The 144,179-nt window shown below is 41.5% G+C and overlaps 2 protein-coding genes and 3 gene segments (V, D, J or C); 4 read left to right on the forward strand and 1 right to left on the reverse strand.

Moving 5' to 3' along the window:
* Nucleotides 1-16,797: 16,797 nt before the first annotated feature.
* LOC115386827 (protein unc-13 homolog B-like) lies at nucleotides 16,798-44,518 on the reverse strand. The gene is made up of 12 exons (XM_030089296.1): nucleotides 44,512-44,518; nucleotides 44,367-44,396; nucleotides 37,916-38,015; nucleotides 35,574-35,691; nucleotides 35,332-35,455; nucleotides 33,861-33,934; nucleotides 33,563-33,620; nucleotides 33,249-33,278; nucleotides 30,709-30,922; nucleotides 17,154-17,444; nucleotides 16,949-17,039; nucleotides 16,798-16,803 (listed from the first exon to the last, which is right to left on the reverse strand). Exons 1-12 carry the CDS (start codon nucleotides 44,516-44,518, stop codon nucleotides 16,798-16,800), a joined length of 1,143 nt encoding a protein of 380 aa, XP_029945156.1.
* Nucleotides 44,519-49,359: 4,841 nt separating this feature from the next.
* On the forward strand, nucleotides 49,360-49,826 carry LOC115386828 (Ig heavy chain V region 914-like). The segment is given in 2 exon segments: nucleotides 49,360-49,421; nucleotides 49,510-49,826. Coding segments are annotated over 2 exon segments (366 nt in total).
* A 2,368-nt stretch (nucleotides 49,827-52,194) lies between these two features.
* Nucleotides 52,195-54,065, forward strand: LOC115386829 (immunoglobulin heavy variable 3-7-like). The segment is given in 3 exon segments: nucleotides 52,195-52,253; nucleotides 52,342-52,658; nucleotides 54,003-54,065. Coding segments are annotated over 3 exon segments (429 nt in total).
* Nucleotides 54,066-56,947: 2,882 nt separating this feature from the next.
* LOC115386830 (immunoglobulin heavy variable 3-48-like) lies at nucleotides 56,948-58,836 on the forward strand. The segment is given in 3 exon segments: nucleotides 56,948-57,059; nucleotides 57,148-57,464; nucleotides 58,774-58,836. Coding segments are annotated over 3 exon segments (429 nt in total).
* Nucleotides 58,837-61,718: 2,882 nt separating this feature from the next.
* LOC115387526 (immunoglobulin alpha-2 heavy chain-like) lies at nucleotides 61,719-103,758 on the forward strand. 2 transcript variants are annotated; one of them, XM_030090269.1, is made up of 14 exons: nucleotides 61,719-61,830; nucleotides 61,919-62,226; nucleotides 74,650-74,659; nucleotides 77,290-77,300; nucleotides 93,981-94,026; nucleotides 95,817-96,113; nucleotides 100,620-100,937; nucleotides 101,069-101,365; nucleotides 101,458-101,769; nucleotides 101,852-102,139; nucleotides 102,274-102,609; nucleotides 102,751-103,065; nucleotides 103,142-103,429; nucleotides 103,548-103,758. In XM_030090269.1, exons 1-14 carry the CDS (start codon nucleotides 61,782-61,784, stop codon nucleotides 103,748-103,750), a joined length of 3,078 nt encoding a protein of 1,025 aa, XP_029946129.1. In that variant the 5' UTR covers nucleotides 61,719-61,781; the 3' UTR covers nucleotides 103,751-103,758. The 2 variants fall into 2 exon arrangements, with proteins under 2 accessions (XP_029946129.1, XP_029946128.1); XM_030090268.1 differs by lacking the exons at nucleotides 100,620-100,937; nucleotides 101,069-101,365; nucleotides 101,458-101,769; ... (3 more) ...; nucleotides 103,142-103,429; nucleotides 103,548-103,758 and adding exons at nucleotides 96,916-97,245; nucleotides 97,343-97,660; nucleotides 99,032-99,162; nucleotides 99,741-99,889.
* The last annotated feature ends 40,421 nt before the right edge of the window (nucleotides 103,759-144,179 follow it).

Genomic DNA, 144,179 nt, shown 5'->3' on the forward strand with positions numbered 1-144,179 from the left:
ACACAAGGTAGGAATGGTCGGGAGCACATCCAATCTCCATTTATCAAAAGATTGGTTATAAGACGATTTAACGTGAACGAAAAAAATGTGAAATGTATCCTTATTTTTTTATTTTGAACCTTCCTGCTTGCATTTATGGAGTATGTGTTTCATTGACATTCCATTGTCCTGTTAATATTTGTGCTGTTAGCTTTCTGGACTTTCTGGATAAATCAGTGTTCAGAGGGGATATTCTTGTCCACTTTCCCCCAAAAAAACAGCCAGTTTACTTGTTGCATCAACAATAACCACTGAAAATCAGTGGCATCATTACCTCTGCAAATTAGGCAGTCTATGCTGCAGTCAAATTTCCAGCCTGATTCTTTGTTCCAGTCTTCCTGTCCTGATGAGTGCAGAAAAAAATAAAAAGCAACAACAACATCCTCTAATAAAACTCTAAATTACTGAGATACACTAGTATATTAACTGTTACTCTGAGTAACTGCTGAGTAACTGTTAAGAGTTACTCAGCAAACCTCAATACAATTTCAATATATTGCAGGTTTATAGAGCTTTATGTTTTGTCCTGTTTATGTTTCTGGTGTTTGTCTCTGGTTTCAGTCTCTCTGGCTCCCTCTCCTCATGTTTAATTGCTGTTCTCTGCCTTGCTGCTGTTCACCTGTGCCTGATTGTACGATTGCAGTCACCTGGTGTCTTGGGCTTATAAGGGCCTTTCTGTGTGCAGTGTTTGTCTCTTGTCTTCTGATCTGTTTTCAGTTCTGTCTGCTGCCTTTTCACTTGTGCATGAGCTGTGTGCCTTCTGCTACAGGACTCCTGAGCCCTTGGTTTTTTTGTGCCCGAATCTGTTGTGAACTGCTCTCTTTGTTGTGACTTTTGGATTTCTTGTTTCTTGGATTTTTTTTTTTTTTAATGGTTTGAACACCAGAAATGCCTGGCTCATTGGGTCCTCCTCCCTGCACACGCCTCCAAACATGACATTTTTAAACTTTCGCATTTTCTTTTCTTGTGGAAGAATGCTACGTTATACAGTCAGTTGTGTTGACATGGCTTGACTTGTTTTACCCAGACTGCAGTAGTTCTGGCTCAATAGACCAACGGTAGAAAGAGCTAAAAACAGGTAAAAGAAGACAGACACAGCATTCAGAATGAAAGAGCCACCCATTGCCGAGTCAAATTTGACTTTGGTTTCTGGCTCCTGTTGACAGATTCATCGAGTGTTATAAGACTAGCACAGTGAAAAGGCGAGAAGTAAAAGCCCAGCATGCTATGAGGAGACTGCTTGTTGCTTGTTTGAGCAACAGGACAGAAAACTTTAACTTCTATAGGAAAGAGGAGAAAAGCCATCTTTGTGGTGACTTTCTGAGAGTAGCTTAAAGTTCTGATCGAGCCGCTGCCCGTCTAACTTGCCTCCGTGATTCATTTTATGGCCGTATGGCTCTGACTGCATCTGCTGCAGCGAAGATGACAGATTACACAGAGGAGTCATAAAGCAGCTTCAATAAAGAATCAAATCAAACTTTCAGTAGGGAACAGAGAAAAAATGAAGAGCTCTGCCATCCTGTGTGAACTCTCACCTCTGAAAAGCAGCCAATATCTCAGATAGCCAAATGTCCCAGGAAAACTAAAATGCCACGGGAGGAAACGGAGCCTGACGTCTGCCTGCTTGTAGTACAGACCTGTGATAGGATGACGCACAGCACGCTCCCGGAACGTATTCCAAGTCTGTCATCAATCAAAGTGAAGAGACACTTTATGGTTTGAAGTGATAGAAATTGATTTGAAAAGAAAGCAAGAGACATTCGGCTGTCAGGTTTTATGTTGATACATGTGAACGTGATTGGCTATGCTGCAACAGCTGAATGCGACAGAAAATTGATATGATCTATTTTAAAGAGGCATCAGGAGCCATCTTGTTGGCAGGGCAATTTCTACCCGACGATGTTTTGAGGATTTCTTCATAGTTTGTCCCTCCTGAACTCTTCATGTGAACTGTTAACAGACCAGCATGAATAGAGTATACAGTGTAAATGTCTTCTATATGAACATGCAAGTATTTGTTTTTTCCAAACATGGATGATCCATCCATCCATTCGTCCATCTTCTTTACTCAAATGATCCAGTGTCTCGTCAATGTGAGCTTGAGTGGTGTGATTTAAGCAGTTCAGGAGAAGTGGGAGTACACATTGGAAAGCCCATGTATGTACAGGGAAAACATGCAAACTCCACATTGGCAAGAGTGTCAAGAAAAACTAAGAATAAAAATCAATGGAGGTCATTTTTTACAGATGATCAGATTTTTTTTATACACTTAAAGAATTGTCCTATATTAAGAGTGCTGTTTTTTATGAAGAAATGCTGACCTAATCCTAAACTTCTCTTTACAGCTTTGGCCTGGTTGTTAATTGAATGAAAACTGTTTACACAGCCATCTTTCTCCAAAAATTACAATGGCATTTCTGTCTTGCTTCATGAAGTATTTGATTCACAGAATGAAAACTGCCAAGAATTTCCAGAATGATTTACATGTTTCAGATATTCACTTCAGTGACAATGAACAAGGAAAACAATCCTGACTGATAACAGTTCCTCTCAAACCAGACAGCAGAAGAACCAGTAAACCAAACCTTCTGGAAACTGAATTCTATTGGCTATTGATACTGCTTTCTGACGCTTTGTAGAGGAAAATGGATCTGCTTGTAATCCTGCATTGTTCCTGACATTATTACTCGAGCCACTAGAGGCCGCCACATATATTAAGGTCTTGCTTCAGTAGCGGCTGTTAATCTCCTGTTACCCCCGATCTATGATATTCTTTGGTTCAGTGTGAAAATTCAGTATCAGTTTAGCGTAGAACAACCAGGAGACAAAAAGTTTCAACAGGAAATAAGTTGATGTATTGGGTGAATGTTTGGATAGAGAAATAAGACGTGTGATTTCTTCTATTACGGTATATGAAATATATTGTTCCCAGAAACTAAATTTCTATAAACGAAAATGCAAAACAAGATGTGTTTGTCAATCATGCTATTATGATGCGTTGTGATGAGCGGGTCCCTCTGTAACCTGCTTCTTCTCCCCGGGTTAATTAATTAGACATGAAGCAACAGAAACAGAACATCTGAGACAACAAAAGCTGGAGAGTCAAGTTCAGCCCTCTAATTTCAGGGAACTGATAAAGAGAACCGAGGGAAGTTTTCAGAGCGTTTCCTTTCTTTCCACTTTTAATAAATAGAGGTTAATTTCTGCGCACTCCGAGGAGGGCAGTAATGAAAGGAAAAAGCCATTAGCTGTGCATATAAGAACCACCTCCCCGTTTCTTTCACAGCAGATAATTATCTTTAAATCAGAAGTAGATAATGCTCGGAGTACAAATGACAGTCCATATTTCCATGGCAGGAGCCCAGCAGAGCATTTTAGCACAACTTAATATTTGATAGGAGCCTTTCCTGTAATGGAAACATCATGTTTCAGATGCACCTGATGGGAGATTACAGGACTGAATGTGGTCAGCACTCTGCAGGATGGCAAATTAAAGAAACAAAAGACTTTGGAAGTCTATACACTTTTATTTGGTGGTGTTTTTAGAAACACTTTAACATTTTTCCATTGTCCAGATAAAGAGAGTGAGAGAGAGAGAGAAAAAAACCCCAGCAGGTATACCAAAGACTTTTTCAGAGCAAACACGATCAAATCTGCAGACATGTTGCCTGGTAACCGTCTCAAATCTTCACGTTTAACACGCCATCGTGCCAATTAGGCGCAATGTGGGAAAAAAAATGATGTGAAGATGAGTAGCCTCTAGTAGTTTAACCACATTGGAAAGATAAACATACACTGGGGAAAAAAATGTATTTCATAGAGCCTAGATGTCCTGGTGGGTAAAATCCAGCTGATAAACTGAGAATCCATCGCTCTCGAACACCATCTCGCTCTTGTACAACATTGCATATTTTTTTTTCCTGGTCCAAAGCAGCGCCCTGTGGGCATTGAGTAAAGCCCATTGCTATATCCAGCGCATATTAAACAGCCATCATTTGGTGCTCGGCGAATTATCTTACACAAATAAAAACATAATTGGACTCTTCTGTATGGACGGTGAAGGAGAGATCTGACAAACCCATTTAGAAAAAAATGGATGAAAAACAGACAGCTGCGGGCAAAACACAGTGTCGCTGTGATCTAATTACTTTCTTCCGCACATCCTCCACAATTACAGTACAGCTGCCTCCCCAAATCACTGACGATGTTAATAAGTAAAATATCTCATGCTACAAATCTATTACAAGGAAGCAGACAGACAAGTCTGCAACAGAACAACCTCAACAAGCGCTCTGCAAGTGTTACAACCTGTCAGCTTTTTAGCTGATGCCGTTTAATGTATCAAAAGGGATCATTTGCCAGAAGAAAAACAAAGATGGTAGCAGTGTTGAGGACTGCATCAGAATAACGATGTTCCTGGTTCAGATGTGATTTATCGTGCATGGCTTTTCTGGTCACTCAATCCTCCCAGGTGAAGGTTGTAATCTGGGTGGCTGTACCTCAGCTGGTAGAGTGAAATGAGGCTCATGAAGTGAAGACCGTTGACCATCTCCAACCGCTGGACAGTGAGAGTCGACCGAAATAAGCTCCAGGATCTTGGGGGTGGAGTGACGCAGTGGAAGGACTCTCATCTCACAGCAATAGATTGAAGTCTAGAGATGACCTTTGTGTGTTATCAGTGTTTTTTTTTTTCTCTGGTACTCTTGTTTCAGTCCGTGAATCTGGTTAGACTACATGGTGCCACGGCGGCGGTATTGAGAGCTATGGATTGATACACGTTCAAACCAATAGATTCAGTTTCAAAGTAGACCATTCAGATTTTAAATGAAATGATTCAAACCAATCATTCAAATTCAGAAAAAATTCAAATTCCCTTCATACTGACACTCTTGCCATTTCTATTTTTATATTTCTGCTTATATTGTTAATAAATACTTTATTTGTATCTATAAAATGTGCTGTATAAATGAGGTTTGCGTATTTATTTACATGAATCGTCCCGTAATTTAAGCAATAAGAAAAATAAAATAAATTAAAATTTCTTTAAAATGATCTCAAAATCCCACTCTGATTTCAATCATTAATAGAATTTAATAAAATTTAATTTCAGGAAGAAAAAAAAAACTGTCAAGACATAAAGTTTAATCACATTTTTTAGACAATAACTTAGGTAGAAATATTGATTTTGATTGAGAAAAAACAAATTTTTAAAGATGTTAAAAGTTTGGACACCTTTTCTTCATCTGAATGCGAAAACAAAACTCCTATCGAGAAATCCAACTAAATAAAATGCAAAAACTTTGGCCTAAATAAAAAAAAAGAAAAAAGAAAGCGTACAAAGTAAGAGTAGAGGCTAATCTCTTATTCTAAGGCACTCATTGAGGAAAAAAGGCTTTCAGGGCTTTTAACATCATCATTAATTTGAAGATATAGTGTAACTCTCAGCTTACAAATCCCTCTGTAGCGGTCTGTTCAGCCTCAGCGAGCGTGGCTTTCAACATCACTGAAGTCTATATTTAGCTCCCATTTAGGCAGGCTTACACCTCTCTCCAAAAATTGTCAAAGGCTTAAATAAATTTAAAACTTTTTCATGGTGACACTTGTAAAAGTCGCCATCAGGGATTAGGCAGGAAATTAAAAAATGAAAAAAAAAAAAAAGAGGCTGTGTGAGGGGTGACACCCTGTCATTACACACAATCACCTTGGCGCCGCATCACGATATCAGCGGCAATGCTCTCATGTACTTCAGTAAGAAAGACGTGCTTAGCCTGCATGCATAATTGATCGAGTCGCTGAGATAGATGAAAGATGGATACGCTGTTGTGCACAATAAGAAGGCAAAGGAAAAAAAAAAAGAAGAGGAAAGAAACATTTCCTTTTGGCCGAGCACTAATGTGAAAGGAAATGGACTGACACTTATTGCAGATGCACAGTTATGGATGTCTTGTTTTGTGGGCAAAGCCGTTCTGGCCGTTGCCAAAATGGATGCACAATGGTCAAAAGGTCAAGAGGGTGTATTTTATAAATAGGACTGCATATCAAGCTGTCCGCAGAAGATCTGAGCCCACGTTTGATTAAAGGAGAGGGTTCATTCTCCTTATATTCATTATATGTTTGAATTTGAATATTGTTAGGTTTTAATTTTATGCACTCAGAATTAAATTAGAGGAAGAAACACAAAGAATTTAACCATCTGTTGCACATAGGTACAATAGAAAGACAACAGATTCATAAAAATAACAAATAAATTAAAGCATTTAGTTCCAATATCCTGGAGTCTGGAGGTTTTCTTTCTGAGTTAATAGATATTTTCATGAATTGGTTAATCTTATGAATGACTTAAACTGAGCAGATGGTGACAAGTGTGCTGTGGTACGTGGGTTAATCCACCTTTAGAGTCATATTGTGTAACTATTCTCACTCAAACTTTACTTTCTAATCCAGACGGGGATGAGATGACATACTGGTTAGCTCAGTGGAGAGTCTGTTAATATTCGCCTTTTGGGTGTGGCAGCTGGATTATGTTTCAGGATTATCTTGCTGAACAAAATGTGAAAGTACTTTTCATTGCAAAGCTTAATTTAAAAATCAATGTGAATAAGTTTTAGTTGAGAAAGCCTGAAGGATGTTAAGGATGATAACTTCTTGGTTGGCCTGTAAATGTAATCTAATCTCCTCATTAGTCTCAGTGCTGGCTGCACTGTTGGATGTACAAGAGCATGAGCCTCTCTAATCTTTCTCGTTTTCTTTTTTTTTTCTTCCTTGTCGTTGCAATTGTCCAGATTCATTTGTGGAACAGCTGTATGTAGAATAACCAAAGCTAGAGGAACCTGTGGAAACCGAGATCAGCATTTATTAAGGGTGAAAGTTCAATCATGTCTTTGTGGTAATGTAGATAACAATCTGCCACCTGCAGCTCCATGTTCAGTTTAAATGTAGGAGAGGAGAGATATTTTCTATCATGATAACATGATACTTGGACGTGGCGGTGGTCTGCTTCTCGCTCGTGTTCCCGCTGTAGAGAACACGTTCCTGTCTTCAGCTGATGAGGTGAGAGCAGCAGAGCTGTACTCTGCCCTCTGAGTAATCTCAGTCTGCCTCAGCAGAGCCCTGAATTTAACCCTGTGTGGAAGGGATGAGAACGCTGAGTACGCACCAGGCACCATCCTCCAAAATCGGCTCCTGACCTTCCTCATTACGATCTTCAGCCTGACTGGGAGTGAAATCACTGAAGCCGTGATTCCAAAAGCTTGTTTGGAGCTTGAAACCAGAGAGATTAATGAGCAGATGGTATGGTTACAAAGTCTGGCTGTTAGCGTTGCTTTGTGTTCATGTCTAAATGCATTTTCCTGACGACAGCGTCACAAAGTACCAAATCAATTCGAGACAACCTCAGATCTTGACTGGATTTGCAAAATCTGCCTAAATCTGTCTCTTTAATTTATTCGTTGCTATTTATACCTAAGAGTAATTGCTTGATGTCTTATGGGAAGCTTTTATCTGCGTGTGTCTGAACTTTGATCTGCAGCAGCATGCAACAAAAATAGATAAAAACACATCACTACGTAATGACGCCACTTAGCAGTATGCATAATACAAAAACAGGACTTGACTGATTATCATGCCTCAGATACGTTCTTCGGCTGTTTGCCTCGGGACGGATCAATTTTTTATCAGAGACAAAAGCTTTCCCTGCTCCTGAATCCACTCAGATAATGTGTACTTTTTCAACATTGATGGATTTTCGCTGTCTGAAAATGAAGATCATTCAATTACAAATGTCCAGACAAATCTGATCTGGGCCAAGAAAGTCTTTCTCTGATTAGTCATTCGATGGACGTGGGGTTTTTGGGGGAGAGTTTGTGGATGTGCATGGGATAAATATATTTTTATTGCATATATCCACTCTGAAATACATGCATTCGTAGCATCACTGTCTTCTATTTGACATTGTTTACTCTACAAGTCTTCAGGTTCTCATTCTCTTTACAATGGGGGATGAATGGGGTAAATTTTCAGACCTGTCCCTGTTACTCCACCTAAGCCATAAACTGGCAGAAACCTGTGACACTTTCAATTTAATTCAAAAGCTCCAGCTGTCAGGCGATGCGCGTTAGGCCTTCCCTTCTCTCGGTCCTAATGGATCCTTGTGGTCCATAATGCCTTCGGTGCCAAATCCACTGTGTCAAGCTCTGGGGAGTGATGCTGAATAATGGCCCGTAGTCAGATCTGGTAATAAATCTACTATATCGAATGAGGACGTCAAATTGTCTGAGGAAAAAAGAACACATGCTTGAACCATTAATCAGCCTGAAGGATTGAGGAAATGGCCATGTACGAGCACATTTTAAATTCAATTTGGACAATGCTGAGATCGTGCAACACGTGATTTGCTAAACCGAGGAGTAAACAACGTTCAATCTGTCGGAGGCAATCCTCTGATCTGACTTGACAAGGAGGGGAAGACGGCAGCGTTTCTGCTCGAACCCTCATTTGGCAGGAAAGCTTGCTCAGCATCAGCTGACAGGTAGCATCTGGATAAAAATCTCACCCAACTGTGCTTAGTCAGAAGGTAAGCCACTTGTCGCCGAGCGAGCGCCGTGACACGACAAAAAACAGCTGTTCTGAAGACGCGGCGCCGCTGCCAGATTAGCGAGTGTTCTGCATCTCTGCTTTGTCATAGCGCTGTGCGACTGATGGACAGGTAGATAAGAGATTAGCGTTTGGCAGCAGTCTATCGGATTTCAGCACATGGATGGAAATCCAATTACCACTTCATTCTATCATATCATGCCGGGGCGTGTGAGTGCGGGATAAGCTACTCCAGAGGAGAGACATCAGGAGTGGTCTTAAAGGAGACAAACACTCCACTTAAAAGCCTCACTGTGCAGTGAGTTCTTCATTTAAATAACAATAAAAACATTAAAGCGCGTCGTTAGTGACTGTAATAGGATGTATGTCTGAGGGGAACAAATGTGCCAGCAGGATATGGGTTCAGGAAGGATTTGATTTGATCCCTGAAATGTGCATTACACTGTAAGTGTGGAAATTTAGAGCAGCCAGAGACTTGAAACCCTTCACTGAACTGACTGCTGGTGTTGCTGCTGTTGGGTGTATGTCACACAATCAGTTTAAGACAGCAAAAGCTTTCAGGCTTTTGGGTTTCCGTTTACACCACAACAGTGCCTGGAGTCACTGAAAGCGCATATTTTTGAAAACGATTTCGAAGTTGGAACTTTTCAAAAACACTCTGTAGAAATGGGAGATGACACAACTTTTTGAAAACATTCCACCAGTGTTTCTGTGTACACAGGGGAAAACAGGACTTTTCTGAAACGTTGACATGACTTCCAGTCCATTTTCTGCTGGGACGTGGTATTTATAGCGTTGAGTCACCCGTTAATAACACCTGAGCTATCGTCTATCTACACACTCGCCATTGTTCGTGTTTATAACGTATTGTTCTCTGTGTGCGTGTGTGTCGTTTCATTACAAAAACAACCACCAACACCACCTTGTGGCCTGGCATGCTAACTACATCATTTTCAGTGTTTCATTGCTGTGAAAATGATTATGTAAAAAACTGTTTTCACTTGAGACGTCTCAAAAATAGGGCCTGAATGGTGTTTTTTTTTTTTAAATCTTTTTCAGATAGGAGCCATGGCTGTGTGGTAGTATGGCCGATCTGAACCTAATGGACTGACAACACCGATGAGAGTTGCAGTATTTATGACAGGAGCAAACAACAAAACAAAACGCAGGAATGTGCAAGAAAAGAAAAACATGTTTTCATTTTGTCATGAATTTGAAATTTGCACACTTATTCTTCTTGTTTGAATAAGTTAGTAGATGAACTGCTGTTTCACGGAAATTATTAAGACCTGGTGTGACTGTCCAATGTTTTTATATTGATGATGTTGTATTGAACAAACCGTTTGAAAAATGCAACATTAAACTGGAGGATATAGGTATGCATGATGCATAACATCCATCTTTCATCCATAGCTTAGAAGATGAGAACATATTCATAACAGTATATACTATATATAGTGTGCACATGTTCCAATTTTTTCCACCTCCAGACAGGAGGGGTACATTCACACATTCCTCCCCCTCAGACGTTTCGAGTACCTGCACCGACACTCATTGCTCATATATTGACCAGCTGTGCACCTTCAAATAGCGGGTTGGTGTGAATCGGGAAGCCAAAACTGCACTGTGTCGTTTTAATTTTCTGTGATAAAGTGAAACTGGCCGACTCGGGAGCGCTGCGCCCGGCGAGAGAAGACGGCTTCAGACATGCTGTGTAAATCACTCACGGTGAACGATCGCAAACTCTCAGCACTGGAATCAAAAAGAAAATAAATAAAGAATAAAACTGGCTGACTGTGAGTGACTGTAAATGAATGATCAGTTGCCAGGCAACAGAGGTGGTTGTAGGCATCAACAGGTTTTTAAGAGCTGCTTCTCTTGGTTGGCGTGTGAAAAGAGGCCAAACCTGATCAATACGCAGGATAATGTGTGAATGAAAACCACATCATAACTGTTATAGATTGTCGGAAATACTGAAACAAACTGATTTCCATGAGTTTATGCTCCTATAGTTCCTTCTCTTGAACATCTTGGTTTCACCATTAAGAACGGTTGAGTGTGTGTGTGTGTGTGTGTGTGTGTGTGTGTGTGTGTGTGTGTGTGTGTGTGTGTGTGTGTGTTCTCGTATTTCTATCCTTGTTGGGGCCAAATGTCCCCACAAGGATAGCAAAACATGGAACGACGTGCCTTGTGGGGACCTTTTTCCGGTCCTAAGTAGGAGAAACAGTGTTTTCTTGACCATGTTGTTGTTACTGAAAAAAGTAAAAGTGCAAAAACATTTCTTTAGGGTTAGGCTTTGTTGTGGTGTGGGTTAGGGTTAGGGTAAGGGTCAGGGTTAGGGGCTAGACATGAATGGGAGTCAATGGAAGGTCCCCACAAGGATAGAAATACAAGACTGTGTGTGTGTGTGTGTGTGTGTGTGTGTGTGTGTGTGTGTGTGTGTGTGTGTGTGTGTGTGTGTGTGTGTGTCTATGTGTGTGTGTGGCACTCTGTGTCCAAACATAACAAAAAACAGACATGGTGTTTACCAAATTTAGCTTCTGGCCATTCCTGGTGAAGTTTGTGGCACTCATCCTTCTTCCCTAATCCACAGAGTGTTTGGATGCGTGGCTGAGTCATCTCGCTGGTAATCTGATCAGCCGGGAACATCAAACAAAGCCGGGTGCCATTCACAGCCTCCTCTCTGGCTCCTGCTAAATCCCTCCACTCAAGTTCTTTCCATAAATGATTAGACAATATGTGCAGATACATTCATGCACGGGATTCCCTATAGAGTCACCAAAAGTAAAGCAACTTTGGCAGTTATATTCTGCAGCTGTTGTGCGGAGTGTATGTTTGACCGCTTTGACATTCCGCTCTCTGCTTTCTGTCCAGAGACGTGAGCTGAATTTAAACGGACACAGAGATGAAGATAAAGAGGTCCAGACTGTTTCTTTTTATCTAGAAACATTTGTTACAAAAGTAATGACCTGCCATAGTGACATGGTGGGTATTATGCACACATGTGCATACACACACACCACCTTCAGTATATCACTTTTACTGGACTGTTAGACAAACTATTTATTTGCAGTAACTGAATGCATTTGTCCCAGTTGTAATTATAAAACCATACATTTGGAGAGCTGTAAACCTGTATAGATCAAGCTGTATAATTATATGGATTAAGTCACAGGCAGCTTTCAATGTGTTCTAATAAAAAGCTTCTATATATTTCACAACAATAGTCTGCCGTTGTGTTGAGGGTGTTATGAAAGAGTGGAGAGAAAGCTGCAGTGAGTTCGCTCACCTGTGCTGACCTTGTCAGACTTTATTGGATCAAAACGTACTTTTATAATTAATAATGACGGGGAAGGTTTCCAGCTTTCACAGACAATATTTTAAATATATTTCTGGAAAAAAAGAATATATCATAGATATCTAAAATGATGAGAATGTCATATCGTTTGTAACCTGGAAGACTTTAACATGGTACTGGATGTGATTATAATAAAAGCAAACACATGCAGTGATAACAGCTGTCTTTTTTATCTTTTGAAGCTACTGAGAACAATGTGTTGAAAAATCCAGGAAAAGTTTTTGGTTTACCTGCATTCTTTGACTAAATAAGGTGAAATGCTGTTTGTTTCTTCAGTAGTAAGTAATGCATTCAGTCTCTTCCACGCTGAGGGCCATGCCTCCCATTCAGAGAGGCTCAGATCAACATAATGTGTATTAATCATCATCACCAGGTCTTAAAGAAAGCTGCAGTCAAGGTTTTTTCTTTATCTGTGAGGCTGAAGGAGTTAGGGCAGCTTTCAGGAAGCAGCAACACACTGCAGCAGAACAAGAGCCATGCAGGAAACGTACATGCTGTATGTACATTAGAAAAAAAAAACATGGTAATTCATGAATTATTCACAAGAAAACAGAATGAAACAGGAGAGTTTGGAATGAAATATGAGAGCGGCGCATACGGAACGATGTCGGATGAAAACCGGGGCCGTACACAAAGAAACCTGAGATTAATGAAAGCTGAAACACGATGAAGGTGAAGCGTCTTAACTTCACTGCAAGCCCCCCTGAAGTCGATACAGCCTTATGAAAATGTTGCATTAAACTCTCGAGTGAGGGCTCGTTTTTTAATCCAGACTAACATTTAAAAGCCTTTAATTGGAGCTCACAACACAGCTCTGCCCGAGGGACTGGTCGCCTCGCGGGATCCCAGCTGGAGCAGTCGGGACTGCAAATGAATTGGAAACAAGGAAGAGAAACCGTGTTTCACTTTCCTCCACTGATTTATGCTGGATTAGCGGTTCTCACAGGATTATTATTATTGCCATGGTGTGTTTTTTGTGTCACAGCAGGGATAAGAAAGCTACTAACACAGATTGTGTTTTATCTGCTTGTCACATTCTATCTTCTGTCCTGAAAGCATTCATATTTAATGTCAAACGGGTTTTGTTAAGAGGCAGGCTGAGATGCACCTCTCAGTGCTTCTTGGTTCACTGGGACGGTGTTCAACAAGGTTTGGGTGACGGCATTTCACTGGACACTGACTGTCGTGTAATCAAACCTATGGCTTCAAACATGGTTATGACTTTAAACAAAAAAAAAAAGAAAAAAAGGTTCACAATTCTCTGCCTCTCGTTTCCAAACTGACTGAGTGTAAATGCGTACAAAAGAAGCATATACCGTCCAGTTTACCATACGGCTGAATTTTCAGTTGATATGACTTGGATCAAAATTAATGCTTTTATTGTGGATTATTTTTAGGTAGTCAATACCAAGATTCTTTCTCCTTGAAGATAATCCTGTTTTCTGAACCAGCTTTTTCCAACCCTGAATGGAGATTTCTTACCATCCTTCTATGCTTCCATTTATTTTCTCAACTCGTTTAACCCAAAATATACCTGTAGTTTCCACTTTGAAGCAAACTGCATATTGTGTTGAAAATTTTATTATATCATACATAAATGAAAAAAAGGTTGATTTCCTAATCATTTGGAATTTTTGGGAATAAGGACGAGTTTGTTATATATATATATATTTGATTAGTTTTTTTTTTTTTTTAAAACGTCTCAGCACAATGTAATCATCAAACAACCAATAACTATGGAGGTGACATCTTAATCTTCTGGAAATTACCTCAGGCACAGTGAAAACTAATAATGGGAATGTAAATTGAATTTTCCTTTTCACATTACAAGAAGAGAAAACAGTTCATTCACTTATCAGTTTGAAATGAGTCAGCTTATTTCTTTTGGAAGTGGAATAAATATGTATAAACCTAGGGTGGACATATCAAAAATACAAATGTTATTCCAGTTAAAAATTTCTTTTCTGGGTATGTTAACTGTGGAAAATGACTTATATTCAAGTATAATGTACACCATGTAACAACTTTTAAAAGTTGCGAGTGAGTAAGCATACAATTTGAGTTAATATTCTAATTTTTTGAACCTCATTCATAAATGTGGTTTTAACATAAATCTTACATATAGGTTAACTGAGGTGAATATCTGCTTTTGATTTTTTTAAAGTAACCAAAGCATTAAGGCAATTTAGAGAGGAATACTTTTAACTTGCATATTTTTGTTGCAACAACATTACCTTAACTTGTAATTGAGAACAGAACACTCTCCAGTTTTGGTTGTTGTACTTCTTGAATTGGTTTGTTTATTTTATTTTTTTTAAGGAAACTCTGCTTCCTGGATAAGTGGCTGCAAAGAATATGTAATCACGTGTCTGAATGCTGCTTCACTGGTATATTACACAGTTGCTTTGACAGAATTTGGTTCACATGAAACTGTACTGTACACGGTGAAAGGTTACACTCCCATATACAGTACAGAAGTAGGACAGACACAGTAACTGACCTCCTCTCTATCAGAGTGGCAACTTGCAGAAAGAACACTGCAGCTGCTCAGATCTCTGTAATTAGGAGGCTTTGGAAAGACAGCACAGTAATTACATGACAGGTCAATTCTCTCCTCTGAGGCCATGTCATTCCTTCACTCCCATACCAGCTGCATTGCTCCACCGCCCTGACCCATCACCTATATTAGACACACTATAGCGATAACTGAATATTTTAAAAAATGTACATTTAATCTGGTAATAACATGTATTTATCTTCCCTCGACTAAGTTACTGGAAATGTTTTTCAGTCTGTGGAAGATCCCTTTAGCTACATTGAGCTCCACTATTACAATAATGGATAATTCAAAATTAAAAGTACAATGATCAGAAATTAGAAAATTCTGAATGTGCAGATTGAAGAAAAGACATTGCAGTGCAGATTGTTTATCACCCAGGTTTTTAGAACTGGAAAATGTGCAGATGTTTCACATTTTTTTAATATTACCACTACTTAAAATAGCGAAGTGCACATATTCAAACGTTTCATTTTGACGGTGGCTTTATCTCTGCAACGCTAAACTTAGCCAAAGTCTCAAGAAAAAACGCTTTCAGCATATCAAGGTCCTTCTACTCAATAACGCCATATTTCTGGAGAAATTACTCACCACTTATTTATCAATCCTAAGTGATTTATTAGTTAACTCTGCAAGAAAAACTAAAACAAATAAATGCAGGGTTGACAGAGTTCAACAAATGTCCTAGATGGGTCAAATTGGAAACCTTTATTTTTAAATTGCCATGTAATGACCATGGCCTGGACAAAAGGAGACTTTCTTTTGCTTTCTTTCAAAAATATGCTTTGTTTCTCTTAAAATTTGGATCAGATGAAGATTGAAAACGAGAGAAACTCCATAATTTATAAAGATACGTATATCACCTCCATCTCAGCATTTTGTTGAGTCTACAAAAAAGAATAACATATACTTTAATTTTCATCAATCATGACGTACCTTATTGTGCATTTTTAATTAAAAGTCTGAACAAATACACTAGATATTAATAAAAAAAAAGTCTTTCTTACCTTATAGGAAAAAGCACCCAACCTGTAGCTTTCATCTTGCACAATTGATCAAATCCACATGGAAGAGATTTCAGTAACTCAGTAAAGGCATTTTTCCTGACTTTTATCAAAAGGCATCTTCTGGTGATCATTGTTATGATCTGTGAGAAACTAACAAATCCTTCTTTACTTGACTGGAGTGCAAAAGTGTTGAATTCCTCATTTCTGCAACTGGAAGAAGGAGTGAGCAACGACCACACCACAACCTCAGATAAGTAGCGATCTCTCCTCCCCCTCCCATCCGCTCAATCCACGCTTCTCTCTCTCTCTCTGTCTCTCTCACCCCCCTGGCAATGTATTCCAGCACAAAGCTAATCTGAAGCTGGAAAATTGCCAGTTTTCAGTTTCATTCACTCTTTGATTTTAAATGCACAACTTACAATTTCTGTAAAGAACGATGTTTCCTATCTGGTTTATGCGTATTCATTCTAATCACTTCACAGCTCACATCTCCATTTCATTTAAGTGAACATTCATTGGGCTTTAATATATTTTACAACATTGTGTAAAACACTCCCATCAACAGTTGCAATTGATTTCTCTTTTCAGCATTCAGCCTTGCGTCAAAGGTGTTTCCCCAGGATCAATAATAAATGGCACTATTGAAAACTTACACACACACACACACACACACACACACACACACACACACACACACACACACACACACACACACACACACACACACACACACACACACACACACACACACACACACACACACACACGTTTCACGCCAAGTGTTTAATAACTGAGTCTTGTGGCTACACCGTTAACATCATAATATTATGAGCCCCAGTCAGGGTGGAGGGATCTCTGTACTGGTACTCTTGAAATATTTGTAACTGGACATAAAGACAACATATGACGAGCTTTGTTACCTATGAGATTGTAAATGGTTATCACTCCATAAACTGAGGAACTATTCACACACCACAGACCTCATAAGAACATGGAAGAGACTGCCACGGATGAACCATCCATTAATGTAAATTATGGGTCTTGGAGTAAAGTGATAGGCCTAAGTCAATAGGGGGACAGTGACAGTATACTTTAGCCTCACAATTAGTGTCTTGTGCAGGGATAAAATTAACCACTGCAGATTGAGGCAGACAGGGAGGGAAAGGACAGAGATGAAGTTTATAAAGGAACTGGCATTGCCAACTAAAAAAAAAAAAAAAAAAAAGATGATACAATCTCACGTCCTATTCCTGTACGGGGATGGTGCACATCCAGAGAGGTTAAACTCAACCACTGTGAAACAACTGCAAGTGTTGTCTATGTATGTCTGTTATCTTTGTCTATATGTGGAAAGATAAGAAAAATGAAATGGGTGAGAAAAAGCAAAGCGCCTACCTCACGCAGCTGAAGCCTGACTTTATTAATGGCTTTCAACCAGCGAAGTCTCGAAGGGGTAAAGGGCAGCGGCGGGCCATCATCATGGAATCTATTTGGATTGATTCAATAGCACAGGATTAAAAAGAGCCAAGTTCCAACGTGTCTTCATGAGAACAATATGCAAAGGTCCAATTCCTACAAAAAAACAAATAAAAAACTATACCTTTGGTGTTTAGAAGATCCTTTCTCTGCTGGAGGGTCAATTTTCAAGGTTCTGCCAACTTCAGGGGACATCCGACGAATCTCCTGCTCGCTGACCGTTGAGTGCCCGTTGGTGGAAGGATGTCCATTTGTACGCGGCAGCCCATTTGTGGAGGGGTGAAAGCCGGTACTGTGGTAGGAGTGGAAGGACTCCTCCAGTTCGGAGCCTCCGGTGCTCTGGCCAGTCTCACTAAGCTGGGAGCTGATCTGGCTCAGGTTTCCTGATGAGCCAAAGCGACTACTTTCCACTGGACTACAATGTGAAAGGAGTGAAAATATTCAAAGTCAGAAATGGAGGATTATATTTTCGGTGCATGTTCCACAATGCCAGATGCATGGGGAAAGTTACAGAAAACAGTTACAACATATTTTTCTTTTATTAAAATGTACTTCTATAGCTTTTCATTGATCCTCTGAAACAGCTGATGATTGATCTTTTGGATTGCAACAATCCCCACTCACTGACAAACAATTCTTTGCACAAAATTTTGAAGCAAACAAGTCAAATCTTCATAAAGCAGATTCCTAGTTATAGTGTGAACACACCACAATGACATCATGTACAGCCTTGGAGGTAGGATGAAGGAAAATGGAAGTAATAAAAATCCAAAATCTTTAACATGCATGCATTGCACACCTTCGGCATTTCATAGAGTTTAGAACAGAATTTAGCACACAGGTTCATGATATTCTTTGTGGTGTGAAGCAAAACAGTTCCTACAAACATATCAAAATAGGCATATTTCTACACACAATTACATCTGCATATTTTATTGACAGTAGTCTACATTTTATATGACAGACTAAGACTATAGAGCACACATACACAACGTGGGGATAAAAAAAGATGACATACAACTAGATGGGAACAATAAAATATGCAGAACTCCTCTGTATGTGAAATATGACAATTGGCATTTCAGAATTAATTTCATTTTCAATGGCAGAACACTGCCACTTAGACAACTTGAATGGATACTTCAAGGTTCATGATCAAGAATTCATTAAATTCAGGTGTATTCACTGTACAAAAATATTGTACAAATCAAATCAGAACTCCATGCGTTAATAAAAATCTATTTTTTGTACATAACAGTGTCCAATCTTGTGCAAACATATGTGCACATAGGCTAAAGAAAAAAAAATCACCAAGAAATCATTATCAGATAAACAGAAAACTAACTTGATAAAGCCACTGTACTAAGCAAAAATCAGAAAAACATTTGAGAAAAGTTTAAGTTCAACCGAGAGAATGTTTTGAAATATCACAGAAGTGACAGTAAACTGATCTTTTCATATACTTTTATGTACAGTGGCAATGAATAAACATTTAAATTTTGTGTTGGAATTCTGTTTTGATATGACACCGGAAATTGCAGCAGGGATACCACAAACGACATAACACAGGACAAACAATACACTACATGAACTAAGCTATTAAGAATGGACTGTTGAGCTGGACAGGAAATACATGATTATTCCAAATGGTGGTTTCATCATAAATGGTGGGTGGGTGCCATTTATAATGCTTTTACTAGCCTTTTTGCATTCAATAGATCCTTCTCGGACTGGTTGTCCAGCTGCAATCCAGTGGTAGGACCTGCAGGAGGGTCTGTTTCTACAAGGCTTTCCTTCTTCTCTGGGATCAAGGATGCTGAAGGATCTATTTCAGGAGTGGAGATGCAAATCTGGGGGGTTGCTATATTGTCTGTGGAACCTACCGGTTCAGTTTTTTGAGCGTCAGATGTTGCAACCTTTTGTTCTGTTTGTGTTTGACCACTTGTTGTCTTGTTACTTTGGGGCTGAGATGTAATGACTGGGGCAGCTTGTGGTTTTGGTGGTTCTGTCTGCCATGGAAAACTGATTTTTGCTCCAAATATTGAAGCAGCAGGTGACTCCTGTTTTCCAGCAACTGCATTTTCATCTTGAAACAGGCCTCCAGAAAGGGTTTTTAATCCTGAAAACAGGCCACCACTTCCTTCAGTTTGAGGTGATGCAGATGCAGCTGATGTTGTTGGTGTAAACAACGATCCAATAGATTTCCCTGCATCAGTCTGGGCTGATATGAATCCAAACAAAGAAGTAGCTTGTGGTGGATCAGCACTGTTGGGCAACTGACTGGCAGGAGAAGCTGTATTAGCTGGTTGACCTGATTTATTTTCTTCCCTCTCAGGGTCTTCTTTAATAACCATAGGGGCCTCATATATTATTCCATCAGCAGTTGGCTTTTCTTTGTCAATGTTCTCTACCTGATGGGTGAGGTCCTCTGTGGTATTAATAGGCCCAATTGTGTCAACCGATGCTTTTGGACCAACTTCTTCAGATGCTTTGTCAGAAGTAGGTGCTTGGCTGATAGATTTGACTTTGTCATTATCGAGTAACGTTGAGTCCTCAGTTTTATTTCTGTTAGCCTCACAGCCAGATGTTGGTACTTTTGGTGATATATTGTCATTTTTGATCTGAGGTTGTGGAGGAGTTCTAGCTGCTGGCTTGGGCTGAGCTGGTGCTGAGTCAGGTGACTTTGTTGGTGGTCCCATGCCTCCAAATAAAGATCCACCTATGCCCCCAAGTATAGATGCTCCAGTCTGTGAGCCTGCAGGCTGGTTTGTCGCTCCTCCAAACATTCCACCAAGTAAAGAACCACCAGGCTGTGTGGTGGCCCCACCACCTCCAAACATTCCACCCAGCAATGATCCACCACTCTGTGACCCAGCAGACTTTGCAGTGGCTCCTCCCCCAAACATTCCACCAAGTATTGATCCACCAGTGGCAGAGGCAGTGGCTTGCGGAGCAGACTGAGTAGTTGGCCCTTTAAATAACCCTCCTAACAAAGATCCTCCTGCTTGTGGAGCTGCTGTCTGGGCATTAGATCCTCCGAAAATACCTCCTAATAATGTTTGACCAGTTTGACCAGCTTGGGGTGTTGTCCCTCCAATTCCAAACAGTGAGGCCTTTTGCTGTTGCTGAGAACCATCAGTGGGAGTAGCAGCTGGTTTAAAAAGGGAAGACATAAACCCTGTAACTGCATCTGCTGCTGTGTCACTTGCTGATTTTTCTGGCTCAGGAGGCTTTTGCTGTACCTGATCAACAGGACCTGCTATTTGAGTGGGTGGTGTACCTTCAACTTTAGATGGAGTTGTGTCTTGGTTTAATTGAGTGCCTACAAGTTCTGGTCCTTCCATGTGTGCTGGCAAACTTGTTTCCAATTCTTTAGAATGAAGCTCTTCAGTTATAGGTGGTATAGCAGTTGATTTGTCAGTATCCTGACATCTAACTGCTTTGGAAACATCACCATCGGTTTTAGACAAGCTTGCCTCTTGACAATGGCCTGTTTCTTCAGGCTTCTGTGATGTCTCCACCAGTTGTTTGCTTTGGGTCGCAGTATCAGTTTCAGATTTTTCATGGTTAATAGGAGCTCCTTTGCTGTCATCAGTGGGTTTTGGTAAAATGGTTACACTTGATGTAGCATCACTGACAGAAGTAGTTGATGCTTTCTTATCATCATTAGAAGTTGGTGTAACTGTTGTCGGGGATACAGCTGAAGAAAGACTTTCTCCAAACACTGAAAACAAACTTTTACTGGGGCCTTCATTAGGAGCAGATGCTCCAGGTAAAATGCTACCAAAAAGAGATGCACCAGTTTGTCCAGAAGCCGCCTGAGAAGAGGAGCCTCCTAAAATCCCACCCAACAGAGACGTTTTATTTTCAGTTGTTGATGATTGGGAGGGAGTTCCCCCAAAAATTCCACCCAAAATAGACCCTCCAGTTTGAGATGCAGAATCCTGAGGAGCAGATCCGCCAAATAAGCCTCCAAGTAATGATGACCCAGCCTGGGAACCTGCAGCTTGAGGACTTGAGCCTCCTTTAGTGGGGCCAGCCTGCGGTGTAGTCTGAGGCGCAGACCCTCCAAATAAACCGCCTAATAATGAACCTGCTGTTGAAGCTGGCGCTTGAGCTGAAGACCCTCCAAACACTGACCCTAAAGAGAGCTTCCAGGCTGTGAAGATGGTTGAGGAGCAGAACCTCCAAACACAGAGAACAAACCTTTAGCTGGTGGTTCTTTAGGGCCTGATGATTCAGACACAGACCCTGTGCGAGGGCCCATTTGGTTTGTTTGAGGCTCAGTGCTTGATGTTGAAAATAAAGAAAGCAGCCCTTTTCCTGGACCATCTGAAATGGATCCAGTGGATCCACTGATCATAGACATCAGACCAGAAGCTGGAGGTTCTTTGGAGGGCGTGGAATCATGGGGCAAATTTTCTGTAGTTGTTTCTTTTTGCACTGCATCACATTTTGACTCAGGATCCTGAGATTCAATGTCTTTAATTTTGGAAGCCTCCGCAGAAGAATGAGTGCTATCAATTATTTCGGTCAGTGGGGTAGCATGCATTTTGTCAGAGACAATGTTTTCTTTTGTCCCTGAAAATTCACTAGATATTTTACCTGTAACTGCTGCTTCTGTAACCTGGCTACTTGAAATTGTGGGCTCCTGGGAGGAACTTTGTTGTTCCTGAGTCATCTGTGGGATTTTGGTAGAAGCATCAACAGAAGACAAGGAATTGGGATTTTTTTGTGGTGATGACACAACATCAGAAGGTACGTTCTTAGCAATTACTTTGGGAGCCGCAGCCCCTGGTGAAGAGGACATATTTGCATTTCCACCAGCTGGTGTTTGTGGAGTACTGGGGCCACCAAACATAGAGAACAAGGATTTTGCTGGACTATCACTTGATGATGACAACCCACCCAATATACCTCCAAGAACAGATGTGGCTGTCTGTCCTTGGGGTTCAGGCTGTTCTTGGGGTTTAGGGTGTGTGTGAGCTTCTTGGTGCTTTTGAGTTTGTGCTTGAGCTCCCCTCTGTTGAGATGACATTGTTGGTGGTTGTGGTTGTGTTTGAGGAGGATTTGGACCACTAAACACTGAAAACAGTCCCTTCATTGGGCTTTCAGATGAACTGGAAGGACCAGGCAAAATTCCTCCAAGAATAGATCCCGTTTGAGCTTGAGACTGCTGGTTGCTGGGACCACCAAACATCGAAAGAAACCCTGTAGATGGAGGGTCTTTTGGAGGAACAGTTGCTTGTTGTTTTGCTTGATCAGAAGGTTTGGTTTGAGTTGGAGGCTGAGATGGACTTGATCCTCCAAACAATGATAAAAGCCCTTTACCAAGTGTTTCCTGCTGAGGAGGTTGTGGTGCTGCACTTGGGGGATGCGTTTGAGTCTGTGGAGAACTTGGACCAGTAAACAACGAAAATAAACTTTTACCGAGCGATTCCTCCTGTGGAGCAGCAGCTGCTGTAGGTGTTTCAGGTACTGGTCCAGGTTGTGAAGTTGCAGCTGATCCTCCAAGCATTTCTCCGATTGAAATTCCAAACAGTCCACCAGATGATTTGTTTCCTGCTTCTTGCTTAGTCTGTACTGCAGGTTGCTTAGCATCTAACTGACTTGCTACATGGCCTGAAGAAAGGTTTGTAGAAGACATTTGCAATACAGTTCTTTGTGGGGGTTGACCCTGGTCTGGTCGAGGAATGTGGTCTTTGTCCACTGTTTGCTGTCTCCGTATACCTTGGGGTCTAGCAGCTGAAGTGAGTGAACTCTCAGTAACACTAGGTTTCATTTGTTGTTTCTGTGGTGGTGGTGGCGATGGCTCCATACTAAATAGACTGCCAATTGATCCAAAAAGATTTGATACTCCTGTTGTCTCTTTATTTGTAGTACCACTGGTTGGTAATGATGTGGTGCTGCTAGTTTTGTTTTGCTGGTTGGGAGAGACCTCGGGAATTTGGGGTGATTCTGGTTTAGTGTCTTCTATTCCAACTGCAGATTTTATGAAGTTCATTAAGCCGGCTTGAGGTTGTTCTGGTGGTTTCTCTTCTGGTTTATTCAGTGGCTTTTCAGTTGCAGGTTGCCCAGAAGGTACGGGTTTGATCACAGATTCTTTTGATCCTAAAGGCACAGTGATGTCGGGCTTCGTTGGTGGGACCATTTGCTGGGCCATGGTAGTCTGACGAGAAAGTCTAGGTTTGTGTGACGTTTGTAGTTGTGTTGACGGTTGAGCCACCTGGCTTGTTAAAGGAACTGAAGGCAGCGTTCTCCTTTGTGAGGGAACTGATGTCTTCATTTCCACACTTTCTGGTGGGTTAATTACAGAGGAATCTTCTTTGATTATCTTAGATTTAAGACTTTTGAAACTTGATGCAAGAATATTTTGAGGCTGTTTGCTTGAATCCTGGTCAGTGGTTTTACTCACTTCCATCTGCGATGTTTTACCAACAAATGATGATATCATTGAAGAAATCTTGTTGACTTGACGATTTGGCTGTTCTTCCCCTGGAGACACTCTTTTCCTCCATTCATCCTCTGTTACATCATCCACATGTTTCACTGTGACAGCAGTGGATGAACGACGCCGCTGGCTAGGTTGATAACAGCTGTAAAGGAACTGCTGGTTTGCATTTGTGGTATCACCAGAGTTTAGTGAGACGGCAACTTTTTGAGCAAGTAAGTTCTTAATTTCCTGGTTATTCCAATTAGGGCCAACATGATTTTTATTATGACAAGAAAGGTCAATTACTTCATCATAGACATAATTGGGTTGCCTTGGATCCATTTTGACTTTGTTTAATCTATAGGATGTGAAATCAACATTTTGCTGCCCTTGTGACAAAAAGGAATTCTGAAACATTTCAGAGAACTGCTCAAGATTTAAATTCATGATCTGATTTCCTTTTCTATAGGCAGCAGACAGGTCCAACGGTGCATTAAGAAGTTGAGAATCACTTTGATCTTGACCAGGAAGCCAAAGAAGCTCATCTTCATTATAAAGGGGAATTTTAAAGCCACAGACTAAAACCATCTCATTGTGCAACCAAGCACTTGGAAGACTATCTAATTTATTTTCCTCTTCAGGGGCACAGGTATACACAAATTCACCTGCTGCATCTGTAAGCAAGGCATAAATGTACTCATGGTCTGTGTAAACAAAGTAGCCACAGTCACCATCATCAGCTGGCCACCACATGCCCTGCTCTAAAAGTGTGAGCCACTGCTGATACCATTCAGTATCTTCAAGATAACGAGAATCATCAGTTTCAGGATTGGCATTTTGATAACAGGTTGAATCAAATGGTCTGTTCATATTAAACTGACTATTATGGAAATTTTGCAACCGATTGTCATCAATTCCATATTGCCAGTTAGCAGAATAAGACAGGCTTGGTGCCGTTTCTTCATAATAGCCTTCATGATATGAAACACCATTCAAACTGTAAGTGCTACCATCATTAAACGAGTTCCGTCTCCCAAACTTTGCATTACACTGTCTGGTTGTTAAGTTCAGCACACCTTCATCATTAGCTGAATAAGCTGCATTTCCCAAGTCTTCATAACTGCTCCATGGCTTCCGTTTGGGATAAGGGTCATCATTGCTGTGGCTTGCAAACTGATAGTGTTGAATTTGCTCCTGAGAAACAACTCTTTGAAATGGCATGGGGTGAATTGATTGATTAATATCCGATAAACTGCAGGGAAGAGCAGATGCTGCCCGCTCACAGTTATGTCCGTACACTTGATCTTCTCCCTCACTAACACGATTCAGTGATTCATTCTGAAATTGTTGCCACAGTGCACTTTCACGGATCCACTGGTTTTCATCATAAGAGGGGCTTATTGTGTAAGGGGACAGCTGGCCTTGGTACAGATTTTGGCTTGTAGCTGCGGACAAAGAGGGGCTGCTTCCACTCATATATGGCTGTCTGGTCATCACTGAAGAATTTACATTGTTTTGTAAAAGCAAATTAATATTTCCAGTGCTATAAGCCATTGGGTTAATGGAGTGAGCTGAGCCAGAATAATATAACTGAGATAAATTACCTGTGCTTATAGAAGAGTACGCTGCCTGACTCTGTAGAGTTCTAGCAAATGTAGCTGATGTTCGCAAGTCTAAACTCTCAGTATCAATTGAGACTGGAGCACTAACCAAAGCGTGTCTACTGTGTCCTGGATTGGGGGTACCTGGAGTAAATCTGTGTGAGTTGTCCCTTCCAAAGTCTGATGTTGCACTTTTTGATACACCAGAATGTAACATACTAAACTTAGTTGAAGTCTGTGGCTTTGTGATCTGACCTGACATTTCTAATTGTTTGGTATATGGGTCTTCAGTTAATTTTTTGTTAATTAATCCAGATAACAAATGCTGTTGGGGACTTTTTGTATTCTTTTGCTCCCACTCTTTATGGTCTTCCACAATGGAGGACTGTCGTACAGTAGGGAGTGACTGTTTGTGCAGTGGAGGTTTCACTGTTTCAGAATGAACATTGGTCTTTTGTTGGGGTAACTGCATCGTCGTTGTCTGAGAGGTTCCGTCGGTGCATTCAGATGATTTTGTTAACTTGTTTAACAACCCTGAGAACACTCCAGACTGACTTTGAGTCTCCAGCTGGGCAGGACCAGTCTGACCATATGGCACTTGGCTTTCATGCTGCACAGCATCAATGCTTTTAGGCTGTTGATCCTGAGGTACATTTTCTGATGAGGACTTGAATATTCCAGAAAATAAACCACTTGATTGAGGTTTGTGTGTTGTACTACTTAGTACTTGATTTTGTTTGGACATTGGAACATTCTGCCTTGTTTGCTCATAGTTGGATTTACTTGGGGTAATTACATGCTGTTGAACTGATGGCTGGTTTTGTGTATTTATGTTGTCTGCTGAAGCAAATTTAAAAAGACCAGATAAAAGACTACCTTGTTGGGATGGACTTTGTCGAAGTGGAACTGTTTGTTGTCGAGTAAAGCTTGGTTTACTTGCCTCCTGTTGGACAACTTGCTGACTTGAGGTTCTGTTCCTGAAAAGAGGGCCTCGGCTTGAACCTTCAGTACTCTGTTTGTTGAAACTGTGTTGACCGCTATGTTGATCACTGATATGGTGATGAACTGCTGGACTGCTTGAAGTAGTCTCAGAGGAACCAAACTTGAGCAAACCAGACAACAACCCCTTTTGTTGAGTTTGTGTTTGCTGAGTTTCACCTGATGTCAACGGCGGACCAGGGTTGGAGCTGTGGATATTTCCCTGCTTTACTGCTTCAGAGGGTTGTTTATTTTGTTGCATATTTTCTGTTGATGAAAATTTCAATATTCCTGAGAAAAGGCCCCCTGATTGTGGAGCTGCAGAACTTTGTTGTGGGGCTGGTTGTTGAGGAAACTGTGGGGGATTACTGCTCTTGGGAGGTTGATTGTTATTCGAACCCTGCTGAGGGACACTGCCAGAAATGTCACTGGTAGAGCCAAATTTAAGAAATCCAGAGAGTAAACCTCCTTGCTTTTGTTGGCCCATATGAGAAATGTCATCTGCTGAACTCCCTTTGAAAAGACCTGTCAAAAAACCTTGTGATTCAGGCTGATGGGGAATTTGATGCTGTGATTCATGAGAGGCTGCGGGAGGCTTCTGATTTGATGCATGCTGTGCATGCGTGGCAGACGGCAGTTTGCTGTTTTGAGATTGCTGATTACTGCTAACATTCTGGCTTGAACTAGAGGGAGAAGGTCCAGGGTTTAACAGACTAGAAAACCACCCTTTGTCTGTGCTTTCATTGTGCATGGATGAAGATGCTCTCACGTTTGTTGAAAAAGCAACGCTATCTGCTTGTGGGGCGTTCTGTGATTTTGTGGCTCCACTAACATCTTCACTGGATGAAAACTTTAAAAAGCCAGAAAGCATACCACCCTCTGGTTTGGAAGCTTGCTGAGTAGAGAGATTGTCAGAGGAGCGGAAAGGCAATTTAATCTTACTGATCAGTGATGGGTCCTCCGACAGTTGGGGCTCCTCTGAGGCTCTAAACACGGGATAAACTGCTACAGGGGGAACCCGCTGAGGTGCGACAGGGACAGCAGGTGTGATGAGTGAACTGAAAGATTTCTTGAAAGGGCTAAAGAAACCTGCGTTTGTAGCTTGCGTCTGGCCATTTGAAATCCCTTGTCCTTCAACAGGCACACTTTCTTGCTTAGACACCTGTTGTTTAGGTCCCCCATAAAAGTGTCCATCGTAATTTTGTTCGCAATGTTTTCCTTGTGATGAACTTTGTGGTTTCTCTAATGTCCTTCGTCCATCTGCTGCATTTGACTGCTGATGAGCACCTTTATCAAACTTCTTCTCATCCCACTGACCTTGAGAATGTGTGGACTGTGGTCCGTGTTTGGATTCAGCTGAGCTCCCATTTTCTCCTGCAGAGAACAACTTTAATGGATTCAATTTGTTCAAGACGGAGTTTCCTGGAACACTCTGAGGTTTGGACACAAGCTCTGGTTCATTCTCTTTACTTCCAAGAGTTTGATTCCTTGTGGTGGTTTCTGTATTTTGATAATGCGCTTGTGTTTTGGCAAAAAGTGGTGGCTGAGGAGGCAAAGAGCTGAAGGATTTTTCAGGAGATAGTTCTACTGGAGATACAACAGCTACAGGAGCTGTGCTGCTTGATTTTGGAATAAAAGAAAACAGTTTTGTTAATCCGGTCTGTGAAGGCTGGGCAGATGGTGCTTTTGAAGATGGCGCAGGCTGTTTTGGACCTCCGACAACTTTGTCGGTGAGAGAACCGAACAAGGAACTGACCGCATTCTTCACTCCTGAAATACCTTGTTCTGAAGGAGGTTGTGCTTGTGGTTCTCCTCTGGGATCCTTTAATGAGTTATTCAGGTCCTCTCCAAAAGAATCAGTTCTATTGCTGCCCTGAGAAGACAGTCTAGATTTGCTTGATTTTGGAAGAGAACCATACCTGCTGATTTCTTCCTCTTTTTCAGCAAGATATTCAGAAACGGTTTCGACGAGACACTGGAGCTCATCCATAGGGTCTACATATTCGTCACTTGGTTCCTCTACAGGAGACAGCACCGTCTCTGGGACCCATCCCCCAGCTTTAGATTTTCCATACTTTTTTTCCCGCAGGTTGTGAGAATTTTCTGAGTGCCCTTCATAGGAATAAGAATAACGATCTCTGTAATGTCTTGTGGTCTCAGAGTGACGGTCTTCAGCCATAAAGGGAATATCATCAACATCCTCCTCTGTTCCTAAAGGGTAGCGCAGATCCTGGGAGTTTTCTAAATCAAAATCAAATCGAGATTTCATTCTGGCCTCTTGTTCCTTTTTGTATGCAACATAATTCTCCAGTGTGTGGTCCAGCTCATTTTTAGCCCACATCCTTGTTTTGTAGAGAAGCCCATTCTTGTATGGCCTGAGGCACGACGTCATGCGCTCCTCCTCTTCCTGCATATCTGCCACCTGCCGCATAAACAGCTCCCCTCTCTTCTCACGGAGAAGAGCAAGGTCAGATGGAAATGTCTCCTCTGTCATTTTGTCTGCCTCTGTGCTGAGAAACCCTCCCGGGTCCTTTATCTTTTTCTTCCGTCGCCGATCGATAGTGTCATAGCCCTCGGGGTAGGGGGCAGGCAGAAAACTGTTCAGCTTTGTATTTTCACGGAGAGGCATGTGCGGTGGCTCGGGGTAGGGCCTTCCCATTCGTAGGATAACGTTGTCTTCCTCATCGTCTAAAAAGTCACTCAGCTGAGGCTTGTTCTGCCCTTTGTATTTGTTTTCCCAGTCTTCCACCCCCATGCCAGAATCTACAGGTATAATTCTCACTCTTCCCATTTGGTTTGTAGATCTTATCGAGGTTGAAAAGCAGATGCATAATGAAGATGGGAGTGAAAAAAGTGGCGGAGAAGAAGCAAATGAAGGGAAAAAAGTGCAAACAGAAATAAAAGTTAAGCAGCATGCTAAACGGTGAAGAAAGACAACAACAAATTCATGCAAAACAGACTGTTGTACTCTTCAGTAAACACAGTTCTAACTATGTTACATAATTCTTCTTATAATTAAGATCATATCAATAAAAAGATTTCCTCAAACTTCATCTTGTGATCAATGATCTACTGTTCATTTATTTCTCTGTTCATTTATTAAAAGTATTTTTTTTAAATTAAACTCCCTTCTTTTCTCTTTCTGTAACACAATGCTAAATGTCTGATGACTCATTCTGCACTTCAGAGCCTTTCCTAAATCTGCATACAAATAATAGCAAAGCAGCTTGACTGCTGCCTCCTATCAACAGCAGCTCCGGCTTCGGACATCACCACAATTGGCGACTGACAATGTCAAACTAAACTGAAAAAAATGGCTCCCCTACTTTGAATAATTTTTAATCAAACTACTAAACTATACAAAGACGGCATATCACTTGCAATTTTGGAAGGGGTTTTTGATATATATTTAAAATTTTCTCTTGGTACTTTAAGATTTGAAGATGTTCATGTATGCAAGCGTTCAGCTGTGTGCATGTGGCTGGTGGTCTGCATATTATTTAGTCTTTGTAAATCTCTAAAAGAAAACTCACACTTTCATCAGCAGTTTAACACTAAACCTACATCTCCAATCATGAGAAAAGCATGCAAAATTACCACCATATGGTGCTGGCTCAAGTTTTTTTTCCTAAATTACTACAGAAACATGTCTGTCAACGTGACTCCCTCCAGATGTGTGACAAAGGGATTTCCTCCGAGATAAAACTAAACCCAAATGAGAGCACCAACAGAAACTTTAACTGAAACAATAGACCAAGAAATATAACCACTGAGGTTTTCCTGGCTGTAATCCGTTTTTTTTTTTTTTTTTTTTTCTTTTTCCTGATGTGGAATTATCCGGATCAACTCGCTATCACTCAGTGCAGGCAGATTTAGAGAAATCTCATGGCACGTAATCAGTCTGTGAAGAGAGCAACAAGACTGTCTCATGGACCAAGTATGGCCTCAAACCAGCAGCGTAGTGGAAATCATAACAATGTAACTGTGTTTATTTTTTTGCTGAAGGATTTTCAAACAGTCCCTCCTTTTAATATTCTGTTTTATCATAAAATGCATGCTCATCATTTAATCAACACAAACACACCTACAACTTATTAATTTTAATCACACCAAAGAAATAGAACCATTCAGGTTAAACTGTCAAATTCTTTATCAAGTAAACAAATGAGAGTAAATTCAATTCCAAAAGTTTTGAAATGGATTTTTGCAAAGAAATGAAAGGGTGATTCAGTTTGAGTGGCACTGTCAGTGAAGTCCAGAAGACAACAAATGTGTTTTTCTTTTCTGAACTAATACAAAATACAGAGCTATCATTTAATTAAACTGTGTGAGGGTGTTTATTTCAGCTGGTCATTTCTGACGCTATAGTTATTGGAAATGTTGGTTCAGATTGCATTAAATATTGTAAATTATTTCTAATCTTCTATAAATGGTTATGAGCTTCAATTTCAGTTTCCTGTACACACATAAAACAATGATGAGCGCTGTGATGCAATTTTTGGGTTCAGTGTTTTTGCCTCAGGACCCGTCAAGTTATGGATGGGGAGAGATGGGAGACTGAACTACAACTTTAAAACCGGAAGATGATCCACAGGTTGCTTCTTTTGCACATGAAAAGAGTTTAAAATCAGAATGTGTATGAGTGGCTCTGTACATATTGTGAATACCTGCTCCCTCTGTGGTCTCTGTAGTCCAGGTCGAAGCTGTGGATGGAGTCCGTGCAGCAGTCGGTGTGGTGCTGCGGCCGGGGCCCCATGGGGTACTGGTGCATGGACGAGTTGGGTTGCGCTGTCGTGTGGTAGCGCGGAGGCAAACTGTTGCTGGTCTCGCTGCGGTAGTCGCTGTCCCGGTCATCCACAGCACTGTCATGGTCATCCAAAGCTACAACCAGGCAACGAGACAAGCTGAATGAATTCCCTCTGCTGGTTAAGTACATTTGATACGGCTGCACACTGAGTGAAGTCTTTGCTTTGGAAGCAAAGGAATTGATTGCTCTGTGTCTGGATAAAATGTAATGAACTGCAGAAATAAGCAAACTCAGCCAAGTTGATAGTAAAATGAGAATGCAACCATCATGCATTTGTTAAAATAAGGAAGGGAAAAAAAGCCATACATAACCTATATCATATGTTAAGACAAAAGTAAACAAGGTAGAGCATGTTACTTAGTAAACCTGAGTATCAACATATACAGACAATCTAAATATGGTGCGAGAACTGAAGGGTTTCAAACTCATGCACTGAGACACTCCCGGTCGTGATATCTTTGGATATGATAGTTAATATACAGCTGCCAAAATCTGCATAAATGCTGCATCAGTTTTAAAGTATTTCACACTGGTTATGTAAAACTGTTACATCTCGTAAGATCTGCTTATGCCACACTGTACAATTCAAGAAAACAGCTCTTAAAAAGAGACAGAAATACCAATTCATCACAGTAATGAAACTCCAATATGATCAAGCAGATTAATTTGAAATCTGAATTTGTTAGAATTGCATGGGGCAACTATGTAACCGTTAGTGTATTTTGCAGAGGAATTAATTTATTCCACAGTCTTCAGATCACTGCAGTGCTTTGGTGATGCCAAGAGGAAGCTGTGGACATCAGCTCCTATCAAGATATTTCTGGTAATGTACGGGTAAATAAAGAACTTTGGTGCTTTGAGGCAGGAGTGTTACACTGATATTAGCTCACTGGCAACACAACTGTATCCTAATAGCATACAAAGCAAAAGTTCTCAATTTTTTTTTTTTCTGAACTGTAGTGCGAACTGTAAAAAAAAATAAAATGTGTGTGCATGTTTGAAATCTAAAATTGTGCATGTTTTCAGTGTCTCTGATCATAAATGTGAGGTTATGATTGTTTGTACCTACCGGTACTTAGATTTGAAAACACAGCGATTTCTGTGTGCATATCAAAATTAGTTTGTGTGTCAGTAGGTGAATAATGTCTTGTGTGTGATGTGCTTGGTGTGCTGTACTGACACCTGTAAATGTATTTGTCACCTTAACCTCCACCTGAGACAGGCCTGTCTCTCAGGGGGATTTAAGAAGACGATTTAGCTTCTCTCCTGCAGTGATTCAGCCACAACACTGTTTCATAGCCTCCATTTTGACTTGCAAGCTCACTTTCATGAAGCCCTGTTGATATTACGCAAACGAAACTCCTCAATCTTTGGACAATCTCTGGAATGACAGTAGAGTAGAATTCACTCGTGAATTGGTGGGATAAAATTTCACCTCGTGTGTAATGTAAAATGATTTCAGTGCAGTACACTCAGTCATATGCAAAGGAATCTAAATACCCAAAAACAAATCTCATCAGACTCACAAATGTGAGTTCAAGGGTTCAATAATTGTTTTTGTCTTCTCCTCTGACTGAAATAGTGCAATCCTCAAAAGGCAGGTCAGGAAAAGCAGGCACATTATTATTAAAAATATTCCACTTCATGCCAAGTTTGTCATTTTTCAGATCTGAAAAGAGGCAGCAGTAACCATCATGAGCCATACTTTTGCACTCCTACTCTTTTTTTGTCTCTTTCTTTGTACAAATCACTGCAATGCACTTATTGGTTTCTCATGAGAAAAGCACCAGTGTCCATTTCCAGAAGTGACCTTGCAAACTAAACCACGGAGCTGCTGGTTTTTGCTGGAGGGGACAGCCGACCTGCGGTTTATCTTCTTCCGAGCGATAAAGTGAGAGGGTGACCGATAAACTGATTCTCTTGATAACTCTGAGTAACGTGGAAGGAGCAGAAAAATGTGAAAGTGGAACGTGCTAAAAGCTGAGCAAAGACTGCCACCTGTTGTTCAGACGATAGAACCAATTCTACAACTTTTATATTGTCTGATTTCATAGACCAGCATAGAAAGATTTAGAAATAGAGCAAAACACTACATCTGAAGACTTTTCTTGAAATAAAAATATAGGTATATTTCATAAATATCACCAACAAAGCAAATAGCATATCATAAAAACAGGAAGAGAATAACAGGAAGTAAAAAGACTGAAGAGAACCAAGGAAAACACGGAGGAAAATCAAGTGTTAGAATGAAAAAGTGTCATTATTAGAAATGCACGGGAACTTCGGAGATTAGATGTTGCTGGAAGGGCGGGGGCGGGGGTGTGGGGCTTTAATGGCATGCAGAGGGGACCAAGGGTTGGCCAGAGGGGGGGGAGAACTTCATTAAAGTGTGTTACATACTCAGTGGGTCAGCCCATCCGAAATAGTTGCCTGGTGGGAGTGCAGATGTTACAAGTGAGAGGTAAGTCAAGAGGAGGCAAAACGAGCGTAAGCAAAGAAAAAAAAAAAGCATCCCTGTGTTGGGGAAACGAGGGAACTTCACTGAGAAACAGTAAAGGAGATGTTTATATGGCCTCTGAGGTCAAAATATACAGTAGCTGAATGAGCTATTAAGCATTGCCCTGCAATGTAGTCACAGAGAAAGATTGAGTGAAGAAGGTAGAGCTATGGCTCCACCTAGAGGCAGACAGGAGGACTGAAGGAGGTGAACTCACAGCACTGGGAGGCTGCAAATGGGAGTGGGCGACTCTGAACATCATCCTGAAGAGGGTACTGCAGAGGACAGAGACACATCAAACACAGGCATCATGTCTACTTTTCTAGCTTCACTTATTCCATATTGTGTTTTTCCTTATTAGTCATTTACCTGTCTATCAGAGTTAACAACTAAATTAATACAGCAGTTTCGTATAGCAGAAAAAGGATTAAACTTCGATAATAAGATGTTTTCATTGACTTTAATCAAAACATTTTCCTTTCTTCAGATGAGACCTTCATTAGAAAACACTCCACCTCATCATGGATCCCCATGGTGTTGATACGTTCCAGCTTCCCGGTCCAATACTGCGCCTCATCATCTGGGATGTCTGGTGCCGAGAGAAGCATGCAACAGCACAAACAGTTCAAACATCATGCTACAGTATGGCTTCATGACACATTTATTCCTCTTTCATTTCTCATGAGCTGCTTGGAAATGGAGACTATTCAACAATAAGCGTTACCAGAAACACGAGCGCGGCCCTGTTCTGTGTCAGATCAGCCCCGCTCAACATTCCCACCTTGAATTTTCGCCACACACACCAGCCAGATGCACATTAAAGGCCACAAACACAAAGGCCAGGGCTTCAAAGACCCTCCAACCCACCGCTTTAATGAACGGCTTTGGTGGCGCAGAGTCACTGTGGGCTCCTGCTACCATTAAAGGTCTTCTCACAAAACAGAGAAAGAGGCTCTGCCACTCCACAGAAAACCACCTCCGCTGCTCCATCTCCTTTTCTCACAAGGTTTGAGTGCACATACACATTAGTGGAAACAGTGGTCGAGTGTATAATGGGCAGAAACGCGACAGACCAGATCACGCTCTTAAACAGCACTACGTTTACTGAGATTATATGATGAATCATGGTGATTGATCATATTAACCACTGGAAATTTTCTGACCATTGCCCAAAATATTTATTCATTTATTCTTTCTTGTGGGTGCTTCCAGGAAAACGTGAGCAAATGGCTGATGAACGTAAACCTAGACCGGTACTCTCCTCTAATTAAAGTTAACGTAATATACAATAGCTTTCTTAATGGTTCTTTAATCCAGTTGGCCACAACGGAATGAATGGCAATGACAAAATTCTATTTACTGAACCTAAGTTAATAACAGAAGATCTGCCATTAGTGAGTCAGGGCCCTCAATTTATGAAGGGCAGAAAAAAAAAATACTCTGCCTTGCTAGTACACCATCTTTAGTAATGGGTTTGATGGGAGAATCATCCTTCACGTCTGGCAATGAAACACTAATGTATCGAAATTGCTCAAATTAGAGGAAATGCGACTTCAAACCAAGTTTCTTCATACAATGTTTGTTTTTTAATCGAGGGTCTAATCAATTAATCCGTTTACAAGTAATTCTAGGTATATGCTTTCATAAGTCCTCACTTATTCATTCCATTCTTCCACTCCTCTGCCCCGGGCTGAACCATCTCTTTCTGCGTAACAACTAAAATTGACTGCTGACATTTGAAGAGAGAGAGAGAGAAAGGAAAAAAAAAAACATTTGTGGCCTTTGTGTAACTCAGAAGATCAAGTTTTGATTTGCCCTCAGGTAACCAGAATAACAAGTGTCTTCTCAGCGGTATAGTCAAGAGTTTGATAGAATCGGACTGGAACTCGTCTTATATAAGACTCCCGACTGTTCAGAGGTGAAGCTAATTCATCTGAAGTTCTCTTCACATCCCCAAACTATACAAATAAAACACTGGCGTCTCACCGAAAGGCAGTTCGAAGCGAGTGTCCAGTAGGAGGCGATGAGGCGTTGGGTTCTTGGTACCATAGATCTCGTCTGCTTTCATGAGGACCTCTGCATCCAGGTAAAGCCACTCACCTGAACCCTCCTGTATGAGACATGCACTGAAGAGTCATTCACAATAACAACAGCACTTTTTTTTTGTGTCCAATGATTAAAATTCCAGGAATTTTAATTGGCGTTTCTGTGTGGGTGAATCTCCTCACCTCTTCTGACTGATGGATACTCTTCAGAGGAATCCAGGTGGTTCCCACCATGGTGTCCCAGATAAGGCCTTTGTTCCAAACCTCGACGATGAGGCCGAGATCCAGCCGGTTGATTTCACTGTTGAAAGAGATATTTGGATGTTAAATATTTATATATATCAGATATTAAAAAACAAAAAACAAAAAAACTACAATAACCTGTGCTAAAGACATAAAGCTATCTTATTTCACTGACTGGAGACTTTGCGTCCAATACTTCCTAATTAACCATGTGGCGTCCCGCAGGGCTTGCACCTGGGGCCCTGTGTTATCTCTTCACATGTGCTACATGTTGCTGGCAGATTCAGTGTAGTCCTCAAGTCATATGTGATTTATCTGACATGCAACTTGGCTCTTAATTCAAACCTATTTAAGATATTTTCGCTATCTGTGTGCTATGAAAAACTGAAGAGCAGGACTGCTATAGATAAGGTGATGCTTAAAAGACAGAAGCTTTGGTTAATTCTACCAGAACGCTGCCTGCATATTGCAAATGATTGTTTTGGTTTCATTTGGCAAAAATTGGTGAATCTCTCCAACTTCTTCATAGTAGTTCAGTGATATGTGGGCTTTCAATTTGTCATGAAATCCAAATACATCTCTTTTGATTTTCATCTTTTACACAAAAGGCTTCATTTCGGATGTTACATTATAGCAAAAAAAAAAACAGGCCCAGATTGAACTATTCATTAGGATGTTTAAGTACGATAACTCAAACGAATGCTTCCATGTGACCATATTTTAATCACAACAACACAATGAATACAAACAGTTAATTATGTTACATTTCTCTGATATACCACCACCACTTAGTAATATTTAAGAAAGGCATGATGATGACAGATATTTCAGATTTACCATATAGATGGTAGATTTTTTTGTCTGATAATAACTCCAAGAAACTTCTATAAATTATATTTTATTCTTTTCTTTCATTAACATAACGACTTCTATGGATAATTTGTTGGTTAATTTCTGTACCACTGTTTGGTAATAAAACAAACATCTCTTTTCAACTGAGCATTAGCTGCCACAATCCATCCCAGCCTAGTTTTGCCATTCAGCGCATGATTGAAAGAGCTCAAAAACAGCTTGACGACAGCAATAAAATCCACATCGTTTTTCAAAAGAGCCGCATGACAAGTGCATTTGCATATACTAAACGGTGGCAGTTTACGATTATGGACCATATGAACAAAAGAAAGATGAGAGGAAAGATAATCAAAGAGAGCAGATTGAAATTGAAAGTGATACACGGAGGGGAGGGGAGGGTGCTGCTGAGGATCCAGGGCGTCCAGGTGCACAGACAAAAGGATTCTTACATAATTTGCAAATGCAATGCAGCCAATCAACTACAACAATTAATTACATCCAAACCCAAATTTTTATCAGGAGGACATCTGTTGCACATGTTGCGTTTCAGAATCTGTCAGCTGGGAGATTTTGATTTGGCATTGCGCTTCATCCCTGTATTGTTGTCGGTGCATAATGAAAGGCTGTCTGTCTCTGTCAACTGACAGGAAAGAAATTACACAATAGATCCAGAAAGGACATCTACTGACAAAACGTCTCATCCTCATCACTTGACTTTTTCAGTTTCAAATCAACATATGGGTTAAAAACGCAGAGTTTACTAAAGTACAGATTTTTGTGTGAAATCAAACGACTGCTTTTAGTTAAGAACGAGGTGGATGTGTCGCAGATTCAGAAGTATTTCGAAGCATGTAACAAACGTCACAAAGCAAGCTGGCTTTCTTTGTGTAGTTGACAGTATTTTGATAAGCATGTCATAATAAATCTGATATAAATCACAGCAGAACAGCTTTTTTTTATCGACCTGATAATTGGATTAAATAACTGTAAGTTGAAAAATAATGGTGTAAATCATATAATATTTTGAGAGGAAAGCTCAAGCTATTTTAGACCCACTAATTTCCTAGTTTTAATGAAGTCCTACCACCAAGGAAATTTTGCAACAGGTGGTGTGGAGAATTTTCTGGAAACACTGATGAATCATTACGTTTTATGCGGAATTGCACCCGACCATCCCATCATTAATGGGCAGAAGAAGGATGAAGGTCTGGAAAAATAAACACTGTCGCAACACGGGAGTTCACAAAAGACAAACAATGACACACATCCAACGACGTGTCGTCACGTCTGTCACCATAGACACCGGACACCAGGAAAGGAAACGTGAGGAAGTTAGACCACTTAGCTTGTTGCTTTCTTGTTAAGGTGGAAAACTGAAAACCCAAGATTTAAGATAAAAAGTGTGAGATGTCTGCGCTTTAGGAACTTACAACATGAAATCCTGCTCCCAGCAGGGCTGATCGCCACGCACGGTGATGGTCGTGCTTTTGACATTCTGCACCTTCAGCGTCACATAGGTGTTGAACTTATCTAAAAATGAAGACAAGGAAACAAGACAGGGAGTAAAATAATGCTGCATAAAACAAACATGGGTTGGACATGAGGTGCGGAAATAGTTTCATGATCGCAATCTGTGTGGTCTGTTAGTGACGATACGGCGCAGACAAGACAGATGGTAGAACTGATACCACAACTAACTGAGCTGGTTCTCCGCTGGCTTCCAGCGCCTGGAGTGACACGCGCCGCACGAGCGAGAGTGAAAGCAGATGAAACTCCTCCTCTTCCTCCTCCTCCTCCTCCCCCCAGGACTGTCAGGCCACGCCAAGCCCACACAGGCGAGGTCAGGCCAGCAAACTGACCCCGTTAATCTCCAGTGAAAGCCAATCCCATGCTGCAGATACAGCGACAGGATCAACTGTCTGATCAGTCTCTCCAGTAGACACTCTGAATCATAGTTTTTGTTTAAGATTTTCCACCAAACATGCACTATGCAATGAAGAAATCATGTCTGCTGCTGATCTACAGTAACTGTGACGTAATGCAGAAGCCACCCTTGACCTGTTACTCCCGCAGAAAAGGTCTCTGTCAGCCCGGATAGAATCAATTCATAAAACTCAGGTGGGTTAAAGGTGACGGGAGCAGCAGGGCCCACTAGAGCCGGGTCTAACGGTGACAAATGGATCCTTTTGTCGCTCGGTAAAGGATCACTGCAGGAACCCTGCTAGCTGCTGAGAGACGCTTTAAGTGCCCCTCTTTCAGTCCGCGCCTGCCGTTTTCACACCCGGTGATCTCCGCCGGCCTCCTCTCAGCCAGAAGCGGCGGACGGAGGAGTCCCAGCAGTGGCTGTCTGCACCAGCTGTCAGCGCGCAGCAAAGTGAGGGATGGTGGACGGTGGGGGGAGGGCTGCTGCTAACGGGGAGGATTAGAAGGCCAGTGTCACATCCACTTGTTTTTTGTTTTTTTTTTCATCCATCCCAGCGTCGACACGTGCCTGCTGATTCACTTAACCTCCCATGAGTACGTCTCACTCCTTTTCTTTCCCCAACTATTTACTCTTCTATCAGGGAAACAAGACGACCCAGCACAATTTGAATATAGCAACTGATAGAGGAAGATAGAAATGTTTGATGAAATGTACAACAGATTATATACTTCAGACAAGGAATAAATGCCAGATGCTGTTTGTTACAGTAAATGAGAGAGCTGCACAGCTTTGGTGAAACATGCAATATGTGATAAAGTTGTTAAGAACAGATTTGTGACCAATATTTCATATGTGCATCTCCAGCTCCCACCAGCACTGTCTAAGAGGTTTGCCAGCTTGGGTAGTTTGGGTTGATTTTTCTCTTTGTCTGTTTTTTTTTTTTTTTTTTTGTTCCTTAAATCTTCCCTCAAAATAAAAAGGGCTGTCAATTGATTAAAAAAAAAAAAAAAAAAAAAAAAGGGAGGTAACAGTTTTTGGGAATTCTGTTCTACGAACTTCATGCTTTAATTTAATAACAGATTTTCATATGTAAGAATCTGTCGTTTTGAATTTTCTAAATTTATTGCAGTTTGTTCAGTCTTTGTGTATTCCACATACTGAGATAACAATATCAATAAGTTTGTAATATAGTGTGCAGATCTATGATACAACAGTTTTTACTTCTATAGGAGTATGATTCATTTTCAGCACTACTTTTATTACTATAACTACTATTGCCATTATCATCACTATTATCACTACAGCTACTGTCATTATTCTCACTATCGTACTAGCATTTATACTATTATATTTATATTACGACTTTACTTAAATTTCACTGTTGTCATCAGAACCATGGTCAGAATTGAGACTATTACTATCAGGATTTTATCAAGATTAAAGAAGTTTGAGTTGTTCCTTCTCCTTTTCAGACATGTTACACTAGACATGTGCTATTTATATGTGTATGTACAGAAATCTGTATGTCTGGATAAGTGTGTGTGTACATGGCCTTTATATTGACTAATTTTTTGGATTTGTGTGTTCTTAAAATATACTGCAAAATCAAAAACTATTGTATTTTGTGTTGTCTTTGATGCATCTGGAACAAACTAATCATCATAAAAATACATATTGATATCACTATTTTTACGATCACAAATGGATGATTAACCTAAGCATCACTTTTGATTAAAAATCAATCGAAATCTAGTATGTAACTAGTATGTAACTGTAATACAAGTGACGCAATGGTAGGTGGCTTTCATATCTAAATGTTTTTTATTTTAAACCACACAGAAAATTATGGCATAAATCTTGCAATCGAACAGCCGCTTTTCAGATTCACACTTAGAGCACTGAATAGTTGTGCTAACCTCAATGTTTTCAGAACCAAAAAACATATTTTCATGGTGCACTTAACTTGAGTTATGTAAAAAAAAAAAAAAACAATCTTAAAGAATATTACAATTTGAATCAGTCATATTACGGGATTAATCACACCCTTCAGGGGCTATAGAGTAGATATCACATGCTGCAAAGCATCCCCTTCATTTCAATAAGAAACATAATGGATCCATAATCCCTGGCGTTCGCTCCCAGGCATTCAGCCACTAAACACTACATCCTCGTTTTGGTTCGTGGGAAACAAAAGCAAAGCATCAGCTGCTCCTTTGTCGGGCGATCACCTGACCGCACTGAACAAAGATTTTCCCCGTTGCCCCGGCAACACGCCGAAACATTTACCTTGCGCGGGCAGCTAACACAGCGGCCAGATAAGTAAACTCGGCTCGTGACACAATGAGACATTTTAGCGGTTTGCACAGGTGGATCATTACGACTCCCCACTGACGCCCGACACCAACAGGGACACTTTGGCTGCACAAATAACGACGTGGAAACGCCGTCCATCCCGCAGCAGTGTGACTGACAGGACACAAACCTAATTAGCGTCTCCAGAGGACAGTGGCGACAAAACGCAGGCATTGTTACAAAGGAGCCTGGGGGATGCTCAAGCTTCTCCCTAATTAGATCGTCCATGCCTTGTGCCACACTTGGGTCGACTCCCATGAATAGCAGAGAGGGGATAAGAGAAGAGGATGTATGGATTAGATAAGAGCCACTTAGAGGCTGTGGACCCTTTATAGCAGGGCCTGTACGCCGTGCGGCCGATACGATCTGCACTGTTGAAGGGGGAGGCGGCAATAACTACCAGGAGGAAGACTGAGGATGTGTGTGTGTGTGTGCACACGAGTGATCAATACTGGATCTGTGAGGCCAATCCCACTGTTCAAGGGTCATTACAACCCGATTGACAAAACAGCATATTAGATGATTTCAAACACATGAACCAGCTGAGCTGCTACGCAGGAAAAATACAGATATATGGATACTGGTGTGAAAACGACAAATTAATTTGTCACTGAGCTGAACATTATCATAATTAATGCCAATACTTTTCATCAGTTTCTACCAATTATATCCAAGAATATGAAAAATATGAGGAAAGCTACAACTGCTATTCTGCCAATGTAGCTTATAAAACTGAATTTTTGGGCTCTGCAAACTCTTGAATGAACCATAGTGATAAACTCACGTTCAACATGAGGCATGAAAAAAAAAAAAAAATACTAACAATGATGACACCAGTTCCAGTTCAGTTTTATAGGACATTCATCATCTCCCGCTTCTAAAGTTAAAACACACGACAACTGTGTAAATAGAGACGTTGCTAAACACAGATCTCGCTGCACGCAGAAAAGTTTTATATTGTCACTAAGCCTCTTAATCCAACACCTGCTGTCTGTGTTTAAGTTAATGAGTTTGTAACAGGATGCGTTTCTGTAGCGGCTCACGAAACAGCGAGATGTGTGTGTTAACCACCGTGACTCTCAGTTCACGCCGACGATTCAGTCTCTCAGACGGAATCTTGCGGACACACGTAAAGTGGTGCATGATTGCCAGGATGACGGAGAAACAGTTTTACTAGCAGAGTTGAAAGATTTCCAGAAAGTGCTTCAATAATCCGGCAGCAAAGTGCAGCCAAACAGAGGACTGACTCAACAAATCTAATAGGATATTAGACAGCAATCGGCTGATAAGAGTCAAGTCACACTTAAATTTGTTTGAACAGCGTTGGCATAAGCCCACCAGGAAGATTTATTGGGTTTCATTTTGAAAGAGTGATTGCCTTTAATTAATAGGAACACAGGTATTATGGGAATTAACAGTAGAGGACACTGCAGTTTGTGTGCTGTTGCAACATATATGGGACAATGCTGGGGTGGCTGGATTCAATTTCTGAAGAAAATTGCACAGAGGCTGATTAAAAACATGTCGGAGAACAATGCCGAGACCGCCGATGTTGTCTGGTTCAGATCATTACTTCTCTTAATGTAAAACCAGACAGACGTGATTTTGTTAAGTTCAGGACTCCTTGTTTCCCTCAGCAATGGGGGCAGTTTTAATCAACATTGTCTGTAAGCTTGGGGTTGTTTTTCCGCTGGTGCAGAATATAGTTGGACTCGGTCAGTGTGAGAGGGGTATCCAGGCGAGAATCAGAGGAGGTGAACTGTGGGGCGACGTTTGGTGGCTTTGCTCGCTCAGTCCTGCCTGTGAACTGCCCACTCACCCCTGAGTCATCAGTCAAACACCCTCATTCATCATTGATCGATGTGAGGGCTTTTTTTCCCCCAATAAATTAGTCCGGAAAATGCATTGAGTTAGAAAGATGACATTTCAAATGCAGACCACTCATCAATGTTGCATGCAACAGAATTCACCAACCTTTTCCACTGCTGATGTGATCCCTCCCCCTGAATTGTTTTCCCTCCAGTATGACAGCCTGGAACTGTGTATAATGCAAAGAACGTAACCTGGAAGTCTGCGCTGAGTATTTTTTAGAAGATAAGCTTGTTCCTGTGCAGTTGAGAACATGCTTTGAGGCAGGCGTACATGAGGAGCACACGGTTATTATCGGTCACGTTTCCTTTGGCAGTCTGTGGAAAGTAAGACAGCTGGCTCTCGGCCCACTCAAGGTCGCCCTCGTCACTTTCAGGGGGAAAAAAAACCCCTAAAACTTTATCCAACAGCAGGCACGGAGAAACAATGTAAAGGATAATCTTTGACCAGCCTTATGTAAACTTTTGTTCCTCCTCCTTAATCACATGATTATCATTGAGAATGAGGAACAATAACGGATTTGACCTGTGAATAATTCCTTAAACCTGAATAAACAGATAAAGGGCCTGAAGAGACCAAGCCTGTTCCTTCCAGCTGGTGACATAATGGCAATAAAATACAGGAATGTGAGAGCTGAAAGTCATTTGCCAGCTTTAGATATTGCAGCATTCATTAAAAAAAGAGTAACTTCAAAATTGCTTAAAGTGGCAGCATTCAGTCATGCAAATGAGTTTCAGTAAAATTACAGAGTCAGCACAGCATTAGTTGTAAATCTCTCACGGGACAGTACTCAACAAATCTGCTTTGTCTTGCAGCAAAACAAAAGGCTGGCTGAGCTGAACGAGCCTCAATGTTTGCACTGGGACAGGTGACGCTCTGTGGCCGCTGTGTAAACGGGGGCCGGAGGTTCTTATCAAGAAGGCTTCAGGGTTCAATAACTGACGCTTGTTTGAAATTAAAGGTACTTAAATAGCTGACAAACACCTTTCAAAACATAAAGAAAGTCCGATTTCCTTGAAGAAATTCTAATACAATGCAGACTTAATAAGGACACAAAATGTTTATCCTCACTAAGACCATCATATCCAAACAAATCTAGAGGTCTGTTAGATGATCAACTTCCCAGAGGTCACTCTGGGAACTGAAAACAAGTGTGAAATATCACCAGCACATCCAAAGCCGTGGTGACTTCCTGTCACTGCCTGCCAGAAGTGTCACGCCGGCGTGACCCTGAACGCCAGAGGGATTTGCTTGGGTGGAGACACTGAGGATTTGGATTTAGCGGCCACCGATCTAAGCTCACCTGTGCACGGCCTGGCATGGAGGGACGCTGGGTTACATAACAAGGAACTCAAGCGTAACTTGAGTGACCCCGAGAGCCGAAATTTAAGTGATTAACCTACATGGGACGCAATCGCGCGTGGCGTTCTTCCAAAAAAAAAAGGGGCCAAGTAGAGAGGCTTTTGAGTTGTGGAGTCTAAAGTCAACTGGAGAAGTCTGGGTGGCTTTAGGTTTGGAACGGCTGGTTTACTGGATTACCGAGCTCGTTTACCGACGGCTTAACACGGGCGACGGTCTTGCAGATAATGCTAATTTAGTAGAACATCAACAATCCTGCAACGTCATGGAAGGCGATTGTCTTTTCAGTTGCGGAGCTCTCTCCAGCTTCACACCATGAGGAGGGGAAAATATCAGACCAGGTTACTGTACAGAATGTAAATGGGGAAAGTGCTCACCTGGTGGTCCCTGGAGCTTGGCTTTCTTCACTGTAAAACACAAAAACACAAAGGTTAGAAGAACATTTATATTCCACTCATTTAGAATCTGCTGATGTCATGTTTGTACAGAAGTATATTCGAATCATAAACAATGCAGCGATACGTGACATATTGACTATTCAGGGCGAAACCAGAAGAGAACAAAAACAACACTCTGAAATGGAAAAAGAACCTGGCTGTGAAAAACAAACGGGATCTCGTGTCATTGAAGGCTCTCAAATGCATTAATATGCATCCAAGCGAACCACGAGTTGGCGCGACTCGTGACAAACAAACACACGGCGAGAGCAGGAACACTTCATGAGCTACTTGATCAAAAATAGACGACCTACTCCTTTCACTGCTTTGGGTTGATTTGAAAAAAAAAAAAAAAAACAAACATCCAAATGTTGGCGGCCACCTTGTTTATTATCCTGCATTAATATGACAGGAAACACTCACATAAACTCATGTGAGTCACCTCATTTTTATTTACCCCTGTTCCTGTCTGCTTTATTCTTTCATATTAAGCATAACGGAAGAATTAATCTTCAATCTAATCTCCGGATACACAATTCGTTCTTATATAAACGCACTCTTACACTGAACCAGCGAGCTTAACTTTTTTACAGAGCCTGAAGGTTACAGCTATGTGTCAAAGTCAGTCCACCTCATAAAAAAACCTTTAGTTTACATGAGAACGGTGCTCGAAGCAGCTGAAAATGCAACTTTTTGAAAACGATCCCAAAGGTGGAACCTTACGAAAGAGCACCGACTCTTTCTCTGTGTAAATTAAAGATTCAAGAAACTTTATTGATCCTCGATGGGAAATTCAGTTTGGAGCTGTTATCCAGAGTATCAAGACAAAATGACAAAATTTACAATTTCTGCCGGTGTTGGAGCTTCACTGTAATGTTTTGGAAAATGACAAATCAGCAAGGGGTTCCAGAGCCTTTTTAGAAGGCAATCTGGAGAGGCTCCAGGAACGAACAGATGGGGGACTACTGACCTACATCGTGGCAATAATTAAATTGATCAAGAAAAAGCCACACAGGACATGTTCGCCAGCCCATACACACAGACACACACACATTCACACCTAGGGAGAAATCAGAGACACCAGTTAACCTCACATGGATGTTTTTGGACCAATGAAAGGAACATTTCATTATTATTATTTTTCCTCAGTCCTTCAATGTAAACATGTTGGACCCTAATAAACACAACACTCTTATTTTCCACAGAGATCTTCGAGAGCAGGGTTGTCATACACATTTATGCTAAATTTTGCCATATTAACCTTGTAAATTCAAACGCTCAAGCTTTTGTTCACTGTGACGCAGAGTATAATGGGACGAAAATGTCAATATATTCAGCGTTTAATCCAGTTTAATCTTTTGGCAAAACATGCAATATTTGCATTGAACAACTGTGCTGTGCACATCACACGAATGTGTGTGCACGTGTGTATGTTGAGGAGGAGTTAATGCAAAACATCATTTGTCTTTCTTACTTATCTGCACAGAAGCAGAGCAGTGATCCCCAGTTTTCCATGATGGACGTCGTCAGAGGACTGCTGCTGTTAACGCTCTGCTGGGCAGGTGAAGAGTCAACATTTTCAATGATTATTCTGATGCAAGGACAACAGTTCTCACACCAGTCTTCTTCATTTGTCCTGACAGGTACTGGTGCTCATACTCTGAACCTGGATCAGTTCTTAAAAACCCTGGAGAATCACACACTCTGACTTGTACAGCTTCTGGATTCACATTTCGTGATTATGACATGGACTGGATGGACGAGCACAGGGTTTCTTAACCCTGGTCCTCAAGGCCCAGTGTCCTGCATGTTTCACCTCTCTCCCAGTTGGAACACACCTGATTGCAATGAGAGCTAATGCAGTAAGAGCTTCTTTACAAGCAGCCCAGTAATTAGCTCTTATTGCAATCAGGTGTGTTCCAACTGGGAGAGAGGTGAAACATGCAGGACACTGGGCCTTGAGGACCAGGGTCAAGAAACCCTGGACGAGCACTCAACGTTACTCTCAGTCAGTTCAAGGGAGGTTTACAATCTCCAGAGACAATGACAAACAGCAGGTGTATTTACAGATGAACAGTCTCAGCACTGAAGATTCAGCCGTTTATTATTGTGCTCGACTCCCACAGTGACTGAAGCTCCTTTAGAGGTCATTCAAAATCCTACTGTACTGTATTGTTAAGTGTGTGTGTGTGTGTGTGTCGATCTTGATTTACTCCTTTGTTTCATTTTTTTAATTCTTCTTCTTTCCTCTGCCCTTTTCCTCCCTCTTTCTCACCTCGTACTGTTCCACACATTTTAGTTTCTTTTGCAGTGACTAAAAAACTGAAAAGAACCAATAAAAACCACTCACTGCTCTCTGATTGAACCTTGAAATGAGAAAAGGAAGTCTGAGGAATTTTTTTTTTTATTAAAACAAGCCCTGCAATAGAACTCCATAAAAAAACAACTGGGGCCAGTACAGGTCATTAATTAAGGATTAAAAAAAATAAATGTGCAAAACTGAGGAAACGGCAGCTGTTGTGGTTTAACTTCCCATTCCTCAAGCTCACCAACAACATGTTTGACGTCCTTCTGTAATATGAGAAATGTATTCAAAATGGTGAATGTAAGAGGAAATGCAGAACAGTTTTCTGGAAGTGAGGAAAGAAAATAAATGTTTTAAGCATCTGAAATATGAAACACCCTAAAAGTAAAAGGAGCTTTAGGAAAATGTCTTGTTATTGCATCAAACTGTTTTCTGTCTTGCCAAAAGCGACCTTACTGAACTGACAGTTGACTCCAGACTCAGAGTCATCTGTTGACTCGTCATGTCTTTGCATTGTAGCAACAGGGCAGAACTCGTGGAGAACATTAATGCATGCTGAAGGAGGATATGGAAGCTCCAGGCTGCAGGCCTCAAACCCAGAATCAAACCTTTTCAAAGAATGGACAGTTTGCTGAGACAACTTGATGGAGAAAATAATTATAAACCTGACTTTACCAGCCACCATTCAAGTCGTATTATCAATACAGTTGACAGATTGGCGATAAACATTCAGGACATCAACACCAACAATGAGCAAAAAGAACAATACAGGCACCGCTCAAAGAAATCATTCAAGATTATCTCAACTTCATTCAGTGTTCTGGTCCAGGATAACTTTGACTTCACAGCAGATGCTCTTCCTGCCAATTCCTGTTTCACAAGAATGAATCTAATCAAACAAAACTTTGAATGAGAGAAATAAAAAGGCACAAAATGATAGACTGTCATTTATTTCCAATTCAGGAAGAGAAGAAAAAAACAGATGAGAGACTACCTCCACAAAAAGCTGCTCATCAATACTTTCTTTTCCTTTTGAGTTTTGTTGAGTTTGTTTCAGCTCCTGAGCAGCCATTTGCCAGTCAAACCACCAAGTATCTCAATTTCTTTGTCTTCAAACATCTGCTGAGAAAATTCGCATAATTCTTATCTCTGGAAACATGCAGATTTTGACAGACTTCAGCATTAATTTAAATGTTTTCAGGAAAATAAGTCTGCAAGTGCTGCCAGCATGAAGATGGATTCATACTATGATTGAAATACCACAGATTCAGCAAGAATCTGATTATAAAGTGACTTTAATAAGTGTTTCCTGTGTATTATATCATTTGAGAAAATTATACTGGTTTTGTTTTTTATTTATCAGGTGTTTTTATTTATCAGGCGAACATCTTCAGTTTCCCTCAATTTCTGAATTTGACTAATATTTGTTACTGATGTCTTGAGCATGTCACAGCAAAATATATTTTATTAAACTTTCTCAATGTCAGTTGAAGGTAGCTGTGTAAAAAATGAGCACAAATCCTAAATTTGTTCCAGTGAATGCTCTGTGTGTTATAGTAACATTAGGGAATAGTAATGTGATCTCCCAGTTCAGTAAATTTGTTAAAACTTTGCAAATAAATAATACTCTTTTCCACTGGCTCCAGTTAGAACAACAGCAGTTTGATAAACTTTATACAAACACGGTGGCGTTCTGCATGAAGCAGCTATAAAAACATTCAGCTCTCACCACAGTTTGCTGCTCATCAGCTCACCATCAACCATGTTTTCTGTTGCTGTCCTGTTGCTCTGTGCAGCTGGCTCCTGTGAGTCCTCTCTGTCTTTGACAAAGCTCATGTGTTTTTGCTGTGTGATCTGGACATTTGTCAGGATCAATTTTTGTTATTTATTTAATACTTATGACATTTTTTATAGTCATCAATATTTTTACACATGTGAAATGTGAACAAATAAACCTGAAAACTGATGGTATGAAATGACCAGAGGAGGCGCTACAATACCACAAAAAGAAGAAGCAGGGAACTTCATCACTGTATAAATCATCATGGCTGTGAGAGGCTTTGCACATGAACCCAGAAACGCAAGACAAATAAACTCACATCTCACAGAATATAAAGAAACAACTCAAAAATCAACAGATGTTCCTCTGTCTCAATGCCTGGAACAAAAGTCCCATCAGTGAAGAGCACGATTATTTTCTTTTTCCTGGTTTCAAACAATCAGTCATGCATTTGAGGCTGACATGTGACTATTAAACTGTCCGTAGATGTTGATGTGATTTTGTGTGATTTTCTTCTCTGTGACCGAATGAAAACCTGTCCTGTGTGGAACTTGAGTTCCTCCATTGACAGATGTGAGCAGCTCCAGCGCCCTGTGACACTAAGTTGGATAAAGTAGTCTCGAAGAAGGATTTATTATAATCTGAATGAAACACATGTTTTTGAAATAGAAAAATCAACATATTAATAATTCAAATAATAAATAAGACATTTAAATTAAAATGTCTCTCATATTTTCTTCCCTGAAAACAAATACAAATGACTAAACTCTTTAGGAGGAGTCAATGCAAAACACATCTTCCACTTCTACTTACTGGCTGCTCAGAGAATGACAGACAGCAGTAAACAGGCAGTTTAACACGATGGCCTCCAGCAGCTTCAGACTACTGGTTTTAACTCTCTGCTGGGCAGGTGAAGCATTTCACAAACCTTATGTTGGTTTTCTATTTCAGTATATTGTCACTGACAGCAAGTGAAACTGTGTGTTTTGTATTGACAGGAGCTCGTAGTCAGACTCTGACTGAGTCTGATCCTGTGGTCAAAAAGCCAGGAGAGTCCCACACATTGACCTGTACAGGCTCTGGATTCACAATGAGCAGCTACGATATGGCCTGGATCAGACAGGCTCCTGGGAAAGGACTGGAGTGGATTGCCTGGCTTGACGACGGCAGTAGTGGCACAAGTTATTACTCTGAGTCAGTCCGGGGCCGCTTCACCATCTCCAGAGACGACAGCAGAAATCAGCTGCTTCTGCAGATGAACAGTCTAAAAATGGAAGATTCTGCTGTTTATTACTGTGCCAGAGAGTCACAGTGATGCAAACCTTCAGTAGAGTGAAGCAAAAACTCACTGAGCCTGAAAACCTATAACATGAAGCTGCCAGAGGAGGAGCTACAAAACCACAAAAAAATGAGAATGCGAACTGTCTTGGCTTTGAGAAACAAGTTTGCACATGAACTCAGAAAGGCCAGAAATATACACTCACACATTTTGCACAAATAAAGGGAAAAAAAAATCACAGCTCAACAGATCTTCATTTGTCTGAAGGTTTGTCACCGAAGGACGTCTGCAATGTCCATCATAATAACATCTGTTATCATGTCAATAGTATTTTTAACGTTTAATTACTTCTCTGCTATTTGCAGAATAAGATTAATGACTTTTTCTATTATTTTACCAATCTGCTGTTTACTGAAGCCTCAAGTGATTGTACTGATCCATAAAGACATGTTAACACAGAAGCAAGCTGAAGCTTTGTCAAATCTAACTTCCACTGTCACCCTCAGATCTTCTGTCCATGATTCTACATCTGCATATTTGACCGTGAAATTTCATCAGATGAAAATTTAAAATCAAATCCAACATTTAGTTTTTATGAAGAGCATTACATCTTGATGTGACTGTAAGGAGGTGAAATGCTAAATGGAGTAGAAAGGACCGCTAGTGTGAAACAAGACGAGTCAAGAGTCAAAACTAGAAAATGTTGACTCCTGCAAAAAAGAAGCAGCAGAATCGACTCTTGATGAGGCCAGGAAAGGTTGTGATTGTTTTGTTTGTTTTTTTGTTTTTGGTTTTTTTTTTTTTGGGGGGGGGGGGGGGGGGGGGGGGGGCAAATTTCCACTTTCTACCCCAATTGACTTGTTTTAAACCTGATCTTCGCTCCACACTTCAAGACAAAATTTGCTTGTTTGTCAAACTGTTATTTCAATCTTCTTTCACACTGTGGTGGAGGTTGAACTCTCGCCTGACAGGTTTCCAAGTCCAGATTCACAGTGGGGATTCTGTTTCTGTCAGTGTAGTGTATGGCGTCATTTTAGTGCCAAAATTCCGCGGGCAAAAAAAAAAAAAAAAAAATGTGCGCACAGTCAAACCACTCTCTGTGCGCTCGCGATGCCTCTCTGCGTGCGCGGTCACTTTTTACTGCGCGCGACATCACTTTTTGTGCGCATGTGATTTGTTTCTGCACGCGCGGTGGTGTTGACCTTTGGCACTGAGGGGGCGGGCTTTGAGTTGACGCCACTCAACCCCTCTCTCCTTTGTGATTGGTTGCTCTAAACGTCTACTGTCTTCCGGTCAGAGCCAATCAGAGGTTAAGCAGGGCGAGTCGTCATCATTTGGTGGCAGAATTGGAAAATTGAGGAGTAAAATTCACATAACATAACCTCCGTTACAGTGATTTGATTACTGTGAAGGAAACCTGGCTGTTTCCTGGGAGGAGAAAGAACGAATAAAAATGTTTTCATGGAGCTGTCAAGGCTATTTGTCTTAAATGTACATTTAAATTATATTTGATTTGTGTCTGCTAGTGTATATCTTATATTTATTTAAGTATATCTGTCTTAGATTTATATGTAATTTATATCTTATTCATTTCTGTTAGTCTATATTTGGTATTTGATTATATCTGTCTTAAATTCATATTTAAACTATATTTAATTATGTTCTTTAGTTTATATCTGTTATTTAATTATACCTATCCTAAATATATAGTTAATTGTTTCTCTTTTTTTCTGTCTTTTTCAATAGTGTGCATGTTTGTATTTTTTCAACATCAAAAATGCATTCGAGGCTGACTGGTTACTGTTAAACTATCTGCAGATGTTGATGTGATTTTCATGTTCCCGATAACATGCATCATAGGTCAATCCTCCAGTCAGGTGAGTCTGACCATCAGCCTGACTCTCCATCTGGAGAAGGGTCCCCGGCGCTCTCGGTAGCTGCCCACTGCTCCTCCTTACGGAATGCCTCAGCGGCATCGAAGGATGGGTTAAATGTAGAGGACGAATTTCGTTGTACATTCAGTGTATAATGACAAATAAAGCACCTTACCTTACCTGTTATTTTTCTCCCCTCTGTGACTGAATGAAAACATGTCCAGGCTGTATCTTGACTTCTATAGACAGATGTGATCAGCTCCAGTGCCCTAAGTTGGACAAAGTCATGTACTGATATTAATATCATAATCTGAATAAAAAACATTGTTTTGAAATAAATCAGGAAACTGACAAATTAAACAATAAATTAAATATTACAATGAAATTGTCCCTCATATTTTATACCATGAAAGCAAATGCAAATAACTAAAGCAAAGCTGATTTTTCCATGAGGAGGAGTCAATGCAAAACACATCTTCCACCTCTACTTACTGGCTGCTCAGAGAATGACAGACAGCAGTAAACAGGCAGTTTAACACGATGGCCTCCAGCAGCTTCAGACTACTGCTTTTCACTCTCTGCTGGGCAGGTGAAGCATTTCACAAACCTTATGTTGGTTTTCTATTTCAGTATATTGTTACTGACAGCAAGTGAAACTGTGTGTTTTGTATTGACAGGAGCTCGTAGTCAGACTCTGACTGAGTCTGATCCTGTGATCAAAAAGCCAGGAGAGTCCCACACATTGACCTGTACAGGCTCTGGATTCACAATGAGCAGCTACTGGATGGCCTGGATCAGACAGGCTCCTGGGAAAGGACTGGAGTGGATTGCCTTGCACTACGCTGGCAGTAGTAGCAGCAGATATTACTCTGAGTCAGTTCGGGGCCGCTTCACCATCTCCAGAGACGACAGCAGAAATCAGCTGCTTCTGCAGATGAACAGTCTAAAAATGGAAGATTCTGCTGTTTATTACTGTGCCAGAGACACACGCTGTGTGAGCTTCATGTTACAGCTGTACAAAATCCCACAGTCGTCTGTTTTCAGGCCTTCAAGGTTGCTTTTAAAGGTTTTCATTTTTTACTTCTGAAACATTTTTTTTAATTCATTTGATTCATTAATTTAATTGAATTAAGATAAAACGTAATGTGTTAATCTTCATCTAAATACCCTGTAAACAAATTGAACCTTGTAAAAGACAAATAAATATGATTCCTCATGTGATGGAAAATAGTGCTTGGGTCAAATAAATGCATATTTGTTGAATAAATAAATCATCAACATCATTTGTTGCATTACATCAGATGAAACAATTCTTTTATTTAAAAAACTGATTAAAATTTTACACAGGCACGCACGCATCGCACTCACACACACACACACACACACACACACACACACACACACACACACACACACACACACACACACACACACACACACACACACACACACACATAAACACTGATCATTTGGTCAAACGGTCTTACAGTTCAGCTCAACACCATAGTTCACTTGCAAAAGCTCATCTCTCTCTCCCAAAACTGTTCACTCATGTTTCAACCCTACATTTCTTTCCCATATCTCAGTGGCACCAAAATACAAAGATCCTTCTCAACAGCTTTGCCTCATTTCTCGAATCAGACCAGACATTCTGTATTCTCTTGGTCCCCTTGTCAAAAACAACCTGGACGGTTCAGCAAAACCACATGGTTCACCTGTCAAAGCTCAGATCTCTTCCAGAACACTTCACTCAGGTATCAAAACTACATTTCTTTCTCAAACAGACGGTCAATGCCCTCAAAATGCTTTGTCCTTTGGAATCATGTGAGCACTGCAAGTCAAAATGTTTCGATGTTTTGTCTTTAAGGCAGAGGACCATTGAAATATTCCTCATCTACCTTCCTGTCTGAGCCCAGTCCTTCATTCACAATGGTTCCTGAGATTGTTTTTGTTTTTTGGGGTTGTTTGGCTAACAGGATACATTTTGTTTGAGAAAATGAAAAAAAAGCATTTTACAGTAACAAGAACCTTCAACTTTTGATTCACACATTGCACTCATACTTCCAAGGAAACTGTTATTTTTTAGTCACACAGAAAGTAACTTCCATCCATCAAAGTGCAATATACTGTAAAAAAAAACACACACACACACACACACACACACACACACACACACACACACACACACACACACACACACACACACACACACACAAAGCAAAAACAAAACAAAAAATCCCCCAAAAAGTAGGAAAAATTGTATGTAGCCCGCAGTGCTGTAAATGAAGCTGGAGTTTCACAGCTCACTTCTTCACTGGTCACCCTCCTCACCCTCCAGACTGTCCTCTTCATCGTCCTGATCGGGCTCCTCACCCTCATGCAAACAGATTCATGTCTCTGAGCAGCTCCCACACAGTAGCAGAAATGAATCAGGAAGCCTTCAGACACCAGTGGAGCCGATTAGAAGCACAGTTTGTTTTCCTGAGTAAAAATATTCAACACTTCCAGAAATGTAATGACTTTGAACAGTGATGCAATGTTTAGTTCAAAGTTTCATTTTTCATCTCTATGTCCGAACCACACTACAGTGGTGAGCACACTTGTTTCACAGAAACTATTTCTATGTGGATTTTGCATGTTCTTCCTGTGGGTGACTGGATTTCCTTCAACAATCTGAAAAATAACAGTGAGTCCATGACTGACACTCCCTCTGTTGGTTTGTGATGGACAATTCTAAACCAGGATTCTATTGTGTGGAGTTTGCATGTTCTCTCTGTGTCTGAGTGGGTTTTCTCTGGGGCTTTGCCTTCCTATTTAAAAACATATTTGTTCAGTTAAAGTGTGACTATTGACTACCTTTCTGCTAGAAAGGAATAGTTTGGTAAAGTTTGACAGAAAACACATGCTTGATAAAATAAAATATAAAAAAAAACTTCATCATAATGCTCAAACGTTCATGTTGTCTTTCTGTCTCAAATGAGAAAGAAGATGGATGATTAATGGACTGATTTACACTTTGGAGTGACAACCAAATGAACACTGGAGGGCAGTCACTGTCAATTCTTCCACTCTCAGATCTGTTTGCTTTTCTTGTTGATTTCATTTGAATGAGAATAAAATTCTGAACGAATCTTGTGACTTATTTCTATTTCTATTGAGCACACTTTAAATCACATGTATTGCACCAAATTTTGACTGCAATCAAAAGAGCTGAAGACGATGAAAATCAATACAAAGAAAACACCCCTGAGGATATCTTCATGTGAAAATCCAAGATGAACCATTGTTAACATGTAAATTAAAGTTTCGACACAGTCAGAGTCCATCTAGAGGACATGTCCTTACACCTCCTACTGAATTCATTTGACTACATGTAAAGTGAGGGTGACTCAAAAGGAAGTGTGTGCCTGTGTGTGAGTCAGAAGACAACAGAGATCACATTAGTTCAACTTCAGCATCAACCATGTTCTCTGAGGCTCTACTGCTGCTGACAGCTGCATCCTGTAAGGAGCTTTCAGTAGAACCACACAGACAAAAACACTGAAGAATAGGAATGATGGAGATGACTTTTATTTGTTTTCACAGGTGTTCTCAGTATTGATCTCACCCAGCCAGAGTCCATGGTTGTGCAGCCTGGACAGTCTTTGTCCATCACCTGTCAGGTCTCTGGTTATTCTCTCACTGATAGCAGCTATGCAACAGGCTGGGTCCGACAGCGTGAAGGAAAACCGATGGACTGGATATTTCATCAGTGGGGTGGAGGAGACTTTTATGGAAATGAAGCTTTGAAGAGCAAGTTCAGCTCCAGCAGAGACACGTCGGCTCAGACTGTGAGCATTCAGGGACAGAATATGCAGCCTGAAGACTCAGGAGTTTACTACTGTGTGCGTCTCCCCACAGTGACACAAAGTACCAACAGACCTGCACAAAAACAGGAAAATACATAAAAAACAGTCAGACTCATTGACATGTAAGTCAGAATAAATAAAGGCAACTACAGTGATTTATTTAAAATGGTAAATATTTCAATGCACAAATTCAAGAATATTATGTCAAGCTTTAATATGCATTTTTCTTCAAAAGTCTGCAAGATGTTTGTCAACTGGAGCTCTGATGAAATACAAGTAAATGCTTTCTTCCTTAAAAAAGAAGTGAATCACTGATCCTCTTCTGTCTGCTTGAGGTTGTTCTCTGTTCAGATCAGACATGGACAAGTGGTGGCTCACGGGACAAATGCAGCAACATCCACAAACTTTGCTTCTAAAGAAAACATTGATTTCACAGATATTTGAAAAAACAAGCTTAAACTAGAGGATTATTTTCTTTTCTTAATCACAGGACGAGAATGAAGAGCAGACTTCTCTGGGGTGTATTATTTGTTGTCACTGTTCATGGTGAGACAATAACTTAATCTTCTTCCAGGAGTTTCAAATGAGATCCAGCTACAACAATCTTCTCCAGAGGTGAAACAACCTGGAGAGACAGTGAAGATGTTGTGTATCTCTTCTGATGATGGCATGGCAGACTTTCACATTTCATAGATCCGACAGAAGCCATGAAAATGAAGAAATGTAGCTTTTGATAAAGATGTGCGGACACTTACACATGACTGAAGAGTTTTCAAAAAGCACAGATGATCAAGTCTATCTGACAAAAGAGTGAAACAATATTTGTGTTAATATTGTAAATAAAAACTGTATGCAGTACATGAACCTGATGTAAACATTTGCTTATTTGAAAGTGGATCATTCTCCTGAGAGAACAGCAGGCAGCAGATGTCTCTGAAAATACTGAAAGAAACAAAATGACAACTTGACTGTTTACTTTAGTTACCAAACTTGCGTTGACCCAGGAAAACTTCCATCTGAATCACATTGATTTTACATGATTAACGTCCATGAATGGAGATTTCACTGCAAATGTCTTTAACAATATAACAAAGGATTGATCATATGAGATTCATTATGTAATACTGCTTTAATGTTCTCTGTTAACTACCTTCACTGATTTGGGTAAAAATATGACATGAAGTTCTAATTGATTTGCAACATCTTTCACTGACACTTTTAACAACAATGATTTGAAAAAAATAAATAAATAAAAATGCACACAGTTAACAAATGTGACAAGTTTCAAACATTTTTTTCATTTTTATTTTCTGAGAGATTGAGTCTTTGAAGTAGGGGTGTCCAACATGCAGCCTGTGGTCCAGAACCAGCTCACCAGAAGACTCACTCTGACCTGTTATTTTTCCATGAGGAGGAGTCAATGCAAAACACATCTTCCACCTCTACTTACTGGCTGCTCAGAGAATGACAGACAGCAGTAAACAGGCAGTTTAACACGATGGCCTCCAGCAGCTTCAGACTACTGCTTTTAACTCTCTGCTGGGCAGGTGAAGCATTTCACAAACCTAATGTTGGTTTTCTATTTCAATATATTGTTACTGACAGCAAGTGAAACTGTGTGTTTTGTATTGACAGGAGCTCGTAGTCAGACTCTGACTGAGTCTGATCCTGTGGTCAAAAAGCCAGGAGAGTCCCACACATTGACCTGCACAGGCTCTGGAATCACACTGAGCAGCGAGTATATGGCCTGGATCAGACAGGCTCCTGGGAAAGGACTGGAGTGGATTGCCTGGCATGACAGCAGCAGTGGCAGCAGAAGATTTTACTCTGAGTCAGTCCGGGGCCGCTTCACCATCTCCAGAGACGACAGCAGAAATCAGCTGCTTCTGCAGATGAACAGTCTAAAAATGGAAGATTCTGCTGTTTATTACTGTGCCAGAGACACACGCTGTGTGAGCTTCATGTTACAGCTGTACAAAATCCCACAGTCGTCTGTTTTCAGGCCTTCAAGGTTGCTTTTAAAGGTTTTCATTTTTTACTTCTGAAACATTTTTTTTAATTCATTTGATTCATTAATTTAATTGAATTAAGATAAAACGTAATGTGTTAATCTTCATCTAAATACCCTGTAAACAAATTGAACCTTGTAAAAGACAAATAAATATGATTCCTCATGTGATGGAAAATAGTGCTTGGGTCAAATAAATGCATATTTGTTGAATAAATAAATCATCAACATCATTTGTTGCATTACATCAGATGAAACAATTCTTTTATTTAAAAAACTGATTAAAATTTTACACAGGCACGCACGCATCGCACTCACACACACACACACACACACACACACACACACATAAACACTGATCATTTGGTCAAACGGTCTTACAGTTCAGCTCAACACCATAGTTCACTTGCAAAAGCTCATCTCTCTCTCCCAAAACTGTTCACTCATGTTTCAACCCTACATTTCTTTCCCATATCTCAGTGGCACCAAAATACAAAGATCCTTCTCAACAGCTTTGCCTCATTTCTCGAATCAGACCAGACATTCTGTATTCTCTTGGTCCCCTTGTCAAAAACAACCTGGACGGTTCAGCAAAACCACATGGTTCACCTGTCAAAGCTCAGATCTCTTCCAGAACACTTCACTCAGGTATCAAAACTACATTTCTTTCTCAAACAGACGGTCAATGCCCTCAAAATGCTTTGTCCTTTTGGAATCATGTGAGCACTGCAAGTCAAAATGTTTCGATGTTTTGTCTTTAAGGCAGAGGACCATTGAAATATTCCTCATCTACCTTCCTGTCTGAGCCCAGTCCTTCATTCACAATGGTTCCTGAGATTGTTTTTGTTTTTTGGGGTTGTTTGGCTAACAGGATACATTTTGTTTGAGAAAATGAAAAAAAAAGCATTTTACAGTAACAAGAACCTTCAACTTTTGATTCACACATTGCACTCATACTTCCAAGGAAACTGTTATTTTTTAGTCACACAGAAAGTAACTTCCATCCATCAAAGTGCAATATACTGTAAAAAAAACACACACACACACACACACACACACACACACACACACACACACACACACACACACACACACACACACACACACACACACACACACACACACACACAAAGCAAAAACAAAACAAAAAATCCCCCAAAAAGTAGGAAAAATTGTATGTAGCCCGCAGTGCTGTAAATGAAGCTGGAGTTTCACAGCTCACTTCTTCACTGGTCACCCTCCTCACCCTCCAGACTGTCCTCTTCATCGTCCTGATCGGGCTCCTCACCCTCATGCAAACAGATTCATGTCTCTGAGCAGCTCCCACACAGTAGCAGAAATGAATCAGGAAGCCTTCAGACACCAGTGGAGCCGATTAGAAGCACAGTTTGTTTTCCTGAGTAAAAATATTCAACACTTCCAGAAATGTAATGACTTTGAACAGTGATGCAATGTTTAGTTCAAAGTTTCATTTTTCATCTCTATGTCCGAACCACACTACAGTGGTGAGCACACTTGTTTCACAGAAACTATTTCTATGTGGATTTTGCATGTTCTTCCTGTGGGTGACTGGATTTCCTTCAACAATCTGAAAAATAACAGTGAGTCCATGACTGACACTCCCTCTGTTGGTTTGTGATGGACAATTCTAAACCAGGATTCTATTGTGTGGAGTTTGCATGTTCTCTCTGTGTCTGAGTGGGTTTTCTCTGGGGCTTTGCCTTCCTATTTAAAAACATATTTGTTCAGTTAAAGTGTGACTATTGACTACCTTTCTGCTAGAAAGGAATAGTTTGGTAAAGTTTGACAGAAAACACATGCTTGATAAAATAAAATATAAAAAAAAACTTCATCATAATGCTCAAACGTTCATGTTGTCTTTCTGTCTCAAATGAGAAAGAAGATGGATGATTAATGGACTGATTTACACTTTGGAGTGACAACCAAATGAACACTGGAGGGCAGTCACTGTCAATTCTTCCACTCTCAGATCTGTTTGCTTTTCTTGTTGATTTCATTTGAATGAGAATAAAATTCTGAACGAATCTTGTGACTTATTTCTATTTCTATTGAGCACACTTTAAATCACATGTATTGCACCAAATTTTGACTGCAATCAAAAGAGCTGAAGACGATGAAAATCAATACAAAGAAAACACCCCTGAGGATATCTTCATGTGAAAATCCAAGATGAACCATTGTTAACATGTAAATTAAAGTTTCGACACAGTCAGAGTCCATCTAGAGGACATGTCCTTACACCTCCTACTGAATTCATTTGACTACATGTAAAGTGAGGGTGACTCAAAAGGAAGTGTGTGCCTGTGTGTGAGTCAGAAGACAACAGAGATCACATTAGTTCAACTTCAGCATCAACCATGTTCTCTGAGGCTCTACTGCTGCTGACAGCTGCATCCTGTAAGGAGCTTTCAGTAGAACCACACAGACAAAAACACTGAAGAATAGGAATGATGGAGATGACTTTTATTTGTTTTCACAGGTGTTCTCAGTATTGATCTCACCCAGCCAGAGTCCATGGTTGTGCAGCCTGGACAGTCTTTGTCCATCACCTGTCAGGTCTCTGGTTATTCTCTCACTGATAGCAGCTATGCAACAGGCTGGGTCCGACAGCGTGAAGGAAAACCGATGGACTGGATATTTCATCAGTGGGGTGGAGGAGACTTTTATGGAAATGAAGCTTTGAAGAGCAAGTTCAGCTCCAGCAGAGACACGTCGGCTCAGACTGTGAGCATTCAGGGACAGAATATGCAGCCTGAAGACTCAGGAGTTTACTACTGTGTGCGTCTCCCCACAGTGACACAAAGTACCAACAGACCTGCACAAAAACAGGAAAATACATAAAAAACAGTCAGACTCATTGACATGTAAGTCAGAATAAATAAAGGCAACTACAGTGATTTATTTAAAATGGTAAATATTTCAATGCACAAATTCAAGAATATTATGTCAAGCTTTAATATGCATTTTTCTTCAAAAGTCTGCAAGATGTTTGTCAACTGGAGCTCTGATGAAATACAAGTAAATGCTTTCTTCCTTAAAAAAGAAGTGAATCACTGATCCTCTTCTGTCTGCTTGAGGTTGTTCTCTGTTCAGATCAGACATGGACAAGTGGTGGCTCACGGGACAAATGCAGCAACATCCACAAACTTTGCTTCTAAAGAAAACATTGATTTCACAGATATTTGAAAAAACAAGCTTAAACTAGAGGATTATTTTCTTTTCTTAATCACAGGACGAGAATGAAGAGCAGACTTCTCTGGGGTGTATTATTTGTTGTCACTGTTCATGGTGAGACAATAACTTAATCTTCTTCCAGGAGTTTCAAATGAGATCCAGCTACAACAATCTTCTCCAGAGGTGAAACAACCTGGAGAGACAGTGAAGATGTTGTGTATCTCTTCTGATGATGGCATGGCAGACTTTCACATTTCATAGATCCGACAGAAGCCATGAAAATGAAGAAATGTAGCTTTTGATAAAGATGTGCGGACACTTACACATGACTGAAGAGTTTTCAAAAAGCACAGATGATCAAGTCTATCTGACAAAAGAGTGAAACAATATTTGTGTTAATATTGTAAATAAAAACTGTATGCAGTACATGAACCTGATGTAAACATTTGCTTATTTGAAAGTGGATCATTCTCCTGAGAGAACAGCAGGCAGCAGATGTCTCTGAAAATACTGAAAGAAACAAAATGACAACTTGACTGTTTACTTTAGTTACCAAACTTGCGTTGACCCAGGAAAACTTCCATCTGAATCACATTGATTTTACATGATTAACGTCCATGAATGGAGATTTCACTGCAAATGTCTTTAACAATATAACAAAGGATTGATCATATGAGATTCATTATGTAATACTGCTTTAATGTTCTCTGTTAACTACCTTCACTGATTTGGGTAAAAATATGACATGAAGTTCTAATTGATTTGCAACATCTTTCACTGACACTTTTAACAACAATGATTTGAAAAAAATAAATAAATAAAAATGCACACAGTTAACAAATGTGACAAGTTTCAAACATTTTTTTCATTTTTATTTTCTGAGAGATTGAGTCTTTGAAGTAGGGGTGTCCAACATGCAGCCTGTGGTCCAGAACCAGCTCACCAGAAGACTCACTCTGACCTGTTATTTTTCCATGAGGAGGAGTCAATGCAAAACACATCTTCCACCTCTACTTACTGGCTGCTCAGAGAATGACAGACAGCAGTAAACAGGCAGTTTAACACGATGGCCTCCAGCAGCTTCAGACTACTGCTTTTAACTCTCTGCTGGGCAGGTGAAGCATTTCACAAACCTAATGTTGGTTTTCTATTTCAATATATTGTTACTGACAGCAAGTGAAACTGTGTGTTTTGTATTGACAGGAGCTCGTAGTCAGACTCTGACTGAGTCTGATCCTGTGGTCAAAAAGCCAGGAGAGTCCCACACATTGACCTGCACAGGCTCTGGAATCACACTGAGCAGCGAGTATATGGCCTGGATCAGACAGGCTCCTGGGAAAGGACTGGAGTGGATTGCCTGGCATGACAGCAGCAGTGGCAGCAGAAGATTTTACTCTGAGTCAGTCCGGGGCCGCTTCACCATCTCCAGAGACGACAGCAGAAATCAGCTGCTTCTGCAGATGAACAGTCTAAAAATGGAAGATTCTGCTGTTTATTACTGTGCCAGAGACACAGTGTGTGAGCTTAGTGTTACAGCTGTACAAAATCCCACAGTCGTCTGTTTTCAGGCCTTCACGAGTGTTTATTCAAGGTTTTATTTTTTACTTCTGAAACATGATTTTGTTCTTCATTTAATTCATTAATTCAATTGAAATAAAGACAAAACTTGATGTATTAATCTTCATCTAAATACCCTGTAACTAAACCAAACCTTGTCAAACACAAATTATTATATTTCCTTATGTGATGGAAAATTGTGCTTGGGTGAAATAAATAAATGTTTGTTGAATAAATAAATCATCAAAATCATTTGTTGCATTTCGCCAGATGAAAGTATTCATCTATTATTTAAAACAAATAATTAAATTATTAAAATTGTACACACACAAACACACTGAAAACACTGCACTTCCACTGCTAATCCCACAAATGCATCGAGTTGCTAATGATTCACCAGAGATGAGAAAGCCTGTGTGTGTGTGTGGTTTTGTGCCTCATGTGTTTGGCCTATGATGGACTGCTGACCTGTCCAGTGTGCTCCCTCACCCTGAGTAAAATCATTCAACACTTCCAGAAATGTAATGACTTTGAACAGTGATGTTTGGTTCAATGTTTCATTTTCATCTCTATGTCTGAACCACACAGCTGCACAGTGGTGAGCACACTTGTTTCACAGGAACTATTTCTATGTGGATTTTGCATGTTCTTCCTGTGGGTGACTGGATTTCCTTCAACAATCTGAAAAATAAGAGTGGAAGAGTTTTCTCTAGAGCTTTGGCTTCCTATTTAAACACATGTTTGTTCAGTCAAAGTGTGACGATAGACGACCTTTCTGGTTGATATGACTGTTGGGTAAAGTTTGATCGAAATACATGCTTGGTAAAAAATAAAATTGAATCATAATGGTCAGCCATTCTTTTTCTGTCTTCATCTTTTAAAACGGAGAGAAAAAAACAGCATGAAAAAAGAATGGACTCTTAGATCAGATTTTTTTCTTCAGTGTCACGACTAAGAATTTCAGGCCTGTGTGAAAATACAATTGACTTTTTTACCTTTTCATCACATAGTTTTAGAATTCCTCATTCAGAGGAGGTTAAAGAAAAAAGATCGGCAGCACTGAACTCTTGAGATCCAACACAAATGTTTCATGTTGCTTCAACGCTGCTCACTGCAGCTGCATCAGGTTCATTTGTTCTCCTCAGAAGTTATTTCAAAACAGAATTTTAGACAGACAGATGGATGTTCAAACAGTGACCCTAAACCATATCGTGACTGTCCAAGTTGAACATTTCAGGACATGATAGGAGAAAATGAAGGGAGGAGGAGTCGATGCAAATCCTGTGTGGGATCCTACTACATATGTAACAACAGTCATGATGAAGGACGAGGACGAAGACAGGACTGAAGAAGATGGATTATCAGATAGGACTGCTTCTTTTAACTGTCTGCTGGGCAGGTGAAGCTTTTCTCATGTCCAGCTGGTCTTCATGTTGTCTCCATACAGTTAATCATGACTACATGTGACTATTTTATTGTCTCCACAGGTGTTGATGGTCAGACTCTGACTCAATCTGAATCGGTTGTCAAAAGACCAGGAGAATCCCACAGATTAACCTGCACAGCCTCTGGATTAGATGTCAGCGGCTACTGGTTGGCTTGGATCAGACAGGCTGCTGGAAAAGGACTGGAGTGGGTTGCAATGATCACTCACAGTGGGGACAAATACTATGGTCGATCAGTGGGAAGCCGCTTTACCATCTCCAGAGACGACAGCAATAAGCAACTGTTTCTGCAGATGAGCAGTCTGCAGGCTGAAGACTCTGCTGTTTATTACTGTGCAAGAGTCACAGTGACTGAAGCTGATGAGGCAGCTGTACAATATCCCACAGTACTCATCTTTCTGTGGCGGGTTAAAGAATCACTTTTTTTCAAAGTGATCTCAAATTGTTTCTGGTTTTGGTTCATCAAAAAAAAAAAAAAATGAACAGACATGATAAATAATTCACAGCATTGACACTGAGGATTTCAAACAAAGCAGAGCAACACTTATCACCCAACAGAATAAAATAGAATAGCTATATTGTAGCTCCACAAAAAGACTAAAAAGTTGAAATGTCAACATGGCTGAATAAAGTGAAAATTAAACGTTATAATATTCAAACTCAGGGAGGAGGAATGGAGTACATGAATTTGCAACATCCACATAAAACTTGTTGGTAATCACAATACATCCATATATTAACTCATCATTTATATCAGCTTTATCCAATAAACTGTCTCTAAAGACAGAAACTGATTCCAGCTGACACTGTGCTGAAGGCATGATACACTCTCAACACCAGTTATTCAATATGAACACAGACACTCACAGTCAATATAGATCTGTGAATAAACCAAACATGCCGGCTTTGGACTGCAGAAGGAAATCAGAATGTCAACAGAACAGAAAACCAGTTCAATGTAAACACAATGAAAACATGCAAACTCCACACAGAAAACCTCCAAGCTCATGATCATCCCAGTCACAGTTGAAGCATTTAGTCAATTCTGCAGTTTCGGTATGGCAGCCACCAGGGGGCAGTGTTACTCATTATTCAGTGAATCCTCTCATGGAAATTGAAAGTGACGAAAATTTTTGTTGATTTAAAACTTTATTCTGACATAGGATTCGCAAGAGACTGTCTGTGTGATTTCAAGGAGCAAATAAAACTCATTGAGGATCAAAATGAATGTGAGAGAGAATGTTTTCTTTTATCTAGATCAAAATACACTGAAAAATGTGACATTGAAGTTTAAGTAAAATATGAAAAAGACCAAACATTAAAAGCAGTCAGATTGGTTGGGTGGTTATATCGTCGCACTAGATTTGACTATGAACTATGAGTGTATGGGCGGAGCTGAGTCTGTGCAAATTCTCACTGGGATTCAGTTTTAAACCATATTTAAGAGGATTTTTTTTTGGATTTGGAGACAAAGAATCTCAGTGTCACCATGGCTCACAGAGATCTGATGCTGTTTGTGGTCATTTTGTTTCTTTTCGGAGGCACTCGAGGTTGGTCCATAACAGAATCTGAACCAGTCTTAAAAAGACCCGGTGAGTCTCATAGACTCATCTGCACAACATCAGGATTAGACTTCTCAAGCTCAGCCTGGACCTGGATCAGACAGGCTCCTGGAAAAGGTCTGGAGTGGATTGCTTTTGTCCACACATCAAGTAGTAGTATCTCTTACTCCCAGTCAGTCCAGGGAAGGTTCATCATCTCCAGAGACGACTCCAGCAGTCAAGTGTATCTGCAGATGAACCGTCTGGAGACTGAGGACACAGCAGTGTATTACTGTGCCAGAGACACAGTGAGAGACAGTAAGAAGAGAGTTCAACAAAAACCCACCTTCTGAGATCTCTCTTGCAATTTATTTCAATTTCAGTGCATTCAGTATGTGGGAACAAAAAAACAAACAAACAAATGCACAAGACATGAAATTCAGGAATACATCATCAGAAATAATCCATTTAGTTGAATCTGGTGTTTTGTGTGTTTCTGTTCTTTTTTCCCAATCCAAGTCCAAATACGAGGGTGTACCCAAAAGAATCCGGAATTTGACTGTAACTTTTTATTTATGACATTTCAAAATAAAACATCACTGTCGCCTTCAAAATAGTCTCCATCCGCATTAATGCAGCGCTCCAGCCGTGTCTCCCACTTCACGAATGCGTCGTCAGACCCGCGCGTAATTGTGCCATTCTGGGCCGGCTGCGATTTTTCTGTCACCTCCTCCACATCTGCAAACCGCTGTCCCTTCAGCTCTTTCTTCAACTTGGGGAACAAGAAAAAGTCACTCGAGGCTTCATCTGGCGAATAAGGCGGATGGAAGAGGAGATTCATCTCATTCTTCGCCAGAAACTGCGTGACGCACAGCGCCGTGTCCGCTGGCGCTCTGTGGTGGTGGATCAACCGGGCTCCACTCCGCCACTACGCGGGCCGCTTCCTCCTCACATCCTCACGGAGCCGTCTGAGGACTTCGATGTAGTAGTCCTGATTTACAGTCTGACCTGGAGGGACGAACTCGCTGTGCACGATTCCCTGGACAGCGAAGAAGCAGCTCAGCATTGTTTTCACTGCTGAGCGGACCTGACGCGCCGACATCTGGCCCTTTTTAAACCACCCGAACCACTCATGGACCTGATTCTTCCCCAGAGCATCATCCTTGTGGGCTTGCTGCAACAAGGTGAGTGTTTCTGCTGCTGTTTTTTCCCAGCAAAAAGCAGAATTTAATGTTTGCGCGCTGCTCTGGCTTCCCAGTCAATGTCGCCATTTTGGAAAAAATCGCAGACCTCTGCTGCACTCTGTTGCTATAAATAGCGCCTGACAGGCGTCAGTGTCACTCTGGGAGCTCAGATTTCTCACAGATGTGCATGAGGCTTACCTGCAGCACATCTGATGGCCAGAAGTCGGGACTCATTATTGTTTTCTGACCAAATTCCGGTTTCTTTTGGGTACCCCCTCGTACAACATAAATAACATTCATCATGAGCATCATGGTTAATTATTCACATTGCCTGAATTCGTCCATTCATGTACTGCAGGCTGGAGATTTCCAACGGTTTGAGCTGCAGTTCAAACGAGACCCACTGACAAAGCTCTGCTCTTCCAACTCTACACCAGGTCCTCATCCTCCTTGTCTGAATCACACAGTCCACCAACAGCTGCCCACTCTCTGTCCATGTGTCCCAACAGGTCAATTCAGAAATGATTCCCCCAAAGAGTCTAAAGTGCTCCAACAAAAACCACAGAAGTCTGCAATGATGATCAGAACACTTGTAGCCCTGACGTGGATCAACTGAGAGAGAAGATGGATGGATTGATGGACTGATTTACACTTTGGAGTGACAACCAAATGAACACTGGAGGGCAGTCACTGTCAATTCTTCCACTCTCAGATTTGTTTGCTTTTCTTGTTGATTTCATTTGAATGAGACTAAAATTCTATGCGAATGTTATGTCTTATTTCTGTTTCTACTGAGCACACTTGAAATCACATGTATTGCACCAAATTTTCACTGCAATCAAAAGAGTTGAAGATGGTCCAAATCAATACAAGGAAAACACCCCTGAGGATATCTTCATGTGAAAATCCAAGATGAACCATTGTTAACATGTAAATTAAAGTTTCGACACAGTCAGAGTCCATCTGGAGGACATGTCCTTACACCTCCTACTGAATTCATTTGACTACATGTAAAGTGAGGGTGACTCAAAAGGAAGTGTGTGCCTGTGTGTGAGTCAGAAGACAACAGAGATCACATTAGTTCAACTTCAGCATCAACCATGTTCTCTGAGGCTCTACTGCTGCTGACAGCTGCATCCTGTAAGGAGCTTTCAGTAGAACCACACAGAAAAAAACACTGAAGAATAGGAATGATGGAGATGACTTTTATTTGTGTTTTCACAGGTGTTCTCAGTATTGATCTCACCCAGCCAGAGTCCATGGTTGTGCAGCCTGGACAGTCTTTGTCCATCACCTGTCAGGTCTCTGGTTATTCTCTCACTGATAGCAGCTATGCAACAGGCTGGGTCCGACAGCGTGAAGGAAAACCGATGGACTGGATTTCTCATCAGTGGGGTGGAGGAGCTTTACGACAAAATGAAGCTTTGAAGAGCAAGTTCAGCTCCAGCAGAGACACGTCGGCTCAGACTGTGAGCATTCAGGGACAGAATATGCAGCCTGAAGACTCAGGAGTTTACTACTGTGTGCGTCTCCCCACAGTGACACAAAGCACCAACAGACCTGCACAAAAACAGGAAAATACATAAAAAACAGTCAGACTCATTGACATGTAAGTCAGAATAAATAAAGGCAACTACAGTGATTTATTTAAAATGTTAAATATTTCAATTCACAAATTCAATAATATTAGGCAATATCAAGCTTTAATGTGCATTTTTTCCTCAAAAGCCTGCAAGGTGTTTTCTCTGTCAGTGATGAAACATAAGTAAATGTTTTCCAATCCAAAAAAAAGTCCATCACTGATCCTCTTCTGTCTGTTTGAGATTGTTCTCTGTTCAGATCAGACATGGACAAGTGGTGGCCCACGGGACAAAAGCAGCAACATCCACAAACTTTGTTGGTAAAGAAAACACTGATTTCACAAATATTTGAAACAGTAATCTTAAACTAGAGGACTATTTGTTTTTCTTAATCCCAGGATGAGAATGAAGAGCAGACTTCTCTGGCGTGTATTATTTGTTGTCACTGTTCATGGTGAGACAATAACTTGATCTTCTTCCAGGAGTTTCAAATGAGATCCAGCTACAACAATCTTCTCCAGAGGTGAAACAACCTGGAGAGACAGTGAAGATGTTGTGTATCTCTTCTGATGATGGCATGGCAGACTTTCACATTTCATAGATCCGACAGAAGCCATGAAAATGAAGAAATGTAGCTTTTGATAAAGACGTGCGGACACTTACACATGACTGAAGAGTTTTCAAAAAGCACAGATGATCAAGTCTATCTGACAAAAGAGTGAAACAATATTTGTGTTAATATTGTAAATAAAAACTGTATGCAGTACATGAACCTGATGTAAAACGTTTGCGTATCTCAAAGTGGATCATTCTCCTGAGAGAATAGCAGGCAGCAGATGTCTCTGAAAATACTGAAAGAAACACAAGGACAACTTGACTGTTTACTTTAGTTACCAAACTTGCGTTGACCCAGGAAAACTTCCATTTGAATCACATTGATTTTACATGATTAACGTCCATGAATGGAGATTTCACTGCAAATGTCTTTAACAATATAACAAAGGATTGATCATATGAGATTCATTATGTAATACTGCTTTAATGTTCTCTGTTAACTGCCTTCACTGATTTGGGTAAAAATATGACATGAAGTTCTAATTGATTTGCAACATCTTTTACTGACACTTAAGAACAATGATTTGAAAAAAAAAATGAATAAAAATGCACACAGTTAACAAATGTGACAAGTTTCAAACATTTTTTTATTTTTATTTTCTGAGAGATTGAGTCTTTGAAGTAGGGGTGTCCAACATGCAGCCTGTGGTCCAGAACCAGCTCACCAGAAGACTCACTCTGACCTGCTATTTTTCCATGAGGAGGAGTCAATGCAAAACACATCTTCCACCTCTACTTACTGGCTGCTCAGAGAATGACAGACAGCAGTAAACAGGCAGTTTAACACGATGGCCTCCAGCAGCTTCAGACTACTGCTTTTAACTCTCTGCTGGGCAGGTGAAGCATTTCACAAACCTTATGTTGGTTTTCTATTTCAGTATATTGTTACTGACAGCAAGTGAAACTGTGTGTTTTGTATTGACAGGAGCTCGTAGTCAGACTCTGACTGAGTCTGATCCTGTGGTCAAAAAGCCAGGAGAGTCCCACACATTGACCTGTACAGGCTCTGGATTCACACTGAGCAGCAGCTATATGGCCTGGATCAGACAGGCTCCTGGGAAAGGACTGGAGTGGATTACCTGGCATGACAGCGGCAGTGGCAGCAGAAGATTTTACTCTGAGTCAGTCCGGGGCCGCTTCACCATCTCCAGAGACGACAGCAGAAATCAGCTGCTTCTGCAGATGAACAGTCTAAAAATGGAAGATTCTGCTGTTTATTACTGTGCCAGAGACACAGTGTGTGAGCTTAGTGTTACAGCTGTACAAAATCCCACAGTAGTCTGTTCTCAGGTTTTCGAGGCTGTTTTTTAAAGGCTATTTTTTACTTCAGATTCTTCTTTTTTTTTTAAATACTTTCCAAATGTGTCTCAAAATGAATTCAGACAGCTTAAAACATTGTGTCTTGGTACTGGACTAATACTTCTCACAAAAGCAAACATGCTCACGGATAAATGACTCTTTCCTCATGTTATTGGAAATGGAGTTAAACTGAAATAAATTGTTTGTCAAAAAAAAATCATTTTTTGATTTAACACCTGACTGAAAGAAAAATGTGTTAATCAATCACAATCAAAACTAAAATTTTCCACACTTACGGACACACAAACATGCATATCTGTTGGTATGTAATGTACGGTGGACTGTGTCACATTTAGGGTGGGGTGGTACATGGAGGAGGACCCATGATGGCAGGCACTGACGGAGTAGACTGAATAACTCATATTCATATAGTCCATTCAGAAAAAACAAGATCCACGAAATTCAATAAGTACACAAAAGCAAAAGAGGTCCACCATGGACTGATGCATTCAATCAGGGGTGTCCAAAGTCGGTCCTGGAGGGCCGCAGTCCTGCATGTTTTCCATGTCTCCCTGCTTCAACACACCTGAATCTCATGATGATTCATGGCCAAGTCCAGCAGAAAGCCAGATAACGAGCCTCATTGCAATCAGCTGTGTTGAAGCAGGGAGAACATGGAAAACATGCAGGACTGCGGCCCTCCAGGACCGACTTTGGACACCCCTGCATTAAATCCAGGACTCTGAGTTGCTTCAGCAGAGGAGCTGGAACACGAACCTAAGCACAACACAATATCAAACATTGAGCGAGCAGTCAGATTGGTTGGGGTGGTTGTTCAGCTGCTCTGGATTTTACTGTGAAATCTGAACATATGGGCGGAGCTGGGCCTGTGCAATTTCTCACTGGAATTCAGTTTTACACCATATTTTAAAAGGATTTTTGGGTTTTGAAGACAAAGAATCTCAATGTCACCATGGCTCACAGAGATCTGATGCTGTTCATGGTCATTTTGCGTCTTTTAGTAGGCGTTCAAGGTTGGTCTATAACAGAAAGTGAAAAAGTCTTAAAAAGACCTGGTGAGTCTCCTGGACTCATCTGCACAACATCAGGATTAGACTTCACAAGCTGGGCCTGGAACTGGATCAGACAGGCTCCTGGAAAAGGTCTAGACTGCCCGAGTGCTTTTGTCCACACATCCAGTAGTCATATTACTCCCAGTCAGTTCAGGGAAGGTTCATCGTATCAACTCACCTTACACGATTTGTTTTGTCGAAAAAACTTTTCTTCTGGTTTTTATGTGTTTTTAAGTGTTTTCAGCACTTTGTGTTATTTTTTATAAATATGAAAAGTGCTATATCAAATAAAATTTGATTGATTGATTGGTTGATTGAAAAACATTTAAAGTTGGTTTCTCAGGCTGGTTTGCTGAACATGGTCTGTGTAATGGTGTTATAAGTTATGTTAAAATGCTGTTAAAAACAAATGTGAATTTGTGTAATGTAATATAAGTTCTGTTAAAATGCTGTGAATATGTCAAAATACCAAGGGACAGAATGTTTTAATTCATGAAAGTATTTGGTTAAAAATAACAATTCATGAAAGGTTAAAAAAAGATCTAAAGTGAAATTCATAGTAGTTGATCAAATTATCTGTTATCCATTGCTTTGGTCTCCCAGGCAGACACCCAGTGTTGAGCCAAAGATGGTTAATGTGTGTGTTAAACATGATTAATATCTGATATTGTTTTGAAATATGTATTTGTGTGTTATTTGATAATGTTTTCTGCAGTGTTTTTGCTCCTACAAGCTTATTTCTTTGAGAATTGTTTATGATCAGGTGTTGATTGCTCATGCCTGAGCCCTGTGGAGGGAAACGCGCTGCTTCCGTCCATCCATTAATACACGGGATGTGACTGAGGAAACAGCGTGTCTGTGTGTTTACTTTATTATCCCCTTCACAGGTGAGAAATGATAATGATGATGCATTTGTCAGATCATATGTGTTTTCTGTTTGTTAAGAGAGACATGTGGAGTAAAACACTGATGTCTGTAGTAACTTTAGGAGTGAAGGAAAAGTTAAATGAAAGTGGATGTGACACTCATTGTTGTTCCTTTCGACTGCATGGTGGCGTAAATAGCATTATTTCTGAGCCATATTTGTAGTTTTACTGTGCAATGTTAAGCATTTGAATAATAGATGATTGATAGGAAAATGTGTTTCATGTTCTTATAAATGATATTTTCTGTTAACAGCACAATGTTATTTTTCTGGCAATGTTTAATTTTGAGGAATCCATTAATACACAGGATGTGACTGAGGAAACAGCATGTCTGTGTGTTCACTTTATTATCCCCTTCACAGGGGTGTAACATTTTCTTGGAGGCACTGCTGGGATCTGGTGAGACAGGGTCTGACTTCTGCCAGCAACAGACGTCCCCAACTCTCATCCAGTCCCCTTCAACTTACCCAGGCAGTCAGCATCAAGTGGCAAGTACGGTGGTGTTTAAGTGTGAAAGACAAAGAGCATCAGCAATCTGAGGTGAACTTAAAGTACCAGGAGCGCTATTGCCAACGTTTAGCACACAAACTACTACTGAGACTGGCACTGAGTTTTTGCTGCAAGGACAATGGAATCAACTGAGGTCAAGACAGTACAGATGGACATACTTGGACTTTTGTGTACACTATCAACAGAACATCTAAAGAGATTATGTAATTTCCTCAATATTGCCGGATTGGATTTTGAGCATGTGACAGGAAAGAGCAAAGCATCATTAATCACCATGATAAGTAGCCACCTACAAAGGGAAGAGTTGCAAGAACTTGAGGATATGGGACTGTCAGAGCTCCTCTTCTTTAAGGACAAAATAGCTGAGATAACCATGGCTGACTACTCAACTGAGCCTCAAACACCCCAAAATGAAGACAAAAATGGAGAGGATATGGCACAGGTCATTAAACCACAAGAAAACAGCTCCCCTCAGTTACAGACACAGCATTTTGCAGGAAGCACTCACACGGGAAGTGAACATAAGGCTCAGGTCACCACAGTCATCCACAGATCGTCAGCCTTAGGTGCAGGTCAGGTCCCACCCGCCTGGCACAAAGAATTCAAAATTGCAGGACAAATTGGAGAACCAGGACAAAAAGATCGCCTCACATTTTCCAGCTTAGCCCGGCAGATTGAGCACGGCCTCCTCAAGGGTTTTCCTGAGACTGAGATTGTTGATGCTGTCATCAGAGCCATTGTCCCGGGAATGCAGCTGCGCAGTTATTTAGAGGGGAAAAATGACCTCACACTACCAACACTTAGGAGGATGCTCCGTTGTCATTATCAAGAAAAGAGCGCAACAGAATTATACAAGCAGCTGTCATCTGAGGTTCAGGGCATAAAAGAGACGCCGCAAAACTTCCTTATCCGTGTTCTCGACCTGAGGCAGAAGATTCTATTTGCTTCACAAGAGTCAGAGTCAGGCCTGAGATACGATCGTGTGTTAGTACAGAACATGTTCCTACACTCAGTTATGACTGGTTTGCAGAACGACAATATCAAGCGGGATCTCCAGCCATATTTGGAACAAGCTGATGTTTCTGATGAACTCTTGTTTGAAAAACTGAATACTGCATGTGCCTATGAAAGTGAGAGACAAAACAAGAAAAAAATGACAACACCACAGCGACCTGTAGCCGTCCACTCCGCTCAGTCTGACCATGCACCTGCTGAAAAGGAGAAAAAGAGTCAGCCAAGTCACAGTAAGAATCAAAGTGATATTCTTTCTGAACTGCAGGAGATGAGAGCTAACATGTGTCTCTTAAAGGATCTTAAAGCTGAAGTGTCTTCCATCAAAGAGTTCATGCAGCAGCCCTCCTACCTACCGCAGCAGTATCCAGATGCAGCAGCTGCACCAGACTGTACTCCACCTCAGCGAGCACCTGCCCATTATGGCCCACCACCCAGACACTGGATTGCTCCACCCCCTGGAGTCCAACACAGCTATCCTCAATTCAACCAAAGGTTTGGCAACCAACGCTCTTTTCACACACCTGCTCCACGCCTCAGAAGGAGATGTTATGCTTGCCAGCAGGAAAATACAGAAAACTGCATTCACTGCTTCAGGTGTGGCAGTAGTGAACACTTTGCAGTCGGTTGCAGGATGGGAAGAGCAGATCAAGTCAGAGGCAGCGCTTTAAACGAGCAAGGGTTACCCCAGCGGGGCAGGGAGTGACCGCTTCATCAAAAGCGCCCCAACTTTGTGCACACTGTGCTGTAAATGGAAAAAATGTGAAACTAAAACAATGCGCAGCATGTAAAGGTGTGTTATACTGTTCTAAGGCATGTCAACATGAACATTGGATAATTCACAAGGATCAGTGTTCAACAACCACATGTGATGCAGTCAGAGCCAAAACACGACAAAGAAAACAAGCCAAAGTTGCTCCACTTGTTGGAAAGAAATATCTTATTGACTGCCAGATTCATGACCAGCATGTTAGAGCCTTATGGGACTCCGGCTCACAAGTGACTGTAGTGAGTGAACATTGGAAAAGAGAACACTTACCACATGTAACATTGAGGAACATTTTTGAAATCATTGATGCTGATGACACATTAAACCTCACTGCAGCGAATGGGGAAGAGCTACCATATTCAGGATGGATAGAAGTGACATTTAAATTAGCTGCAAACGGACTTCCCACAACAGAGGTCGTTGTTCCCACTCTGGTGATTAAAGGTAACAGTCTTGCTCAACCTATTATTGGCTCAAATGTTATTGAACTGATTGTTGATATTGAACTGCAGCAGAATAACGCCACTGATAAAGAACAGCTTATCAAAACTGTCCAAGCGGCTTTTCCTGGCTTTGGAATGGATCGTGCTGAAGTTTTTGTAAAGCAAGTTACTGCTGAACGGCGATCCCATGAGTATGTAGCCAAGACAACCAGAGAGCGAGTACTCGTCCCCAAACACACAGCTTTAAAAGTAGAGTGCCGTGTTTTGACAGCACCTTTGCAGGAGGACACAACACTGATCTTTGAGTCTAATGTTGACCCACAGTGGCCAGAGGGCCTCGAGTTCACGGATACTCTTGTATCACTGAAAAAAGGGGCAAAACCATTCATAATGGTGGATGTGCAAAACTCAACAGATCATGACATAATGCTCACTGGCAGAACTGTTATTGGGACAGTGCAGCACGTTCAAGCAGTCTACCCATCAGAAATCTTTGGAAGGTCCTGCCCCTCCCCTCCAGTAACAGTGGGTAATGTGGAAGTAAGGAAAGAACAAACCTCTGGTGATGAATGGGATCCCCCAGTCGATTTGAGTCACCTTAACCCACCTGAGAAAGAAAAAGTTAAACAAATGTTGAGAGAAGAGTCAGGCTCTTTCTCTACTTCAGATGATGACATCGGCTGTATTGAGAACCTGCAGCTCTCCATATCATTGACGGATACTGAACCTGTGGCCGAAACGTACCTGTCTGTCCCGAAACCTTTGTATCAAGAAATGAAGAGCTACTTACATGATCTCATCGCACAAGGCTGGGTACGCAAATCTAACTCCCCCTACGCATCCCCAGTTGTGTGTGTTCGCAAAAAAGATGGAAGTTTACGCCTGTGTATCGACTATCGTGAGCTAAACCGTAAAACTGTACCAGACCGTCAGCCCATTCCCAGAGTGCAAGACATCATGGATGGTCTGGGTGGCAACTCATGGTTTTCACTCTTGGACCAGGGAAAGGCTTACCATCAGGGGTTCATGGCGGAAAAGAGTCGTCCCCTCACTGCTTTCATAACCCCCTGGGGTTTATATGAATGGATTCGAATCCCTTTTGGTCTGATGAACGCACCAGCCGCCTTCCAGCGATGTATGGAAGAATGCCTGGAGGGGATCCGAGATGAGATCTGCATTCCATATCTGGACGACACACTTGTGTTCAGTCAGTCATTTGAAAACCATGTTGAAAATGTTCGAACTGTGCTGAGGCGACTAAGAGAGTATGGCATCAAGCTGAAGCCAGCAAAGTGTGAGATGTTTCGACGAGAGGTTCGCTATCTTGGACGGGTTATTTCATCAGAGGGCAGCAAAACTGACCCTGCTGACACCCTAGCTGTCAGAGCCCTAAAAGACAAGCAGCCAACCACTGTGGGAGAATTAAGAGCCATCATGGGCCTCCTGAGCTATTATCGCCAATACACTCAGGATTTCTCTCGAATCGCTGCCCCTCTCTACGACCTCATGAGAGCTCCTGCTGATGTGCAAAAGAGTGACAAACATGATACAAGAAAGAAACCAGTCAAAAGAAAGCACAGTGGCGTACCCTCCAACCAGCCCATTGTATGGACAGAGGAAACAGCGTGTCTGTGTGTTCACTTTATTATCCCCTTCACAGGGGTGTAACATCTGCAGCTCGTCTCCAGTCCGTCACCCACAACTGTTTGCACCAAGACGGCTCGGAAAATCACCTCATCAAATGCTGACAATGGATTATGTGATTGTAACAGCTGGAAGATTTTGGTGGACAGAGGGGACAGACATGGGAAGTGCAGAGGACATGTCCCCAGCCTACCCCGGGTCTGTTATGACCATGTTTATTCAATACTTCAAATCTACATTAACTTCACTACACAAAATCCAGTCTTGAAAATGTAAACGAGGCCAGTTCTTTCAAATTGCAGTGTCATCAGAGTATTAGTGTGTAGTGATAGGTGTGGGGCTTGTACAGTCACAGAGCATGTAGAGAAAGGGACTGAGGACACAGCCCTGTGGGGCGCCAGTGTTGGTAATGGTGGTGTCAGATATGGCAGTTCCTATCCTCACAGCCTGTGGTCTGTTGCTCAAAAAACTATGGATCAAGTGGATGACTTGAGATGTTTAACTGCTGTAATTTGTGTATCATCAGGTGGCGTTGTATGGTGTTAAAGGCTGAACTTAAATCCACAAAAAGAACTGCTGCAAGGTTGCCAGGTGTTTCCAGATGTTGAAGGAGGGGGTGGAGGAGACATGCCACAGCATCCTCCGTACCACGCTTGGCCTTATACGCAAACTGATGCTTTCTATTGAGTTAAACGGGTTTCATGTCATGACAGATCTGGCAGCCTCCTCCAGCGGACGGCAGAGGCACTGCAGGCGGTGTGCTGCGGTGATTCTGGACCGGAGACGGAACGCAGCCAGAACGGTTGTTCTGTTGTACATGATTTTTCTGCAGGCCATACAAATCGCTGACTTTCAGAAGGAAGACAGGCTCTCCGCCATGCTTGATGTGCGTGCTCAGAATAACAGTTGGTGTCGTGCGCTACAGAAGCCTCACACGGACAAAAGTGCGGCAAACGAGGAAAGTTGGCTTGAATGAGGGAGCGACCGTGTGCTCACTGCATCTCGATCGAGTCGGGGTGTTGTTTTATTTTAAATATACATTCACATTGAAGTTCTGGCATTTTTTGGAGTCCTGCCACAATATGGGTCAGCCCCACCTTAGCCCCACCAGAAAAAATACTCTGGCGCCGCCACTGTCTCCCACTGAGGCATGCAACTCTGTCAGCCAGTGGAAAGATGACTCCACTGAGTTGGAAATCCTGCTTTAACCTCCATCTCGTGGTAAAAATATGCATTTTCCAAGACAAGGCTGTGAAACGTGATGACTCCACTCAGCACAGCACGGCTTCAGCTTTTCCAACAGAGGTCAGTGCAGCGATGCTGTTCTGTTATGCAAGCTCTGTGCAGGAGATGACTTTCATTTCTGCCATGAGGATTTGCATGGTCATAAACTCAGGATGAGTCAAGTGAGTAAAACTGTCACATTTACAAGGAATACAAATGTAAAAAATAAAGAATTAGTGTCAATTAGCACTGATGCAAAGAAAAATTTCCAGACAAACTAATATAAACAGAAGAGTGGACTTTGTTACCAGAGAGCAACAAAGCATCTGTTGAATGTATACTTCTTTCAAGGGTTTTCATGAAATACAAAATCACAATGGGTTGTGTTATTGCTCATGTCTCTTCTTGTTTCAAGGTTCGTCAGTCAATACAGTTCATTTAAAAAAAGACAGAAAGGAATAAAGAAAATCATGTTATAATACAGCAATGATTTGAAGAATCAACACTTCAGAACTAAAACTAAACCTCTCAGGACTACAAATTATATTCATAAATATGAATGATGATTTTGAGAATTGCTAGTCACGACTTTTTATTTTTATTTTCATTCAAAAGATAACACAAAAAATATACAAACAAGAAAATAATAAAATACAAGAATGAATGAAAAAGGAGCAGAAAGAAGAATAACTTGTAATGTCTGCCCCTTCTTTCATCATATCATATTTTCCCAATATTTACAAACACCATCATGTTCTTTCACCTGATTTTACACTAGTTACACACTGCTATTATTTTTTTTTTCTTTCTACCTCTCCTTTGTCCGGTCTCTTATATTCCGTCAAACATTTCAATCATAATCTGTCTTTAAAATGCCAAGACCAATTCCATTCTGCCAGAAGAAAATTATGCAATGCTGGACACATATCTCATGTGTCCAACATTGCATCATTTCTCAGTAATGTAGTTTTTACATTTCTTTTAAATGCTGTGATTGTTTGCATTCCTCTTACTTCTTTCTGAAGTGCACTCCACAGATTGGTTCCCTTAACCCTCACAGTACGTTCCATTATTTTTGTTCTGAATCTGGGTTTTTTTTTTTAAATGTCAGTCCCTTTTAGATTATAACAGCTTTCTCTTTTTTCGAATCTTTCTTGAATTTTTCCAGGTAACATGTTCCCATAAGCTTTATATAATATCTGAAGTTTTTTTATAGTCAACTATATCATCAAATTTCAATGAACTAGAATTTGGCACTCAGAGAGCGCAGACTTCAGCCACAGGTCAAATCAGTCACCAACAACAATAAGAACACCATATATAATAAAACAACATTGTGATCGGGGCTGTGATCGGAGCGGAGCGCTTTTTAATTCTATTAATATAAAATTCAGCTTTGTTGTTCCATTCAAACATAATTGAAATCAGCATTCATGAGAGAGAGGGAAGAGGTTTTGGTATGAGTGTATGTCACTGTGGTTCAGCTACAGCACAGTTTTGGGACAGTTTTTTTCAGTACACCATCTTACACACCGTGACAAAAACTGTCAAACTTAAAGTCATCTCATTTTCTCGTGGTCATCAGGCTTTGAACAAGGATCCCTGTGAATGAATAATAATTACAATGATAAATATCACACAATGACTCTAAAACCAGATTTAATTTTTTTTTAATTGAGGATTTTCCTTTATTTCAGTCATTTTGACACCTCATCTAGAGTTTTTCTTTTCAGTTGAGCCTTGCTGAGGGACCCACAGCAGTGACCTGTCAGCAGTGGGAATCAAACCTGCAAACTCCTGATTACAGTCTCACTATCCTAACCTCTAATTTAGTTCATTTAATTAATAAACACATTAAATAATTTAGTTTCGTTTTTCAGCAGTTGCTCATGTTGGAGGATTTGTTAATGTACTGGATTAGATCTAAATCAAATAACCACATTCACCAATAATTGTCTGGGAAGATTTTATGCATAAACTGCAGTTGTAGAAATTAAAACTTTGGACTCATGTCGATTCTGATCTCATACATCTTTTTTCTGTTCAGAAATCCCTTCCATTACCAGCTGCCAGTCAGCATTTAGCAGTCAGACAGTGGGACAGGTTTTTGTATGAGGATGACAGACAGTGTATATACAGCTGGGGTAGCCACAGTGAATCACACAGTGACAAAAACCTGTCAAGGGAAGACAGCTTGATCCTGTATGAACCGTACACAGGGGCGCCGAAAAGGTGGGGGGGGGGGGGGGGGGGGATGGGAAGGATTCTCGGGGTCCATCATTAATAGGGGCCCAGAAAGGCTCCAGTCAGGGCTTTTCGTGGGCCCGGGACTGTGGCACTTTCTTTTCTTTTCATGGGGCCCAAACTCGCTGGCAGCACCCCTGACCGTACATACAGGAGGTTGAGTTTCCAACGATGGTATGAAGCCAGATTACACTTATGGAACCATCCAAACGTAAAACAGCTTTTTCAGATTTGCTGAAAGGCTTTAAAGGATCCTGAAAAATATGATAAACTTTGCCCTGACCACTGAGCAACAGTGTTTCATAAGATGAAGTGATTTTATCTTAAAGTGATCAAGTACCGTAATTTTAAAATAATCATGAAGCCCTAAATGATTTGAACTGAAGTTATTTTACATTTAGGAAGTAAAACAAAGCATCAAACTAATGTAACATATTAATCATGATGGGGACTCATGCACACTTTAACAAGAGATACAACGACTTCAGTGCATTCACCTTTTGCTTCGTCCAGACTTTGGATGACAAACCTAAAAAAGGAAATGTTGTGTTTTCACATTTCAAAAGACAAGTTTTATTTTTTAAAACTTTAACCAGCAGTAATAAAACTTATTGAATACAAAAACCTTCCACTTGCTGATGTTTAAAATAACGGTTATTTTACTGCTTCCTGCAGATTTACAATAAAACTATCATCAGATCTTTTAATATTGACAGAAGATGTGAAAACAGTGATACAGTTCCAGAGCAAACCATCTAAGAAATTCATCAAAAATTTAATAAACAAAACAATTACTATTTGTACTTATTTTATTTTTAGAAATCCGGAAATACAAATCCCCCCCCAAAAAAGAAAGAAAGAAATATGTCTGTTGTCCTCCCTGCGAGTAACATGATTCATTCTATCAGGCAAAGGTTTTTGTCTAAGTGTCTGTCATTGTGGATGGAGTGGCTACCACAGTGTTTAATGATCAAACAAAAACCTGCACTGATCTGAAGGCAGCGCGGCATTAAAAACTGACAATACTGAGCAAATTTCTCTGCAGCCTGTCAAGAATAAAGAAAAAAAAAGAAAATTAACAAAGCATTCATCAATTCTGAGACTTTCTCACATATATACCAAGTATATTGATTTTATAAAGAGGAAACAACAAAAGCACAGTGTTTGGAAATTGATTAAGTTGATTTTGGTGATAAAAGCACCACAGTTAATGACAACAAAAATCGAACATGATTAGTTTCTAAAATGTAGCTAAATAAATCCAACACCTTTTGGTGATTTTTGTGTTGTTTTGATGAACCTTGGTGCTTTTGCACAGACAACTGTCTGAATCCAACATTAACCTCTTTATTATTTTTTTTTCTTTTAATCCCCTCAGACGAGACAAGGCAACTATTTTTAAAGCAATACAAGAGTATGCAGGACAACATGACTGCTGTTCTGAAAGGAAGAAGCAAATTAAAAACATCGTCAAATCATTTTTAAAAAGAGCTCGAGTTACAGCCTCCTGCCTTTTTCTGGGAGTTTCTTCATAACATTTGGTTCTTAAAAATGAAAATCAACTTTTCCAACTTCAACTCTGGGAAAAGTGTTTGTGTCTGAAGAATATACAGCTTTGCAGACCAGCATGAACATTTTAACATGTGGTCAGCTTTTTGTCATGTTTGTAAAGACCAGTGAGACGGACCACGACAGACGCTCTCCAAACTCAACATAGAATTTTTTTAAAGCAAAAACTTCAACTGGAGAAATATTCACCACAAGACCAGAGGTTGAACTACCATGTGGCCTGAAAACTGAAATGAATAATATTTTTGAATTTACAAAATCCACAATTTTTTCCCTCTGAAAAAATAATGAAAAGGTTTATGTGGAGGTTCAGAACGACCAATCCAAACCAGCTTGTTACTGGTTTCACCTGGAAATGTGTCTGAATGCGAAAAAAGAAAAATATGCAAAACAGTTTTTATATTAGTTATAGATACAATAGTATGGTTGAATATAAATCAATTAATGTGATCTTGTATTAATTATTTTATACATAAAATATTCAGCAAGAAATATTCATTTTGTTCACGAACAAATGTACTTCACACCACATTTAAGATGTATTAAAGTTCATCAAATAGGACCTTTTCAAAGTAGAGAATAATCCAGCATCAAAAGGCACACCAAAGAAAAATTTTTTTAAAAAGACACAAAAAAATGAAAATTTATGTTTAGTGTCTGCCAATAAAAACACAGCAGCAGACAATAAATAAGTCCGGACAGTCTCAGTCACAGGTTTTTGTATGGGTGTGAGCCAGTGTGGCTATACTGGGAGCCACAGTGACACGAGGAAGGACAAAAACCTCTCTGCAAATGATCTGAAGCAACAAGTCAGCACATCATATGAAAAACAAAACCTTGGATGATTCCCTCATTTATGAAAGTTATTATAGTTTTGGACACAGGAGATTAGTGAAAGCTTGTGGATTTTTTAACAAAAATATGATTTTTTTCCCCTTCTATACAGTGTTGAATCAGTTTGCACAACAGTCACAGTGACAGCAACAGAAACTGAAATTCTGATGAAATGCTGATATTGATAAAAAAAAAAACACAAGTCCATTTCTGCTCATTATATGTATCAAGTAAGGGTTTTGGAGAGCAGTGGGAATGTTCAAATATTGAGAATGTTTCAATGACTGTCACAGGCTGGTGATAGACTGAAAATGCCAGGAGCAACAGGTATGAGACAGAAACTCCTAATAAGAAACAGACACACGGACACAAAACATCCCTGAGAAACACAGTCCACCCAGAGAAGAACACAGACCAACTGAAGCCCAACTTATAGAGCAGCCATCAGGTGCAGACAATCACACAATCAGGCACAGGTGAAAGACTTCAGGGCTGAACAGCAATCAAACACTATGAGGGGAAGCTGAGGAGCCTGAAACCAGAAACATAACCTAACAAAAAATAGACAAGACAAACATGGACCCTGACAGACTCTGAACATGGCATAGTTATCCTCACTTTTTTTTCAGATGTTGTATGCATTTCAAATGATAGAAGAACAGAAATTCTCAGAATAGATAAACAACTGCATTGCATACACTCAAGATGGCAAAATACTGAAAACAATCTTGCATCTAAATTTGTTAATATTTACATTCAAGCACAAAGAAATTCAATGTTAAGATTCAACAGAAAATGCTGACCGTGCACCTTGTTAGACTGAGGTTTTTGTCAGAGTGTGTGGTGTTGTGTACAGTACAGTGGGGGCTGGTATCACAGTGTTTGATGGTATGACAAAAACCTCCACAAGACTGATCTGAAGCACAGAGTTGCCTTTTATTTTCAGTTTTAACCCAAAAGACACAATAAGCAGGAAAACTTACCATGTCTTTTTTTAATGCATAAACATTATATTTTACTTCGTAAAAAAAAGATACACGATCACACTTACATCAGAATTATTCAATAATGTTTTAATTTTGAGGAAAAGGTTAAGAAGCAAATATATATTTACTCAGGAGAATATGAATTGCCGATAAATTAACATTAATAATATCAATGGATCTTTTCAACTGACAAATGATAATATAAGTGTAAAGATATATATATTTGACTTGTGGTTTTCAGTGTCCTCACTGCTGAATATTTATGGAACACAGGAAAGCATCCAAACCACAGCAGGTGCTTCCGCACCGAGCCAACAAACTGACACTTCAGACTGGAAGACCAAACTGTAACACATCTCCCAATTCAACAAGCCTCACCAGACTGAGCGACTGTGGCTGAGTGGGGGAAGGGTGTTGTCTTCCAGTTCCAAAGCTGATGTGTCAAAGTGTCCCTTTGCAAAATACTGAAGTCCAACTTGCTTCCATTGGAGGTTCAGCAACTGTTTCTGTTTTTGAATGACTGAGCGTAGCAGACAGTGCTCAGAGATTTTTATTCTTCTTCAGCAGTGAAAAACAATAAAATTGAAGTAAAATTGACAATTTACCAAAGTCAGATTAAATCATTGTGGTTCAGTCAGGTCCAGGTCCTTGCCAGCTCCCTTGGCCCACTGACACCATACATAAGACCACAGGCTAAAAACCTGGCTGTTATCATTGATGGGGCAGTCAGAGTTGATGAGCAGATCAGTGCAGTGGTGAAGGCCAGCTTCTTCCAGCTTCGGCTCCTCGCTAAAGTCAAGCCATATCTAAGCAGGCCTGATCTAGAAAAAAGCCACCCATGCTTTTATCTCATCGCGCATCGATTATTGTAATTCCTTGTATGTGGGCATGGACAAGTCTGAACTGAACCGCCTGCAGCAAGTTCAAAATGCAGCCGCTCGCTTCCCAACCGGAACTAAGAAACAGGAGCACATAACTCTGGTGCTTTCCTCACTCCACTGGCTTGTGGGTAGGTTCAGGATTGATTTTAAGATTCTTTTATTTGTTTTTAAGTCGCTGAACGGGCTGGCCCCAAATTATTTATCAGACCTTAAGGTTCATTGGCCGTCCAGAGCCCTGAGGTCCTTTACTGTTCTATTTTATTTACTGTGAAGCACTTTAGCTGACCATAAGTCCTTTTTAAATACGCTATATACATAAAGATGACGTTAACATTGACATTCAAATGCAGACTCTTCTGGGATGCATTTGCAAGGAAAAAATCATTGATGGTGAATTGTTTTTGTCAAGATATTAATGCTGTGAGTGCCGTCCTGACCACTTTGCAGTAATCAGTTTATCTAATTATCTGTTTTGTCCAGTTCAAGGAGTAGAATTTGCCCTGGACAGGTGTCCAGTTTGTCCTTTGTCAATCTCGTGGTCAAAGCCTAAATTTTTCAGATTAAAAGTCTACTTTGATCATGTAACCAGCCAAACTCACAGGTGCCTCAAATACAACCAGCAACCAAATGATGAAACCTACATCTGGCTTCAGCTTTCAAATTGTTATGATTGGCAATTTTGTTTTCAACACCAAAGCTGTGTCGGATTTGGTCGAATCATTTTGAACTGAAGAAATAGATGCAGAAGAGCAGGGGAGTCACCAGGGAGTTTGGGCCCCATGAAAAGAAAAGAAAAGAAAAGAAAAGAAAAGATAGTGCCCTGTTCACTTTGTCAGTATTACAATTTTATCAGGGGCCTTTCTGGGCCCCCAGAATCCTTCCCCTGTTTCCCCCCTTTTCGGCGCCCCTGCAGAAGAGGTCATTTGCCACGGTTACATGATGTTTTTTAATTCAGAATTATTGAAGAATCTTCCAAATTAAAGTATTCTTCTTTTCATTTGCATACGAATATTAATTAAAAAGTAAGGTTTACATGAAAATCAGGTTTATTCACCTTTATTTAATTGATTTAATTCCGATTTAGCACTTCAGCTTGAAAGGATTCTGATTGGACAGGGAGATGAAGTGGCATTGACATGTCCACTATTAATAATAATAATTCTTCATGCAGTATTAGGCGTTTACAAGGTCATTTAAAGTGGAATTAAGTTTTCTTGGGAATCAAAATTCTCATGTAAACATGGCCATTATAACCAACAACCTGCAACCCATAGATAGATAGATAGATAGATAGATAGATAGATAGATAGATAGATAGATAGATAGATAAAACTTTATTAATCTCCCAAAGGGAGAAATTCAGACGTCCAGCAGCACACACAAATCATATGCACGCAAATAAATAACAAAAGTACAATAAAATAAAATAGTGCTGATGTACTCGGTTTGACAGCCTGATTGCTGAGGGGATGAACGACCTCTTGAAGCGCTCGGTTCTGCAGCGCAATGACAGGAGCCTGTTACTCCGGCCACTCTTTTGAGCTGCGACTGTGTCGTGCAGTGGATGTTTGGGGTTCCTCAAGATACCCTGCATTAGGGCCCTCATCCTCCTCTCCAAGACTGCTCCAACTGAGTCCACCTTCCTCCCCATCACAGATGCACACTTCCCTATCAGTCTGTCCAGCCGACTGCTGTCTCCTTTTGTCAAACTGCCACCCCAACAGACAACCCCAAAGAAAACAGCACTTGCAACAACAGACTGGTAGAAAATGTACAGCATGTCACCACACAGGTCAAAGGAATTCATCCAGGCTGCAATATGAAGGATGTTAAGGTGACAGTAAACTGAATACAGAAAGCCGTCTCAAATTGTTCCAAAAAAATGTTGGCAGTGTGAGTTTTGTTGAACAATTACCGAGTACCTTCCATATTATGCATGTCTATGTGTAGGTACAATCACACACATGTACGAGAAATGCTGTTGTAACCTGTGTGAACAAGGCAAATGATGTGTGGTGACAAACCATGTCTTAAAATGTATGCATGTTTCTTCTTTTCCTTTTCAAAAAATAATCAACAGACACCTGGGCAGCTATAACTGTGTCTGTTGTAGAAAGTTGGTGAGTCCTGAAAAGGGTAAGTCGGATTGGGAAAGGTCAAGTACCTGAGGAACCAAAAGGGCTCCCAGATGGGCCATCAGGGGACACGGCTGATTATGACAGAATGTCGCATATAGTCAAAAAGAAAAAAAAAAAAGAGATGCAGCTGTGTTTTGAGGGTGGATCCTCAGAAACTGTATTCAAGAGTGGAGTTGAGAATTTTTTTGACATGAATCCCAACACTGGCGTAACTCTCAGGAATCCCAATGTTTTCATTTGACTTCAGTATGAGCAGCTGGCGAGGAGGACGCTCATTCCCTCAGTTCATTCATTCATGCCTCAATGTACCCCGTACCCCAGCCCTCTTCCCAATAATAACCAGAGCACTCAAACAAATATAAATACTGTCAGATACTGTCATGCTATCAAAGTTAAATCAATAATCATGAGTTAATTAAAATTCCTATTGACGCCACTAATTTATTTGATGCGTGTTTTGTGACCCTCATCTTGCACTGTCGTTTGGGAAACAGAGGCATGTGATGTGATACTGCACACTCCTGTATAGTGGGTGGCAGCACCTCAAAGCTGTTTGTGATACGCCAAAACAAAAGAAGAAGAAGAAGGAGAAGCAGTGTGGAAAACTCAGGCATAATTCGTCAAATACATCATGAGCGGCAGCAAGTGGCACCTCCACAAGATGGCCGCCACATGCATGCAGCATCTCCGTATGTAATGTCTGAGGTGACAACACATTGGATGGGGAGCAGAGAGGAATGAGGAGGCTGTGCCATTATTTTCTTTTATGAAGGTTACAGGTAATTCTCTTCTATTCCTGACCAAAAGGACTTGCTGGTTCAGGAGTCTGTTGTTGTGATGCATATGCTCAATCAGTTTGTGTTGAAAAATGTTTGAAAAACTGAAAATTTAGTTGGTTGGACACTACATGGTCAGATTATTACTAAATGATGTTCCATTCAGGTCAAAATGTCCTTCCAGCCTATTTTTTGAGCCTGCAAAATGTTCGAGGTTATTTGGAGATGATGCTGGACAGTATTAGACATTGTTCTGGATTGTGGCAACAACAATAAACATACATTTACATAAAGCAAGCATATTTGTCCACGCCCATGTTGATGAGATTATTAAGAACTTGAAAGTTTTCCCTTTAATGTACATTTACATTGACAAAACTGTGTGATCAATTTGTGATAAATCGATAGTTAACTATGGACAATCATGCGAATAATCGCGATTAAATATTTTAAGCAGTTTACAGCCCTAATAAACACTGATAAAACTCATACAAACAAATGCAAAAACATGCATCTAAAATATAGCACAAGTTCTTTTTTTTTAACCTGCACTGTCCAGTATCAAAGCAGCAGAATGGAGGTCTGGTTGCCTCAATCTGCCCGACAGATTTGCTCTTCCAAGAGGAGCTTATAGATATAAAGCTCTAAAGATTGTATGATTTCTTACTTTATTTTATTTACTTTGAATACTGATACATGACTTTCCTGGACCTGACCTGGGGACAGAAAGACAGGAAGAATGTGAAGGAAACAAATCAGCAAACAAACAAGCAAACAAAAAAGAGAGAAGAGAAGGAAGAGAGTGCAAAGAATCGATCCTTCAATTAACCGACACTCTGACGACCGGCCAGTGTGACTGCACAGAGATGTAACAAAGAACATCCTACGGATTTTTGTTAGGAGGCACAACTGGTAATTATCTGGGACGAGCAAGGTGAGGATCCAGGTGTCAAGTTACAAACTAGGGCATTAGGAGAGACTTAAAGGGGCTGTATCATGCAAAATTCACTTTTTGTATGTTTTAACCTTGTTATATGGTTATGTACTCACCAAAAACTCCCCCAAAGCACTTTTTTCCTCCGTGCCTGTGAGCTTTCCTCGTGTTTCTGCTGCTCAGAGAGGCAGCCCCTCCCGCACCCATGAAAATGCTGTTTTCCCACGTTCACGTCACACGGTGAAGATGGCTCCGCTGAGCCCCCCTCCCGCAGGCCCTCAGCCATCAGCGTTGCCGCTTTTTTCTAACTCTGATTACGGAGATAAACTTTAACAATCGTCTGAAAGCAACAATCAAGCAAGAGCAAGAGTCTGAAGGGTCTGCGCTTGGTGAGTTTCTAACAGGAAAAGACGTTTTCACGTGTCTTTGTGTGTAGAGAAGCTAGAGCTAAAGAGCTAAAGCTAGCCAGCGTATTTGTTTTGAAGCGCTGATTGGTTGAAGTCAGCAGTCAGTCAAAGTCCACAGGGGGAGAGGCGGGATTTCAGTGAAACAGAGTGTTTTCTCTTCTGGGTTTCAGAATTAGCCCCAGAAAATCTTTTATTTCACACAAAATGACTTTCACGTAGCGCCAAAAATAAACTATTACCATGTTAATGCCATTTCTGGGGTTTGGACTTGCTAAAAAAGCATGATACAGCCCCTTTAATACAGATAGCCATTAGTCTAACACCCCACAAGCCAACAAGGTGACCGAGTCCACATGCAGGATATGAAGACTGATTTAAGATCAGCGTGATCGACGGGTTCCAGGCCCTACGAAAGGGTCTATACGGACAAGCATGGACTGAAATATCTGTACACATTCACTTTTAGTTTGCCACTGCCTGCCTGATATCTTTGTTTTGCTTTGAGGTTTTCCAATGCATGCCTTCTGCATTTCTGTTTTGATGTTTGTGGGGGAAGTGTTCTGGGTTCTGATGTAACTCTGAGGCAACTGTTGTTGTGATACTGGGCTATACAAAAATAAATTGATTGATTGATTGATTGATGTTTGTTGTGTGTGTTTGCGACCTGAAAATGTTCATAAAAATATTTTTAAAAAAAAGATCAGCGTGATCAAGCAATGCAACTGTGTTCATACAGATGTGACCTCTGACCTCTGAGAAGACCAGAAGCACGCCAGAAAGGCCCTCAGTGCCCAGACAACTGGTGACAATCCCAGAGCCCAGATCCCAGCCGCCACCCCAGGCAGACGTCCATGCACCGGTCCAGAAGTTGGCAGAGGAAGGCCCCGGCCGGGACCCCTGGCAGACACGGGAGCTGGGGCCCAGCGGACTAAGACCAGAAGGCGCCGACCACGCCAGGCACCGGATGCCCAGGGCGAGCAGAACAGAGGGTCCAGGACCCAAGAGCCCAAGAACAGGCCCCACCCACTCAGGCAAAGAATGAACACACTCAAGAGAACCGGCCCCCACAGGCTGTGACCCGCCCCAGTCCACGTTCGAAGAAGGAACAGAGGTGATTGGAGCTTTCCTCTTCTCTTCACTTTATTTGTGCTCATAATCCACAAAGGTGTGTATGTGTGTGTGTGGTTTTAACAAACAACAAAATACAACTGAAGATAAACACATCCACAATAAACTTAGTCTGTTATTATACCCAGTCTGTATAAACAGCAGCAATGAAGTTGGTTTTCGAAGGGATTACAATCCAACATCACTCCACCTGCTTCAGCTGGTTCTCTCTCAACTTGTCAAGTCACCATTACTAATATGTCACTTCCAGTGATGGAACTGGCAGAGTGCCTTTATTGTGAAGGTCCGTATTTGCTACTTCCGGTGACGAATGAGCATCAGCTCCAAATGCCGGCGATAAATGCTAGTTTCATGAGTCATACCAATGCAGGAAACCCTGCCCACTATTACACACTAAAAAATGTTGAGTTATTTTGGTAACCTAATTTATGTGTTGCTCGTGTTGAGTTAAATTTTTGGGTTATTTCTATAAAGAGTAACCCATTTTCTGGGTTATAGGGCTATTATTTTAACCCAATTTCTGGGTTTTCAAGGTTATGCACCATTTTTGGGTTGTTTTTCAGAGGATAACTCATTTTTGGGTTAGGGGCTTGTTTTTTTTTTTTTTTTTTTTTTTTTTTTGTCTTTCAGGTCCAGTTATGGGATTTCCTCTGTTTGAGAATGCTTTGTGTTTTTATTTCCAGTAAAGTTACCCAATTTCTGTCAAATGTTTGACAGTTGTGTTTTGTAAAATAAATACATTTTCTTGTAAAAAATTCATTCTCATTTTTTGCTTTTATTGATTTTAAGTATATTTTTAATAAAGGAATAAAAATAATTCTGACAAGTAGTTGGGAAGTAGGACGAACCAGCAGTAAAATGTATTTATTACTGTTATTATTGGGGCGACAGTAGCTCAGGTTGGCGGTTCGATTCCCGCTCCCGCGGGCGCAAAACTGTCGTCGTGTCCTTGGGCAAGACACCTTGCCTGAGTGTGAAAGCAGTGTGAGAGTGAATGGTTGGTGGTGGTTGGAGGGGCCGATGGCGCAGATTGGCAGCCTCGCTTCCGTCAGTCTGCCCCAGGGCAGCTGTGGCTACAGTAGTAGCTTACCACCACCCAGTATGGAGAGAATGAATAATGCAATGGAAAGCGTCTTTGTCCAGAAAAGCGCAAGATAAAACCAATGCATTATTATTACAATTATTTTAACCCAACTATTGGGAGCGCTAAATTGCGCAACCCAATAGTTGGGTGAGGAATAACCCAACGTTGTAGTGAGCATAACCCAACTTTTGGGTTAAATAATTCAACCCAAAAATTGGGTTGAAGAAAAAGAACCCAACAGGGTTCTGAATCAGCAGTTGGGTTAAAATTGGGTTATTTTTTAACCCAACTGTTTTTAGTGTGTAGTCTCAACCAGGGTTGGGGAGTAACGGATGACATGTAACGGCGTTACGTAATCAGGATAAAAAAAATTGTAACTGTAATCCGTTACAGTACACACAAAAAACATGTAATCTCATTCAGGTATATCTCAAAAAACACGAATTACTGAGCGGGATTACTTTTGAAAATCAGACGGAATATACCAGAATTACAACAGACATCCGCGTCGTATACAGACATTGTGATACTTCACGGCAATTTACAGCACTTTCCGGCACCAACCGTCATATCATAGATCTGTAAACAATAGACGCCATAGATATATAAACGACAGAAGCCGCATCGACCGCTGTCTTGGAGCAGCCTCCCGCTCTACTGGTATGTTTACCATAATGAAACAAATGAATGAAACAACCCGCGATGTTGTGGATTTTACCACCTGCTGCTGGAGTCATGGCTGCTCCAGAGAGAGAAACTCATTTTTTGGCTGGAAACACTGACATTTTGTATATAAGTCAGATGAGACCAGAACTTCTCAGTACATTGTAAATCCTGCTTCCCAGTTGTGAAAACAGTCTCAACATCCAGGGACTCAATATCAAACCTGAAGAAACATCTACAGGTATGAAACACACCTGAACTCACAGTGAAGCTAAAGTGTTATTACCCTGCTAACCTGTCAGTAACCTGCTGCTGAGAACCACAGCCTCACCAGGCTGAACTCAGAAGAATCTGATGGAGGCAATAATATCTTCAGCCTGGATGGAGGATTGATTGGAGACTGCATGTTTCCTTCTGTCATTGAGGAATAAATCAACTCTAAACTCTTGAAAAAAAAAATACTGAGCATGGCATACCTGAACACAAAGCACTGCTCCTCACTGCAGCAGTACAGCCACACAGCAGACTGAGTATATAATATAAATGTGTGTTAACACTGTCAGTGCGGCTCCTGGTGCTGCTGCTGTTCTGTTGAACAACTGGAGGAACACAGTCTGAACTGATGAAGCTGATCCTGAGTCAGAAAGAAAGAAAGTCAGATTCTCAGTAGGTTCAGAGGACGTCATGTTGTTGGTATTAATTGGGGCTGAACACACAGAGTTCAGCAGAGTTCATGACACTCAGAGCATTTAGTGTTTACTGTGTAGAGTTGTGCACGGTGGCGCGGTGGTTAGCGCTCTTGCCTCACAGCAAGAAGGTCCTGGGTTCAAATACCGGCCGGGGCTCGGGGCCTTTCTGTGTGGAGTTTGCATGTTCTCCCCGTGTGTGCGTGGGTTCCCTCCGGGTACTCTGGCTTCCTCCCACGGTCCAAAAACATGCATGGTAGGTTAATTGATCACCCTAAATTGCCCCTAGGTATGAATGTGTGAGTGAATGGTTGTTTGTCTATATATGTCAGCCCTGCGACAGACTGGCGAACTGTCCAGGGCGTACCCCGCCTTCGCCCACAGCAGCTGGGATCGGCTCCAGCCACCCGCGACCCCGAAAGGGATGAAGCGGCGGAAAATGAATGAATGAATGAATGTGTAGAGTTGTCAATACACTGAGGATGACACATTGTTTTGTATTTGTCTGTCTTTATTTTTTGTTTGCTGGTGAAGTAATCTAAAAGTAACTAAAAGTAATCTGGTACGTTACTTTTTTATTTAAGTAATTAGAGTAAGTTACTAATTACATTGTTGACAGGTAACTTGTAATTGTACCGGATTACAATTTTAAAGTAACCCTCCCAACCCTGGTCTCAACACACACATTGCTACCTGTGTGACGTCACTCACCTGAAACCCAACTCTTAGTCTGGCTCACCCTGTATGATTAATACCATTATTTCAATGAATAGTGCTTAATAATTAAAGGAACTTGACAATAACTAAACACTAAACTGGTGACCTTGTGGCCTTTTCTTCAAGGAGAGACCTAATACAGCCAGTCATTAATCTAACACCCAACAACACAACACGGTGACTTTTGTGGAAAAAAACAAAAAAAAACAAAAAAAAAAAACGAAGTTGCCAATTCCTGTCAGGAAAGTTCTATTTCATATCATCATCTAGTTTGCATAGATGCCAATTTCAATATCGAGGTAAAATTATTTGATGACATTATTTTAAAACTGATACATTGTTGCCAATTTCCCGTCAGGAAAGTTCTAAATGACATCATCATACAGGACCTGGGGCAAAGTGCACCACGTAACATGAATTTGGTAATGCATCAATCTGCATCCATCTGATAATCGAAGAATGGGACGAGGCTATTATCTAACCCTGTTGAAGTTGGCATTGTTGTCTTCAACTCCAGTAAAGAAGTCTTGTTGTTTGAACCCCTGAAGGGACTGAAGCTGAGGAGAGGGGCTGAGAAAGAGGAAGTGTTGTTCACCAACTGATGGCACACACACTTCCTTTTATGTAACCAAGAGGAAATGGGACATCTCAGGAGAAATGCACATAGATAATATGGTGGGAATTATTTTATCACTGTAATCTTGCTGCTTCCAGGTCAATAAGTATCTGTCATAGGCTGTCATATGACATGTAACACTGTGATGACTACTTTGACTACTGGGGGAAAGGGACTCAAGTCACAGTAACTTCTGGTAAGTAATTGATTTATTTAGACTGAAAAGACATTTTTGATGTTATCCTGTTATTTTGTCTTTAATTTAAATTTCTGCATGTATGTTGAATGTGAAATCAAACATCTTCCACATGAGCAGAGCTGGATGACATATTAGGTTTAATGGATTAAAAATTATACATTTTATTTTAACTCTTTGAGGAAGTTTTCTGCTCCCAGCATGTTTTTGTATGTTGGTTGCATTGACTTTTTTCACTGTGACAATGCTTTTGACTACTGGGGAAAAGGAACGATGGTGACTGTCACATCAGGTAAAATAAGCTTTTTCTTCTCATATTGTTGTCATAAATGTCAAAAAATACACAGGTTAGAATGTTTGGTCCTCAGTGGGGCGAAAACTGCATTTTAAAATACTTGGGTTTGCACTTTGGATGTCATATCACAAAATAATAATACTGTAACAAACAGGTAAGCAAACCTTTGTTGTGTCATGTGTAAATGTGAATAGAAAAAAGTTCAACTTGTTTAGAAGATGGTGAAGTCAAGAGCCTGACAAAAGTTGTTTTTGTACATTGAATGTGTTGGTTTATTACACTGTGATGAGGCTTTTGACTACTGGGGAAAAGGAACAATGGTGACCGTAACAACAGGTAAAAAATAATTTCTTCCTTCTATCCTTTGTGATATTGTGATATTTATTCTGTTTGCATGACATTTAAACCTCAGTGGCAAATTTAATTTGAGATGTTTTTGTTGTGGAGAGGTGGGTATATTGTGGCAACAAGGTTAAATGAAGCTGGTAAGTCAGTCTTTTTTCTTTTTCCTATGTAAATTTCAGTTGGAAACGTTTGTTTCATTTATTGTTGCTTCGTTTTGGGCATACAGTTGTGACTCCATGTGCCAAATTACTAAATGTGAATGTGTTATGTGTTACATTTGTGGAAACTTTATTTTTAAATGTGCAAATAATTTGACTTCTATTCGAAAAAGGCAGTGTATGCTGGAATGAAAAAAACAGAGTCCGATTATTATTATTATTTTCAATTTTCTTAAACCTTAAAACTGCTATTGACAAAAAGTTATTCCAAAAAGAGATAAAACCACAGTGATGTCTTGTAAAAACTAAATTAAACCTTGTGGCACAAGTGCATCGGAATATTCATCTATGAATTATAATTTGTGGAAGATTCTCTCTGGATATCACCAAAAACTAAATATATGAGAGAGATTCATAAAACCATCATGAGTTTTTGTCATAAGTCCCAAAAGACTATCAGAACTGTGATGACTGGTCTTTTGACTACTGGGGAAAAGGAACAACGGTGACTGTAACAACAGGTAAAATATCATTTTCTTCATTATATCATTTACGATGACAATGTAATATTTACTCTGTTTGCATTACATTTAAACCTCAGTGGCAAATCTTTGACATGTTTTTGTTGTTGAGAGGTGAGTATATTGTGATCATGCTTTCTGAACAAAAAAGGCAAAAAGGTTGAATTAACACTGGTAAGTTCGTCCTCTTTTCGTATAAATTTAAGTGTAAGTTGATGACAGAGTCATAAGGTAAAAAAAAGAAATTACATTTTTATGTGTAACATGAAATGTCTTTCTGATTTGTTACACTGAATTCTCTGACATAGAAATATTACACTCATAGTTGTTAAAATAAGATCAAAGTTAGTTAAATTGGTGCACTTCATAATTAAACTTTAAAGTGGACTTTTTGAAAATGAAACTTAGTGAATGGGCTTTTGTTACTACGGGCTGAGTAAATTCAGCACTGTGCTACAACTACTACTATAGTTTCGACTACTGGGGAAAGGGTACAACCGTAACAGTTTCATCAGGTAAGACAATTATTATATATCATACACAACTTCTAAAGTTAATTTAAAGTCATGCATGTTTATGATAAAATACCGTGAACTCAGTTGATGTGTTTAGGTTTGAATCTGTTTCGTTCATTGATTCATTCTTTCATTAAAAAAAAAAGGAAGAAAAATGATCATTTAAAAGTTCATAGTTTTATCAGTAATTTCTTTTCTGACATTTTTTTTTTAAATTGTGTTTTCTAAGTTTTAAATGTAATAACTGGCCTTCTGCAATGTCCGATACTGTGTTTGTTTTTTTTTTAAATTTTTTTTCTGTCATGACTTTTAAAGGAAAATTCGCTGCACTGCTTTACACATTCAATGGAAAGGTTTTATTTAAGTTTTTTTCATCCAGTTGTCGCCCTTTCTGTGTTTACTGAATGATTTGGAAGTGTGTCAGTGTGTGTTTGGAGGACATTTATCATGTTCAACATTCTGAATTTCTTTCATGTTGTTTTAACTGTGACCGTGTAATGAAACTGACCTAATATAAATCTGCATTGTCACATAATACACACACATATAATTTATTTCTCTTCTTCTTGTTCCTCTTTTGCTTCCAGCCACTTCTACTGGGCCAACGGTGTTTCCTCTGAGTCCATGCAGCTCTGACAGTGCAACCACCTTCACTCTTGCCTGCCTGGCCACTGGCTTCTCTCCCGCCTCACTCACTTTCTCATGGACCAAAAGCGACACGGCCTTGACTGATTTCCTCCAGTATCCTGCAATCCAGAGAGGAGAAACTTACACTGGCATCAGTCAAATCCAGGTGAAAAGAGAAGACTGGAACAAGCTGGACAGCATCAAATGTCTGGCCAGTCATCCTGTCGGGCAATCCCCGGGTGCTTTTGTCTTCCCTGGTAAGTCTCCAGCTAAGGAAAATATGATTGTTATTTAAACTGATTGATTGAGTGTAACTGCATGGCAGGCCTGTTCACATGGACTTTTCACTGAATTGCAGAATTACACAAATCTGTGCAGCAGTTATTTCTGATAAGTTTTGTCAAACATCTACAAAAAGTTATCGTATTTAGTGGATGATCTGAGATATTATTTCGTACAGGTGGTACTTTTTTTTATTGTGTCAAATCTACATGTGTTGACAAATGAACAGATTAATCTTTGGTTTACATAAAAGAGTGATACAACCTAATTAATTAGTATTCATCAATATAATACGTTTCACCACTAAAAGACCTACTTCATTACTGCAGGTGGAATAAGACGGACAAAACATTGCTTTTTCTTTTTTCCCCTCACTAACAAACTCTGTCTTAGAATAATATTTGATTCTTTCCTTTTTCATCTCTCTGCACTGCTCCAAGTTCTCTCCTGGTGTCTGCCTGCTTCAATATGGATTGTACATTAACACCATTTAAATAACATTTATGTTCATGTTGCTTGACAGTGAATGTATATGCAGAAGCAAAGCATCACAATCTGAATATATTTCAACTTCAATCCATCGTCATTTTATGAAAAATACACTTAATTTTTAAAGGAAAGCCTTTATTTGAGCAGCATCATGTATGCATATTCAGTCATCTTTTCACTTCTGTTCATCCAGATTTGATGAACACTGTGACACATGATCAGCTTCTGCATATATATCTATATTCCTTCCAGCTTCTGCATACATATGTGTGTGTGTTTGTTTTTCAGAGGTGAAATATATTGAACCAACTCTTAAAGTGTGTTTCTCTGAAGAGGACAATGAGGTTACGTTCTCCTGCATTGCCAAAGATTTTGCTCCAAAGGAACACAACATAACATGGCAGAAAAATACAGGAGAAATCACTGGCAAAATAGACAAGATTGAGACCATTTCTGCAGGAAGAGCGGGGAATGAAACCACACTGTACAGCGCATCAAGTTTTCTCAGTGTTGAGCCCGATGAGTGGAGTAAAGGTACTACATATACATGTGTGTTTGAGAGGAAAGGGAAAGACAATATCAGCAAATCTGTGACCTACAAAGAATCCTCCACAACCTGTAAGTACACCATGACATGTTCTTTTAATCATTTATGTTGGTTCACTTTCCATGATGAACACTTTTCATTCAGGTCACGTTTTTATTCACTTTTTAGGTGATGGGTGTCGAGAAGCAGATGTGGAAGTAACTATTGAAGGTCCCTCAATTGAAAACATGTCTGTGAACAGAAAAGGAACTCTGACCTGTGAAGTCAAGGTAAACAAGGGAAGAGTGGAAAAGATTTTCTGGGAGAACAGCTCCGGAAAAGAAATAGCTGGCAGTCAGATGGAGCCTGGCAAGGGAAAGCAAAGCACACTTTTCCATACTATTGACATCACCTATGAGGAATGGAGCCAGGGGACAGGATTCTTCTGTGTGGTCGAGCATGACAACATGATAGAGCCACTGAAGAAAGAGTACCAAAAGGACATCGGTAAGAAAACTGCTCTGCAAGTGTCCAGTAAAAACAGTGCTTCCTTCCACTTGTCACTCCACAAACTACCTCGGTTTTTATTATTTAGGAAATATTCTCTTGGGAACATAAGGTACTTTCCTCTGTTCTTTATATCTAATGGATTTTTTCATATTTGCAGGTAAACAATGTCAGCGGCCTTCAGTGTTTATGCTGCCACCAGTTGAACATCCTAAAACAGAAAGGGTGACCCTGACTTGCTTTGTGAAAGACTTCTCTCCTCTGGAGGTTTTTGTCTCTTGGCTTGTTAACGATGAGGAAGCAGGTTCAGAATATGAGTTCAACACCACCAGCCCTGTAGAAAGCAAAGGATCGTATTCTGCTTACGGCCAGTTAACACTGAGCTTTGACCAGTGGAGTGACAGTGATGCTGTGTATAGCTGTGTCGTTTACCACGAGTCCTTGGTCAACACAACAAAAGCCATTGTCAGATCCATTGGCTACAGAACATTTGAAAAGAACAACGTGGTGAACCTCAGCATGAATGTCCCCGACACGTGCAAGGCCCAGTAGATGTTTCCTTCTGTCTCGCTGTGTCCTCTGTTGTTTGGATGTTCATGTTTGTTGCTTGTGATATTACAATGTGTTTGTGTGTTTTCACTGCAGATTCAAAATCAAAATAAAAAAAAAATCTTTGCAAATCCTTTAATGTTTGTTCATGTTTGTTAAGTGCAGTTATGTCGTTCTTCAACCTGAATATTGTGTGTGCGACTGTTTTTTATATGTATATTGTGCCATTGATACTTAAATATAGAGAGATATGTACATACATAGAGAGAGACTGATTTTATCTGCCTTGAGGTCTGGAACAACAAAAAAAAAAAATCTTTGCCAATATCTCTTCACCTGCTTCAGAAAAAAATCCAATCAGTGCCATTCATCTTCTTATTATTCATGAATAGTGCAGCAGCACTGCTTGTGTGACTTGTGTGTGTGGCTGTTTGCTCTACTGGGTCCTTCATCCCTCCACATACAATCAACAGTTTGACTCGACCTCGGCTGTTTCTGAGTCGAACAATGAAGAAACTCTAGTACAAGCCAAGGGAAGCAAACCACCAATATTTATGAATTTCTAAAGCAAGTCAGGATCACTGCAGGCAGAATGAACCTAATGCCACTGACACTGTGTTTTTAAGATGATGAAATCAAATGAGACTTATCGTGCATACTTCCTGAAATACAACTGAGCATTTGTCTTATCTTTATTCTTTTTAATTCTACACTGACGACAACATTCCCATGTGAAGAATCATTTTCACACAAGCTGTTCGTTAAAGCAAGATCTAAATGGTGGCAAGTATTAATCAAACAATGACTATATTCTACATTTAGAGCGCCTGATTGAAACAAACAAGGACGATGCTGAGAGGGCAGAAGAGGACAACATGGCGAGCACAGCCCTCACCTTCATCATCCTCTTCCTCCTCACTCTGCTGTTCACTATTGGAACTACAGCGATCAAGGTACAAGTCATTTTATATTGTCAAGCACAGATATGGATCAGAAAAAGTCTTCACAGTTGATGGTTTTAAACACTGACAAAATAAAATGCAACCTAATCATATCTATAAAACAAAACATTTTCCATAACTACATCTTCAAGCAGAATTGTTTTGTCAATGAAGTGAAACAAATTTCCATTCTCAGTAATTATTCATCCTATTAATCCAACAGTTTCATTCGTCCTTCACTTCTAATTCTAATGAATAATTCTCAACAATAAATGATGCATGCACAGTTACAGCACTAATCTTATACACTTTGATACTGTTGACATTTACAAGAAAAGATAAAATATTTTTGTTTTGCCAAGAGGTAAAATGTGCAAACTCGTATTAACTGTTACTTGAGATTTCCTTACAATTTCAAGAATATTACTTCTTATATAATTACTGTATTTTGGGCTGATATTATGAACACCATCACGCCTATATGTAATATGTATAATAAGTGATACTAAATATAAAGTACTTGGTCATTTTTGTCCATTTACATTTGAGTTTGCAATTTTCTTATCTTTTTTCAAAACATCTCTTTTCAGGTTAAATGAAACAAGGAGTACGATCATATCTGTTTCATGAAAACTTAAGGAAGTATATATCATAAATCATTTCTCTGACAAATTCCTATTATCATGTAAGTAGTTACAGCAGTCTTTTTGCTTTTAATGTCTTTGTTTGCCTTCTTCAAATAAAAGGTTCAAGTGAAGTTCAGAAATGATGTGGCTTCTTATTCTCGCTTTCACTGTATTTTATGTAGTTGTAAAATGAGTTGTTTATTAAGATAGAAATTAATTTTCTGTATTTCTGTAAATAATATGGTGTGTTTATTTCCAGCAGATGGAATCAACAGTGTGTGTGAAACTCAATGTGTAATGTGAGAATCTTTACAGTTGGTTACTTTTTGACTATTATTACTGCATGTGAGAACTAAAACCTTCAGCCAAAGTCTTGCAAAGCTCCGTTAAGGCTTTCTGATAACAACTGTGTACTGTCAAGACGTATTTAAATGTGCTTTTTGCTTCTCTTACTGGCACGCCACGCCTCACACCTGCCGTCTGTTGTGCTCCGTTGCTCCTTGCATTGTTTCACTTCTGTTTATTTCAGTACTCATGGGGGGCCTGGGTGTTGTAAAGCCTTCCGCTGGCCACTTGCCCTGATCACTCCGCCCTATCATGTTTAACATCTGTGTAACAGACTTCCAGTCCTGTCTCCACCTGAATTTATTACACCACAAACTATGTAAAAGTACAACTCTGCCATCTGGCCCAAACACAAACACACTACACCTAAAACAGTTCATTACTCACCAAAATATGAAGGTAGGTATCATTTTGGTCAAGTTATTTAATGTTTATTGTTCATAACCCACATGTACAGTGAAGTATGGTGAAGACACAATCATCTTTTCTTTGTCTCAGAACCACGGATCGTCTCACCAAACATCACATTGTACCCTGTCTGGAAAGGTAAACTGGGAAACTCAGCAGTCAGACTGATTTGCACTCTCAGTGGCTTCTATCCAGACAAACTGAGTGTGGAGTGGCAACACGACCAACGACCCCTGAATATTGTTCAAAACAAACTAAAGCTGCAAAGTATGGAAGGGAGAGAAAATACCTTCAGCCTCAGCAGTGAGATTGAGCCAAATATCACAGAGTGGACAACAGGCAGCAGTTTCACATGCAAGGCCACTCATGAAGGAAGTGAATATGAAAAAACAACAAGTATTTGTGAGAGTAAGTATGAATGTGGACTTCTTCATTAAATACACCAAAAATAAATTATTACATTCACAGAATGTGTTCAGATAACATTTTTGTGAGGAACCGAGTGATTATGGTTCATGTCATTTATTGTTTTTCCTCAGTGCATGCAAGTACTCCTCCTTCTATGATCCTGGACACTCCCAGCTTCAAGACTGTGATGACGGCTACCTCTGATGTGAAAGCCACATGCTTGATCAGCACTGTTTTTGATGCCAAGGTGACCTGGCTTTTGAACGAACAAGTTGCACCAAGTAACACTGTTTCTAAATCTGAAAACACAAATTATGTAACAAGTGAAGTAACTGTTCCTTCAACAAAGTGGAAGCAGCTGAAACATGTTACATGCAGAGCTGAACATGCATGTTTTTCATCTGTGGAAAAGACCAAAAACATCACAGGTAAGATCACCTTTCAACCTGAAAATCAGACACTGCTGAAGAGACTTATTGATTCATTGTGTTCTTTGTTTTCTGCCGTCTTTATCTCTCAGAGCCTGAAGTTCCTGCTCCAGTGGTGATGATAAGCAGATCTCTTCCAGATCTTCTCAAGGGAAACAGTACTGTGCTCAAGTGTGAAATCACACAACTTTCCTCACATGATCTCTCCATCACAATTCAGGCCAATGGAGTTGACATCTCTGACAATCAATATGTTGCTTTTCACAAAGCCTCAGACATTCATTCAGTGACCAAACACTTCAATCTTCCTGAAAAATACTGGAAAAAAGACCAAAGTTTCACTTGCAAGGTGAATCAAGGTTTTTCCAGCAGCAGCTCATCCCAATCTATTGGCAATATTTTTGGTGAGTGGGCTATTCATAAATATAATTATCTGTTTAAATCAATGTATTCACTCATCAGTTTTCTGATTTATCTCTCATTTAGTGGATCCATCAGTGGAACTTCTTCTGATTCCCAGTCAGGACTCTGATTCACAAACACTCTCATGCTCTGGAAGTGGCTTCGACCCTCAAATCAAATGGTTGCCTGAGCTCAAGATCAGCTCTTCCTCAACAAAAGGCGCCATCACCATGAGTGCAGATGGGCGTGTAGCAGTGACCAGTCAACTTCAAGTTCCTCGATCAGATTGGCAAAGTGGGAACGTCTTCACTTGTGAAGTCTCTGACAAGTCTCTCAACACAGCAGTCAACAAGAGTATCAGTGTCTGCTCAGGTAACCCGACAACACTCAACATTAGTCAGGAAATGATCAATACAGTCTCACCGCTTCTGAATCATATCTCATCACAATCGTTTCTCTATTTCCATTTGACTGATGTTGCAGTTTTCTTTCCATTTGTTCTTCAGTTACTCCAGCATCCTCTCAGATTGCTGAGGTTTATGTTCATGGACCGCCACTGCAGCAGCTTCGGAGCAAAGAAAAGGCTCTGATGAATATCACCTGCCTTCTGGTCGGTCACAACCTTAAAGACTTCTCCATCAGCTGGAAGGTTGACAATAGCGAGTATTTAGGACAAAATGTTCATCAACAGCAACCAAAGAGCCACAGCAATGGGACAGAGATGATGCAGAGCTTCTTTGGTGTGTCAGCAGAGGATTGGCATGCATATAAACAAGTGTCTTGTGAGGGAAAACATCAATGTTCCAACAAAGGCTACGAGGCCCGTATCAGCAAAAGCAGAGGTAATGGTAAAAATATGATTGTTCATTGTAAAAATAGTATCTTGGCTGAGAAACTTTCTTGTTCTCACGATAAACTAACAGATAAAGTTCAAAGAAAAAAAACAACTAATCCTTGGTTTCTGTCTTTTTGTGTTTGTCAAGATCTGCTCCCACCAACAGTGAAGATAATACAACCAACCGCCTCTGAGATGTCAGTGTCAGATATCCTCACGGCTGTTTGCCAAGTTTCTGGATTTTCCCCATCTAATATATTTGTCTACTGGGAGGAGAATGGAAAGAAACTTCCATCCTCTCAGTACGTCAATGGTCCAGTGTGGAAGTACACGAGGAGCAGCTCTTTCTCCATGAGCAGTAAATTAAACGTATCCAAAAGTCTGGACACACCAGTATATTCTTGTGTTGTCATCCATGAATCATCTGAAACACCTTTTCGAAGCACCATGAAGGATGTTCTGGGTAAGTTCTTTATTTTTGTTTGCTCACATTTGCCTGAGTCCAAAACAATAAAAAGCTTTTCTGCTTCTTTTCTCAGCTCCAGTGGCCCTCAGTGAACCTTCAGTCCTCTTGCTTCAGAGTTCTAATGAACTTGTGTGCCTCGCCTTTGACTTCACTCCTGAAGCCATCAACATCACCTGGTTTCGTGATGGAACCTCAGAATTGCAGGATTACAATACCAGTGAGCCACAAAGAGGTGCAGATGGAAAATTTAGCATTCGGAGCCACCTCCGTCTGTCTCCAATCGACTTCTTACCAGGAGTGGTGTTCACCTGCAAGGTGACCCATGCAAGCTTTACAAAGCTCCTGAATCTATCCAGACCAGGTAAGACTTCATCCATTCATCCAATATTTTCCAGAAGATGATATAACAGCATATTTAACAGAGCACGCCAGACACAAAATCACTTTTGAACTGTCAAACAAAAAATATTTGATCACAGACACACTGGAGCAGTGTGATTTTTTAGATCACATCGTCCATGCTGAAGTGAGCCAAGATATAGGCGTGGAAACTGTGCACATGGCCTTCACCTTCCTCATCCTGTTCCTTATTTCTGTTGTCTACGGTGTTTTTGCTACCATGTTTAAGGTGAGACTCTGCCTTTTCTTTCAGCTTGACAGTTGCTTCTGGCCAATAAGCTGAGACATTCCTGTGTTTTATTTCTTTTACAGACCAAATGATGACAAGACGACTCCCTGCAGACTTGAGGATTTTGATGCCATGTCACCCAGATGTGTTCAGTTTTCTTTGCTTTTGTAGTTCTGGTGTTGTGTTGTGTGAAAAAAAAAGTCAAGAAACAATAAAAAAAAAAAACTAATTTTTCAGTGATTTTATATGTACTTGATGCATAAAAAAGATCAATAAATTACATATTTCATTCCTGTCCTTCAAATGTTTCAATTCATGTCAAAAGCTTTACTTTCAATCTCATACTCGAGGGCTGCAGTCCTGCATGGTCTCAGTGTCTTCTGGCTTCAAAACACTTGATTTTAAAACGGTGACTTGTTTCCAGGCTGTCTGCTGACATTAGTAGAAGCAAATTCATTAAATTCAGGTGGAGACATTGAGACCATGCGGCCTGTGTGGCCCTCCAGGACCAGAAGTTCTTCCTGTGCCATCCAGTGTTCTCAAAGTACTCCAGTCGTCCACAAGAGTGAGACAAAGCTCCACATGCAGCGGTGTGAGAGCACCACCTCCATGTGAAATCGCAGCCCTGGAGACATTTGAAGATGCTGACAGATCGGAACTGGATGCACTGTGGCAGTATATGACAGAAAGGTGCATTCATCTTTAAATACAGAGGCTCTTTTTGTGTCTCCTCTCTTCCCTACATCCACACTGACACACAGAGCCACTGTAAATCTGAGCTGTGTGTTTCTATCTGTATTTGTGTACCTTGTGGGTTTCTTGGAATTCAAATCTGGGAGGGATGACAACAAACACATCAGGGCTTCCTATTGGCTACTTCTGGTGTGATCTGGCGGAGTGTGTTGCCCTTTTGGCTGGGGACCCCATGGCAGTCTGCCCAAATCTGTGACGGTGAACAAACGTTGCAGAAGACACTGTGACTTTGGGCTGAATGATGAGTTACAGGAAGCTGATCTTGATTCACTTCACCAATTTCATCATCCTGAACGAACTAATTCAGCATCACATGAATCAGATGCGATAATGTCATCAGATCACTTTGAAGATATTTTTTGTGAAGTACTTTACTGATGTCAGCCTCTCTTCTAGAACTGGCTGCTTTTTAAAATATTTATGCTATGATTGAAACGTTCATCAAGAATAAATATTGTCTGATTGATTGATTGATCCTGCTTTATCCAAACTACTTTAAGCAAGTTTGATGAAAAAGTAAAAAAAAAAAAAAGTAAAAAAAAAAAAAAAAAAAAAAAAAAAAAAATCCATCCATTCATCCATCATGGATGCTGGAGTCTATCCCAGTCCATTCTATCAAATTTCCAGCATCAGAATAAATAAAGTAAAAAAAATAAATTCACTGCTTCAGGTTTCATGACTTATCAAGTTTGTATTCATGAAGAGTCCACATGCATCCTTGAATGGTCATAAATAAACACTTTCATAAATCATATTAGTTTGACTTTTCACATGACTGAAACTTCAGAGATAACTGAGATAAAAGTTTTGTTTCTCAGTGTTGTTTCAGTGCTCTTATTGCTTCTGTAGGTTTCATTAGAACGCTTCAGAGAAAATGTGTTGCGTTCAAACCATTTTAGTGACCTTGCAATGCAAACAAGTTTCAGTCGTAGCTGTTGCTCTGCTCATGATGCTTGACAGGACTGTTTTGCATTTGCTTGAGCATGAACAGGATGTGAGAGTGAAACTGCTCCCGACATGACAACAGACACTCAGGTAGTCGGTCAACTGTAGTGTCTAATTTTTAAAGTTCTCCCTATATTTACGTACAAATGAACAGAAATTATAATAATTCACATTCAGCCCAGAACAGATGTTAAAAAAACAAATCCAAATCTAAGAAAATGAATGAATGAATCAACAACTTTCTAAAATAAAAGTTAAGATAAAATGCAGCATGAGATCATGAAAGTCCCTCAGAAAGAGAAAGAAAATGGACTAACGGGGTTGAAAACTTAGGAAAACTCTAAATCATTATATTAGATTAAGAAAGGTAATCTTCAAGAATAACTCAGCGTCTTGTGTGGAAATTTACCTTCCCAACTGTCTGATGTGAAATCTTGAATTGTGTGTCTTTAGATTTTGTTCAAATATGCATGTTTTCTTCTCCAGGTGTGAAACGTGAACAGCTGACAGCCACCTTGACTGTGCAGCTCGGTCAGTGTCTGAACATCACCTGGCAGCTTTCTGATTCAGTGAACAGCCATCAAACACCATGGATTCATCTGGTAACAAAGAGCATCAGCAGACCAGAGTGAAAACCTCCCAGAGCCTGAACAGCTGCAACATGAAGCCACGAAAAGAGCCTCCTACTATTAATAATGTCAAACCAGTTCACTGGTACAATAAAGGACAATAAGGTCCATTTCAAAATTAAGCCCTCTCGTTTTCATGTTTGGAAATGATATGGCTCTGATTACCAGGAATTAATAAACCATTAGTTTCACAGAATGATGTTCATCTTATTTGAACCTGGTATCAAATAAAATTGGTCCAGTTTACTCTGTCACTTGGTTTATTTCAATAAGTAAAAGTCAAATGTAAACACTTTTGTTATCATTAGATTCCTGTGGGACTTTTCATTGAATTAGTGGCCATAATCCATGTGGAAGATATGATCAGTCACTATTTGGCTCTCAGGTAATGAGGATGAAGTTTTGTGGCCCCACAGTGACCAGAGACCAACACTGTCTCACATCTCTTGGAATTCTAACCAGTGTTGAGAATACTGTGTTACTGTAAATCCTCCACATGGGGGCAGCAGCAGGCTGGTAACTTATGATGCAGTTCAAATGACTGAAGTGTCTAAAAATCTGTTCCTTCATATTTTGTCGAAATGCCGTCTCTTTGAAGCTTCAACTTCAGCCAAAGTTTTTTTTTTTCTATTCAGCATTTGAACCAAATTAGCAGGATTAAATAAACCACATGTCACTTTTGGGAGAGTTGTCTGCATGTTATCAAGTATTCTCATCATTTCTACAAGAAATATTTTGACCACATACATTTATGAACACAGCAACAGTTAAAGATCACAAAAGATTTCAATCATTATTTTATATCTCTCCCGTTTTCTGCAGTAAGCCTGAGTTTGACACTGTGTTTTGCTATTTCCTGTTTTTACCAAATGTCTTATTTTAATGTCTTAAAGGTGCCTTAAGGAGTTTGCACGTTTTATGGTAAACAGCGCCCTCTGCAGGCCTTGGGCGTAATGCAGCTTAGTGAAAAACTCGTCCCTGTGGCTCGCGTGCACGGAAGAGGGGGACTCCATCTTCGCTCGTTTAGAAGCGCTCAAGTAAGATTTAAGTTTCTTTTACCTGGTGGAGTCTGTGCTAGAGCTGTGGCAGTCCTAGAAGCCAGTCTTTTCTTACTTTCTGGAAGATCCTGCTCAGTTGTTGCTCACTAAGCATCTGGCGGAGTAATGGCGGACAAATCGAAACTCAAGGAGCTGGAGCGTGCATTACGTCGTTCCTTTCAAATTCTCCCCAAAAAAATTCTGGTGCCGGACCGGCACTGCAACTTTCAAGTGACAATTTAGCGCTGTTAGAGGTACTTGTAATGAATATGTCAGGGCACATTGAACACATCATTAAAAATGTGTAACATATTTATGGTGGAAAATAAGTATTTTTAAGGTTGTAAAACTCCTTAATGCACCTTTAATGTTGCTGTGCAGGATTTGCAGGGTAAATAAGTTGTGTGTTTTCACACACTGCATGAAGTATGAGGAGAGACCAGATGCTGCTGATCTTAACAGGAAGTGCATCCTCACTTAATAGAATGATCCTAAAATCTATAACAAATAAGATAAAACAGTGACAGTGGAGAAATGTAAGACAAGAAGATCACAACTAATGTCAAGAAATGCAGTTAAAGAAAAGGTGTTTCTTTTTGAGAGGGAGGAGCTGATGCAAACTCTGATCACTTCCTCCTTTATATGATAGACAGTTGATGACAGAAACTAAATCATTGACCAAAACACTTGAAGACTAATCAGAAACAAACTGATTCAACAATGATCAGACTTCATCATGTGGCTGTTTTTCTCATCTTGTCAATTAACTGGACAGGTAAGGACGAATGATTAAAAAAAAAGTCATGCCTCAATTAAATAACAACAGCTCAATTGAAATATCTGATGTTTCTGGTCCAGGTACTGAGAGTCAAACACTGACTCAGTCTGAATCAGTGGTAAAGAGGCCTGGAGAATCAACCAGACTGACCTGCACATATTCAGGGTTTGGAACAACTCATTATGCTACAGCTTGGATCAGACAGCCTGCTGGAAAAGGACTGGAATGGATTGCCTACATCAGCAGTGGCAGCAACACTTATTACTCTGACTCAGTCAGAGGCCGGTTCACCATCTCCAGAGACAACAATAACAAGCAGGTGTATCTGCAGATGAACAGTGTCACTACTGAGGATTCTGCTGTTTATTTCTGTGCAAGAGGCACCGTGACTCAATTCAGCCGAGTAGCTGTACAAAAAACTCAACATGTCAAACTATATCATGTCATTATCATCAGTTAAAAGAAAGTGTATTATAGTTAATCATATCTGAAACACGGTTGCACCATCCTGCTGTGCAGCATTTGAACTGATGTACAACAACAAAAATCAATCCCCACAATAAAGAATGTGAGTGTGTGTTAACTTTGCTCATTGATAGCTGGGATTGACTCCAGTTCCTCTAAACCTTCAATTGTCCAAAGCAGCATGGAAGATGGAGGAATATGAAGCAACATTTTCAACTTTTTTGTGTTTTTGTTCTTTTTGTTTTTTGACTGATTTTATTGTCCAGTACTTTGGGTTGTTTTTTTTTTCACAAATATGAAAAGTGCTTTTACAAATAAGGATTGATTGATTGATTGACTGATTGAATTTGGATGAATCAGTTGATCAAAGCAAAACACAAAATTCTAATTCGGTTCCATTTGATGACTGGTGCTGGTCTGACAGTCCCTCCTCTTTTATGTATTGCCAATGTCCTCTATGCAAATCAGCCAGAATCTCAGTGTTACTATAAAGACTTGACATCATGTTGCTCATTGTCCAGAAGAGGAGAAGCTCCCACCAGATTCCCTCCACCATGTTCTCTGTGACTCTGCTGCTGCTGGCTGCTGCATCCTGTGAGTGTCAGTGAGGCAGACATGCTGCCGCTCTGATCACAGCAGATTGTCTGCACAGACGTAACACAGTGTTTGATGACTCAAAGTGTGTTTCTCCACAGGTGTAAGGAGTCAACAGCTCACACAGCCAGCCTCTGTGGTTGTGCAGCCTGGAGAGAGTCTGACCATCAACTGTCAGGTGTCTTATTCTGTGAGCGACTATTGGACTGGTTGGATCAGACAGCCTGCAGGAAAAGGACTGGAGTGGGTTGGAGTGGCATTCGCTGGATCTACGATCTACAACATATTACAAAGATTCCCTCAGAAACAAGTTCAGCATTTCCACAGACTCTTCCAGCAACACAGTGACTCTCAGAGGACAGAATATGCAGCTTCAAGACTCTGCTGTGTTTCTCATGGAACCACAAGTCAGTGCATGACCCATTTCCACACTGTGGTTTCCTGATGCAAATCTTTCCTCTGAGCAGTGTACTTCTGTCCTGCTGACTCGTCTTGCTCATCGTGTGGAGCTTCAGGGCTCAGATCTCTAAACTCAGGAGGATGAACATGCTCACTCTGCTGCTGGTGGCCCTCTTGCTGCCCTGTGAGTCTCCTGCTTGTTTGGTTTCAGCTTTCACCACAAGCCAGCAGCAACTTCATGGTTTCAAGAAATTTTCCAGATGACTTTCTAACTCTCTTCTGTGGTTTCTCAGACTGTTCAGGGCAGTCAATGGAGTCCATCACTCCCAGTCCAGTGGTGAAAGCTCCTGGAGAGACTCTCCGTCTGTCCTGCAGAGGATCTGGCTTCACATTTAGCTGCTGTGTTATGGTCTGGGTCAGACAACCTGCAGGAAAAGCACTGGGATGGATTGGAAGCAACTATTCTAATCCTAGTGGTAATAATTATCCCAGCAGCCTGAGGGGACGTATTGAAGTCAGTCGAGACGACAGCAGCAGCATGACATATATGACACTGTCCAATTTAGTACCAGAGGATTCTGCTGTGTATTATTGTGCCAGAGACACCATGACTCACATCAACAGAGGATCTCTGCAGTGACCAACACGTGGCCGTACAGGACAAGTGTGTTCTACTATGAACTAAAAATAGCCTGCATTGGATCTGTTTTAATGAGGAAGGAGCAAATGCTGATCTCTGTCCCTTTGCGTTCCAGAGTTTTATTATGAAAGAGGATCATTGATGCCAACGTACACATTTATCAGATGGCCTCAACGGTGATCAAACCTCAGTTTGCTCTTGTTTCTCATTTCATTTAAATTCACTGCAGCAATCAATTGTACAGTTAAGGGGTTTTATTCTCTTTTCTTTTTAATTTAACCAAATATAAGCGTGTCATAAAGTATGGCTACATCAAAGTACCTCATGAAGTTTGTCGGCACTGACAGTGAAACACACTGGTGATTTAAATCAGTTATTAAATGGAGGTAACAATAAACATCATTTGTATCAGAGGATCAACAGCTTGATGATGGAAGAATTTGGATCTGATCAAAGGCAGTCAGCAATGGAAATAAGGCTGGATTTGCATTGATTTGCAAACTTTTCATTTCACATTTGTATTAACTAATTAATCTATTTATTCATTGATTTATTCGTTTTTTTCTTTCTCATTTTTCTTTTCTCATTGTAAAGACTCCCTCAGTTCTTCAGGCTGCTGCAGTTGTTGGAGCCAATTAAGAAAGTAAATTTAATTTTGTATTTGATATATATTTAAGTTATGGTCAGAAAAATTAGGGATTGTGTTTGTTTTGTGGATAATTATTAGTCTGTATCTCTCCTCCTCCCAGTCAGGCTCTCCTCCCTGAAATCAGGATAAAAGCGCAGGTGTGAGGGGTTCTGGTGGAGGTGTATGAAATCCGTTTTATTTTTTCCCCAATTCCGTTTTATTTTTTCCCCAATTCCGTTTTTTCCGTTTTAATATTTCTGAATTTGGTATCTTGTTTTTTCTGCTCATTTTTACCATAAAAAAAGGTGTCTGGTAAGTGGAAATGAATAAATGTCCACAATTTAATAGGATATAACAGTCCATTTAATGTATAAAGTCCTGCAACAAAGAAATACTGTTCAATTAATGGCATGTGTCTTTGCGAGTCCAGTCCACAGTACGTTGACAGTATTTACAAAAAAGCTTTTCCCCTAAGACATAAAAGTCCGTGTACTGTTCTGCTCTGTATTTAGCGCTTAGCGTGGAGTTTCATAACTTTTTTGAATGTGTGAGGGAGGAGGGAGCAGCTCGCTTGGACATCGTGTTGTTGCGTCACGTCTCGTCGTGGCTGGAACGTGCGTTCACATTTGTTTTCAATTGTATTTTGACGCAAAATCGCGGAAAGCATTTGGCGTTGTGAACGCAGCTTTAGCATGTTAGCAGCGCTGTGGAAGTGACATACACATTGCAGCAGCTCGGGCGGTTCCCCCGGCATGTTTGCTTTGCACTATAAGGTTCCATTTTCTCCCGAAAACTGAATTTCAGACCAGATTAGGACGAATTCCGCAATATTCCGCGTTTTATTCCAATTCCGTTTTTATTGGTCATTTCCGCGATTCCGTCCGCGATTCCGTTAACACAGATTTCATATGGCTCTAGGTTCTGGTGAGGTGTGGAAGTGTGGAAGGAGGAAGGAGAGAAACAGTTTTTCGACCGCAGAAAGCGCGGACAGTAGAGCCACAGAAAATATAGAAAGATTTGATTTGTTTTGTTCTATTTTGATTTAAGTCAACCACGGAGATCATTTTGGTTTTTTTAAATAAATCTGGAACTTTGAGTTTAAAGAAATATCTCCGCGAGTGCTTGTTGGTATGTGCGAGTCGGGACCTCCTCCTCAAAGAGAATTGTCGTGTTCTGCCCCCTTTTTCTCTATTTTTCCACCTCTGATGACTTTCGCTGGGCTTCACTCGGAATGAATCAGGACTTCAATTTCTTTTTACCATCTTTAATTCCAACAGGTGAAAAACCTTCAACACACAACACAGACATTCACAGTCATTTAAAATTCATAATTCACAATTCCATCAAATTCATACATTACGATTCATTATTTTAGTACCATTAAAACAGTATTATCAAGAATAACATCACAAAATAATTTCATTTTTATCACTCCTAATATACTCTAAAATAATTTCATTATGCAGTTCCACCCAACTTCCCAGTCCGAAACTTATTTCCCCACTGTTCATTATTTACGGGCGCTGTTAAATGTGCCCGCGTTTCCGAAGCGCTCCTGAACGCACCGCTCCTCACATGAGGGAGCGGATGTAAACAGCAGAAAGAACGCAGCGGATCGACTCACCGGCAGTCAGCCTCAGTTTCGTTTTGGTGAGTAGAGACCTAGGGCAGTTCCACGGTGACTTCTTGGTCCCAAGCCGTTCTCTCAGCTCTGCCTCTCCGCGTTCACGACTGGCGAGTGCTTCACATCTGCACACCTGCCTCACTCTCACTGATTACACGGACGGCACACCTGGCGCTTCGCAGCGCAGACCAATAACAGGAGGCCGGGTGAGTGACGTTCGCCGCAACACCTCCCACTCAACCTTTTTGCAGGCACAACAAAAGGTTGCAGAACTTGGAGGCGAACATGAGTTACTGCGGGTTGGGTACTTGCTCCTCTACAGGCAGCAGGATGACGAGCCGCCTGACATCCCTCCTCAACACAACACCAGGGGATCTTCCCTTCTGATCTTTAGACAAGGACGTCTGGGTTGCTGGCTTTGACTGATAGATAGGGACGCAGTGGCCTGGTGTAACTAGGACTTCAACATCCCTTACAATACCCTTTGCATCTGAAGCCACAGCAACAACTCTCCCGAGCCTAAACTGGCCTCGCAAGGCATTTTGGTCACACAGCCAAACGACATCCCCCACGGCAACATTCCTTTCAGCTGTATGCCACTTGGGCCGGATGAACAGATTTGGGCCGGCTAGCTGGCACCACGCTTTCCAGAAGCTGTTAACTTGAGCTTGAATTTCCTGAAGGCGCTTGAAGGAATAGTTGGTGAAATCAAAAGTTTTAACATCACCTCCTTGTGATGCCCTCCCCAACAGGAGAGAGTTTGGTGTCACATACTGAATGCGATCCTCTCGGCTCTGGACCCTTGCATCAATAGGCCGCTCATTGGCCAAATTTGCGGCAAGCTGAAGTGCTGTGAGAAACTCCGTAAAAGTAAGGTTTGATGACTTGTCCAAACTTTGCAGAGCCCTCTTCGCCACTCGCACAGCAGCTTCAGCCGCCCCATTTCGATGTGGAGAATCAGCAGGGAGCACTTTCCATGTCCAGGAGGTTCCACTTTTTGCCGCATACCCCTCCAGTCCTTCTGTGTCTTGACTTTGTAGAAAGGCATACAGGTCCTTGAGAACAGATCTGGCGCCAATAAAGTTAGTTCCTGGGTCTGACCATATTTTGAGAGGGTGACCTCTGATGGAAACAAATCTCTGATAGGCCATTAGGAAACTTCCTGTGGACATACTACTGGCCAGTTCTACATGAAGGGCTCTGCTCACCATGCAGCTGAAAACCACTCCCCAGACCTTCATGGACACTCGTCTTTTCACATCATCCTTCACCAAGTATGGCCCAAACAGGTCAACAGAAGTGAACTGGAAGGGTGCAGCAGGCCTTGATCGCTCCACAGGTAAGTCGCCCATCACTTGCTGGCACACTCGAGCCTTGGCCTTCTTGCAGAGAATGCATTGATTCACCACTTCTTGAGCCAACCTTCTCCCTTGCACAACCCAAGCTTTCAAGCGCATTCTTAACATAGTTCCGGCTACCCCTTCATGTCCTTCTTGATGGCTTTGCCGTGCCACGAGGGTCCCTAGCCAGTTGCCAACTGGAATTAGCGGAACAGAACGGCAGTCGTCTTTAAAATATTGAACCCTGCCACCACACAGCATCAACCCACTGGCTTGATCTCTATACACAACAAGCCGGTTGATCGTAGTGCTAGGGAAAGTGGCTCCTTCTTGAGCTGCTAGGCAAAGATCTCGGAACGCGTCCTCTCTCTCGACAACGGTAATAACACCTGCTGATTGGACTGCTTCCCACTTTGACCTCTCCCTTGACTTCACACTCAGGAACCTTTTCGCTGCTCTCCAGACCCACGCCAGAACATTTATTAGGTGTGCTAATCTACTGAACCGCCCGATATCCAGCAGTTCTGCGACCATGGCGCCGGCTGGTGATCTGTGAGGGTCCACTGAGTTCAGAGGCATGTCCATCGTTGCATTTTCCTTTGCTCCAGCGCGGGTGAGAGCAGCAACAAAGGCCTTCTTCTGGATCCGAGTGATGTTCTCTCGTGCTTCAACAGCAACATCTTTAGCAGACTTTATTGGCCATTCACTCTCTGAGAGACGCAAGAACGGTGGGCCGGCCTGCCATTCGGAGCCCTCACCCAGGTCTTCAGGCCTCGCCCCTCTTGAGATGATGTCTGCTATATTTAGTGGTCCAGGGATCCACCACCAATCTTGGACGTTCGTGCTGCCTTGAATTTCACCAATCCTGTTAGCGAAGAAAGTTTGATAGCCATAACTCTCTCTTTGAATCGCTCCCAGGACTGTCTGGCTATCAACCAGGTGATACCATCTCTCCACTTGAATCCTGCAGTGTTTCTGGAAATGCTTTTTCAAACGGGAGGCGTAGACCGCGCCACATACTTCAGCCTTGACAGCATCACCTCTGTGATCCAATGGCGTCAACTTAGCCTTAGACTCGACCAGCCGTATGGACACATCATGATGGCATTCCCACCGCAGGTACATCACTGCACCATATGAGTGTTCACTACCATCAGAGAATGTGATGCCACAGGGTTCTGCGCTGACGTCAGGAGGTGTCAGGGATCTACTGAATCTCACCTGGTTGAGCTCAGTATAGTCCTCCATTAGGCAGATGGCATCTTCTCGAAGACCCTCAGACAGCGGCGTGTCCCATGTATCCTCAGTTGTGCCGAACTTTACTTTTGCTTCTTGAAAGGCTCTTCTTACCAAAATTGCCCCCTTCTGCTTGACTGGCGTTGCAAGGCCAAGGGGATCGTACAGCCCCGAGACTTGGCTGAGCAGCTCTCTACGGGTAAGTGGATTCGGAGCTTGCGTTCTTACGTCCTCTCTTGTGAGATTTTCCCCCAACCTCATCTTCCTTCTCTTTTTAGAAAAGTTCACAGCCACCATTAAATGCAGTTTGTCATCTCCGGGATCGTAACCGAGACCAAGTGCTTTGTTGCTTTCTTCAGAGAGCTGGTTAGGGAGGATCAGTGCTGGGGTTCCATCCCTCCTCCAATCTTCACCTTTCAGCCTCCCACTTTGGCCTGAGTAGACCCACGGCTTCATATGGAAACCACCGGCCCCTAGGATCCGCTGAACATTGGCTGTTACAACTTTGAGATGGCTTAGATCATTATGCGAGGTGAGGATATCATCCACATATGCATCTTGCTCCAATATACGGCGTTCCTCTTCAAGGTGGTCAAACATCGGTAAGTTTGCAGTTTCTCTCATAGCAACCTGGGCAATGCAGCCCGCTGGTTTGTCACCAATATTTACCCTTGTTATTGCATATTCCTGAATGTCCTCATCCTCAGAATCTCTCCACAGGAACCGATGCAGATGAACTTCCTGGTCTTCGAGCCACACAGAATTATACATCTTTTTGATGTCCCCAAGGGCTGCGAAAAGACCCTGTCGGAATCGTAGAAGGACTGCACGGATGTTGTTGAGGACATCAGGGCCCTTAATCAGTAGGTCATTAAGACTTTGGCCTCTGAATTTTTGACTACTGTTCCACACAAGACGAACTGGAGTGGTCAGTGAGTGAGGGTTTGGAGCGATTAGGTGACTAACATACCACACTGGCCCGGTCCAGCCTTCCAACATTTCCTTTGAGAGCTTAACTGCCGCCTTTCTTTCAAGCATGTCGTGGACTTGTGCTTTATAAGCTCCCCTCCATTCTGGCTCCTTCGCCAACTGCTTCTCAGTCCTGATAAATGTTGCTTCAACTGCTCTTCTGTTATTGGGCAATGCTGCCGGATCCACCCTCCAAGGGTACCTTGCATGCCAGTGTGGTTCTTCACAGTGGTGATCTTCAGCAACGTACGTTAATCCATTTCTTATCTGTTCCAACTCACGCTCCTCAGAAAGTGACATTTCTTTCCCTCCAGGTTGACAGTTACCACACCTACAGCCGCCACACTTGGGCTCACAGGCCGCCCCAATACTGTCCCACTTCCACCATTCTATAAAGTCTCTACTGGTCACTGACGTAGCGGCCAGGGTAATTTCAAGTGGCAGGACCCTGCTCTTGCAGGTCACTTCTCTGTATTCGACAGCTGCTGTTCGCATAGAGCGTGCAAAATGTGTCCTGGAATCGTGAGCGGTCACAGTAGCTTCCTCAGAGAGATTTGGGTGGGAACCGCCTACTGTTTTCCCGAGAGGACCGTCCCACAAGACGAGGTCCCCAACAGAACACACTTTTTGAGGAACAAGCTGGCCCTCCTTGTGACTTATGAGGAGCTTAATTTGTGTGGGTCGGACTAGTTCATGGAGGGGAACATCAGGGAATATTTCCTGCAGCTTCTTCGGAGACACGTGACGATTCACCTCAGCAATACTATCAAGTCCATAACAAATGAGCTGATGAGATCTCAAGGTGCCCTTTGAGGTTGTAACACGGATTTTTAGGAGGTATCGCTTGGTGTCTACAGTAACCTGCATTCCCCCAACACCATGCACTACGAGTGTCACATCTTCGCTCCTCAAATTTAACTCACTCGCAGCCTCGTGTGTGATGTAATTTGTGTCGGACGCCAGGTCTATCAAAGTTCCAATTTTTTGCCCAGCATTTGCAGTGACCTCCAGAATCATCATCAAAACCGGGTGCTCATGGAGGCCACTCTCTGCCAGCAAGCCTGTGTCGGGTAGCAATGTGTTAAATGTCTTTGAAACTGAGTTGCAGAACACATTCCGACACTGTTGGGCTATTTCAGGGGGTAACTTTGCCAGGAGCTCTTCCTGGGCCTCCGTATATTTTTTCCCTTCATTTGCCCCTCCATTAGGCTTTGGCCTCCTGTCCCCACTCTTGACCCCTGGCTTGGGGCAGAGGTAGTAATGATGAGCTGGGTTATGAGGATTTGAAAAACATCCCTCATTTTTACACAGGAATGTTGTCTTGCACTCTCCATCATCATTATGTACCTCTAAACATCTTACACAAGCTCCCAGTTTCCTCACAGCTTCTTTCTTTTCCGCTACCTTGAGTGTCTTGAACTTTTTACAGAAGTACAACTTTTTCCTGTGCCCGCTTTCCCCACAGACAATACAACCTTGGGGCCCAGACGACTTGGTGGCTTTTGTGCGAGCAAGTTTCTGCGGGGCCTTTGCCTCCCTCCTGCTGGATTCATCACCTCTTAGTTGTTCCAACTGCTCATAAATCCTTTCCTGCTTTCTCAAGAACTGCAGGAGCTTATCAAATCTGTCGTCGGGTGATGCTGCCTCCTCCTCTTCAGAGATATAAATCAGCCACTCTTTCTTCAAGCCATCTGGCAACTTACTCTCCAATGATTTTGTGACAAGTGGGTTTTTCAAGGCTCCAGTATTCCCCAGTTCACTAAGGTCCTGTAAAGCTTTCTCAAGCACCTGTATGAATTCCACAATCTTCCTGGGTTGGTGATCTTTCGCTGGTGGAAGCGCCTGCAATTCCTCAACGATTTCTAAAGCGATTGTTGTTTTGTTTCCAAAACGATTCTCGAGGACCCGGAAAATTTCATCTGCGGTTCCATAAGTTGACAAGCGTAGATCCCTTGCCACCTTTTCATCGAGACTCTCCAACAGCTGGAACTTCCTCACCTCCTTGGAACCGGAGGGTTCTCCTTGCCTTTGGAGTGCCTCCCAGTCCTTCCTCCAGGAATAGAAATTCCGCTTGTTCCCATCAAATCTTGGGAGTGCCGTTGGTCTCAACTTGATGGCGCGTGACTGGAGACAGGGGGTTTCCTCTATTATCCCCACCTGCTCTACTTTAGCTTGCATCAAAGCAGCTTTTCCTGACACCAAGTCCGGTAAGCAGGCTTCAAGCTCCCTCATTCGCTGCTGCAAGTCACTTCTCTCATCATCTGGCAGCCAGCGGTTCCATTTTCTAAGTGTTTCTTTGGCCGTTTTAATCAGCTTCTCCAGACTATTAAGCATAAAGTCATACACTTCCAACTTCATGTTAGGTTGGGCTGCTGAGATGCGCCTGCTTTCTCTTTCAGCTGCTTCTAACGCCAGAGTCAGTTCAGAGCTACCAAAATTCCCCCACAGGACTTTCTGGATAGTTCTTTCGACTTCTTCAAGTCTCTGCTCACATTCATCCACAGTCCGCTTAATATCTGCATCCAAACCCTCTTTTTGTTCAGTTTCCTCGTCTTCTCTTGTCTCGGCATATAAGGCTTCTAATTCATCATTTATTTCCATCACCTTATCTGCTTCTAGTGAGATCTTACTGAAGGATTCCAATATTTGTTCTGCTGACATTTTCCGACATGATTTTGCTAATGTGTTCACCAGTCGAGTAAATCGTTGTTTTGCGGTTGTTCTTTCCCGCTTCAACTGCTGCAGAGATTTTGACTCGGCCATCTTGACTTTTTATTAGAACTTCAGCTAAAGCCGGGGCGGACAGGAGTGTTAAACAAGAGCATTGAGCTGGAGCGCCGGGCAGGAGCGTCGAGCTGGAGTGATAGGCAGGAGCGTTGAGCTGGAGTGCCGGGCAGGAGCGTTGAGCCAGAGCGCTGGACTGGAGCGTTGACCAGGAGTGCTGGACCGGAGCGTTGACCAGGAGTGCTGGACCGGAGCGTTGACCTGGGGCACCAGGCCCGGAGCGCTGGACTGGAGCGTTGACCAGGAGTGCCGGACCGGAGTGTTGATCTGAAGCGCTGGCCTGGAGTGCTGGACTGGAGCGTTGACCAGGAGTGCTGGACCGGAGCGTTGACCAGGGGCACCAGGCCCGGAGCGCTGGACTGGAGCGTTGACCAGGCGATGCCAGGCAGGAGCGATGTCTTGTTGGGAGCAGCTTTTTTAACCAGCTGTCGTCGGTTTTTCACTGTCGTGTTCTGCCCCCTTTTTCTCTATTTTTCCACCTCTGATGACTTTCGCTGGGCTTCACTCGGAATGAATCAGGACTTCAATTTCTTTTTACCATCTTTAATTCCAACAGGTGAAAAACCTTCAACACACAACACAGACATTCACAGTCATTTAAAATTCATAATTCACAATTCCATCAAATTCATACATTACGATTCATTATTTTAGTACCATTAAAACAGTATTATCAAGAATAACATCACAAAATAATTTCATTTTTATCACTCCTAATATACTCTAAAATAATTTCATTATGCAGTTCCACCCAACTTCCCAGTCCGAAACTTATTTCCCCACTGTTCATTATTTACGGGCGCTGTTAAATGTGCCCGCGTTTCCGAAGCGCTCCTGAACGCACCGCTCCTCACATGAGGGAGCGGATGTAAACAGCAGAAAGAACGCAGCGGATCGACTCACCGGCAGTCAGCCTCAGTTTCGTTTTGGTGAGTAGAGACCTAGGGCAGTTCCACGGTGACTTCTTGGTCCCAAGCCGTTCTCTCAGCTCTGCCTCTCCGCGTTCACGACTGGCGAGTGCTTCGCATCTGCACACCTGCCTCACTCTCACTGATTACACGGACGGCACACCTGGCGCTTCGCAGCGCAGACCAATAACAGGAGGCCGGGTGAGTGACGTTCGCCGCAACAAGAATTGTTCTGGTTTGCTGGACTTTGGGATGAAAGAATCGCTGTAACAGCAGTTGTTTGGATCACTCTCATCAAGGAATGTCAGTGGTTCCTGTCTGTTCTGCCTCTTTCATGTCATCAGTCATAAACCTGTTTCATTGTGTAACTCTGATGTCAACCTCAAATTCTAATTTTTTGTTGTGTTCCTGGTTAGTAAAAACTGAATAATACCACAAAGTTTCATTCTTCATCCCCTGACTTTTCTTTCAACAGATCATCTCTACATGAATAAATTAGTTTGTTTTGTGTGGAATTACAAAATAAGCAAGTCAATCTTTTAGTGTAGGTTCAAGTAGCAATGATCCAAGCTAAATTTGCTCCCATCACTGTTCCAAAGTATATTCATGACACAGCCGTCTAAATTCTTGGTGAATCGCTGCTCAGTTTTCTAGAGACTTGAGAACATTTAATTGATTCTTGCATCAGAGAAGAAGCTAGAAAATCATCACCTTTAATTCAAGCATGCTTCAACATTCAGCTGCATGTATAAAGTACTGGTCCTGAGTTATGGAAACAGATGTCCATTAAAGACTTATAGACAAAGTAAAGTGTTGACTTGATAGTCGAGTTCGACCATCCTTAATTCATGGATCACATTCAATATGCAAATTCAGTGTTCTTCCTTCCCAGTCACATACATAAAGCACTGACATCAGGAAGACGTTCACAGCACATCAGTTTCAACTGAGTTTCAAGACATCATGTTGACTGCAGCTCTGTTCCTGTTGCTGGCATTTGGATCTTGTGAGTCTCCATAAATGTCAGTTACTGTATGACTCACTTTCATACTTTAACATTCCTTCTTTTTTTTCTCTCAAACAGATGGGAAGTGTGAACAGCTGACACAACCTGCTTCTATGATAATACAGCCAGGTCAAGACCTGACCATCGCCTGTCAGGTGTCTTATTCTGTGAGCAGCTATTACACTGGTTGGATCAGACAGCCTGCAGGAAAAGGACTGGAGTGGATTGGAGTGGCAGCAGCTGGATCAACAACATATTACAAAGATTCCCTCAGAAATAAGTTCAGCATCTCCACAGACTCTTCCAGCAACACAGTGACTCTCAGAGGACAGAATATGCAGCCTCAAGACTCTGCTGTGTATTACTGTGCCAAAGATGCACCATGAGAGAAAACACTGGTGAACTTAAACAAAAACCACTCAGCACGAACTACTGAAAGTCACCAGAGGTGGAGCTCTTATGCCATTATTAATTTATTTCTGCATACATCCATTCATGACAGGAGTTTGTGACCTTAACCAACAAAAGAACCCTATTTTCCCCTTCAATCAAACAAAACAAGTGTGGAACCACACAAACGTTCAAAGCCTTGTCACATCTTCACACCAAATTGTAGTTTATGTTGCAGTTATGAAAGAGCTACAATTAATAACATTTCCATGATCATATATCAACTTCCCCTCCCTAATTTAAGTTGATGAAATTTTATTAGTCTTGATGTTTACTCATATGTGAGTGCATGTATTGTATGAGTTAGGCATTCACACATATGAATGCACATATGTGTGTATGAGTATACGCTTCACATATTTCTCATTTAAAAATATTTAACAAGCCCTCGTGAAGCACTCTGAGTTGCGTTTTACTCATTTTAGGCATCATTTTAAAATTTAAGTTGATTGATTGATTGATTACGTCTTTCATCTGAAGTCACAGTTTTAATACCCTGATAGTCATTTCAACCACATTCATGCATTTAATATGCAAATTCAGTGCTCTTCCTTTTCAGTCACATATATAAAGCACTGACATCAGGAAGACGTTCACAGCACATCAGTTTCAACTGAGTTTCAAGACATCATGTTGACTGCAGCTCTGTTCTTGTTGCTGGCATTTGGATCTTGTGAGTATTCATAAATATGTCAGTTATTTCATGGCTCCATTTTAAACTTCTAATTTTTTTCTTTTTTCCAAACAGATGGGAAGTGTGAACAGCTGACACAACCTGCCTCTATGATAATACAGCAGGGTCAAGACCTGACCATCGCCTGTCAGGTGTCTTATTCTGTGAGCAGCTATTACACTGGTTGGATCAGACAGCCTGCAGGAAAAGGACTGGAGTGGATTGGAATTAGATATACTGGAGGCTCATACTATAAAGACTCACTCAAGAGCAAGTTTACAATTGATGTGGATGCTTCCAGCAACACAGTGACTCTTAAAGGCCTGAACATGCAGCCTGAAGACAGTGCTGTGTATTACTGTGCCAGAGACTCACAGTGACAGAAGACTGCCCTCCCCCTCTACAAAAACCCATCTGCATCTCGACTGTAACAGGAGGAGGAGCCCTCAGACCAGTGATTCTCAAATAAAGAATCTTTTGTCATGGTTGTGTTCCATTTTTGGCAAGTTAACAGTAAAATATTTATGTGCAAACAAGGATTTGTTCATGGCTTAACAGGGTCATACTTATTCTGTGAATTAATCATAGCCAGACTTTGGGCTTGTTAACATATAAAATATTTAGAATACCAACTAGGGCTGAACGATATATCGTTATCATCTCAATCTCGGGATATGAACATTCGGGACATTAGTTTGTCAAAATCGACGATATCAAGATTTCCCCTGCTTGCCCTGCATGTAAGCTCGCCCATGCACAGGTCAGGCCAGCCAACCACAAACCTCGTTTGCTGGTTGACAGATGATGGCAGCCAATGAGAAACATCAGAGGGAGGGGCAGGAGGGAGACGGAGACGCACACTCGCATGTGCTATAAGCGGCGGAGAAAGCAAAACAACATGAGTGCTGAAGAGAGCGCGGTTGCAGAATCTGCACAAACGAATTTGGTGGTAGTGGCAGTGAGTTCTCATAAAAAAACTGCTTTCTTTTTTTTTTTACATCCTTTTGTATTATCATGGCGCGAAATTCCCTATAAAATGGCGGTGAGATCGAATCTCCGCCGGTTTAGGCGCCATATAAGTCAAGTCAAGTCAAGTCAGCTTTATTTATAGAGCACATTTACAAACGGCTTAGCCGCATCAAAGTGCTTCACATAGTGCAAAAAAGACATTAAAAGTGCATAAAATTCATAAAAAGAATCAGAAAAGCAAACTCAGACCTAATTGAAGGCCAGCGAAAAGAGGTGCATCTTCAAGTGAGATTTGAAAATCCCTACGGACTCGGCTGCTCGGATGTGGGGGGGGAAGGGAGTTCCAGAGTCGAGGGGCCGCTATAGAAAAAGCTCTGTCTCCCCTAGTTTTCAACCTCGACCTGGGGATGACAAGAAGGCGCTGGTCAGCCGACCGTAGCGCTCTGGTCGGGGTGAAAGGGAGGAGAAGATCAGCCAGGTACGGTGGGGCAAGGTGGTGCAGAGATTTAAAAACTGTTAAGAGAATTTTAAAATCAATGCGGTAGCGGATGGGGAGCCAGTGGAGAGAAGCAAGAACCGGAGTAATGTGATCGTGTTTGCTAGTGCAGGTGAGGAGTCGAGCAGCCGCGTTCTGGACTAACTGCAGGCGGTGAAGTTGGGCTTTTCCTATGCCGGTGTATAGACTATTGCAGTAGTCCAGGTGGGATGTGACAAAGGCGTGGAGGGCCTGCTCTAACCCTGCCTGGGGAAGGTACGCTTTAATCTTTGCCAGGGTCCTCAGGTTAAAAAAGCTTCTTTTCACAACTGCACTAATCTGGTGCTCAAACTTAAAAGAACTGTCTAAGAACACACCCAGATTCTTAACCGCTGACTTAGAGTAACTGGCGAGAGAACCCAGGGTGTTGGTGTTGAGTGCTGAAGGGGTTTTGCCAAACACAATGACCTCTGTCTTCTCCTCGTTGAGGAAGAGAAAATTCGCTGACAGCCACGCCTTCATGTCCGACAGGCAGTTTTGCAAAGGCTGGAGAGCAGTGCAGTCATCGGCCTTAAAGGGGAGATACAGCTGGATATCGTCTGCATAGCAGTGGAAGGAGATATTGTGCTTTTCTATGATATCTCCTAAGGGCAGAATATACAGGAGAAATAGAATGGGGCCTGGGATGGAACCTTGTGGCACCCCACAGGAGAGTGGGGCTGCAGAAGAGGTGAAGTCTCCCAGTTGAACAGAGAAGGTCCTACCAGACAAGTAGGAATGGAAAAACTCCAGGACTGTACCTTTGATGCCCAGGTTTTCAAGGCGAGACAGCAAGATCTTGTGGTCCACTGTATCAAAGGCAGAGGTGAGGTCCAAGAGGACCAGGACCACAGGGCTACCTGAGTCCGCAGCCAGGAGCAAGTCGTTCAGGACACTCAGGAGGGCAGTCTCTGTGCTGTGGCCAGATCTGAATCCCGACTGGAATTTTTCAAGGAGGTTGTTATTTCTTAGAAACAGTTGCAGCTGGGTGTAAACTTCACGCTCAAGAACTTTAGAGAGGAAGGGCAGTTTGGAAATGGGCCTAAAGTTTGCCATGGTAAACGGGTCAAGGTTGGGCTTTTTTAAAAGAGGTTGCACCACAGCGTGCTTGAAGGCAGATGGGATACAGCCGGTGGACAGAACACTGTTGACTGTTAAGACGAGAAATGGGGCAACTGAGTCAAAGACTGTTGGATCCTTGAGCAGACGCGAAGGTATACAGTCAGAGGGGCAGTTGGAAGGCTGCAAGTGTCTGACAACGGCAGAGAGGGAGGGTAGTGAAACGGGCTCAAACTCTGAGAAAGTTGCTGACAGAGGCGGGGGAGGGATGAGGGGTGAGAAGGGGGCAGCGGGGGGCCTGAGTGCAGCTATCTTGCCGATAAAGTATTGTTGGAAACTATCACAGAGGGCAGGGGAGGGCATGACGGGGGGATCATTGCGAGGGTTGATGAGGGCATTCAATGTCCGAAAGAGAACCTGGGGTTTGTGACAGTTTGAGGAAATCAGAGTTGAAATGTGCTGTGACTTAGCATATTTCACAGCTCGTTGGTAGTCTGTCAGGGAGCTGCGGAGCATTTGAAGGGAAACGTGGAGATGGTCCTTCTTCCATTTGCGCTCAGCGCGTCTGCAGACGCGCCTGAGGGCACGTGTGGTGGCGTTTAGCCATGGTGTGGGCTGAGATTTTTTGCCCTTGAACTTGAGGGGGGCAATTGTGTCCAGAATTGTCGTGCAAGCTGAAGAGAACATAGAAAGAAGCTCATCAGCAGGAGTACTGACTATAGAGTCTGGAGGCAGCCTACACACCGGGGAGACCCTGAAGGCGGCAGAAAATTGCTCGGCAGTAGATGCATTGAGACAGCGAGAAACCTGTTTGAGGGCCTTATAAGAACTACCTGTGCACTGTAGTGAGACAGAAAACAGAATAGGGGAGTGGTCAGAGAAAGCCATGGGATAGATTTCATTAGCGGAGACGGAGACACCATGGGCTAGGATGAGATCGAGAGTGTGGCCCTTTTCGTGGGTGGGGCCATTAACAGCTTGAACGAGACTGAATGAGTTAAGTAGGTTTAAAAAATACCGGGACAGAGGCTGTGAGACACAACAAACATGGATATAAGCAGGTCCTTACCGCCTGTTGGCTTTTTTTTATCATGAAATTGCGTCGCTTCTCTTTTAATGAATCAATCATAACCAACACGCCTCGTAACTCTGGGATTCCATTTTTACATTCTTCTTCTCTGTGCTTCATGCTGCACTCTGCATCTAACAATCACAATGCGCCCTCTGCTGGACTGAAGGAGGTACTGCTTGGTTCAGGCGCTGCTGTGAACTACAAACTACTAATACTTCAGAACACGATGACAGCAATGGGTGTAAACAGTAATAACTGTAAATATGCAAATCTGCCAAAACAGTTAATGATTTACTGCGATACTGCAGTTCTCCGCCCCTGAATGAGGAAGTCACAGCTGCAGGCATGGTCGCAAATACAGAACAATAATGAACATCAGTGAGAGAGGTCCTCCAGGGTCTAATACACAGACAACACCTGGTCAGATTAAGAACTGAATAGAATCAGAATCTGACGAACATTCACAGCCATCAGCAGGATCTTAGCTAAAAGACTTTGTTTCAATTGGGAGCAACTACATTATATGAAATGTGATTTGTGCTGGTATGGATTCTTGGGTTAATGTACCACCACCATCAAAGGAACTTGTCAAAGCTGGGATGCTTCAATCAGCAATTAGCAACATGCATACCTGCAGCAAAATTAATAAAAATTATTTTATAAATCTGCAACTTAGGGCGGGCCATATAGCATAAGAAGACATACCATCCCAGACACAGTGCAGCAAATAGATATAAACAGAACTAAACAAGTACAACAAAATACAACAGTTTAATTAAAAAATTATTGTTGGATCCTGTTTTTGATCAGCATTTTACGAAATTGAAAATTAAGGACCTGTTAAAACTTGTGAGGAACTGTTAAAATTTTCTGAGGACCTGCTGAAAAAACTTGGAGGGCCTGTTAAAATTTTGACGAATTTCATGCCCTGTATTATGATGTTTATTTTTCTGAAAAATGCTTAACTTTCACTGAATTCATTGTAATATATCGTATCAATATCGAGATATCTGACATGGATATCGAGATATGAAATTTTGCCCATATCATTCAGCCCTAATACCAACACCCATTTGCATTTGGTAAATAAGTGCAGTTCAACCTGGTTGCCTACTAGGACATTCATTTTGCCAAAAAGTAATGAACTTCATATTTGGAGTTTGTCATTGGGGAATTATGACCTTTTGTCATGATCATGGTGGATGCCAATGCAGACAAACATAAAGGTGGAGTTCTGAAGGGTTTATAAAAGGCCACACAAGAGGCTGTAGAGTAACAGAGGGCAGGGAAGTAAAGTTGAACCATCACAGAGAGACAGGAATGATGATACTAAATACACCTGGGAAGGGAGAGGAGACAGGACATGATAGGTTAACAGGATGACTGAAACACGAGGTGAGACAGACACAGACAACAGGAGGGAAAAAAGATGCTAACAGGAGAGAAACCAGAGAGGGGCATGGACACCAGATGGGGAAGGGAGACACAGACCAAACACACCAACAGAAAAGCACTGAATCCTGACACCTTTCTGTGTGACAGTGCAGCCATTTCTAAACAAACAAAATGAAGAATATTTCAATCACTGCCACCCATGGATATGTCACCTGTCCTGCATCCAGCTCATCTGGATTTATTGAGGAGCACAAAATCTCCAAAACTGGAATTTAATCTTGCAAACACTCAAGTCTGGATATCATTTAAGCTACATGTCATGTAGATTGAATTCATGTCAAATGTGTTGTTGGTGAGTGGGATTTGCTGCAAAGCACATTGAAAAAAAATTCAACAAGATGTATCAACTGTCAAGAAGTGATAGTATTATTCCCATGGGGCAACTTGTTTTGCAGATAGCAGTGGAAAAGCAAGAACTAAAAAACTAAAACTGAGTTATGACAATACCTGACAACAGTTTGCCTAAAAAGTTGCTGAGTGTTGAGAGAAGGTTGTTGAACCTGTTAGTGCTGCATTCTGGGACAATGTCTCTATCTCTGTCCTGGAGAAAACAACTAAAATTCATCAGGAATGAACTGCAGGTATCATCAAAGGACTGTGCAGACTTTTGTAAAGAACCGTATAACACTGAAATAATTGTGTCACTTCATGTTAGCGTCAACTTACACCTCATATTAAACTGATAGATTGATACTGTGTAAGTGCTGGACTTTCAGGGAGTGCTAAATTCCCTAAACACTGATCCAGTTCATAATCTTGAGGATTTCACACCGAGTTGTTCTGTAGTTGCAAATGAACAATTCGAAAACAACTGGCACAAAGTAAATTCAACTTGTGATCTCACAGCAACCTGAAAAAACAAACAACTGTAAAAATATCAAAAATTACTGTTTATTTGGTTCATTGCCTGATTCATTTATTCATTTCTTAATACATTCATTTTAAAAGGTCTGGAGCAGTTATAGTCACTGGCTGCACCTTGAGGAGGAGAGCCACCAATGAAGGACATGAGGAGAGAATCAACCAACTGACAAACTTTATTTTATTTTATTTTTTTTTAACAGGTTTGATCCTCCAAACTCACTTCCACATTGACAGAGGCACACAGTGGTGCTCTGACGATCACGTTGTTGGATTTTAGCTCCACTGACACTCTGCTCCTCAGACACAAAGTAACAGATATGGGTGCGCTCCACCTTGATAGAGGCAGTACTGTGTTGACTTTGGATGAACATTTAAGCACATGGGAGCACAGCTGGAAAGACCACCTGGACTGGACTGCTGACACAAATGCTCTGTGTGAGAGAGCACAGAGCTGGCTGTACTTCCTCAGAAGCTGCTGCAGATGTTCTGCTGATTTTATGTGGACATTTTTGATCTTTAGCTGTTTCTGAGTAAAAAATACTACATGGTGCACCCATATCAATTCAAGACTGAAACTATCTAACCAATAAAGACTATATTTAACTATTCTGAGTAAAATATGAGTTGAACCCGACAGTGAGGCTTGGAGCCAGTGTCACATTGCGGAGGGGGCGGGGACTTGTAATGAGCCCTGATAGCTCATTGGCTATTTCACTTGTTGACAATCCACATTATGGATCTAATCTTGATCTGAGCTTCAGTTGGCTGCTGCCAGAAATGGACTGAATGAACGGCGATAGCTTCAAAAATAAAAAGAAAGTCTCACACTTTGACCCATCAGAATATAAAATAAAATGATAGATCAACAAAGAGACTCAATTTGCTTCATAAACGGCCAGACATTAACATGACAGCTTGTCATGACACAGCTGATCAATTAGTTGCCTTCATAACGGGAAACGGAGACACAAAGGCAAAACGGAGTGTGCATACGTTGTGCAGCACAGGGTGCACCGTTTCAGAACCATGGTCAGCGCCTTGGACTTTACTTTTTAATTACTCAGATAAAGGTTAAAACATAAAGCAGACTAAACCAACAGGGTGGGAAACGATGGACAGAAGGTCAACGACATACAGGGATTTTGGATACCATACAGTCTTAATAACCTGCATCGAGTCACTCATGATCAACCCAGACAAGACAACAAGTGAACAAGCAACGTGTGTGGCCTGTGTTAATGCAATAACCAAGCAGACACGGCGATCCACAACACAAACAGCTATGAAAACAATACCAGACAGCCAGCATCTATGGCAATCCTAGTCTGTGTCATCACAATAAATATGGAAGGACTTACTGATGATGTTTTCGTCCAGTGATGGGAAGTTTGAATCCGATCCAGGAAAACTGCCAACAAGAATGTATCCAAACCAGCGGGAAAAAAAATCCACTGCAGACAATACGAAATATCCAGAGTCCAAAATGTCCAAAATAAAAAAAAGTCCAACTGTTTGAACATGCCAATCTCGAACATATTCCGGAACTATACTGAGTAGCGTAGCCTCATAACACACGGCACCATCTTTATCTCCTTCATCTTCGCAAACCTTTCAGCTGCCTGGTTCTTATCAATGACAATATCCCTCTTCAAAGTGAGGTTTGAGAGTCTGGCCTTGTTCATTATTTCAGGCGGCTGGCGTTCAGGTTGTTGTTATTATTGCAGGAATACTCTCAAGCCTGTAAGTGAGATTGTAATTTCTGAGAGTCACGTCACTGCCCTCTTTAAGAAGGTCAAAACAGGGAAGGCGAGGGGCCCTGATGCCATCTGTGGTCGTACGCTGCACCACTGTGCCACACAGCTCAGTGGTGTGTTCTCCAGACTGTTCCAGTCTTGTATGGATCGCTGTAAAATTCCCTCTCTATGGAAGACCTCAACAGTAATTCCTCTTCCAAAATCCAACAAGTCAAGAGAGCTGAATGAATTCAGACCAGTCGCACTCACGTCACTCGTCATGAAATGCTTTGAGCAAATATTAAAAGCCCACATATTGCCCTTTACAGCAGGGAGACTAGATCCACTGCAATTCGCTTATCAATCAAATAAAGGGGTGGAGGACGCAAAGCTTTTCTTACTTAACACTATCTACAAGCACCTTGAAAACGCAGGGGCCCATGTCAGACTCTTATTTGCAGACTTCTCTTCTGCTTTTAATAAAATGCAGCCTCACATTTTGATTCAAAGGTTGGCTTCAGATTTTAACCTTCCGGACCAATTGTTGTCATTGATCTTAGATTTTCTCACTGATCGGGTCCAGCGTGTTCTGGTCAATGGTTGCTTGTCTCCTCCCACCACCTCCAACACGGGGTCTCCTCAAGGCTGTGTCCTGTCTCCTCTTCTGTTTATTCTCTACACCAATAACTGCAGATCCGCTGAGGAGAACAGATTTCTGATTAAATTTTCAGACGACACAGTTCTGGTTTCTCTACTGTCACGAAAGGAGGGAAATCATGGTCCTGCTTTAGGCCATTTTGTAAAGTGGTGCGAGGAAAATTACCTTGACTTAAATGTTTTAAAAACTAAGGATATGGTCATTGATTTTAGACGGACTTCCTCCCACAGTGTCAGTGTCATCCATGGAGAAAACGTGGAAATTGTCAATAGTTATAAATATCTGGGCACGGTGATGGATGACAAATTAAGATTTGACATGAACACTGAGCACATTGTCAAACGTGGGCAGCAGCGTACCTACTTGTTAAGAAGGTTGAACTCTTTTAATGTGAACAAAACTCTTTTAAATAATTTTTACTGCTCGTTTATTGAGAGTTTACTCACATTTTCTTTTATCTGTTGGTTTCAATCCTTGTCTGTGAGGGACAAAAACAAACTGCAGAACATTGTCAAGACCTGCTCTAAAATCACAGGTGTTAAACTGAGGGACTTGCATTCTCTGTGGGAGCAGCAGGTGCTGAGTAAAGCACACAGCATCTTGGCTCAGCCTCTTCATCCTCTGACTCCAGAGTTTATCTTGATGCCTTCTGGACGCCGGTATTTTGCTCCAGCTAGGAAAACTAACCGTTTTTCAAACTCTTTTGTGCCTTCTGCAATCAAATTATTGAATTCCAGCTCCTAAATTGTTATTGTATTGCTTGTTTTAATATTGTTCAACCTGAGTTCCACTTGTGGTTAAACTGAACTGTCTCATGTTGTATTTACATGTGAAACGACTCGAGATGTGCTGCAAACAAATTGCCCTTTGGGATCAATAAAGTTTTCTGAATCTGAATCTGAATCTGAATTATTTTTTTTTTTGTTCGGCATTAGTCTGGCGGTGGGCCCCACCTTGGGCCCGGGACAGCCGCACCCTCTGCCCCCAGACTGAGATCATTATCACTGATATAACTTCAGCGAAACCACCCAGCAGTAGAGAAAGCCCATCATGCTAACTAGCTAGCTAGCATGCACAGCGACTTGCAATTACAGCAAGAAGAAAATAAACTTCCCCCAAACTTAATTTCTATCTGAGCCAGGTAGATTCACTTCATCACTTCCTACCTGAGGGTCTCTTCTCCTTCTGCCTCCCCTTCCCCTCCACTGCTGCCGCCACCTCCACCATCTGTGTGATTGATTGATTAATTGATAACAGCTGTGGTCCAAGAGGGAGGGGCATCGCCTTTGGCTGATCCAGCTCAGAATCAATCATGTCTAATGGGCCAATCTACCCGTTTTCTGAACCAATAGGTATCATAACTCATACCATTGTGCCATTGCAAATGCTAAGAGCTCAGTTAAAAAATAAAAAACAAAAAAGAAAACTTGCCTTCAATCACCATCAGCCCACAGGGAAGCCAGGTGGTCAGTCCAGTGGTGAAAAGTTTTATTTAATACTCCCGAGAGTTAAAGGCAAAGTTCAAAGGCAAAAAGCAAGTGAGAATAGTTAGATTTTTGCTAAAAAGTCGTTTCTTGTCACTTTTATCTTTATTGGTAACTTGCTGAGATATGTACATCGAGTTGTCATGATCAACATATCGTGAGCGAAAATCTCACACAAGTGGAGCTAAACTGAAAGCTATTTTTGTGGGAGATTTCAATGTATTTGCAGATATAATATTTCAGCTGGTTTAGCAGGTAAATAACGTGGTTCGTTGTGTTGAAAGACTGATCAAAATTTTCATGTCCTGTTAAAAATCACAATGTAAAGTGGGCTTTGTTCCCTCCTCTGCTTCCATCATGTTCTCTGTGGCTGCATTACTGCTGCCAGCAGCTGCATCCTGTGAGGAGTTTTCAGTCATCTAGAAAGATTCCAGAAACACTGAATGATCAAATTCATGATTAAGCTAATATCTGTTTCTTATTTCAACAGGTGTACATCGTGTCAATCTCAGTAAGCCTGATTTAATGTCCATGCAGCCTGGACAGTCTTTGACCATCACCTCACCTGTCAGGTTTGTGGTTATTCTCTGACTACAGGCTGGATCAGACAGCGCCAAGGAGCAGCAATGAACTTGATCTTGGTTCGATGGGGTGGAGGAGATTTTTACCACAACAATGCTCTAAGAAACAAGTTCAGCTACCGGACACTGACTGCAACCAGCAGAGTGGAATTAACAGGGCTGAATCTGCAGCCTGAGGACACTGGTGTTTATTACTGTGACACAAGTCACCAAAATACCTTCACAAGAACTTCATTCACATGAGGCTCAGTCACTTTTGATGACAACTACTACTTCTATGACTGACTAACAATGCATTTTTAAATAGATACATAAATAACATTTATTGGTTATATTGCCTGCAATGCTTTTGGCAAAACATGCAATATTTGCATTGAACAACTGTGCTGTGCACATCACACGAATGTGTGTGCACGTGTGTATTTTGAGGAGGAGTCAATGCAAAACATCATTTGTCTTTCTTACTTATCTGCACAGAAGCAGAGAAGTGATCCCCAGTTTTCCATGATGGACGTCGTCAGAGGACTGCTGCTGTTAACGCTCTGCTGGGCAGGTGAAGAGTCAACATTTTCAATGATTATTCTGATGCAACGACAACAGTTCTCACACCAGTCTTCTTCATTTGTCCTGACAGGTACTGGTGCTCAGACTCTGATTGAACCTGGATCAGTTCTTAAAAACCCTGGAGAATCACACACTCTGACTTGTACAGCTTCTGGATTCACATTTCGTGATTATGACATGGACTGGATGGACTAGCACAGGGTTTCTTAACCCTGGTCCTCGAGGCCCAGTGTCCTGCATGTTTCACCTCTCTCCCAGTTGGAACACACCTGATTGCAATGAGAGCTAATGCAGTGAGAGCTTCTTTACAAGCAGCCCAGTAATTAGCTCTTATTGCAATCAGGTGTGTTCCAACTGGGAGAGAGGTGAAACATGCAGGACACTGGGCCTTGAGGACCAGGGTCAAGAAACCCTGGACTAGCACTCAACGTTACTCTCAGTCAGTTCAAGGGAGGTTTACTATCTCCAGAGACAATGACAAACAGCAGGTGTATTTACAGATCAACAGTCTCAGCACTGAAGATTCAGCCGTTTATTATTGTGCTCGACTCCCACAGTGACTGAAGCTCCTTTAGAGGTCATTCAAAATCCAAATATCCATAAACGATGTAACATCGCAGCCACCTCACCTGGCAGGGATTATCCATTGCTCCTTAATGTGAGTGGCTGGCTACAAAACAAATTGCTTGCCTTCTTGGGCAGTGGTTTGGATCTTTGGGACTTCACAGGTCTTCAGGTGGGCACCCCCTTTCACAGGTGTTTCGTCAATTAGCCTACGACACCTCCGGGGGGCTTGACAGCGGGACCAACGTCCTGGAACCACTTCCTCCATCCCTCGGATCCTCTCCACTCGGTTCTGCTCTCCCTCCTATCTGCTGGCTGGATTGCGCCATTGCTCAGCCTTCTTCAGCCAGAGCCATCTTGACGCTGTCTCTGCCTGTTTCGTCACATTCCCAATCAGCGTCTTGCGCACAGGACCTTTCATCCCAAGGGCTCCCAGTGCTGTCCACAATGATTGCCCTGGAAAACCTCTACAGCCAACTTCGACTGGGACATTCCAGGCTTTCCAGCCCTTCTGCTGGATCTCAGAAATCAGAGGCTGATACTTCCCACGCTTCCGCTCATGTGCCTCTTCAATCCTTTCCTCCCAGGGCACTGTTAGCTCCAAGAGGACCACCTGTCTGGTTACTTTTGACCAGATCACAATGTCAGGACGGAAGTTGGTGTCAATAATCTCTCCCGGAAATTTCAGCTGTCTTCCAAGATCTACTCTCATGTCCCAATCCTCTGCTGTCGCGAAAATTCCTGTGGACGCAATGTGTTTTCCGACAACCTCCCCAGGCTTGAGGAAGCTGATAAACCGAGGACCTTTGGCCTCATGACTGGTCCTTTTCTTCTTCCTTTCCCTCTCCAAACCCTCGGCTAGCTGGGCCAACACCTGGTCATGTCGCCATCTATACCGCCCATCTGCCAGGCCAGCTTGGCATGCTGAGAGGATATGTTCCAAGGTAGCTGTCTTCCCGCACAGTTCACACTGGGGATTCTCAGTCAGTCTCCACTTCTGGAGATTCGCTGGTGTGGGTAACACGTCATAGACAGAACAGAGCAGGAATTTAATGCGATGTTCTTCCATATTCCAGAGCTCGGTCCACTTTAGAGACCTTCCTCGGACACCCTCCCAACGTGTCCAGCGGCCTTGCTGCTTCATAGCCACTGCCCTAGCTAGTCCAGTCTCTTCCTCACCTGCCCGCACCTCTTTCTGTACCATGCTTCGCCGCTCCTTGTGATCTGCCCCCCTCCAACTTGATCTGTACTGTATTGTTAAGTGTGTGTGTGTGTGTCGATCTTGATTTACTCCTTTGTTTCATTTTTTTCATTCTTCTTCTTTCCTCTGCCCTTTTCCTCCCTCTTTCTCACCTCGTACTGTTCCACACATTTTAGTTTCTTTTGCAGTGACTAAAAAACTGAAAAGAACCAATAAAAACCAGTTACTGCTCTCTGATCGAACCTTTAAATAAGAAAAGGAAGTCTGAGGAATTTTTTTTATTAAAACAAGCCCTGCAATAAAACTCCATCAAAAAACAACTGGGGCCAGTACAGGTAATTAATTAAGGATTAAAAAAAATAAATAAATGTGCAAAACTGAGGAAACAGCAGCTGTTGTGGTTTAACTTCCCATTCCTCAAGCTCACCAACAACATGTTTGACGTCCTTCTGTAATATGAGAAATGTATTCAAAATGGTGAATGTAAGAGGAAATGCAGAACAGTTTTCTAGAAGTGAGGAAAGAAAATAAATGTTTTAAGCATCTGAAGTATGAAACACCCTAAAAGTAAAAGGAGCTTTAGGAAAATGTCTTGTTATTGCATCAAACTGTTTTCTGTCTTGCCAAAATCAATCTCATTAAACTGACAGTTGACTCCAGACTCAGAGTCATCTGTTGACTCGTCATGTCTTTGCATTGTAGCAACAGGGCAGAACTCGTGGAGAACATTAATGCATGCTAAAGGAGGATATGGAAGCTCCAGGCTGCAGGCCTGAAACCCAGAATCAAACCTTTTCAAAGAATGGACAGTTTGCTGAGACAACTTGATGGAGAAAATAATTATAAGCCTGACTTTACCAGCCACCATTCAAGTCGTATTATCAATACAGTTGACAGATTGGCTTTAAACATTCAGGAAATCAACATAAACAGTGAGCAAAAAGAACAATACAGGCACCGCTCAAAGAAATCAGTCAAGATTATCTGAACTTCATTCAGTGTTCTGGTCCAGGATAACTTTGACTTCACAGCAGATGCTCTTCCTGTCAATTCCTGTTTCACAAGAATAAATCCAATCAAACAAAACTTTGAATGAAAGAAATAAAAAGGCACAAAATTATATTAGACTGTCATTTATTCCCAGTTCAGAAAGAGAAGAAAAAAACAGATGAGAGACTACCACCACAAAAAGCTGCTCATCATTGCTTTCTTTTCCTTTTGAGTTTTGTTGAGTTTGTTTCAGCTCCTGAGCAGCCATTTGCCAGTCAAACCACCAAGTATCTCTATTTCTTTGTCTTCAAACATCTGCTGAGACAATTTGCATAATTCTTATCTCTGGAAACATGCAGATTTTGACAGACTTCAGCATTAATTTAAACATTTTCAGGAAAATAAGTCTGCAAGTGCTGCCAGCATGAAGATGAATTCATTCTATGATTGAAATACCACAAGTTCAGCAAGAATCTGATTATAAAGTGACTTTAATAAGTGTTTCCTGTGTATAATATCATTTGAGAAAATTATACTGGTTTTGTTTTTTATTGATCAGGTGTTTTTATTTATCAGGTGAACATCTTCAGTTTCCCTCAATTTCTGAATTTGATGAATATTTGTTACTGATGTTTTGAGCATGTCACAGCAAAATATATTTTATTAAACTTTTTCAATGTCAGTTGAAGGTCGCTGTGTAAAAAATGAGCACAAATCCTAAAGTTGTTCCAGTGAATGCTCTGCGTGTTATAGTAACATTAGTAGGGAATAATAATGTGATCTCCCAGTTCAGTAAATTTGTTAAAACTTTGCAAATAAATAATACTCTTTTCCACTGGCTCCAGTTAGAACAGCAGCAGTTTGATAAACTTTATACAAACACGGCGGCGTTCTGCATGAAGCAGCTATAAAAACATCCAGCTCTCACCAGTTTGCTGCACATCAGCTCACCATCAACCATGTTTTCTGTTGCTGTCCTGTTGCTCTGTGCAGCTGGCTCCTGTGAGTCCTCTCTGTCTTTGACAAAGCTCATGTGTCTTTGCTGTGTGATCTGGACATTTGTCAGGATCAATTTTTGTTATCTATTTAATACTTATGACATTTCTTATAGTCATCAATATTTTTACAGATGTGAAATGTGAACAAATAAACCTGAAAACTGATGGTACCAGAGGAGGCGCTACAATACCACAAAAAGAAGAAGCAGGGAACTTAATCACTGTATAAATCATCATGGCTGTGAGAGGCTTTGCACATGAACCCAGAAACACAAGAAAAATAAACTCACATCTCATAGAATATAAAGAAACAACTCAAAAATCAACAGATGTTCCTCTGTCTCAATGCTTGGAACTAAAGTCCCATCAGTGAAGAGCAGGATTATTTTCTCTTTCCTGGTTTCGAACAATCAGTCATGCATTTGAGGCTGACGGGTGACTATTAAACTGTCCGTAGATGTTGATGTGATTTTGAGTGATTTTCTTCTCTGTGACCGAATGAAAACATGTCCTGTGTGTAACTTGACTTCCTCCATTGACAGATGTGAGCAGCTCCAGCGCCCTGTGACACTAAGTTGGATAAAGTAGTCTCGAAGAAGGATTTATTATAATCTGAATGAAAAACATGTTTTTGAAATAGAAAAGTCGAAATATTAATAATTTAGATAATGAATAAGATATTGAAATTAAAAAGTCTCTCATATTTTCTTCCCTGAAAACAAATACAAATGACTAAACTCCTAAGGAGGAGTCAATGCAAAACACATCTTCCACCTCTACTTACTGGCTGCTCAGAGAATGACAGACAGCAGTAAACAGGCAGTTTAACATGATGGCCTCCAGCAGCTTCAGACTACTGCTTTTAACTCTCTGCTGGGCAGGTGAAGCATTTCACAAACCTTATGTTGGTTTTCTATTTCAATATATTGTTACTGACAGCAAGTGAAACTGTGTGTTTTGTATTGACAGGAGCTCGTAGTCTGACTCTGACTGAGTCTGATCCTGTGGTCAAAAAGCCAGGAGAGTCCCACACATTGACCTGTACAGGCTCTGGATTCACAATGAGCAGCGACGATATGGCCTGGATCAGACAGGCTCCTGGGAAAGGACTGGAGTGGATTGCCTGGCTTGACGACGGCAGTAGTGGCACAAGTTATTACTCTGAGTCAGTCCGGGGCCGCTTCACCATCTCCAGAGACGACAGCAGAAATCAGCTGCTTCTGCAGATGAACAGTCTAAAAATGGAAGATTCTGCTGTTTATTACTGTGCCAGAGAGTCACAGTGATGCAAACCTTCAGTAGAGTGAAGCAAAAACTCACTGAGCCTGAAAACCTATAACATGAAGCTGCCAGAGGAGGAGCTACAAAACCACAAAAAGATGAGAATGGGAACTGTCTTGGCTTTGAGAAACAGGTTTGCACATGAACTCAGAAAGGCCAGAAATATACACCCACACATTTTGCACAAATAAAGGGAAAAAAAATCACAGCTCAACAGATCTTCATTTGTCTGAAGGTTTGTCACCGAAGGACGTCTGCAATGTCCATCATAACAACATCTGTTATCATGTCAATAGTATTTTTAACGTTTAATTACTTCTCTGCTATTTGCAGAATAAGATAAATGAATTTTTCTATTATTTTACCAATCTGCTGTATACTGAAGCCTCAAGTGATTGTACTGATCCATAAAGACATGTTAACACAGAAGCAAGCTGAAGCTTTGTCAAATCTAACTTCCACTGTCACCCTCAGATCTTCTGTCCATGATTCTTCATCTGCATATTTGACCGTGAAATTTCATCAGATGAAAATTTAAAATCAAATCCAATATTTAGTTTTTAAGAAGAGCATTACATCTTGATGTGACTGTAAGGAGGTGAAATGCTAAATGGAGTAGAAAGGACCGCTAGTGTGAAACAAGACGAGTCAAGAGTCAAAACTAGAAAATGTTGACTCCTGCAAAAAAGAAGCAGCAGAATCGACTCTTGATGAGGCCAGGAAAGGTTGTGATTATGTTTGTTTTTTTGTTTTTTGTTTTTTTTTTTTTTTTGGGGGGGGGGGCAAATTTCCACTTTCTACCCCAATTGACTTGTTTTAAACCTGATCTTTGCTCCACACTTTAAGACAAAATTTGCTTGTTTGTCAAACTGTTATTTCAATCTTCTTTCACACTGTGGTGGAGGTTGAACTCTCGCCTGACAGGTTTCCAAGTCCAGATTCACAGTGGGGATTCTGTTTCTGTCAGTGTAGTGTATGGCGTCATTTTAGTGCCAAAATTCCGCGGGCAAAAAAAAAAAAAATGTGCGCACAGTCAAACCACTCTCTGTGCGCTCGCGATGCCTCTCTGCGCGCGACATCACTTTTTGTGCGCATGTGATTTGTTTCTGCACGCGCGGTGGTGTTGACCTTTGGCACTTAGGGGGCGGGCTTTGAGTTGACGCCACTCAACCCCTCTCTCCTTTGTGATTGGTTGCTCTAAACGTCTACTGTCTTCCGGTCAGAGCCAATCAGAGGTCAAGTAGAGCGGGTCGTCATCATTTGGTGGCAGAATTGGAAAACTGAGGAGTAAAATTCACGTAACATAACCTCCGTTACAGTGATTTGATTACTGTGAAGGAAACCTGGCTGTTTCCTGGGAGGAGAAAGAATGAATAAAAATGTTTTCATGGAGCTGTCAAGGCTATTTGTCTTAAATGTACATTTAAATTATATTTGATTTGTGTCTGCTGGTGTATATCTTATATTTATTTAAGTATATCTGTCTTAGATTTATATGTAATTTATATCTTATTCATTTCTGTTAGTCTATATTTGGTATTTGATTATATCTGTCTTAAATTCATATTTAAACTATATTTAATTATGTTCTTTAGTTTATATCTGTTATTTAATTATACCTATCCTAAATATATAGTTAATTTTTTCTCTTTTTTTCTGTCTTTTTCAATAGTGTGCATGTTAGTATTTTTTCAACATCAAAAATGCATTCGAGGCTGACTGGTTACTGTTAAACTATCTGCAGATGTTGATGTGATTTTCATGTTCCCGATAACATGCATCACAGGTCAATCCTCCTGTGATAGAGTGGGACACTCTGTGGGATGTTGCTGATCTGATTGCTTCCTTCGACGGTGCTCCGGTCAGAGAGAATGGGCTCGGAGAGTGGGATCCATACAACACTTTATTCCAAGTTGGAATACATAGGTATATGTGCGTGTGCGTGTGGTCTAGAATAAAACAATGAAAAAACAATAATAGTACTGTAACTTAAGTATAAAGGCATAATATAATAATAAACATGGAAAATGTATAACGGCAAGTGAGGAAACTCAGTCATATAGATGATAATAATACAAGAGCAGTCAAACAAAGGGTTAAATAAATCAAATATGGGGTTCTGACTGACTTCACGGTCTCTTACTCCCTCTAGTGGACACATAGTGGTATAACAGTCTATCTCCGACAGGAGAGATTCACATCACGTGAACTTAATTAACTACTGAAACATGCTGAACGGTCTTCAAACTGACATAAACACACATAATATGTCGGCAGTTAAACTAAGGAACATTGGGGGGGTTATATTCACAACATATCCCACAATCGGACTTACTTTTCTGTCATGGACACACACGATATGCACTCGTCGCTGGGGACGGCTTCAGAGCAGAGGACGCACTCAGTAAAGGAAGTGACATCACCATTGTGTGACTTCAAAGTAAAATACCCGCTAAACACAAAAGACTTTCTGACACAGCCGCCCCCAAATTTAGCGATAAATTTGAAACTTAAAGGAAAGTCCAACCTAAGCGGCGTCCTCTTCATCCTCCCAGGCTGGCAGCCGCACAAGGCGCACGACTGGTCTCAGGTAGGTCTGTCCCTTTATTTTGACCTCGGCTGCCCTGACACGTCCATCTGTGCCGGGACAGGTCTTCACCACTCTCCCAATCGGCCACTGAGCTCTGGGTAACTGTGAATCAATCACCATTACCACCTGGCCAGTGGTAAGATTGTCAGTGTCCTTATGCCACTTCGACCGCTGCTGGAGGTCAGGAAGGTGACGACGGATGAAGTTCGACCAGAAATGGTCTGCCAGGATCTGGCTGTGGCGCCATCTTCTTCTGCCAAGAAGATCACTGGATGCGTAGATCGCCTGTGGGAGTGATGCGTCACGCCGCCCCATCAGCAGTAGGTTTGGGGTGACAGGATCTGGGTCAGCAGCATCAGCAGAGAGGTATCCGAGTGGCTTAGCATTGAGTATTCCCTCCACTTCAATCAGCACAGTCTGCAGCACAGGCTCGGTCACAGTGTGATCCTGGAGGACGACTTGAAGAGCTGCTTTGATGGACTTGATCTCACGTTCCCACGTACCGCCGAAGTGTGGTGAACCCGGGGGGTTGAAACGGAAATCAATCTTCTGTCCTGCCAGCTGTTCCTGGAGAGGAATTTCAAGAGCAGCAAAGCTGGCCTGCAGCTCTGCAGCTCCCCCTCTGAAGTTGGTGCCCCTGTCAGCCAGGATCTCGAATGGCTTGCCTCTGCGAGCAATGAAGCGGCGAAGGGCCATCAGGAAGGCATCGGTGTCCATGCTCTCCAGTAGGTCCAAGTGCACACAGCTCGTCGTCATGCACTTGAAAATCAGACCCCACCGTTTCTCTGTGTGCCGGCCTATCTTGACATTGTAAGGGCCAAAGCAGTCGATCCCTGTCGACCAGAAAGGTGGCTTGTACAAGCGGAGTCTGGTTGGAGGCAGGTCTGCCATCTGAGGGATCACAGGGGTTGCACGCCACTTTTGACAATCAACACAGCTGTGTTGATGGTGCTTTATGGACTCTCGCCCACGAAGGATCCAGAATCTTCTCCGTATTTCAGCGAAAACTCTCTCAGGGCCAGGATGCAGCAGGTCGGTATCATATTTCTTAATGAGCAGCTTGGTGATGTGATGTTTGGGATCGAGGATGATGGGATGTATAGCATCTGGGTCAAGATCTTCTGCTCGACGCAGTCTACCACCAACTCTCAGCAGACCAACAGCTTCATCATACTCTGGGGAAAGCATGAGTAAGCGACTCTGTTTTGAGATGATCTTACCAGCAGCCAAGACTTCAACCTCCTCCGGGAAGGACTCAAGTTGGGATTGCCTGAGGACATGCAGCTCTGCTGTTTGGGCTTCAGCTGCCGTCATAGGGGGTATGCTCTGGTTGTTAGCCGCCCCGTGAAGGCTCTCATGAGTGGCCTTGAGGAGACTGTCCCAGTTGTCTATGTCAGACATAGACGTCGTGGTTGGAGCACAGGTGGCGACTCCACAGAACACTGTCTTTCGAAGTTCATCCTCATCTGCTTCTTGAGCTTCCTCCCAACGAAGTTGTGGCCAGGTTTCTGGATGTTGTCGGAGGAAGTGTGGACCTTGGCTCCACAAGCTTGGCTGGCTGATCTCGAGCAGGGTTTTACCACGAGTGAGGTCATCGGCTGGATTGTCTGTGGTGCCGACGTACCGCCAGGTCGAACCTTCAGTGAGTTCTTGGATTTCTGCCACTCTTGTTCCCACGAAGATCTTGTAGCGGCACGAGTCGGACTTGAGCCATGTCAAAACTGTTGTTGAGTCAGTCCACAGCATGACCTGCTGGGGGGATAGCAACAGTTCTGTCATCAAAACCTTGGCCAGTTGGGCTCCAGCCAAAGCAGCACACAGTTCGAGGCGTGGCATAGTCAGCTGTTTGCGGGGGCTCACCCTGGATCGAGCCATTACGAATGCTACATGGACCTCGCCTTGGTTGTCTTGGGTGCGAAGATATGCAACTGCTCCGTAGGCTTTCTCCGAAGCATCACAGAAGATGTGTGCCACACGTGTGGGTGCCTCAGTGTCTGCTACTGCTGAAACGTAGCATCTGGGAATTTCCACTTGTGGCAGATGGATGAGCTCACGCTCCCACTGTGTCCAGGTGTCCAGCAGTGCCTCTGGTTTGATTGGTTCATCCCAACCGACTCCAACCCTCCAAAGGGTTTGGATGAGGATCTTCGCTCGGGTGGTGAATGGAATGAGGAATCCAAGAGGATCGTATTGTGTTGCCATCACCTTGTAGATGTTCCTCAGAGTCGGTTGAGAATATTCGACTGGTCTGTGACGGTAACCAAGTCGATCGGTAAGGCAGTTCCAGCGAAGTCCTAAGGCTGGTTCTTCTGGATCTTTGCTTGACCGGGAAAGCCACAGCTCAGTGCTCGCTGCCTTTGCATCGTCTGGGAGGTGCTCAATGACTGAGGGGGTGTTGCTGGCCCACTGCCTGATGTCAAAGCCTCCAGCTAAGAGCAGCTTGCGCATCCAGTCAATGGTGGCCTTGGCTTCTTCAGCACTTGTGAAACTGGTCAGACAGTTGTCGACGTAGAAGGCAGACTCCACAAGATGTAGGATATCATCATGCCCTTTGCTGTTGTCCTTCACATGTCTCTGGAGGGCGTATGTGGCACAGCAGGGGCTGCATGTTGTCCCAAATGGCAAGACCTGCCACTCGTCCACTGTTGGTTCCTCCTCCCTCTTCATACTTCTCCAGAGAAAACGCAGAAGAGGCTTGTCTTCTGGTAGCAGACGTACCTGGTGAAACATTGCTTTAATGTCACCACTTATGGCCACGCCATGTTCTCGGAACCGAAGTAGTACACCGAGAAGGGTAGGGCCCAAGGTTGGACCTGGCAGGAGTTGGCTGTTGAGGCTTTGGCCGTTGTGCTGGTGTGAGCAGTTGTAGACAATCCTTGCCTTACCATTGTGATGGACGACATGGTGTGGCAGATACCAGGACTCTGTGGAGCTGTCTACTGCTTCAGGAGATAGAGGCTTGGCGTAGCCTTGTTGTTCGAGCCGCTGTACCTCTTGACAGTAGGTGTTAGCCAGAGCAGTGTCTTTGGCTAGACGGCGTTCTGTGCTCCGTAGCTGTGGGAGCAATGTGTGCTTTGGGACCCAGAGCTCGGGGCTTGCCTTGCGTCTCAGCAGTGGAGTAGCGTACCTTGTTACACCATCAACCTCCACTTGGATTGTGCGCTCTTCTAACACTTCAAGTGCCTGCTGATCTTCTTTGGAGCGGGTCACAGTTTTGGTGTTGACGTAGGGCGTTATGTCAACTTCCCACAAACGTTCCACATGTCGTTGCAGCTCTGTGTTGGGAGACATGGTGAAATAGCAGTGAGGATGTTCACCAGTGGAGATAATGCTGGCTGGGCCTTGTAGTGTCCAACCGAGAGCAGTATGCACGGCTAGGGGACTCCCAGGGGGACCAGCTCGGACTGGTTGCTTTGGAAGCAGTAGGTGTGGAAAGTCGGAGCCTATGAGCAGAAGTGGCTGGACCTTGTCGACCATCGGGAGTGGAAGACCTTGCAGGTGTGGGTATTTGTGCATGAGCAACTTGACAGGATAACTGTGTTCAGACAAGCTCAGCTCATCAGCGGTGAAGGCGTGATGGATGCTGTATCTTTGTTTGGGAGCATGAGCTGAGGAGATGTCGAACGAAACCGCAGCCCCTTGTAGATGAGTCACCTCATGGCGTACAGTGCGCAGCGGCAGGCTTTCAGGGTCTTTGGTTAAATGAAGTTGCTGGACTACTGAGGGAAGGATGAGAGTCCGCTCTGATCCATCATCCAGGATGGCGAAACCTTCCACCGAGTGTCCAGCATTGTACAGGCGTATTTTCACCAGCTTCAGCATAACTCTCTGTGGACGACTCGGGCGATCAACGTAGATGGTGTTGGGAGCAGTAGTGACCATCAAAACCTTTTTGGTTTCTTGGTGGCACGCTTCATGAAGCACAGTAAGATGTTGTTGCTTGCACACTTGGCAGGGCTTCTTAAGTGTACATGCCTCAGGTGTATGGTTTCTGCCACACCTCCAACAGCCTCTGTCTTTGATCCATGCAGAAATCTCTGACAAAGTG

The sequence above is a fragment of the Salarias fasciatus genome, chromosome 4 (genome assembly GCF_902148845.1).
Source record: "Salarias fasciatus chromosome 4, fSalaFa1.1, whole genome shotgun sequence".
NCBI lineage: Eukaryota > Metazoa > Chordata > Actinopteri > Blenniiformes > Blenniidae > Salarias > Salarias fasciatus.

Bases quoted from the DNA above. Each gene is read 5' to 3' on its own strand.
- LOC115387526 (XM_030090269.1), top strand. From the start codon at position 61,782: ATGGCCTCCAGCAGCTTCAGACTACTGCTTTTAACTCTCTGCTGGGCA. The intron at 94,027-95,816 runs GTAAAAAATAAT...TTTTGCTTCCAG, and splicing joins AATGGTGACCGTAACAACAG to CCACTTCTACTGGGCCAACG. The intron at 101,770-101,851 runs GTGAGTGGGCTA...TCTCTCATTTAG, and splicing joins ATCTATTGGCAATATTTTTG to TGGATCCATCAGTGGAACTT.
- LOC115386827 (XM_030089296.1), bottom strand. The intron at 38,016-44,366 runs GTGAGCACTTTC...CTTCATTTTTAG, and splicing joins CAAGCTCCAGGGACCACCAG to ATAAGTTCAACACCTATGTG. The intron at 33,935-35,331 runs GTGAGACGCCAG...TCTCGGCACCAG, and splicing joins TCGCTTCGAACTGCCTTTCG to ACATCCCAGATGATGAGGCG.